The following is a 140,775-nucleotide window of genomic DNA, read 5'->3' on the forward strand; positions in this document are numbered from 1 at the left end:
AAAGTGTGAGGTTGAGTGTAGGTGCACACAGAATCTTAGACCCGGAAGGGATCGTCAATGTCATTTAGTTCAACCTCCAACTCCGTGAAATCTTTCAGTCTTCCACTGCCCAACTGAGGGCACTACTTGGACACCTCAAGGTACAGGGAGCTCACTCCCCTCAAAGGGGCTCATCCTATAGAGCCCTGGCGCCCCGACCTTGGCCCTGTTGAGTGGGCGGCCTTCACTGGACCGCGGCACCTGGAGGGGGTGGCGGGTTGGGTGGGAGTTGCGGCGCGGATGGGCTGGCGCTGCTGTCCCCGGCCCCAGTGCTGAGGCAGGCAGAGTGCAGTGGGCTCTGGTGGAGGTCCGGAGAACTGCAGGGCGAAGGCTGCCGGGGGCTCCGTGGACTGCGGGGAGGGAGGCACTTGACACGGCCCGGGAGAGGAGGGGCCGCTGTCCCTGCGGCCAGTGCTGGATGCGGGGACCCAGCGCTGAGGCTGCGCCAGGTAGCAGAGTGCCCCGCGGGGGTGGGTAGGTGGCGGCTGCAGTACGGGCCCCAGTGGAGTGGCCCGGAGCCCGGCCGAGGCGCGGTGCTCAGGCTAAGCAGGGTCGGGGTGCTGAGGGTCCAGCCCTCTGCCTAGCAGCGTGCGGGTACCCCCCGCGGGGCCGCAGAGGCCAGGAAGTCGGACCGAGGGCGCTAGGACCGGCCGCGCGCCCAGGCCGCTCCCGCCGCGGCGCCCCAGGGCCCCCCAGTCGGCGCTGCCTCCCGGGCCGGCTCCGCAGCGCCGGGGCCCGGGCCAGCGCGGCCGCGGGGGGCAAGCAGCGGGCGGAGGCCTGGGCCCGCGGGCGGCCGGAGGGAGGGAAGAAGGAAGGCGGAGAGAAGTGGTGGGAGGGGGGGACCCGGCGGAGGAGGCGGAGAGAGGGAGCGCGACAGCGAGCGGAGGGAGGGAGCGAGCGAGGCAGGCAGGCAGGCGGGCCGGGAGGGAGGAAGGGCGCGCGGGCGGCGGCGGCGTCAAGACCAGAGGACGAACCGGGACGCGGCGCCACGGCACCAGGGCGCGCAGCCGGGCCGGCCTGACCCCACCGGCCACACGGTAATGAGCGCCGCTACTGGCGGTCCGGGCGGCCGGCCCGGAGGCGGGCGAGGAGGAGGGGAGGCCGGGTTGGGGGGCACGGTGGCGGGCAATGCCCGCTCGGGGCACGCTCCCGGACCCCAGCAACTCGGCGCCGGGCGCTCCGCGGGGCTAGGGCTGCGGGTGGAGACGGCAGACTGGGCTGGCTGGGGCGGTGTGGGGCGTTTGAGGGTTTGTTTATGTCACCGCGGGCTCGGCAGGCGCCCCCTCCCGTCCCGCCTGCTCCCGGCGCGGAGCCCCCTCCCCGCCCCCGCTCTGCTCCGGGCTCAAGTTCAAGTCTATACAATGCCGCGGGGAGGGGGTCCTCCACCGCTGGCCTCAGCCGCGGTGCCCCGCTCTGCTCTGCCGCAGGGTCTCGGGACCGCCACCCCCGCCTTCCGGCCCTGCCCCAACCCTGGAGCCCCACCTGGGGCCTGCGGCCGGGGCGCTAGAGGGAGCGGACCCCGACCCGGAATGATCAGCTCCCACCACGGCCCGCAGGGAGCGGAGGAAGGGGGCGGGGGGCCTGGCCCCGCGCAGGCTCCGCCGCGGCGGCAGAAAATGGCAGCCTGGCACGACCCGGCCCCCCGCCCCTCCCCCCGGTTCTCGGCCCTCCTCGGCCCGGCGGGATGGGGACACGGGAGGCCCCCCGGGGGCGGTTCGAGGGGTAATCAGGGGGCCGAGCCGGGGAACACTGCGCAGCGATCCTCCTTCGGCCACCTGTGGCTGGGGGTGTGGGTTGCCAGTGGAGCTGGGAGGGGCAACGGGGGTGGGGAGAGTGCCACTTGGGGGGCACACCTCCCTGTAGAAGGCTGGTCAATGCGCGGGAGGGGGGCACGTCGTGCCTGGCTCCTCCCTGCCCCCGCCGCGGGCAATGGGAGCCGGGGCGGCGGCAGTGGCAGCGGCGGTGGCGCCGCAGTGTGGGGGCGGGGCGGGGGCGGGCGAATATCCCGGGCCGGGAGGGGGGGCCGGAAAACGGGCGGTGGAAGCTTCGGGGTGGACCTGGAGCCATGCGGGTGGAGGCGTCTGGGGTCGCCCCCGGCAGCAGAAACACCCGCTCCGCACACACTAACACGCACGCGGACACACTCATGCACACGCACCCCCGCTGGGCCGGTGCAGACGTGTCCTTGAAAGCTTCGCATCTGCACAGTGAAGGACGAGGCCTCGCCGCGGCTGCAGATCGGGGTCTTCGGCCCCAGTCCCCACGCCCCCGGGAGTCCGGAGCTTCGGAGCCGAGGCGGCCCTGGTCCGTGTCCCGCCCTCACCCCGCTCCCCTCCCCCAGGCCGCCCTGCCCACCCTCCCCCTCGGCGCGGACCGAGCTGGCGTGGGTCCAGGGCCCGCCCCCTGCCCCCCCCCCCCCTACCTCCCCCAGCCCTTCATCGCTGGGGCCCGCCGTCCTCCGGCTGCCAAACTTCGTTTGGCTTTCCTGGAGCCTCCCTTCTTGGGGAACCCACTCCCTTCCCACCCCACCTCTGTTTTCCCCCTTCTCTCTTCATCCCCTCCGTCCTTCCGCCTCCTCTCTTCACTGCAAAGCCAGTTGAGAAGGTGTTGGCGCCTTAGGTGGGGAGTGGGGCCCGTCAGTTCTCCGGGGCTCCCTTCCCAGCCCCCGAAGGGAGCCCCCGGTGACTGCACCTTGACCTAAGATGGCGTCCTGGAACCCGCTGGGCAGCTCGGGCTGCGCAGGCCAGAGGGAGGCCCTGGCCCAGAACCCCACCACTCGGCCCTCCTGCCCCCAAACCAGAGGGGGACCGGAGCCCGCCGGAGAAGCGCCCTCTGCCCTGTGACCCAGCTTGCCCCTCGCTGCCTTGCCCAGAGACTGCCATCAGCATCCCTGGGGGACTGTTCAGTCTTCAGGTTTCACCCTGGGCTGCCAGCGGCTGAACCGGCCTCCTGGGCTGGCGGCTGCGAAGGGATCCTGGGATCAGGTGCTGCGCCGCAGTTGTGCCTCCTCCCTCCCTGGCAGATGTGACAGCTGCAGCCAGGGAAGCTTTTTCTCCTTAAGCGTCGCTGAAGTGTGAGGACTGGCCTATGGGATTTGGGGGAGCCCAGCTGTCAGGCGGGCCCTCTTTGGGCTGCCCCCTCCGTTGGCGGGGCCATCTCCTGGTGGTTTGCAGCAGCTGCCTGAGCTTGGAAGCTTTGGTCTCTGCGTCAAAGTGGTCCCCCTCGGCCCCCAGGTCACGTTGAGACCCTGGTTGGGCTGTTTGACAGGCAGCTCTGTGAAAGTGTGAGCCTGTGTGCCGGTGTGTGTATGTGTGCCTATGTGCTGCAACCAGCAGGGGCCCCAGGCAAACTTGCCTGCCTCCCTTCGGGGCCCCACTTCTTTGGGCCCTGGGTCCCTCCCTAGCCTCTTGTCCAGCTCCTGGTGCCTGTCTTCAGCTACTTATCAGAGGCAGAGCTCCAGGCTCAGGCTGACGGAGGCTCTCTTTGCTCTCCTTCCCAGGCACCTGGGCCTGCCATAGGAGGCCAGCCTTAGAAAAGGTGAATTCCTTCTAGACTCAAGGAGTAAGTCCACGGTGCAAGGACCACTCCCCAGGCACTGGGGAAGCATAGGAGAGGACGACTGGCGGCGGCCATCTGTCAGGGGTCTAGGGACAGGATTCCTCCGTGGGGTGGAGGGTGGACTGGAGCTTAAAGGTCCATTCCAACTTTTAAATTCTATAGCTCTGATTCTCATGGTGGAATTTCAGACCCAGGAAAGCGGGCAGGGTGGTTTTTTGTTGTTGTTGTTTTTTTTCACTACACAATAGTAATCAAGAAAGGCTCCCCAGGAGAGGAGGTCTGTGAGAGAACATCCCCCCTCCCTGGGGGGATGGACCTTTGAAAGCAAAGGTGGTAGGAGGGGAAGGCACCCTGCAGGATACTGGCTTGTCACATCTGACTCCACAGCATGTCAAACTCGCGGCCGAGTTTGACATGCTTAGTGTAGAAGTTCAGCTTCCGGTTAAGATTCCAGACGTGCATGTCCTTCCCTGGGTTATGTGTAATTCTGTGTGTGTGCATAATTTCTGAGGTATCTTCCCAGGTCCAATTTAGAGTAAGCACTTGTGTCTCTTAGGAATGTTTTACTATCTCAGTCACCACATCGGTGCCGTTGGTCTTCTGTAAAAGCCTGGCAGGAAGCCAGGACAAGCTGGAAAACACTTGCCCAGGGTGACCTGGCCAGGAAGAAGGGGGAACTTAGACAGTGCCCTGCACAGCTCTCCTGGGCTGCTGCTATGCTCGTTTTCTCTCTTACCAGTTTGTGGTGTCCATGGGATAGGGACCTTGCCTCGGCTGCCTCTACGTTGCCCCACTGGAGCCTCCATGGGTGTCTGCTGAACGGCGGGGAAGCTTGCTGCACATCTGTTGTTAGTCCCTGTCCTCTCCTTAGTGGCAGAGGGTTTGGGGCCATGCTCTCTTCTGCTTGCTGTTGCTCCGCCTTCCCCAAATAGCCATCGCCTACTTTTAGGCTAGTTCCTTAGGCTCAAGTATATGCAAGGCTCCTTTTGCGGGGGGCAGGGACCAAATAAAAAGGGGGCTCTGAGAGCAGTTTTGCTGGTTCTCTAATGGGGTGAAAAAATGGACCACCCTCTCCCCATCCTTGGGACTGAAATCTTACCATCAGAATCCAAGCCTTGGAATTTAGGGTTGAAAGAGAACTTTGAGCCCTGAGAATACTTGGAGCTGGGTTGGGGGCTGTTTGCACTTGAGACTAGGCCCCCTTTCTTCCAGTGCTCCCCTGAGCCTGAGGCCAGCAGGCCAATTGTGAGCCTGTCACATGCTCCTTTCCCCCTGCACTTCCTGCTCCCTCCTCCTTGTGTGGGCTTGGGGTCCCTGACTTGGTGCCCATGTGCCCTTTCCCACCCCGTGCCCCACTGATGGTGAGTGCATCGCCGGCCTCTAGCTTGGGAACAGGCAATAGTTAGGGCCAAGGCATGGCCTGAGGAAATCTATTCTACTTCCCTTCCTTCTTCCCTTCCGGTATGTGATAGACAGTGGGGCCTGTCTGGAGCCTGCTTGCCCTTTGAGACCAGGCGTCTCTGGGCCTGTGCGAGTTGCTTTGCTGTTCTGCAGGGCTTCAGTAGTAAACGACCAGTAAGGTGCCAGATTCCTCTCCACTCAAAACCTGAGGGCTCGTTTTCAAGTCATTTCTGTCTTTGACTAATTTATTCCCTAAAACTACAAAACCTGAGATCCTTGCGGTGTGGGGGATATGTGTGTGTGGCCAAGCCTGCCTTCATTTGGCTAACTGCATGGGCAGGACAGGGTGTGGTACACATGGCCCTCTGTGCGTACTTTTGTGTACACATCTTTCTGTGTGTACTGTGTGCAGCCGAGTGGGCACAAATCCGACTTGCTTAGACATAAGCCTGTTTCAAGGCCACCGAAGTGAGGGCCGGGGAGTCAGAAGAAGCTGCGTTCTGACACTTCCCGGCTGCGGGATCGGGGGCCACTGACTTCATCTCCGCGTCCTCACCTGTACCAGGGAAATAAGACCAGGCTGTCCTCAGCGGTTGTGAGGATTGAGCAGATAATGTGCAGCGTGTAAGTGCGCGGTGTTAGCTGGCCGTGATTATTTTCGTTATGTGGGCAGCTTACGTGGACTGGCACGGCAGGAAGTGCCCTGAGAAGTCTTGTCCACCTTCCTGCCTCTTTTGCAAAATCTTGGACGGATGACAAAAATGCTGCTTCTGATTGAAAAATCTTCAGAGGTGGGCGGCTCCTCAGAGCCACTTAGCAATCTGCTCCTGAGTTTAACAAGTCGCATTGTCAACAGGTTGTCTTTGTATTCACCTGCAATCCCTCACACCGGCCGCTTCAGCTCTTTATTCTGATTCTGTTCTGAGTGCAGTATATTTGTTTCCAGAGACTTACTACGCATTTCCTGTGGGCAAGGCTGTGTGCTAGGCTTTGAGGGGACACAAAGTGAGTTTGAGATGTGCCCAGCTAATGACCACAGACCAAGGTCACAGCACAGGGAGAAATAAAGGACAGGCCACAACCAACTGAGGGGATCTGAGAGGACTTCTTGGAGGAGGTGGCATGTGAGATAGGCTTCAGCGGACAGAGGTGGGGCTTCCAGGCTGAGAGGATGAAGGTAGTTGGGAATGGGGTGGCGGGAGTGTGAGGGAGCCACTGGGGAGACAGAGCCTCAGGTGTGCTGGGAGCCAGGCTGAGGCCCTGTATTGATTTGGGGAGAGTGGGCCCTGTGCTCTGTAACTCCTATGTGGCCTGTGAAGAATCACGCTGAAGTGATCTGCTTGTGGTGGCTTTGCGGGAGAGGGTGGGGACAAGACAGAGGGAGGAAAGGGAGAGAGGGGAAGGGGCCAATGAGCTGTTGGTCTAGATACAGGGGTGGGCAAACTTTTTGACTCGAGGGCCACAATGGGTTCTTAAACTGGACCGGAGGGCCGGAACAAAAGCATGGATGGAGTGTTTGTGTGAACTAATATAAATTCAAAGTAAAGGAGCGGAGGGGAGAGCAAGAGAACCGGATAGAACAGCCGGATCCGGCCTGCGGGCCGTAGTTTGCCCACGGCTGGTCTAGAATCTTGATGCTTTCTTTATAGTCTGTAGACCTGAGCGTAAGAGCTCAGACTTGGAGAGAAACAGAGCAGGGTTTAGATTACACCAACCCCAGGGGTTGTGATTAAGGGGAACACCAGCCAGGGTAAGGTCTGCGTGCCAGTGATTGCATCATGGTGTCCATGTCCCACTTACATCCCCTCCCCCAGGTTGAGGTGCCCCAGCTTCCAGAATATTCCTGCAAGGGGCTGTGAATGGGGGTGCAGAACCTGACTCTGCCCTGCCCTCCCCCCTCCCTCCTTCATTCGCAGCAGAACTGAGCCCCCAACTCCAAGGGGATGTACCCTCTCCTGACAGCTGTGCCCCAGGTGTGGCTGCAGGTGCCTGGCAGCCCAGAACAAGGACAGCCAGTGGTCAGGGCCCGACAGGCCACATCTCCCTTGCTGATCACATCGCAGGCCTGTCTGGAGGACAGCGGCAGGGGGAGGAGGTGCGGAGGCCTGGGGCTTTCCTAGCCAAATCCCAGTGGGGAATGGAATATTTTAAACTGTAACTGAGCATCGCCCATCCCCATCCTGCTGTGGTCCCCTCTGACCCCTACTGCTTCCCAGCCTATTTGCATCTACTACCAGGTTCCTATTTTCTCTTTGCGGTCATGGCCCTGCTCATTGTCATCCCTATCGATCTTCCCTCTCTGTTTCAAATGTCAGGGTCATTTTTAATTCTGGGCCAGTTGTTAGCTGTCCTGTCTGGGTGCTCAGAGGGGATAGAGGACCATCTCAAACAACTAGTAACTGGAGAGCTGGAACTTGGGCGTCCTGACTCCTGTGCTCTTACTGTTGTGTTACTGTGTACGTGGGTCAGGGGGTCGGCGCCGAAGATACTCTAGACCTAATAGATCAGCTAGATCCCAGTGTTCCAGTGGTCCTCACTTGAAAAGGTTAACAGATGCTTAGAAGGGATATTATGGGGTAGTAGGGTCAGATCTGTGGGTTGCATGTGAGCCCAGGCATAGTGACTGTCCGGGAACGCCCACATTGGGGGACCTGGCAACAAGCTTCCCCACAAAGGTTCCCCAGAGGACCCAGGGAGGAACAGGTGAGGATGCTCGGGCCTGTGCCAGGGGTGGGATCCTCCAACGGCCCGGCAAGCAGAACCTGTTGGGAAGGGCCCTCTTGAAGGAATGGTCCTGTGTGATTAGAATTATAGATTCTGAAAGGGTAAATACATTTATGGATAAAGGGGGATCTGTTTAGATTCCCCAAAGCCTTTGAAATGGGGTAGTAAGCATGTCTATTCTGACGGGAAGATGTCCATGATATGGGGTTGGATTACCCCAAAAAACTATATGCAGAGTATAATCTTGTTTTCGTAAATCTTTAAGTATATACAAATCTATACATTTGTAGGCTGTACATACATAGAAAAAGTCATCTCCAGGGGGACACAGCAAACCTGTCAGCAAAGACTTTGCCTTTTTACTTTGTATACTTTATATACTTTGTAACCTTTGAAAAACTGTAAATGCACACGTGTTACTCTGTTAATGACAATAACAAAAATAAAGTCACATTTCTTAAAGCTTCTGGATAAGAACATGAAAAAAATTTGAGTCACCCCAGGGCTGGAAGGATGGATTCTCTCTGTGATGGATAAAAAACTGGCTTGGAGACTGGCAGCCAGGGTAGGGTTACTCAGGTACTTGTCTTCTCGGGGAAGGTTGCAGGGAGAAGTAGTGCAGGCACCGAGGCCTCCAAGCGAAGGCCTGGGCTTGGAGGGACTGGGCGAGAGTGGCCAGCAGGCAGCTGGCTGCACCTGGGTACATACCAGGGCAGCGGACCAAGTTAGTTTTATAGGACGGTGACTTGAAACTCTCCGTTCTGATCCAGGATGGGAAACAAATCATTGAGGATCTTCCCAAAAGGCTTAAATCTATGGTTCCCTGGAAACCAAAGGTATGACCAGGGCCCGGGCCAGGTGTGGAGCATAGGCTGACGGATGGAGGGCCAAATGGGGTTTCAGGAGGCTCCACCCGGGAGTAGAAGGGATGCCTGGGGAACTCATCGGGCATGTGGGCTCAAGCTGTACCCGGCTCTGGGATCTGGAGCCATGAGCCGGTGGTAGAGACCCAGGTGACAGGGTGGAGAGGTGAGGAGGGACAGATAGTAATTCCTCTGCCTGTTGATTGGCAACAACATCCACCTCCCCTGTCCACAGTCCCCTCCCCCAGCCCAGTCCCCACCCGTGAGTACTCTCTAGGAGCTTGCTTTCCCCTCTGAGGCTGCCCCTGTTGAATATGACATGAGGAAGGGTATATATAATTATTTGGCCCTGCCCTGGAATAAGGTAGGAAGATAAATAAAAGGACAGTAGCATGGAAGCAAGCCCAGAGCTGGCCCCTCTGTGGCCCTCCCCACTACTAATCAGTTATTTGGAGACAAACATCTTTGAGCTGCAGGTTTTCCATCAAGGATAAGAAGAGTATCCACATCTTACCTGAATCAAATGAAATATGTTAGGAAAACATCCAGCACTTTGCCTGACACATAGTAGGTGTTCTGGAAGTTTGAGTTCCTTTTCTTTCAATGGGGTCATGACAGGACTGCACGAGGGTGACTTTAGGGACTACGTGTGATGGCCCCCATGAAGGCCCCTGTGCACTATAAAAGCCTACAAATGTTGCCTGTCATTTCCCTCACTCTTGAGGAGTCTTGGAGCCTCCATTCCCGCCTCCGTAAAGCCAGGGTTTGGCTGGTTGATCTGAGTCCCCCAGCCCTGGCCATCGGATCTTGGGCCTTCAGTCTTGATGTACTTCATCAGTCTCTCACTGGGGACCCAGCAGGTCCCCCAAGCCCTCTCCCTCCCTGCCCTCTGTTCTCTTTGGGCCCAGAGCCAACAGTGGCTTCTCCTCTGGTTCTGGGCCTGCTGGCAGGGCTGGCTCTGCCCCCTGGCCTAGAGGCATGGGAGGGTCCAGACCACAGCTGGCAGCTGGCAACACGGCACCGGTTCCTAAGGGTTTTGTTTCCAGCAACAATGTGGTGCTTGCTGCCATCCTGTCAGGCTGGTGGGTCCCAGCCCAACACTGGGGGCCTGAGGGCCTGCCTGGTGCTGGAAGCTCCCCTGGGAAGCCCAGTGGGGCTGGGCCGTTGCTCTGCATTTTCTTCCGTCAACACCCTCCACGCAGCCTGGACTCAGCTGGTGAGATGCAAGGCCCCGAGTTGGCAGGCCTGGCAGCTCTCAGGTTTTCTCTTGCAAGGTCCCTTGCTTCAAACCCACAAATAAAGGTCTTCTTTTACTGAAGACCTACTATGTGCCAGGCACTGGCTACAAAGATGAAAGGGACTAGTTGGTCCTCAAGGAGCCCACAGCAGAGGCGAGAGTCTGGAGAGGGCAACCATTACATCATTGGTGGGTGGAGAGATCCGGCAGCATGTGGGAGGGGAGGGATGGGGGGGGGGGGCACTCTGAGAAGGGACATCTCATTCAGGGCGAAGGGAGGTCCGGAAAGGCTTTCTAAAGGAGGTGACGCTTGGGTGGAGTCTTGAAGGGTGGGGAGCAGTTAGCGAGGTGGCCAAGAGCATTTTCTGACCTGATGTGGCCAGAGTAATGGCCTTTGAGGAATGATGGGATGTGAGGCTGGAGGGCTGGCCCAGAGCTGGACCATGGAAGGTTGGGATGTTACCCATTGATAGGTGTCGGGCTTGGAGAAAATGCTCATATTTGTATCTTAGGTCATCCTGGGGCATCAAGGAAGAGAAATTGGGCAGGTAAAGATGGGGCCAGGGAACCCAGGCAGAAGGCTGGTGCAGGAAGTCCAGGGAGCAACAGTGTGGGCATGGAGGAGGGGTGCTCTGTGAGGCATATAGGAAGCAGAGCTGTAGGAACAGCTGGGGGTGGCGGGGTACAGTGAGTCAGGGGGAGTGGAGTGTGGAGTTGAAGGCAGTGAGGGTTTGCCCAGGGAGCCTGGTTTGTGGCCCACCAGCTTTTGGGCGGAGATGCCATCCACGGTGAGGATACAAGATGGGGAAAGTCTCGAGAACCTGGGAGTGCTTCACGTGGGAGGAGGGAGTGGGGTGGAGACTTGAGGGCAGTAAGGTTTGCCCATGGAGCCTGGGTTTGGCCAGGCTGGCAGCAGGAGAGAGCCTGTCCCCAGGCCTGGAGGTGGAGGCCAGGGAGGGGCAGGGTCCAGCGTGATGGCTTAGAAAGACAGGCACATTTTGTTCCATAACTGGAAGCAACCCGTGGAGATTTCTGAGCAGGGAAGTGACTTAAGCAGGCGTTTGTTCCATGTGCATGAGAGGTGCTGATGATTTGGGGCCCTGAGCTGGGGCCTCTCAGGGGCTCCCCGCAATGAGGAGCAAGGCTAGACCCTCACCTGCATGACCTGGGGTACGTCCTGTCACCCTCTGAGAATGGTATGTGAATTACCATGGACGTCCACCTTCCATTGATAGGCAGGTCCACTGAGATAGGTGGGGATAAGCTGAGGGCAGCAGTTTGGGTAAGCAAACAGAAAAGAAATAAACAAGACTGTTTCCCTAAAATAGAAATGAGTCTTTTGAGTGTCACAGGAAAGGCAGTTTCGAAAGAATTTCTAGAAAAATGGCTTGAGCCAGGTCAGCATCACTGGAACAAGAGGTAGCATGGCTCCTCAGCCCTGTCCCCTCCCAAGTGCATCCTTGGGCAGATCACTTAGCCTCTCTTAGCCTCAGTTTTCCCATCTGCAAAGTGGAGATAACCTCGCAGGCTGGTGTCTTTGCTTGTTTGCTTGTTTCAAACACTGCTTCTTGCACTAAACCTGGATATTTTATGTCACTCGTTTAAAAGAATCCTTATGCGCCAGGGCCAGTTTGTCTCAGTGGATAGAGCGTCGGCCTGCAGACTGGGGGGTCCTGGGTTCGATTCTGGTCAGGGGCATGTACATTGGTTGCGGGCACATCCCCAGTGGGAGGTGTGCAGGAGGCAGCTGATCGATGTTTCTCTCTCATCGATGTTTCTAGCTCTCTGTCCCTCTCCCTTCCTCTCTGTACAAAATCAATAAAATATATTAAAAAAAAAAAAAAAAAGAATCCTTATGCAGTTGGCCTCACAGGTGTGTGAGGATTACAGTTCAGCCATGCATGCTCCCAGTCTGGCACTGAGGAGGCGCACACCCACACACCCCTTCTTTCTCTCACTGAGCTGCTTCTAGCTTTGCCTCCAGGGAGGCCTGGCCTGCCTGGCCCTCAGTCAGTGAGCTCCTCCTTCCTGGGGAGGTCCGTTTGTCAGGTTGCATTGACTCTTGTTCCCCAAACCGGATAACCCCCGTGTATTTCAATAGCATCGGCTAAGGTAAATGGGAATTAGGGGGGTCATTTCCTTTTTTGAATAAAGGGGGTGGTGTTTGCAGAGCTGCCCATCTATGGCTGTGTGGAGAGCAGAGGGAGAGGTGGGGAGGCTCTGAACCCTGTGGGCCTGGGTGGACCACAGCTGGTACCTTGCCCCATAGCTGGCTCAGTGTGCTGGAGAAAGGGGTACAGGGCCCCTGAGGGGTCTCAGAAATGAGCTTGGGGTCACCTTGGTCTGGACAGTGAAGCCAGCTTTCTCTGTGAGTGGGGCACATGTGGTGGCTATTGGGTTGTAGGGTGGCCCCTGCCACATGTAGCCACACCCCTGGGGAGACCTTTGAAGTATCTCTGCCTTCCAGAGGAGGCCTGGGGGGAAGCTGGCTTCTCAGCAGGGCGCTTGTGGTGGTGATGTTGGCAAGAAGGCCTGGGCCCGAGTCAGGCCGTCTCTGGGTGGGTGTGGGGTGGTGGGGACCACTGTCGATTTGAGTGTGGAAACCATTTCTCTGGTTTGCACAGACCTGCGCACATACCTGTTACAGGGCCAGCCCTCTGCAAGTTGGGCATATATGGACTGAGGGCGTGGGGGTATAATCAGATGAGATGTACAGCTTAATTAATCTGACATACCCTAATGGTATACATAATTGTGTTGCATGGTAATTAAGTGTAAATGGTAAGCAGTTCACATAAATGTTTTTGTAATTGGTATTAATTTTGCAAAGGCAAACTAAGTTTATGTGGTTCTTCTCTTCTTGCTCTGGTAGTTTTCTAGCACAGGCAATTCCTAGTCTTGGAGGAATTCTATTGCAAATGTTTGTTTATAGGGCAACGTTTTGTATTTTCTCTCAGAACAATGTTATGAATGGTTCTGAGGTTCCCAAGCCGGTTTCCAAATGCCTCTTTGGCCCATGCCGTAGGTGGAATGTGCGGCGCATGTGCGGGGAGGCCCTGCCTGGAATCCTCCCCTGGAGCCCGGAGCCTGAGCAGGAGAGGAGGAGAGGAGTGTGTGTGTGTTTGTGTGTGTTTGTATATGTATCTGTGTCTGTGGCTCTGCAAGCCCCTGTGGCCATGATGGCCCGTTAAGGGCTCTGATAAGGAGGTTACCCATTCTGGTGGCAAGGGGCCTTGGGCTGGGGAGTCAGAGGAGGCTCTGGGCATTAGCTAAGAGAGGGGACTCTGGGTCAGGCCACAGCAGCTGTTCCCAGGAGCGAGCAAGAGCCACTCCTGGGTGTGGTCTTAGCCGGAGTCTAGGTTTCCTAAGGACACTTCACTGGCCTTCTGCCCTGATTAATCACATCATACTTTTTTTTTTTTTAAAAAAAAAACACTGATGTTTAGATGTGCCAGGCACTGTGCTAAGCACTCAACTCAGATAGACTTCTGGGGTAGGGACCCACTCACCCCATTGTACAGATTGGGAAAGCAAGGTCCACTCTCCCCATTGTACAGATTGGGAAAGCAAGGTCCACTCTCCCCATTGTACAGATTGGGAAAGCAAGGTCCACTCTCCCCATTGTACAGATTGGGAAAGCAAGGTCCACTCTCCCCATTGTACAGATTGGGAAAGCAAGGTCCACTCTCCCCATTGTACAGATTGGGAAAGCAAGGTCCACTCTCCCCATTGTACAGATTGGGAAAGCAAGGTCCACTCACCCCATTGTACAGATTGGGAAAGCAAGGTCCACGTCTCTGAGTGGAGGAGCAAGGGCTTGAGTGGGGTCCAGTTGAACCTCCTTAGGGCTGAAGGGGTGGAAGAGCTGCACCAGGGCTGCGGGGCCAGGGGCTTGTGATTCTGGGACGTGCTGCCGAGTGCCCTGGGGCTCCTCGTCCTCCCCTGACCCCTCCACTTGGTTTGGTCGGGGCAGAGGGTGAGGAGAAAGGCAACCGGAGGGAATTCCGATGGCAGCAGACTCTTCCCTGCCTTGGTGGGCAGGGTGGGGCTGTGCTTCCACAGTGACTCCCGGGTCCTGGAGACCCTTTGGGGAACCTCCTAGTTCTGGCCTGGGCGTGGGTCAGCTGGGTGGTCCCTTGGTCAGGGAAGAGGGTGAAACGGTGCAGGTGGGGGAAGCATATGCGGGGATGGTGTGGGGAGAGAGTGGTCACAGGCTAGTCAGGGACTCAGCCTCCAAAGGCCTGGAGGGGTGGGAGCCAGCCCCCTTGCTTCCTGTGGTCCACTGGCCCCTGACCTAGGACCCTCATGACCCCCTTCCTGCTGGGACATCTGGGTGCTGGGGGCCTGCACACCCCACAGCAGGTGTACATCCTGGCCTGGGAAAGGTGAAGCGGGAGCCTAGGAACTCCTGGCCTAGGGCCTTTCCATTGGCACAGTGCCTTGGGGAACTCTACCAAGCGACCCCTAGAATGGGGGTTGTGGGCAGTCACTCTAGGCACCGCAGCACTGTGCTGGGGATGTTGCAGCTGCCTGGGAGTGATTTCACACAGTCCTCTCTGCCTCAAGGGTCACCCAGAATAGGGGCAATAGGGGCGGGGCAGGAGGGGGAGAAGCACTGAGCTTTAGGGGGTAGCAAGGTGTAAGACATGAACTCTAATCTCATCTGTTTGGGGAAACAGACACATCTACATACAAATGAAAAGCTAAATGACCACAGGACAGAGTTGATTAAAGTGCCCTGGGAGGGGGGGGCGTTTGAAGAGAAGTGATGGACGGGGGCGGGGGTTGCTAAAGGAAGGGGCAGGAGGGGACTGGTGAGCCCTATGGAGGAGAGAATGGTGTGAGTGTAGACACAAGTGTAGAAAGAGGGGATGTAAGCTGGGGACAGTGACTGGCCCGGAATGATGGGGTCATCTGGGAGAGGTGGGGGACAAGGTCTGAGCAATCTGCTGAGGCCATTGGGATAGGGGTGTGGGACCAGACCAGAGTTTAGATTTTACCGTGTTTGAACATCTTTGGCATCATAGTTCCCTCCCTTCTTTTAAAACGACAGTTTTATTGAAATATAATTTACATACCATACAATTCACTCATTTAAAGTGTGCAATTTGATGGTTTTTAGCACCTTCACAGAGTTGTGTAACCATCACCACAATCAATTAGAACATTTTCATCAGGCATCCTGGGTTTTGATTGAGGAAGCTGTGTGCAGGGAATCTTGCTGAAAGGCTTGGGTGCAGGTAGAGACTCCAGAGGCAGGAAGGCCCGATGCAGAATAACTGCCAAGCTCTAGACCTGCAGTGCAAAGGGCCTGGAGGGAGCGGCAGAATAGAGGCCGGATGATCAGGTGTCCGATGGAGGATGGGGACTGAGGGGTAGTGGGACCTTAGTTCTCTCTAGAGTTTGGGGCTTTGGCAGCTGAGGGGAGGGTGATGCTGCTTCCACACAGAGAGAAGCCAGAAGAGACTTGAGGCATCCGTTTCTAGGAGAGTAGGATTTTAGGTGACTGCAAGTCACCCAGGTGGAGATGTCCAGAAACTAAAGATGGAGGTGTTGCAGAAGGAGGTCTGCATTAATTTCAGCCCACATAGCTCCGCAGAGGAGAATTTAGGGTACAGCTGAAGGCAGAGTGTGACGCGTGAGGGGCACCCACTGTGCAGTTGTGGGAGCAAGACTGAAGCCAGCCCGGAAGACAGAGCAGAGGAGCCCGACAGGTGGGAGAGAGCCAACAGCCTGGAGCCAAGTGGAGTCCGGGCGGGAGAGAGCCAGAGACTCCCAGAGACTCCGCTTGCTTGTGAACTTCCGGGAGCAGGGGTCTCTTCACCCCCGTGCCCAGCTCCTCAGTGGCACTCCATGCGTGATTGCTGAGTGAGTGCTTGAAGCAGGCAGTGATTATCTGGCAAGGATGCTGAATTGAGCTCAAGGACCTTGCGGATGGAAAAAGGCCATTTGAAGCTGTGGGTGACTGTATCAGTCAGGGTGCATTCAGGAGACGGAAACCACATGGCGATTTGAACAGGAAAAGTTTAATATAAAGACTCATTAACTATAACAGGCAGTTGGTGTAAGAGCGATGGGCTGGTAAGAAGTAAAAAGAATGCCAAAGAATATAGAAGTGGCATATATGAGAACAGCCGCTACCCCCCGGGTTGCCAGGGAGTGCCCAAGGAAGAGGCCCTCCCCCCGGCCTGAGAGCCTGACCTTAATGGAGAGCACATAGCCATGGCTGCCTGGATGACAGGGAAGGCACTGTGGTGCCATGTTGGCTGAACTTACTGGAAACCTGTCCTCTGGAACTCACTGGAAATCCATCCTTTTGGGTCCCAAGGAAAGTTGTTCATGAGGAAGTATGTCGCTGCAGCACACTGCTACTAAACTACCCAAGGCGGGTGGTTGGGTGACAGGCTGGCCTCTGCTGTCACACTGCAAGAGCCAGGTGCTGGAGAAGCCGTGTGTGACACAGGAGCCTGGTGCTGGAGAAGCTGTGTGTGACACAGGAGCCTGGCTCTGGAGAAGCTGTGTGTGACACAGGAGCCTGGTGCTGGAGAAGCTGTGTGTGACACAGGAGCCTGTCTCTGGAGAAGCTGTGTGACACAGGAGCCTGGTGCTGGAGAAGCTGTGAGTGACACAGGAGCCTGGTGCTGGAGAAGCCGTGTGTGACACAGGAGCCTGTCTCTGGAGAAGCTGTGTGTGACACAGGAGCCTGTCTCTGGAGAAGCTGTGTGTGGCACAGGAGCCTGTCTCTGGAGAAGCTGTGTGTGACACAGGAGCCTGGCTCTGGAGAAGCTGTGTGTGACACAGGAGCCTGTCTCTGGAGAAGCTGTGTGTGGCACAGGAGCCTGGTGCTGGAGAAGCCGTGTGTGACACAGGAGCCTGGTGCTGGAGAAGCTGTGTGTGACACAGGAGCCTGTCTCTGGAGAAGCTGTGTGTGGCACAGGAGCCTGGTGCTGGAGAAGCTGTGTGTGACACAGGAGCCTGTCTCTGGAGAAGCTGTGTGTGGCACAGGAGCCTGGTGCTGGAGAAGCCGTGCGTGACACAGGAGCCTGGTGCTGGAGAAGCTGTGTGTGGCACAGGAGCCTGTCTCTGGAGAAGCTGTGTGTGACACAGGAGCCTGGTGCTGGAGAAGCTGTGTGACACAGGAGCCTGGTGCTGGAGAAGCTGTGTGACACAGGAGCCTGTCTCTGGAGAAGCTGTGTGACACAGGAGCCTGGTGCTGGAGAAGCTGTGTGTGACACAGGAGCCTGTCTCTGGAGAAGCCATGTGTGACACAGGAGCCTGGTGCTGGAGAAGCTGTGTGTGACACAGGAGCCTGGTGCTGGAGAAGCTGTGTGGCACAGGAGCCTGGTGCTGGAGAAGCCGTGTGTGACACAGGAGCCTGGTGCTGGAGAAGCTGTGTGTGACACAGGAGCCTGGTGCTGGAGAAGCTGTGTGACACAGGAGCCTGTCTCTGGAGAAGCTGTGTGTGGCACAGGAGCCTGGTGCTGGAGAAGCTGTGTGGCACAGGAGCCTGGTGCTGGAGAAGCTGTGTGTGGCACAGGAGCCTGGCTCTGGAGAAGCTGTGTGTGACACAGGAGCCTGGTGCTGGAGAAGCACCCTCACTGCAGGAGCTGGGCACTGGGCATTGCATGGTACAGGAACCTGGTGCTGGAGAAGCTGCGACAGGACAGGCCTGGGCACTGGGGAGGCCACCGAGGCAGCAGAATCTGGCTCCTGAAGAGGTTGTATGCAGTGAAGGTCCCCTCCAAGAGAACACACTGGATCTGGATAAAGTTCCCTCTGCTGCCAGTTTCATGTGCCAGCTGGCAGAGGAGAAATCTGCACAGGGCCTGTCTGTGTTCACAGAGCAGGCAATGAAGGGTGAATAAATAATCTGGTACAGCCTGCTTTGGCACACAGCTTCCATTGCACCTTTTTACACACATGTGAGCTCCCCTGTGACTACAAAGCAGCTATATTTCTACCTGTCAACACACAGCTATTCTTACTGAAGGACACTTTAACTTCCTTTTCCCTAAATGAGGAGTCTCACCAATCATTATGTCAATCTCTGTCTACATGAATAACTTCTCAAATTCAGCCACAGCCCCACCGAATATTCTACCTAGACTCAATTATAGACTTAACTTCCAACAACATATATAAAATAATTGGAAGAAGGAGGAAAAAGAAAACAGTTACCATGTACAAATAAACACACACATATACACTGAGTGGCCAGATTATTATGATCGCTGAATGCATTATAATCTGGCCACTCAGTGTGTGTGTGTGTGTGTGTGTGCATGAATTCATGCATGGGTGGGATCCGGCCAGCCTGGCCAGGGGGAGGGGACATGGGCAGTTGGCTGGCCTGCCTGCTGGTCGAACTCCTGGTCGAGGGGACAATTTGCATATTAGCCTTTTATTATATAGGATATACACTGAGTGGCCAGATTATTATGCGTTCAGAGATCATAATAATCTGGCCACTCAGTGTATATCAAGTAAATAGAAAATATGCAAAGCTACTACATTTCTCATTTCTGTTTTTGTTCATAAGGTCACATTCAGTATCGGGCTTCCCTCTCTCATTACCCATCCTGTTTCCTCTGTGCTCATCCAGGACCTCGGCAGGTCAGGCTTCTTTCACCTGGTGGAGTGACCCAAACCTTGATTCTCAAAGGATCTGAATCTTCCGTTGTTCCCCGCTCCTCATTTTTATTTTTATTTTGCTTCTGTAGTTTTCCATTTTCCGATGTTACTTTTGGGCATGGAAGTTCTAAGAGGGAGCTGAGAGAGTCCCCTGGTTCCAGACCATCTTCCCTGCCTCTCGTGTGTACAGCAGCCCAATTCTCCTTGAGAACCAGGATCAGTCACGCCAGCCGGTGGAGTAACTCCTGTTTTGTCTGTTGGTTCAGTGGCATTAGGGGGCCAGAAAAGCCAAGTGAACGACTTACCTTCCAGTGGAAGCATTGTGGTATCCCCTTTGGGGATTACAACATTCAGTGCCCCTAGAGCAGCCGTGGGCAAACTACAGCCCACGGGCCAGATCCGGCCCGTTCGGCTGTTCTGTCCAGCCCGCGGAGCCGAAAGAGCGAAGGGTTCTCTTGCTCTCCCCTCTGCTCCTTTACTTTGAATTTATATTAGTTCACACAAACACTCCATCCATGCTTTTGTTCCGGCCCTCCGGTCCAGTTTAAGAACCCATTGTGGCCCTCGAGTCAAAAAGTTTTCCCACCCCTGCCCTAGAGGGTTCAGAGATACAGGATGGGATGGGGATCAGATGTAGGGATCAAGGGGAGGGTAAGTAAAGAGGCTCTTCAGCTGGAGGGTATGGGCCATTCTTTAAAGAACGCTGGAAAAGCAGAGAAACGCACGGGGTAGATCATGGGCTGCCTCCAGGGGAGGATAGAATCAGACCCATGCTCATGGCTGCCTCAGACAGCAGGCCCCACCAGGGTCCACATGGCTGGTTCTCACACGGGCCGCCAGCCTGGCCACCCTGTGCCCCTGATTCCCAGGGCGTGGGAAGCCCATCTGACTGCCACAGCACACACAGCAGGGCTTCTCCTGACCCGCCACCCTCAGAACCACGTGCTCCTCTACGCAAGGCTGTATTACTCATGTTGGCTCCCAAGAACAACGTCAGCTCCTTACCAGCATCTATTTTGGATTTAAACATCTTTCTCCCCTCTCCGCTTTTGGGGCTGTGTCATGGTAACCTTTAGTGGGAGCGGAAGAGTCTGATTCAACTCATTTCTGCCAGTGTGGCCAGCATCACAGCAGCAGGTTTGGTGTGACCAAAAATACTCACGCTGGCAGTGCCCTGGCCTCAAGGGGGGTGGAAGACCCACACGTCATCCTACTGTGACTCTGGAGCCAGACAGATGGGCTTTGAAGTGGGGAGAAGATGGCAGGATTGTTGGGTTGGCTTTGGTGTATGGGCAGCTGGTGGTTTGGGTAGAAGGGATGTTTCTGAATGTCAGAGTAATGGCATGATGATGAGCATCTCACTCATGTTGAGAGAGAATGAGCTGTCGGAAAGTGTCTCTGAGACTTCTTCCTCCTCCTTATCCAGCCCCCGTCTTGTGACCGAGAGGCTGTGGCGGATAGACATCTCTGTCTAAGAGGCCCTGATGTCTCCCTTCAGCTTTCTGCTGGCCCCCACTCACCAGGCCCTGGCAGATGATTGGGTGACATGGGCACCAGATACGCTCCTGCCTCTGTCACCCACAGGACTCATTGGTAACTCCTCCCAAGCTCAATAGGAAATTCAGCCAGGAGGCTGTTATCTGTGGGCTGGTCTCACATCAGGGCACAGATATGATCTGGGGTCTGTGCTTAGCATGCTTACCCATGGCTGAGTGCTGACACGTGTGTAAAGACTCCAGCATTAGACAGACCTGGATTCCTTATCCTGCCCTGGGACTTTCCTACCTGGACTACCTATTTATTAAGGTAATCTCTTCAATAAATCTCATTGTCTCCCATGAAATAACAATAGAACCCACTTCACAGGATTGTTAGGATGAAATAGGACAAAGCATGTCCTTTAGCACAGTGTCTGGCACCTGGTAGGTGCTCAGTAAATGGGCAGATGAATAAATGAATGGATGATTCCCACCTTGGGCTGGGCACTGATTACAAGGTTGTGTGCCTATCACCGCCCCGCTCTTGCCCCCATGGCAGACCTAACCAGGAAAGGGAGACTAACTGAAAATTTTGTTTTCTGACCAATCCATGCCCAAAGTTAACATGGCTGCAACGGTCGCATGCTAGTTGTAAGAGATCATGATGGAGGGGGAAACTGGGCTCTGGGGTGGGAGAGACCTGGTGTTGTATCTGGCTCTATCACTTACTAACTGGATGACCTTAGGCAGCTTCGTTAACCTCTCTATACCTCACTTTTTTCCTCATCTGGAAAACAGGGATAAAAATAGTACCCACTTCAGAGGATTGGCATGAGCATGAACGAGATGGTGAGATTGTAATGCTTTTCACAGGACCTGGCATGTCTGGGGAGCGCGATAGACACTCCTGGTTGAGCAGCGTGCACTCGTGGTGTTCCAGTGATTTCAAGAAAGAAGGGAAAGCCGTGGGCTGGTTAGTCAGGAACTACTAATTGTTCAAATTTATGGAGTACGTTATTTGTCAGGCTCTCTTGTAAGCATTTTTAATGCATTTCATTTTAATTCTCACAGCAGTCCTATGAAGTGGCTACTCTTATTTCCCCCATTTTACAGCTGAGAAAACTGAGGCACAGTTTTGCCTCTAGTCACACAGATGATAAGTAATCACACAACAGCCAGGACTTGAACTCACATAGTGGGCCTCCCGGGGAGGATTTACGGAGGTTGAGATTAGCATATGAGTCAGGACTGTCAGCCGCAAGGCACAGACTCACTCACGTTGTGAGAGGTTGACAGATGCCCTGCCTCCAGGTACAGCTAGCTCTAGGGAGCCGACAATGACTTGAGTTTTCCATCACTCTGTCTTCATCCCTTTGTTTTCAGGTGAGCCAGCAGCTCCTGACTCACATCCTACCATATTAGCATCTTTCCATTGTGCCAAAGTCTCCCTGGGAGACCTCTGATTGGCCCTCCTGGTCACATGCTCACTCTGACTGAAGTGGGGTTGGGGTCTGTACAAACAAACCAACACCCCCATGGGAAGGAGGGGAAGGTGACTAGCTAGACTGAAACAAGCGAAGTCCACTGTGAGAAAAGTAGACTTCAGATAAAGGGAAGAAGAAGGACCTGTGGTCAGTATTTTTCAGCAGTTCAGATAGAGGACTTGAGATGGAGTGGAAAAGGCTCTTACGGTGATAACATTAGGACTGCTTTTGATGGAACAAGGATTCAAGTTTGTGGGCAGTGACGGTTTTGTTTCTGGAAGAAGATAATTCTCTGCAAGCCCTTGTTGAGGTAAGACTGTGGGGTGACAATCTAGTTGTTGCTGGTTGGAGTATGCTTGGAGTTGAGATTTTAGGGTGATCAGCTTGGGGGATGCTGATGGGGTTGGTGTTGGTGAGGAAGGTGGGAATACGTAGGGACAGTGTAGTGGAAGCTGGTATGGCAGGGCTGTCTGGAGGCTCCAGGAGATGGCTGAATTGTGGGCCTTTGGTCTAAGGTGGGCTAATGAGTGAGTCACGGTCGGTCATGGTTAGGGATGTAGGCATCAATGGCATGCACAGGTGCAGTTTGGGAGGGATGTGAGGGAGGTACATCACGCTGTGCAGGGGCTGGACTGAGTGGAAATGACGTATTGCAAGAATTAAATATTTCGTGAGGGGGGAGGCGGGGCGGGTGGGAAAGGAGGTACAACTTTTATAGCTGGTGACGGAACTCTGTGGGTGTGAGGAGCTGATAATGGTTATTCTGTGGGATGTGATGGTTTCATAGAGCAACAGAGATGGCAGGGCCTGAGCTGCACTTTTATACAGGGTGGAGGCCACGCCCAAACAATGACTGCAGTTGGGTGTAAGCCCTTATTCCCATCCCCATCCTCTCTTTTTAAAAATTATTTTTTATTTCCTCACGGTAGTACATGCGTATAATTTGAAAAGTCAAATAGTACTAACACCTCTTCACCAAATGCAATTGTTCGTTGCCTACTCCCACCCTCATCCTCTTCTGAAGCAACTCCTTTTAACTATTTCTTCTAGCAGTTTTACACTTACATTTCTGAGTAATGTGTATATCTTTTGACTCTTCTATTTTAGATACTTTTCATCCATTTCCTATTCAGTAAATAAGAATTTAGTTTTCTTACGTGGCCACCCTTTCCACTCTCCAGCCATCCTCCTACATAGTTCTCATAGGCATACTATTCACAGGGACCTAGCAGTGTTCTTTTGAATATGTTTTATGCGTATATTAATATATAGGTAAGCATGCAGGAGACTAGCCCCCCAAAGAGAGCCACAGCCTAATTCCCTGAACCTGTGGATATGTTCCCTTAAATGGCAAAAGGTCCTTTGCAGGTGTGATTAAATGAAGGATCTTGAGATGGGAGATTATCCTGGATTATCTGGGTGGACCCAGAGCAATCACAGGGATCCTGAGACGTGAAAGACAGGGGCAGGAGAGGCAGAGAAAGAGATGTAAGGGAAGCAGGGTCAGAGCAATGCAGAGAAGAAAGATGGCCATCGTGGCTGTGAGGGTGGAAGGTGGTCATGAGCCAAGGAATGTGAGTAGCCAATAGAAGCTGCAAGAATCAAGAAAATGGATTTCCCCGAGTCTCCAGTGATGAGAAATATTTTGGACTTCTGACTTCCAGAACTGCAAGATAACAGATTTGTGTTGTTTAAGCCATTAATTTTGTGCTAATTTGTAACAGCAGCAAATAGGAAATTAATATGTGGTATCACCCACATACACACACACACACACACACACACACACACACACACATTTGTTAAATCAACTAATGCAACTGTTATTTGCATTAAATCAACAGCTGAGCCTTATAGCATACTACAATAGTTAACTTCCTTTTTGTTTTCTCTAATTCCCTTGTGTTTTCCTTTGCCTTATTTTCTTTGTACTTCTTGCTAAGTCCTGCTACACCTTCTAATAGCCGTCAGCATGGCTTTCCACAAGGCCAGTCATGTCAAGTACTATATATTCCAGTTCCATTTGTTCGTTACCCATTCTCTTGCTCTCTGCACGTTGTCACTGCTGTTCGGTGACTTCCTTTTGTGGTCATCCTTACCATTCCCTTTGCCCTCCTTCTGGCTGGAGTTCCTGTTTTCTGGATCTCGTGTCTTCCTCTTGCTTAGTTTGCTTCCCCATTTGGAGCTCATCATCCAGGACAGATATCTGTCAGAATCCAAATCCATCCAGCCCCTGTGTCCAGGTAGCCAAGTACTGACAGTGAGTGACTCCCGTCGGGTTGAAAAGAGGTTCATTGGGAGGGTCCACAGTGCTGACAGCACGGACCGAGCCTGAGCCCTGAGTCATGCTGCTGAGACCCGAACCACGGCCTTCTGGCCTCTGGCCTCTTTCACCTTAGTCCCTTCTCTTAGGGAACATCTTCCCCTGCTCCCTGAGGAAGGAGTGTCTGGAAAATCTCTTTATTCTCCTCTCCCACTTAAATGATCATTAGGCTGGGTAAAGAGTTCTAATTAGAGAATGATTTTCAGAAGTTCAAGGGTATTTCAAACCAACTGAGCTACCTGTCCAGGGCTTATTTTTCTTTTTAATCTACTCCTTCTGTTGAGTTTTGTATTTCTACTAGCACAATGTTTTTTATTTGTAAGAGTACTTTTATGTCCTCTGAAGGTTCTTTTTTAATAGCATCACATTCCTTTTTCATGAATGTAGTATCGTCTCTGTGCATAAAGTATATTTCCTCTGAGTTGTATTTTGTTTGTTTTGGTTTTGGTTTTATTGGTCCTGGCCTCTATCTTCCAAATTAGAGGCTTCCCTTACATGTCTAGAGCAGCGTCACCAACCGGTGGTCCACGGACCACTGGTGGTCCATGAGCTCCAAAAGGTTGTTGACCGCTGGTCTAGAGGTCCTTGGTTGTCCCTCCAAAGTTAAGGACAAGGGACTAAAAAGCCGATTGGAAGATACGAGCGTGATGGTGGGGCTTGTTGACTTGCAGGTCCACTGGTTGACCTACACAAGCCAATTGGACACCACTTGGGTTCTGGTGTCAGTGTTTGTATCCTTAGGCCTTCCTGCTTGGACTGTAAAGAAGGTGAGGATTTTGCTGCCACTGTTCTCGGATCCCAGTGGGGGAGTAGCCGGTAGGACACAACATCCCATTTATACCCTTCATCTCCTTGGCTTTGGTACATTACCTTTACTCTCACCTGGCTAGTCAACGTTTTGTGCAAAGACCCTCTGTTTTGTGCTCTGCGGGGAATAACCCTTCAGACATCTGGGGGAGGTGGGTCTAGGGCAGCCGTGGAAACTACGGCCCGCGGGCCGGATCCGGCCCGTTCGGCTGTTCTATCCGGCCCGCGGAGCCGAAAGAGCGGAGGGTTCTCTTGCTCTCCCCTCCGCTCCTTTACTTTGAATTTATATTAGTTCACACAAACACTCCATTCATGCTTTTGTTCGGCCCTCCGGTCCAGTTTAAGAACCCATTGTGGCCCTCGAGTCAAAAAGTTTGCCCACCCCTGGTAGGGGTTCTACTTCTTTTATTCCATCTTCTTTATTTTCACACACACATCCTCTTCATCCCTGGTCCCGGAGGGACTGGTGCTGTCACATCAGGTGTCTTTCACGGACTCTGTTGTAAATCAGTTTCCACGTGCTGCCTGAAATTTGGCCGCCGCAAGTCTGCTTTCCAGATTCTGGAGTTTCGTTGGTGGTGTCTCCCCTCTGTTCAGCCCACGCTGTGACTTTACCTCTTATTTAAAAACCCTTTCCACTAAGTTGGATTTAGAATGTCGCGAAATTGGGTATGTATAGTCAAAATCCCACTTCTTTTTCCACAACAGTTTTAGGGCTGAACTAGTGATGATGGTGACCTTGTCCGTTGTGATACCAAGATATTTTCATGATGGGATGCCTTAAAAAATTGCTTTTATGTTGTTGTTATAAGCATTATTCATGGCCACTCTGCACATTAGAGGTATGAGGAAGGAAATAAAAGCTGCCTCTCATGGTGGTAGGGTCTTGGCAAGGATTTTTCTTTGGTGGCGTTTTTGTGGTGCAGCCTTTGGTGTGGGTGTGGAGGCGTCAGCGCCCGGAGCAGCAGGGCCGTGCCTGGCAAAGAGGTGTCATGGCGGACACATGCCGCTGTGTTGGGACTGTGGGGCCAGAAGCAGATCCCGCCCCCTGGCAGGGGTACTTGAGAGAAAAAGGGAAGCTCCTAAGGCCAGGCAGGAAGCACTGTGTCCAGGCCTGGACCGAGGCCACCACAGTGGGCCCTGGAGAGGTGCAGTGCATGGCCTGCCCGGCCACATGCTGGATGCTTTTAGATGGTGCTGGGTGATTATGCAGGACGCTGACTGACAGGTCTGTTCCATTGAGGAACACAGAGGAACCTAAAGACTGACCCGTGTCCGTTGCATTCACGGTGAGGACAGTGTATGCAGCTCAGATGGGGGACCGAGGGATGTGGGGGGCGGGGAGGAGGAAAGAACATTCCTTTCCAGTGTCCTCCATGGTCGGGGTCAACACCTTGCCATGCTCTGCTTTTCCCTCCGTCCTTCCTCTTCTCACAGGCAGCCGGAGGTTCGCTGCAGGTGCTGTTCTCGCAGAAGCCCCCAGGATGCTTCTAGGCCTCAGGGCAGCATTATTTGCCTCTTACCCCTTCGATCCCACTCTGGGGCTCTTGGGGCTCAGCTTGGCAGGGCTGAAGTAGATGCCTGTAGATCTAGTCCAGTTGTCCAAGCTTATGGATGAGGTAGGTGACAGGCCAGAAAAACTGAGTCAGGACTAGAACGCACACCTGCCGACTCCAGGTTCAGTGTTCTTTGTCACCAGACTCTGCCTCTCGTAGCGTCCACACGCTCTGGAAGGGTTTGATGTGGGGTGATTGGGGATGTTTATGCTAATAAGCCGAGTGGGTGTGAGGGGACTCGCTGGCTTATCATGGATGGAAGTCTCATAGAGTTCTGGGTTGGACCAGTTCTCCGGTGGGCTCTCAAGAGTCGTTTCGTGGGGGGTGTAAGTTGGGGGACGGAGCTGCTTTCAAGAGAGATCTGGGTTCCAGCTTCTGCTTTGACACTGAATATGAGCAAGTCCTAACCTTTCCGAGCCTAAATTCAACGGTAAACGAGGGGCAGTAATAATACTAGTAGCTGCCCAAGGGAGGAATGGCTGTCGGTGCTTAGCACAGCGCCTGACACATGGAGCTATTCTCACTGTCGCCATCTACACCCTCCTGGGCTGGGGCAGCAGACATTCACTGCGCTAGCTCTGGGCTGAGCTTGGACGTGTGCATTACACCTCAGACTCCCAGGCTCACCTGTATCTGAGTTTTAACGTACAGGGACCCTCCTGTCCTGGTCCTAAGAGGCTCCCCCCAGCTCCAGCTTCCCCTCCACACCCTGGGCCGAGCCAGGACTGGGCCCCCACCTCCCAGCCAGGTGTTTGTCCCTGGGGAAGGGGCTGTGCCCTGGAGAGACCCAAGCCTGTGCTTTCTCTGCTTCCTCGTTTTTTCAGGGAGCCTGGCTGGAGGGGGAGCCCGGTGAAGCAGAGCAGGAACTGGAAGGGGAAGGGTGTGGGTGGGCCCAGATCCAGCCTGCCTCCCCTGTCCTCCTGCCAATCCCCTCCCCGGCCCTGGCTGGTTCTCTGGAGCAGGGGCTTGGCCCACATCGCCTTCTGGTGGGTGGGGAGCAGGCAAACGCTGTCTGAGTGAAGAGGGTTGAAGCCTGCAGCACTCCCACCCCCAGCGGAGGCCTGCGGCTTTGTTATTTCACTGGCTTGAGGCCCACACCTGAGACAGGGAGGATGAAAATCCCCTAAAATTCAGCTGTGTGGGTTCGGAGGGCCCCCCTCAAGGCCACCAGTTTCTGAAGGCAGATGGGGTGGCAGAGAGAGAAGGGTCTCACAGCCTCCCTCTGCGTGGCCGTGGGTTGTGGGTAGCTTCTCCCCACCCGTGTCCTGGCCCCAAGCACTGCAATCCCAGGCCTTCAGCCCACAGCCCGAGTCAGCCTCAGCTTTCTCCGCAGGCCGAGCCGGGTCCTAAAGTAAGGTGACATTCATTTCGCTACATCCTGTGACTGCTGCTCACTTCCTCCACGTGGGGTGGGAGCGGTGTGGGGGTGGCTGCTTGGAGGACAGATTAGAAGGAAAATGTAGCTGGGCTGGGGACCTCTGGGATTTCCCAGGGGGCGGCTGGGGTGGGAGGGGTGTGGGAAGCGTTCAAAGGAAAGAACAGTCGTGAATGAAGAGAAGGGAGGAGGCGGGAGGCAGCTGGAAGTCCCAGAAGTGACTCCCACTGTGCCGCAGGACGTGGACACCCGGGGACTGGTGCCGCCTCAGAGGCAGGAGGGGCCCCGACGGGAGCCAGGCAGCGCCGTGCCTGTGCCTCCGTTTCCCCATTCTCTGCAGGGCTCGGCTGCCTGAGCTGCTGGTGAGCCGGGGAGGGGTGTGAGGTGGGAGGATCAGTCCTCGCAGGCCAGCACCTGGGACTGGGGCCCAGCCTTGAGGAGGGGGGTGGGACCAGCGGGGCCTGGGTTGAGGTGCCCTGCCCCACTGACCCCTCTTCTCTTCCCCAACAGGTGGAGCCATCGGAATTCCCAAACCCACCGGCAGCCTGAGGCAGAGATTCAACGGACTGTTTCACTCTGCGCCCGGATCTATGTCTAAGTTTTAACTCTCGCTTACAAAGACTACGATAATCCCTTCCCCAAAGCCAAGCCGCCCCCCAGCCCCGCGCAGCCCCAGCCTGCCTCCCGCCGCCCAGCTGCCCGCCATGCCCTCCAGCGGCCCCGGGGACACCAGCAGCTCCGCCCTGGAGCGGGAGGAGGACCGCAAGGTGAGCAGCTGGCTCTGCTGGGAACCTTCTAGCCCAGGTCGGGGAGGGCCTGCCTCCAAGTCACAAGGGCTCAGATGTGCTGAGCACTGGACCGCGCCACGCAGCCTCCACACAGGGCCTGGTTGAGGACTGGTAGCTCGCAGAGGCCGGATCCTGGTGGTAGAGTGGGATTTGGAGCCGGGTAGTTAGGATCCAGGACCAGCCCCCTCCTACTCTCCCCCCAGCCCCCACCCCCGTGGTGTGTGAGCAGAGGTTCAAATCCTAGGTCTGTGTCTTTGTTGGGTTTGCCTGGCAGAGTCCCCAGATCTGGATCCTTTTGGGATTGGCCTTTACTAGCTTTGTCCTTAGGTGAGTCACTTTACCTGTTTTAGCTGCTTGTGTCCCCAGGGTGCCCACTAGCTTCTGGAAGGCCAAAGACAAGTTCAGGGGGCCTTGGTAGATGTGACACCATGTGAGGGCTCTCCCTCCAGCACAGACAGGCACAGGGCTGCGGTGTGCGCGTGCTGGGTGACACCAGTTGTCATGGAGATGGTGATTTCCTGTCCCCCCTGCCTGACCCCAGGCTCCGAGCAAGTGGCACCTCTGCCTGTGGAGCTGGTGGCTTCCTTGTTTTCAGAGCTCCATGAGGGGTGACCTCTTCGCCCTTCTGCCAAACTCCAGGATGGGCCTAAATCAGATAGAGGGGCTCACAGCAAACTGGTGGGAGTCCCTGCTGGGTCCCAACAGGCTGCCTTGGGACCTCACCAAGCTGTGTCACCCACAGGCATCCTCCCCCCCCCCCCCCAATCAGTGGAACCGTAAACCTCGCCACCATCCTTCTGGGAAAGCTGTCCCAGCCACTGGCCCTCCTGGGGTGCCCTATCTGTCATGCCGTGGTCCCCACAGTTCCCTCTGCCTGCTCCTCTTTGCCTGCGCAGGGGTGAGGGATGGTGGTTCTTGGTGGTATCCGGGGATATTCATGGAGCACAGGCGTCTTTCTGGAATTAGCATGGACACCTGGCGCTGGGTGTGGGCCCTGAGCACTCTGAGGAGTGGCAGCTCTGCCGGCCCTGTCGGGACAGCTCTGCGACCTGCTCCCTGCTCCCCTCCTTCCTGGGCTTGCTCATTCTACAGTGTGTTTCTGTTTTCTGGGTGGTTTCCATCTATTTGGTCCTTTAGGGACAACCCTTGAACAAGTGGGGCAAGGACAGATGGCCCTAGTTTACAGATGAGGAAGCTGAGCCCAGCTTAGTGGTGGGTCCAGATGGGAGCCTGCTCTCCCGCCTCCTGAATCAGAGCCTTTCCCACAGAGCCCTGCCTGTGTGGGTCCTGGTATGGACACGCACGCACGCACACACGCACGCGCACACGCACGCGCACGCACGCGCCAGAGCATGAAGCCCAGACACCTGCCTTCCCAGCCTGGAAACCTTCTGCGTGCCATGGAGGAGCGCATATCCAACAAGCTGGAGAGAAAATGCCTGTGCGGCCCACCGGGCAAGGCTCCTAGGGGCTGCAGGTCATTTCCATCTTGTTGTCCCCACGGAAAAAGGACAGGTGGTCCAGGTTATCCACGGGACTCAGGCAGCAGCAGACCCAGACCCTGCCACTATAGAGTCGGGCCATCTGTGGCCACCTGTGCTCTTGAGTGGCAGCTGTGGCTGTGAGTAATTCCCTGTCCTCCCTGAGCCTGGCTTTGCTTCTCTGTTGGATTAGGTGACTCTGGCCCTCCTCCCTTGGTTCGATGTCCTGACTGGTGCTGACACAGCTTTGTGTCCACGTACTTGCAGTTGATGGTCAGCTGCCCCCCACAGGTGGGGAAGATGGGGACAGCTGGGCCCAACTCCTCCTGGTACTGGACCAGGCTGCCCTGGGCAGCAGAGCCGCTGGCCCTTCTGGGGAGAGCAGCAGGTGGGGTGCTCGGATAAGACAGTTCAGAACAGAGAGAGATGTTTCACTGGGTGAAGAGTCAGTAGGCCCACGTCCCAGCCCCGAGTCTGCCTTACTGGAGATGTGACTTCAGGCCATCTGGGCTTGAGCTTGCTCAGCTGTGAAACAGGGATGGTAACTCTAGCTGTGCCTGTTCTGCAGGGTGTTGTGGAAGTCAGATGAGGTCATGGGCATGGAAGTGCCCTGCAGACAGCAAAGTCTGGTCCAATTATGAGGGATTACGATTGCTATTATTATCTACCCATAGTAACTGCTCTGGCTCAAGCGGCAACAAACACATACCCAGCCCCAGATCCCGGTGCAGATAGAGCGAGCTGGTAGACTGGGACTGGAGCACGCCCACAGCACACATGCTGGCTCACCTGGCACACCTCCCTGGCACCTCTGGGCTGGCTCCCGAAGCTCCAGGAAGTTGCCCAGGGAGGGTGGGTAGAGACACTGACAGCCGCCACAGCAGCCTGTGAAAGCCAGGCCTTGGGCAAGGGTGCCTTGTTGCTGCAGAGGGGGGAGATGGGCTCGGAGCCCAAGGAGCCTGGCAGAGTTGCCAGGGGTACCTGGCACAAAGCAATTGCTTGGGAGCCAGAGGAAAGGGGTGTGGCCACCCGCTGGCCCCTTCACTGCCTGGCCCCACGTGCCCTTCCAGCTGCCCTCCAGGCCACGCCTCCATGCACCTTTCACTCCTGTACTTCCTGGAGCTGCCAGGCCTTTGTTTATGTTGTTTCCTCTGCCTGCAATGCCCTTTTCCTAATTTTCTCTCCTTTTCTCTGATCGAAACCCTTGCTTTTAATCTGCCTTGAATTATAACTTGTTGTAAACCAGTAGTTCTCAGAATGTGGTTCTTATCCATTCACCCATAGATGGACACTTAGGTTATTTTTTGGCTATTGTACATAATGCTGCAATGAACTAGGGGTATAATGTTAAGTGAAATAAGTCAGAAAGGGAAAGACAAAACTATATGATTTCACTCATATGTGAAATCTTAAAAGAAAGTGAACAAATGAAATAAAACAAACACAAACTCAGAGGACAGATTGGTGGTTACCAGAGGGTAAAAAGGTTGAGGGTTGGGCAAAAGGGAGAGGGGGGTCAATTATATGGTGATGCATAGCAACTAGACTTTGGGGGTGATCACTTTGCAATGTATACGGATGTCGAATTATAATGTTGTACACTTGAAACGTATATAATATCTAGAGGCCCGATGCACGAAATTCGTGCAAGAGTAGGCCTTCCTTCCCCCGGCTGCCGGCACCGGCTTCCCCCTGGCACCTGGGACCCAGGCTTCCCTCCAGCCGCCGCCAGGCACCCGGGATCGGGCTTCCCTCACAGCCCCGGCTTCGTCCAGAAGCTCTTCCGGAAGGACATCCAGTCTGATTAGCATATTACACTTTTATTATTATAGATTTTTAAAATGTGATTCCTAAACCAGCCGCACCAGCCCCTAGAAAGGTTAGAAATGCAGAAGCTTGGGCCCCACCTGCTGACTCAGAAACTCTGGGGAAAGGGCCCAGCCATCTATGTTATAACCATCCCTGTAGGGGGTTTGAGAAAGACTGGCGTGGATAATAGCCATCCCCACTGCTGCCCGTGGAGGGCAAGGCCCCAGGGCCTAACTGGCACAGAGTAGGTGCTCAGGAAATATTTTGTGGGTAAGATAGAGAAGAAAATGAGAGGGGGTAAGACCCCTTCACTGGAGAGCAAGCCCAGAGCCCAGGATCAGGAGGTGGGCTGCAGAGCTGTGGGTGATGGGCTGAGGTGGCCACCCTGTGGCTGGGCGTGCACAGAGAAGTCTGTGTATGTGGTATCTCCCTGGCACCTGCCCAGCATCCCTTCTCCCTGCAGCCTCCCAACCATATGGGGGGCTTCTTGGGGAAGCTGGGAGGATGCAAGCTTTGAGGGTCTGAGCTCCTATGCTCTAGCCAAGGTGGCTCTGAGTGAATGTGGGCCACAGCCGAGGGAGGGGAGCTAGCCTTAGGGGAGATGGTGGGAGGTGAGCATCAGGGGGGCCAGGAATCTTTGTCCTGGCTTAGAGAGGATTAGGGAGGTAGGGCACCAGGTCCTGTGTGGAGGGGAAAGAGAGGGGCAGAGGTAACTGGAAAGAGGACCAAGAGCATTCCAAGCCTTAGGGCTGGAAGGACCTCCTCAGATTCCCATATTATGAACCAGTGCCTGGCCAGGAATCCAAGGCTCTGGCTGGGTCCCGATCTTGCTGCTTCCCAATCTCTTTTGGCCAAGATGCATTCGGTGCTGATGATCTGCCAGGTGCTCTTTTAAGCTCTGTGCTTGCATTCTCTTGTTTCATTCTTATAATTGCTCTATAAATTAGGCACTATTATTTTTATCCCTTAATCTGATCAGCGAGAAGGAACCACGATTACCATACAGAAATGATCCCCAACAAAGGCCCTTGACATTTCAGACCGACAAGCCCCCGTTTCCATCGGCATGTGGAGAAAGCCTTTGGGGGCGCCTGTGCCATATGCCTTACTGTTATTCCTCACCTTGGGCCACATGTGCTCTCGGCCACATTCAGCCCAGGAGAAAGGGGTGGAATGCCCTGATGCCACCCCACCTGTCCAGGTCCTGACCTGGTTGAGAGTGTGGGGATCACCAGGGAGGCTGCCGTGTGCTGAGCCTGTGCCTCAGGCCACTGTGGGGCAAGGTGCTTTATGCCTGGTCCAGCAGTCAGGCCTCGGGCACCCCTGGGCTGTGCTCAAGGAACCAAAGGTCCACGAGAGCCTGGGTTAGGACTCGCACCCAGGTCTGCGTGATGCCAGACCCTTCCCATCAGGCCCCGAAGCACGGCTTTGTGAAAAGCATGTTGTTCTCGGTCAACATATCATTCTTCCTCGATGTAGTCATGAGTCACAGGGCAAAGAGGAAAGAAAGCGGTATCTGGTGCTCCGGGCCTGACTGTGTTCACACGGCCAGTTAGGGGCTAACCCACTGAGAAGGGTGAGCAGGTGGCTCGGGGCTGCGTCCCTCAAGGAGGCAAGGCGTAGCAAGGGGTTCATTCTCGCATCTGTCATGGGACCCGTTACATTCAATATCTTTGCTGAGCAAAGGAATTTAAAATATGCTTATCAAATCTGCGAGGAGCACCGAATTAGGAAGCGTCGCTAACACTCTGAAAGGGAAGAATCTGACCCACAGGGACTCGGAGCAGCTGGAACCCAGTAACGAATTTAGCAGGAACAGATCTGAGCCCAGGCTGGTTTCCTCAACTGTCAAGTAAGGGAACTAATTAGTCAATCCTTCCACTGGGAAGTGACAGGAGGGGCTGAACTTCTACTTAGGTGGCTTTTGGCGGGCAGAGGCGGGCTGGACTTTCGGCTCTGCTCTTTACTACTAATAACTTCAAGAATGTTTAACCCCTCTGGGTCTCGCTTTTCTCACCTACAAAATGGGGCTGATAATAGCTATCTCGCAGCCATGTTACAATTCAATGAGGTAATAAATATGGGAAGTTGACATGTGATACTCACTCAAGAATTGCTAACCTCCTCCGCTCCCACAGCACATCCTAGCCAGAACTATTCTCAAAAAGTGCATCACTCCCTCCTTTCCACGTCCTCCCTCCTGCCCCATGCAGATCCTAGCGCAGGGCCCTGCATATGCAGCCATCACTCACTGCGACAGACACATCCGACATCTGGCTGGGACTGCTGCAGGGAGATACTCGGGGACCCTGGAGCTCCACGATCTTTCCAAAATGCAAAGCTGATTATGTCACTCGCATAGCTTAAGCCCCTGCTGAGGGGCTCCCAGGAGCCCACGGGATCAAGCAAAGCTCCTTAGCCCGTGTGAAGGAAGGCCCCTCAGGATCTGTCCGGCAGCCTGGGCCTCCTCTCTCCACGGCCTTCCTCCCACCCGTGTGCAAACAGACCGCACCAGGTGGTGAAAGCGGGCTGCTTCCCTCCCCAGCGCCTTGGCATAGACCCTTCCTTCTATCCCAGCTACCTTTCCCTCAAGTTGGCCAGCACACCTTTAATTTTCCAGCTTGCTTCCTGGATTCCCTTCTCCTGGACCTCCTCCTCCCATCCCCCACTTAAAATGAATTCATAGGTCCTTCTCCTTTAGCACCCACCATCCAGCACTGCAGCTCCTTGAGGTAAGGGACTGTGTCTTGTTCACGTTGGCACCCCCAGTGCCTAGACCAGTGGTCGGCAAACTGTGGCTCGCGAGCCACATGCGGCTCTTTGGCCCCTTGTGTGTGGCTCTTCCACAAAATACCACGGCCTGGGCGAGTCTATTCTGAAGAAGTGGCGTTAGAAGAAGTTTAAGTTTAAAAAATTTGGCTCTCAAAAGAAATTTCAATCATTGTACTGTTGATATTTGGCTCTGTTGACTAATGTGTTTGCCGACCACTGGCCTAGACCGATGCACCTGACATAGGGAAGGCACTCAAGAATACTTGGTGTGTGACTGTCACATAGTAGGTGCTCAATAAATGAGTCCATACACACAGAGGCACACGTGCAAATCCACTAACCTGCACAAGTACAACCGTGCATGAGGCTCCAGTGTACCTTCTAGGCTTAAATATAATCATGTCATTTTACATTTACATATGTCACTCTTCACAGTTTTCAAAGCACTTCCCATTTGGTGGCTTGTTAGATTAGGTAGCTACCATCAGCCCCTCTCAACATCTGAGGCTACGCTTTGACCTACATTTTAACTCAGCTCACTGGATGGATTATTTTAAGTCACATACAACTTCTCATTCTGATAAGCTGGCCTATGGCGATAATAATCTCTCAAATTTATGGTACATGGTAATTAACAAAGCATTTTCACATACATTATTTCATTTTTATTCTTACAGAAAGCAGAGATGGTATTATTCTTTTTCCATTAGACAGGTGGGAAATCTGAAACGCAGAGAGGTTATCTAACCAGCAGAGAGCCAGGAAGTGAGGCCTTTAGAATAAAAATTTAAATATTTTGATTCCCAGCCTATGGGTCTTTCCACTACCTACCCTACTGTGCAGTGTGCTACTGACACATGTGTGAGCAAGTGTGCACACACACACAGTGAAATTATAAGCATGCAGGCAAACCAAGGTAAAGGTTTACACCGGCATCCACATGCACACTTCCACACAGCTGTCCCAGGAGCCTCACACCTGGACACGGTACACATCTCTCCAAGAGAGATGAATCCCACCAAGCCCTAGCCCAGAGACAGCCAGCCAGACGTACGTGCTCCTTCAGAACGTACACCGGATGCTACTGACCCAACATCCGCTGAGCAGATGTCTCAAGTTGGTGTTTGAGTAGAGGGGATGAACTTGCCGGATCTAGCCAGACACTTTCCCGGGCCCCCTGGGACAAGAAGCATGTACAGCCTCTGCCAGCTGGCTGGCTGGCCTCCCAGGGCCCTCCTGTGATTGTGAAATTCAGTGAAACGAATTGGCTTCTCCGGCCAGGACCGCTTGAGTACCAGGTCTGCAGAGCTACAGCCACAGGGCCCCGCACAGCACATCGTACACACACACACGCACACACACGCTCACATGCACGGCCTGCCCAGGTGGGGCCTGCAGAGAGGTGAGCAGCAGGTGTGCTGCTAGACGATGGGCAGGGAGGGACAGAGGCTGATGGTGTGAATGGCCACATGACATTGCAATGGCACTGGAATCACTGTAAATGCTCATGCTTCCACACGGCCCTCCAGAGCCCCTGCTCTTTCTGATCTCAGTCACCTCTTTCATTGGCCACCTAGTGGACCTCATAATAATAACTGAGGGGGGTCAAGGTGAACCAAGACATCGACCCTGAGATGATCCTGGGAGGTGACAGGCAGATGCAATGCTAGCACCACCTGGCAGACCCTTCAGGATATATTTTATATTTACAGCGTCTGCAGAAGGCCTCCACTGCCTGCTAGTCCTCATTCCAAGTGTTGCATGTACTGCCAATATTCATTACTAAATTCAATACTTCTTTCCTTGTGCTGTTATTCTTTTCAATAAAGATGATGCACTAAATAGACATCTAACGTCATTTTGTACTGTGTAAGATTTTCTTCCATATAAATAAATTCATACCCCAAAACACCATCTTTGTCAGTGCGTGTGGTGATTCCGCAGTTCAGGAGGGAGAGCTGCATGGGCATGGGGTATCTGGGTCTGCCCCTAAGTCCCCCAAGGGTATATTTAAATGAGGCGCTCAGGGTGGCTCAAGCTTTTCCAGGCAGAAGGGGGTGAAGTTCATCTCTGCCATGGGGGGACCACATGGCACAGGCCGGGAGTGTGGCTGTGGTGGGGGTGGGACGGGGAGGAGACCTGTTGGATCCAGCCGTGGCTTCACAGGCTGTGTCTGTGCCCGCAGGAGGGAGAGGAGCAGGAGGAGGCGCGTGGCAAGGAGGAGCGGCAGGAGCCCAGCACCACTGCACGGAAGGTGGGGCGGCCTGGGAGGAAGCGCAAGCACCCCCTGGTGAGTGTCGTGGCAACCCCACAGCACACACGCACACATGCAGTGATGTGTGTCTTGCAGGCCCCTGGGTATGTGAAGACACTGAGATGTGGTCGCTTCCCCATTCTTTGAGCCCCTCAACCATTCTCACGATTTCCCTTTTCTACATGGACCTGTGGGTTCGGGCAGAGCAGGGACCTGAACCAGGCCCCTGACTCCTGCCTTCCTTCTGAAAGGGCAGCAAGAATCCTGACAGCGCCGAATTTGCTTCTGCCTAACCTGCCTGCACAGGCCCCGCCCTGCCCATCCACACACCTACCCAGAGGACCGGAGTAAGGGAACTGAGATAGTGGGTCTGATCAAAATGAGTAGGGAAGACATGCAGGTTAAGAAGGCCCTTTGTAAGGGAGGCGGAGAACTGGGTCCTGGTTAAGTCCCATGGAAGTGTAGGCCACAGGCTGCCCGCAAGCCCCAAGCAGCCAGGTGCTGCTGCCCCTGAGTCTAGGAGGGCTCGGGTTGCCCACGAGGAGGAGGGCAAGGCCTGCGGGCTGTGGCCTGCCTCCCTATGCCTTAAACTGAGACAGAGCAATGATTATCCGCCGGCACCAAAGACAGCTGGTTCCTTTCTTTTAGCCCCTTCCAGCTGCGAATGGGAAACTTGAGGCAGGAAGGTAAGGAGAGGAGCCAGAGCCCGTATTCGTAACTGCCCTTCAAGGAAATGCTCTCAGCAGGGCAGATCTCCCCCTTGGGCAGCGCCAGGGTGAGGGGCTGGAGTGAAAGGAGACAGCTGAGGGAGGGAGGGAGGGCCGCAACAGCTGGGCCTGGGTGGTTCTCTGAGCCTGGGGTTTGGGAACCTGCCGGGTACCGAAGGGCACCATTCCCAATTCTGCTTGAAGATTTGGAGGGGAAGGGGATGGGAGGGGGTAGCAATGAAGGCATTTAACTGATAATTTTAGGCATTTTAATATTAACGTAAACGTAAGTATTTTATGGCCTGGAATGAAAAATTCACATGAAGTTGTAAGATAAAGCAGGGGACTTTAAAGGAATGTCCACCTTGCAGCAGACTCCAGGCTGCATCCTGGGGTGCCCTCTCAGGGTGCCCCTCCATTCACCTCCACCCGTAGGGCACCTAGTGGGAGAAGGGGGGCACAGTGCCAGCTGGAGTGGGTGGGGAGCCAGGCTGAGTCAGAGACCACCGGTGATTGCACACCTGCATGTGTGCCCATGACCCACCGTCCCCGATCTGGGTGCTGGGGGTAAGAGCCCCCACCTATAGCAAATAAAGACCTTGCAACCCTTTGACTCCTCCCTGTGAGCCCCTGGAACCAGCGGGAGGGTACATCACTGAGAGGTGGGGTGCAGCCCTGGGGGCAGGAGGGAGGCGTGTGGGAACGTGTCCGGAGATGTATGTATGAGAGGTGAGAGGGGCACAGCTGAGTGGGGGAAGGGGCAGTGCGCATCATATGTTCCCAGCCTGGAGCAGGGCCCAGTGTGGAAGGAACAGCTCTGTATTTGGAGCCCAGCAGACCTGGTTTAAATCCGGCTCCACCACTGACCACCTGTGTAACCAGGAACCTTGGGTCCCCCTTCCAAAAAATAGAGATGATAAGCATGCATCCCTCCCAGACCCAGTGAGAGTTCAATGGATTCCGTCACCAAAGAGCTAGTGCTCAGCAAAGATCAGTCCTGTCCTTGCTGGCCAAACCTCTCCTCTTCAGGAGGCCACAGCAACCTCCGTTTGACAGAAGAAACAGCACTGGGTTGACCGTATCCCAACTGTGTGATCCTGAGCAAGTTACGGAACACCTCTGAGCTTCTGCGTATTGGTACCATGTGACCAGCAGTCACACCTGCCGTGGCCACTCAGCAAAGTGAGTCCAAATGCGCAGGCCGTGTTCCAGATGACACCTCAAGATAGGCCCCAGGAGAGGAGAGAGCACATGGGGAAGGCAAGGCTGATTGGAAGGCAAGGGGCCGAGGCAGCTGTTGTGAAAGGACCCCTTGCACATTGGGGAAGCGGAGAAAGACTGACCCCAAAGAAAGCAGCCAGCACAGCCCCTCCTGACAGCAGGCCCCGGGGCGGGGGTAGCGGATTGGGTAGCAGAGAAGGAAATTCATGCTACAGCGAGAGGTCAGTCAACCCATGGTCCCCTGGCCTAGAGGCCACCTGGTTCACTTGTGCTTGAGCAAGTGCTTGACCTGGCCTCCTCCCTCCCCAGCAGGGGAGCACAGCAGGGAAGGTTTCTTGGGGACCTGGTGCAGCTGTGGCCCTGAGAACGACTGGCGAGGGAGCTTTAAGCAGCTGAGTGTGTGTCAGCCAGCTAAGCTGGAAGGGGGAGGGAGCTGGGCTCAGGCCCCAACAGGTGGAATAGAGGGAGAGGTGCTGGGAAGCAAGAGAGGAAAACCTGGCTTCGGGCTGGGCTCTTTATTTGTGCAGAGGTTGCATGAGCTACATCTGTTAGTGTCCTCGATATCCCGCCCGGCCCCGAGGTTAGGAAATCTTTGCCCCCAAGGCCTATCTGTTCTGGGTGCCTTCCACTCATTCCTGCTCCTGCACCTGCCTCCTGGCTGCGCCCTCACCCAGTCCTGACCCCAGATGGTTTCCCAACCCTCAGCCCTTCCTCCCCCAGGACAAATACTTTATACCTACCGAGCACCTACCAGGGTGGGGGAGGCCACACAGATGAATAAGACTTAGCTTTCAACCTAGGAAGCTCGGAAGGAGACCACACATAATTCTGCCTAATACAGCCCCTGGCACATCTCTGCTCAAGAATCTCCAGGGATCTCTGTTTCTTATGGAACAAGATCTGGAATGCTCCATCTGGCTCCTCACCCCCAACGGGGTCTCTCTTGCTCCTGTACTGGTGCTCAGTAGCCACCTCTTGCCACAGAAACATAGAAACCCTCTCTTCCTGCTGCTCCTGGAACACATCAAGCACATTTCACAGCCTCCTCTTTTCTCTGCCTGCCCCCGAGCCCAGCCCATCAAAGCCTGCCTTGCAAATGCAGCCCAGCTCAGCCATCACAAACCACACTGACTCTCCCTGTTGAACTGTTGGTAAAATTAATCAAAATGAACACCAAGAAGTTAAAGACATGTGCTGACACCGGTCTGCACAACTGTCACCTGTCTGTATCCAATTTGAGAATAAGTGTTGAGAAACGTTTCTATCAGTTTGATAACTACGGCCACATCCAAGTGCATGATTTTGTATGTCACAAAAGTTACATTTCTTGATGGATTGGGAATTAAAACAACAAAAACAAAGTCAACAACCTAGCCTCTCACCCCCGACAGCGGAAAAGCAGGTGGGACGAGCCTGGCTTCCCACGAGATGTGATGTTTAGTGCCACCAGCATGGTAGTCACTGCGCTGAGCCCAGAGCACGGTGTGCCCACCTCACTGGGGACAGAGAGCGTGAATAAATGCTCAGAGCTGTGCAACATTGATGCCTGCAAAGGCCTTTCCAACAGTGACGCACGTGATCCGGACAGCAAACCTGTGAGGGATAGATGGGGACCGCCGCTACTACCTTCCTCGCTTTCAGATGCGGAGACTGAGGTTCAGAGATGATGGACTCCACACCTCCCAACCGCAAAGCCCACAGTGCTGGTCCCTCCTCACCCCCTCTGGTCACGCCATCCCGAAAACTGGGTATCCAACATTTTCATTGTTAATATGTGAACGCAGGGCTGTTTGAAAAAGTGCGTAGATCTGGTCCAAAAAGCACACAGAGAAAATATAACTGAGGAGGGTGATTGACCCAAATACCAGGGAGCCCGTGAGGAAAGGGGTAAGGCTGTGGTGGTCTGAGGCGTGAGAGGTGGGCCCACTAAGACCGGGCATGGCTTCATCTGCAGCACTGGTCTCAGAGCCGGCAACAGGAAACAGGAAGCCGCTGCCGGGCGGGGCGGGGCTTAGGAAGGGAGCTGGCACGTGGACTCGGGGCCTGCGGGCTGGCGGGTGCCTATGATTGGGAGGAGGGGACAGTGGCATGCCGGGCTGGTCTCTGCTGGCCAAGAGTGTGAGCCTGCGTGTGGGTGTGAGCAGCGGGGGTGGGCGGAAGAGGCATCTTCCTGTTCACCAGCTCCCAAGGACGTCACCGAGTGAGAAGTGAAGATGTCCGAAGCAGGTTCCTGCCTGGTCACAAGCCCAGACAAGCCCTGCGCTGCCTTTGTTCCTGGCGCTGCCTGCGGCTGGGGTACCTGGAGGGAGAGTCCCTGCCCTGGCCCACCAGACCCTAGGGGGTGACCAGCCCTCGGGGCTCCATGGCCTATTTACTAGCTACATGTATTTATTCACTGAAGATTTATACCCACCAACTCCCTCCAGGGTTAATTTTGCTCAGTGAGAGCACCCTGAGGTCACCTCTTGCTAAGAATAACCCAGAAAGGGCGGGCGGGGTGGGGAGGAGGGGCAGGAGGGGCTGGGAGCAGGCGCTGAGCTCAGCCAGGCCGGCCCAGAGCCAGCAGTTACTCACTCCACTCCGAACCTCCAACATGACGCATGAGTGAGTGAGTTCCAGAGGGCAAAACTGCCCCACTTCAGAGCCAAAGACGGGGGTACGGACTGTGGGGAGGTAGGGAACCCTCCTCTGCGGCAGAAGCCGGCCGGGTACCATGTAACTCAGCTGCTGGGAGTCTGCAGCACCGGCTCATCTTCCAGCCTGACACGACCTTTTGATTCATCTCCAAGTTAAGACAGAGCTCACATCCCCTCTGTGTCCAGGTGAGAGCAGCTCCTTTGCTCACCCCCGGAACCCTGACTCGGTGACGTGGTGCCCTCTTGTTTTTATGCCCAGAACTTCCTGAAAGCGTGCTCGTTTCGGCAGCGCGCACACACTAACACGAGAAGGATGCAGAAGAGGTTAGCACGGCCCCTGCGCCAGGATGACACGCACATGCGTCCCATGTCTTGGGCAGCGCCCGGGGGGCGTCTGAAGAAATGTGAGTCAGAGCACAATGTGAGGCACTCAGTAGTAAAATCATGACTTTTCACTAGACAAATACTTGTGTAAGGCAGTCTGTGAAGTGAAAACGGAGCTGAGTTCTACCTGTGGTATAGGTGCTGATATGTTAACTTGCATTTCCTTCATAAACCTTAAACGCACACACACACACATACACACAGACTTCTGGAAGAGTTTTTCGTTCCTGGGCCCAGCCCCTGGCCAGCCCCCCACCCCCGTGAGCCTGCATCAGCACCGGCTGCCCACTCCCGTTACCATGGTTTTGAAGGTGTGGAGAAAACGGGGCTGTCTTTCTCACCACGTTTGAGACTTTTCTGGTGACTGTGCCCTGCAGATTCACCTGCTCATTCCCCACCCGATCAGGCAGATCAGCAGCCACTAATGGTTTCCAGTACCGAAGCTCCTGGCCCGTGGGCTGGACGTCACGTGCGAAGACATGTGGACTTGGGCCTTAGTAGGGGGTAACCTTAGAAGTCAATGGAAAAGTGGGAGACTTTCCTACCTTAGGGCCTTCCTGAGTGAAGTGTGGAGGGGGAATGAGCACATGGACACGACATGTTGTGGAGAGGCCCGAAGGCTGAGTAGAATAGGGGTTCCTTTCAGAACAGTGGTTTCCATCTTGGTCGGAGACGCAGTCTGCAGGCAGCCGGGTGGTTTACGCTGTATCCCCCGCAAAGCGTGCTGTGTTTATCTGGAAGGTTTCTGAGGGGGTGAGGGCCGGAAGTCATGGGAGGCATGTTTGGGAAGCTGGCTCTGGCATCCCTGAGCATGATGGGTTGAGCACAGAAGAATGCAGGGAGATAGGAGGGATGTAGGGTGATGCCAGGAAACACCCCCAGAGCCCGCTGGGGGCAGCAGTGGTGGGACAGAATTGGCAGGGCCTGCGCTGCCGGCTGCTCCAGAGGAGGGAGAGGAAGGGGCGAGAACAGATGTTTCCAGACCTCAGATATGGCGCCAGGGTTATTGTCAGAGACCGAGACGTCGGAAGGGAGCAGATTCGTCAGGGGCCCTTTTGAAGGCCACTCTAGACTGCCAGTGGGAGGAGCATCTCAGTGAAATCCCCAAGTCTCTGTTTTATTGTTTCAAAAAAATCCCTGTATGTTTTCATCCCTCCCTGGCCCCTTCCCCAGAGTTACACATTCCAGGGCCACCTCCAGCTAAAGGCAGTCATTCCCTCAGGCCCCAGCCTCCCCCGCAGGCCCCAGCCTCCCCCGTTCAGGTCCCAGCCTTCAGGTCCCAGCCTCCCCCACTCAGGTCCCAGCCTCCCACCAGGCCCCAGCCTCCCCCGCTCAGGTCCCAGCCTTCAGGTCCCAGCCTCCCCCACTCAGGTCCCAGCCTCCCACCAGGCCCCAGCCTCCCCCCCAGGTCCCAGCCTTCAGGTCCCAGCCTCCCTTCAGGTCCCAGCCTCCCCCGCTCAGGTCCCAGCCTTCAGGTCCCAGCCTCCCTCCCAGGTCCCAGCCTCCCTTCAGGTCCCAGCCTCCTCCCCAGGTCCCAGCCTCCCACTAGGCCCCAGCCTCCCCCGCTCAGGTCCCAGCCTTCAGGTCCCAGCCTCCCCCGCTCAGGTCCCAGCCTTCAGGTCCCAGCCTCCCCCACTCAGGTTCCAGCCTTCAGGTCCCAGCCTCCCCCGCTCAGGTCCCAGCCTCCCACCAGGCCCCAGCCTCCCCCACTCAGGTCCCAGCCTTCAGGTCCCAGCCTCCCCCCCAGGTCCCAGCCTTCAGGTCCCAGCCTCCCTTCAGGTCCCAGCCTCCCCTCCCAGGCCCCAGCCTCCCCCACTCAGGTCCCAGCCTCCCCTCCCAGGCCCCAGCCTCCCCCACTCAGGTCCCAGCCTTCAGGTCCCAGCCTCCCCCCCAGGTCCCAGCCTTCAGGTCCCAGCCTCCCCCCCAGGTCCCAGCCTTCAGGTCCCACCCTCCCCCCCAGGTCCCAGCCTTCAGGTCCCAGCCTCCCCCCCAGGTCCCAGCCTTCAGGTCCCAGCCTCCCTTCAGGTCCCAGCCTCCCCTCCCAGGCCCCAGCCTCCCCCACTCAGGTCCCAGCCTTCAGGTCCCAGCCTCCCCCCCAGGTCCCAGCCTTCAGGTCCCAGCCTCCCCCCCAGGTCCCAGCCTTCAGGTCCCAGCCTCCCCCCCAGGTCCCAGCCTTCAGGTCCCAGCCTCCCCCCCAGGTCCCAGCCTTCAGGTCCCAGCCTCCCTTCAGGTCCCAGCCTTCAGGTCCCCCGCTCAGGTCCCAGCCTTCAGGTCCCAGCCTCCCCCCCAGGTCCCAGCCTTCAGGTCCCAGCCTCCCCCCCAGGTCCCAGCCTTCAGGTCCCAGCCTCCCCCCCAGGTCCCAGCCTTCAGGTCCCAGCCTCCCCCCCAGGTCCCAGCCTTCAGGTCCCAGCCTCCCTTCAGGTCCCAGCCTTCAGGTCCCAGCCTCCCCCCCAGGTCCCAGCCTTCAGGTCCCAGCCTCCCCCCCAGGTCCCAGCCTTCAGGTCCCAGCCTCCCTTCAGGTCCCAGCCTCCTCCCCAGGCCCCAGCCTCCCCCACTCAGGTCCCAGCTTTCAGGTCCCAGCTTCCCTCCCAGGTCCCAGCCTCCCCCCAGGTCCCTCCCCCCCCAGATCCCAGCCTCCCTGCAGGTCCCAGCATCGCCCCGCCCCCCAGGTCCCAGCCTCCCCCCAGGTCCCAGCCTCCAGGCTGCTCTGGAGCGGGCTGCACCTGCACCACTCCTGCTGCGGCAGGTACTCGCTAGCACACGCCTCTGGCAGGGCTGTTGACACTGGGGTTCTTTCATCATCCTCACCTAGGGAATTTGGTGTTTCAGTTCTGCCACCTTAAGAAAGATATAACCAAGTTGGAAAAGCTCCAGAGAAGGGCAGCTAAATTGATCAAGGGAGAGAAGGCTGCCAAGTGAGGACAGACGAAAGAGATTATGACTCTGGAGTCTGGAGAGACAAAGGCCGAGAAGGGATGTGATTAAAGCCATGAAATCATGTCCCGGGGGTGGGGCAGGATGAGCACACCCCAGTGCTGAGGTGGGGTGGGGGGAGGTGTGTGCCATGAGAAACTTCAGAAAGGTACACCAAGCACAGAAAAGGAAGCGCCATCTCCCCAGTGCGTTCCCTTCTTGCCAAACCTGTCACCCTAGGCCCGGATAGTAGAGGTTGGAAACGAGAATTTCAAAAGAGATTTACTTAAATACGTGCATCTTCTATACATAATGGCTTTTGCGAGGGAGCCTTCAACTCACCCTGAAATCCTTTGAGGTTGACTTCAAAGAGCACAGCCAGGCCCTCTTCCAGGTGGACAGGTGTCCCCGCTGGAAGCGGAACCCTGAGTGGGCTGGCCACGCACTAGGCATGTGCCTTCTCGCCATGACCCGCAGGGGCTCGGGCTGAGTGACAGGCTTCGAAAGCTTTGCTGGGCCCTGAAGTTCTGAACTTGAGTCACACACATACACACATACACACACACACACACACACACACACACACACACACACACGCGCGCGCGCGTATACGTGCCTGATAGAGCATGGTGGAGAGAGCTCTGGGGCGGGTGGGAAGGCAGCTGCCAGGCTAAATGGTGAAGGAGGTGGGATCTAGAAGTGCCCAGCTGTGGCCACATTTCCCAGAGCTGGCTCTCTTTGGTCTCTGCTCTTTAGTCTCTGGTCCCTTGACCCCACTGGTGGCCCTTTCAGCAGCTCCACAGGGAGAAGGAAATTGGAGGGGTCAGACTCCTTGTTCCAGAGTACTGGAGCCTGGCTCCATTTGCTCCAGGAGGCTGAGTGGGGAGGCATCTGGGACCTCTCTTGGAAGGAGCCGTGGGGTGGACCTCTCTGGCTCTCCCTGTCTCAAGGCCACTTCTGGCCAGTCAGACCAGAGGGCTGCCAGGGACGGGGCTGCAGGAAGGCCCGGAGCGGGGCGGGGGGGGGGGGTCAGCTGGGGCCCAGCGCCAACATTGTGGGGCAGGGCTGCCCTGCTTCAGGGGGCTGCGTGGCTGTTTCCTGAAACTGGACTCAAACTGGGAAAATCTGGGGTTTGGTGTGGGGCCGATGGGCCTGTAGGAGACAAGGAACTGGAATGAGCTCCGGGTGTGAGTGGAGGGGACTGTGATTTTGTTGACATCCCTCTGTGGCATCTCGGTCCTGTGGGGTGGGCAGGCACCTCTGGGCGATGGTGCACAATGTGTGTGTGTGTGTGTGTGTGTGTGGCTTTAATCAAGAGGCCAATGCTGGCCTGACGCCAGGGTTCCCGGCTGGCACAGAGCTGAGCACTGCCAAGGGCTTTAAAGGCACAATGGCAGTATCATGAGGGAGGGGGAGGGGAGGCCGAGGATGGGCAGGTGAAGGGCCATCCCTGCATCTGCTGGCCTCTGGGGCTCAGAGGAAGAAGACCCCTTTCAGCCACAGTTCCCATCACCGGGGTAAAAGGGGCGTCAGGCGCCCAGAGCCAACCCAGGACCCTGGCTTCTGCCTCCAGGGGCTCCGGGCCTCCCCTCTCTACAACTGGGCCCAGGTGAATGGGCTCCTGCACCCCCAAATGCCTGGGCTCCATTCCCCATGTATTGTTTCCCTTACCTCTTATTTGCCAGGCTTTAATTTTTTATGTGTAAATATAACTATAGTAAAGAGCCTCTCCAAAGTCACTTCCCTATCTGGAACCTTCGAATTCTGCCCACCTTGGGGGACAACGCCTCGCCTGTGAGGGATGGGTGGGGGTTTGGGGGTTCAGACCAGACTTGCAGCAAAGGGGTGGCCGGGGACCTGGCTTTGGCCTGGACAGGTTCACTGCGGAAGGCTCCTGCTTGCTTTCCGCTGGCTTCACCTTGCAGTGGCTGCTGCCAGGAAAACAGCCGGCAGCCTTCCCCCGGCCCTGCTCAGGCCCATCAAAGCCTCCTTTCCTCCTGGGAACCCTTGGGATTTGAGGTTGGGCTTTTCCGGAGACTCAGCCCAGAGCAAGAGCCGGCTTCCAAAGGCCTCTCCCGTCCCTGGGCCCGTCTGGAAGTTTACCACTTAGAAGGTGTGTGACCTGAGGTAAGCCTCGGAGCCTGTGTCCTGGGGAAAGTGAGTGGAACACTCCCCATCAGGAGAATTGTGATCATTAAATCTACTAATCGTATAAGCATATCTATGCTGGGTCCTGTGCTTAGAACCGGGAGCTAGAGGTAGAGTGGCTGGAAAGGAGAGAAATGAAAAGATAGATGAGGCAAAGCTCGCTGTCTAGGAGAGAGACACACGGTAAACAAATAATCAGGAACAGTGTGGGGCGTGCTATAATGAGATAGGATGTGCTCTGTAAACACACGAGGCGTGCATAGGGCTGGGAGACAGGGAAACACTGGATTGGACTTTAACCCCACTCCTTGGGGCCAGGCGGGGGACCAGCAGCCTGCCAACCCCCTGGGGCTTTGCGAGCTGGGGGTGGGGGCGAGGCTGAGGTCTCCGAAGACCAAGGCCTAGCACAGAGCCCTCCCCTGTGTGTGTGAGAGAGAGGCAGACAGGCAGATGACTTTAAAATGTTCCTTAGAAGACAAAGTGGAACAGTGGTTACCAGGGACTGGGGGCAGGGGTGCGGGGAGTTGTTCAATGGGTACAAAGTTTTTGTTTGGGATGAGGAGAAGTTCTGAAGATGAGTGAATGGTGGTGATGGTTGTTCAACAGTGTGAATGTACTTAGTGCCACTGAATTAATTGTACACTTGAAAGTGGTTAAAATGGTAAATTTTAGGTTATGTGTATTTTACCACAGTATTTTCTTAAAGATTTTTTTAACTTTACTTTAAAAAAAAAAAAAAATCCTCACCCGAGGACATGTTGCGAGAGAGGGAGAGAGAAAAAGAGGGAGAGAGAAACATCAACATCGATGTGAGAGAGATCCATGGATGGGTTGCTATCTGTATGCTCCTTGACTGAGGATCAAACCCCTGGTGCCCTGACCAGGAATCAAACCGGCAACCTTTCGGTGCACGAAGCTCAACGAACTGAGCCACTCGGACCGGGCTATCCGACCGGGCTAAAGTTGTTTTTCAAATGGTCCTTAGAAAAAAGGCAGCCCCTGGTCAGTGCCCCTACCTTCAGCCCAGGGCTTTTCAACAACAGCACATTTTCACGTTGCCATTTTGGGCTGAATAAATAACTCTTTGTTGTGGGCGCTATCCTGTATCTTACAGAGTGTTTAGCAGCACCCCTGGCCCCCACACACAGGAAGCCAGCAATCTGCCTCACCCAGTGTGACCACCAAAAATGTCTCAGACACATCGCCAAATGGCCTCTGGGGCAAAATCACCCCCCATTAAGAACCACTGCCTTCACCAGCTTGGAATAAGCTGCTTGCCGAGGAAGCTCAAGGAGTAGGTAGTAGGCAACAGAGAAGCAGGAGTCAGTTGTCCCAGGGTGAAGGGGTCTTGCCTGGAAGGCAAAAGTCAGCAAGTTCTGAGGGCCCCCAGGAGGTGGCGGGCAGGGTTTGACGATCCAGAGTGACGCCCCTAACCGGTTGGGCTCAGTGGATAGAGCATCGGCCTGCGGACTGAAAGGTCCCAGGTTCAATTCCGGTCAAGGGCATGTACCTTGGTTGCAGGCACATCCCCGGTGGGAGGTGTGCAGGAGGCAGCTGATCGATGTTTCGCTCTCATTGATGTTTCTAACTATCCCTCTCCCTTCCTCTCTGTAAAAAAAAAAAAATCAATAAAATATTTTTTTAAAAAAAGATCCAGAGTGAGGCATAATGGGCATGGGCAGGTGCACAGTGGGTGACAAGATCAAGCTTGTCTCTAATCTGTTGCCCCCACTCACCCAAGAGAGAAGTGAGTGTGCTCGTTGCTGTCATGCCCCTCCCGCTCCCCAGCCCCATAGGTGAGAAGCAAAGGAAGATGAACTTGTCACCTACAGCTGCAGTTTGGTGGTGGTGCCTTCTAAAAGGGCCAGCAGCTTCTGCTGCTCCTTCCTCCTCTCCCCGTGGGAAAAACGAATGTCTCAGGGTGTGCTGTGTCTCCTTTCAAGGCAAATAAAAGCAAACAAAAACTGGATCTTTAACAGTCAGATATGACATGCAGCAAAGTTGAGACTCCCTCTAAGTGTATGAGCAGGCTGCTCTCGCTCTGCACCCGGCCTTCAGCAGCAAGGAAGCAACTGTGAATCCTGAGCACCTGCCAGGTGCCCCACTCCATGCTGAGTCTAACCAGACAAAGGTCCTGCCTCCAAGAGGCACAAGCTAATGGCGATCAGGGGAGAGGAGAGGAGTGCAGAGGAGGCAGCTGAGAGGAAGGCTGGAGGTGGGGGCAGGAGAGTGCAGGCCTAGCTGGGATAGCCTCTCTCGGGGGCTTCCAGGTGTGGATTATGCTTTCTTCTCGCCTGAGATGCCCCTTTTAGGGAGCACCCAGCTCCTCCCCAGAGATCTGAAGAATTGCTTCAGTCTGTTTGCCTGTGGACCTCCTTCCTCCCTCTTGGTGATCTGCCCAGTGACCCTGGGCCCCAAAGAGAGGGCGGTGAGGGGTGAGGGGTGGGTAAGGTGGATCAAGGGGTCCACAGCAGGAGTCAGTAGCTCCCCCTAATCCCAGAGCTTTGGGTGATGCAGGCTCACCGAGGACCAGAGAGGACGGGCATGGAGAATGGCCCAGTTGGGAAGAGGGGAGGGGAGGTGCTAACCCTGGGGCTGGAGCTGTGCAGAGTACCCCGCTTCGGCCTCATCCGCCTGCCTCTGAGGGGATGGTGTGTCTGCACTGCTTCACACAGGGTCCTGCAGGGCTGCCTGGGAGGGGAGCTTGCTCAGGAGGCAGGCAGGAGCCTGGGTGTGTGGGTCTTGGAGCAGGTGCTCCTGATTGTCTGTGCTATGGAGCTGGCAGCCAACAGGAAGTGAGTCCCAGGGTGGGAAGAAGCCGTGTGGTTCCCAGGCAGGAAGTAAATAGCAGCGGAGTTGCCTTGAGCAGTTTTGGGGACCAGGGCCCTACCCCAACTCGAGGTGTCTGTGGGGCAGCAAGTGGCTTGAGGAAAGGAGAACGCCGCCATGGTAAGAAATTGGCTGTGACCTACACGTGGGCCCGCGGGAATCCCACACGCACCTCCCTGGGAGTGCCCCGTTTGGAGCTGTGGTGCCCAGCACAGCCAGACCTGGGGTGGCTGTGGGGGCCCGGGCGTGCCCCACTCTCCAGGCTGCCTGGGCCCACTGACTTCCTTACATATGAGAAAGCCTTGAGGGTGAGAGGACTTGCACCAGGGAGGGGCCTTCCAAGGGAGCCCTGTTGGTTTGAGCAGGGAGGTGGGAAAATCCGTCTGAGTCCTGGAGAGAGTGTGTGGGTCTCGACATGTGGGATGGCAGCTGAGGAGAGAGACAGGGCCTCTTGCTCCACTTGCATTCCCGTGTTTGACCTCCTGGCTCTGCTGGCTTTGGTCCTCAGTGCCCAAACCCAGTGGTGGAATTCCTGCTTCCGCTTCCGCTGAAGGCCTCCTCTTCCTCTTGCTGCAGCCTCCCCCGCCCCCACTGCTGAGGACTGCGCACATTTGCAGCTTTCCATGGGAGGTGCTCTTCCTGGAAGCAGGCCCGCCCGCACAGCCAGGAGAACAGCTTGGCAAAGGGCCTGGAGTTCCCTCCGCTCGCGCTCATGCTGCTCCATGTGTCTGCAGGCTCGTCCAAGGACTCTGGTTTAGTCCTGTTTTTTTGTTTTTGTTTTTATTTTTATTGTTTTTCCCAAGGCCCTAGTCTCTATTTGCTACCCGTGGGGGTTTGTCACCAAATAATAGCAGGCTCAGAGTTGAAATCATAGACCCTAAGAGCAGAAGCCAACTTGGAGGTTGCAGGACTGTGCAGGGCGGGCCTGGGGAAACCAGAGCTCTCCTCGGTTTTCTGGGTGCACTTGAGTGGAACAACACATTGGAGGGTTGGGCGTTTCTACTCACGCTTAGATGGGCCTGCCCTCACCCCAGCCAGCCCACTTCTGGGACTCCGGCCTGCAGAAATCCACAGATGCACAGAGCTCTAAGTGCAAGCGTTCACCTCAGCAAAAAGCAAATCAGGCCCGACCGGCGTGGCTCAGTGGTTGAGCATTAACCTATGAACCAGGAGGTCACGGTTCGACTTCTGGTCAGGTCACATGCCTGGGTTTCGGGCTCAATCTCCAGTGTGAGGTGTGCAGGAGGCAGCTGATCAATGATTCTCTCTCATCGTTGATGTTTCTCTCTCTCTCCCTCCCCCTTCCTCTCTGAAACCAATAAAAATATATGTTAAAAAAATCAAATCGGCCCAAAGGCCCACCATGTGCACAGGGAGGGAGAGACGCCCACCCTACTTTGTTAAGTGAAGAAGCAAGGTGCAGAACAGGATGAGAGTATGGTATCCTTTAGAAAAAAACAATTCTGGACCGGTGTGTGAGTCCATACGTATACATATGTAACTTATGGGTGATGGTAGATACATAGGAAAAAAGTCTAGGAAAGGTACTCGCCAAACTGTTAATAGTTTACCTGTAGGGAGTTCTTAGATGCTTGGGGACAAAGCACTGCATTTCCTCTTGGAGGGGGAGCCTGGGGCCACGCGCTGGGGAGGGTGTGCTGTATAAACTGAGAATTGCTTGGTGGGGCCTTGGCTGTCCTGGGGTCTGAGCACCTGGGAGAACCCGTGGGGGCCAAAGCTGAGGGGAAGAATGTGCTGGGCTTTGGGGTTCAGAGGAATGCTTCTTTGTGGGGGGCTGAGGGAGGTTGACCCTCCCGGCAGCTAGTCACTGGCTTTAGAGACCCAGGGGAAAGCTGGGCGGGCTCTGGCACAGAGGTCGGATCAGCCCAGGCTGGTCTTCCCCGGAGGAGGGGTCCTGTTTCGAAGTAGGAATGTTGTGAGGCTGCACAAGGTTGGGGAGGGGCCCTATGTCACCCCAGTGAGTGTATGTGTGGGGTGCAGCTGGGCTGTGGAACCAGCTGGCAAACCTGGCTGGATTCTTCTCTCATTTCTTAAGCTGGAGTCCATAGATCCCTTGACTTCAGGAGGTTAAGCCCGTAAACCCCTTGAAACAGAGCAAAATTGTGAATGTATGAACATCATGCAAAACCGCATGAACGTTTATGTGAACAAAATTATCTGGACAGAGAGTTTCCACCAGAGTTCCACTGGTCTAACCATCTCTGTGTTTCTCCACGACCAGGTGGAGAGCAGTGACACGCCGAAGGACCCTGCGGTGACCTCCAAGTCCCCATCCATGGCCCAGGACTCAGGCCCCTCGGAGCTGTTACCCAATGGGGACTTGGAGAAGCGAAGTGAGCCCCAGCCAGAGGAAGGGAGCCCTGCTGGAGGACAGAAGGGCGGGGCCCCGGCAGAGGGAGAGGGTGCAGCTGAGACCCCGCCCGAAGCCTCCCGAGCCGTGGAGAATGGCTGCTGCACCCCCAAGGATGGCCGAGGAGCCCCCACAGAAGAAGGTGAGTCCCTGGCTCAAGGGGCCACCTCTTTGGGGCTCACCTGAAAGTTGGAGACTTGGGGCCCAACAGGTCTCTGGAGGCATGGGCTGGACATGGTAGCTGAAGGTCTCCTTGCCCAGGTGTGCCCTGCAGGCTCCTGGCTGGATGCAGCCTACACACAGGTTTTATTTGGCCCATGTAGTATTTTAAACATTTTTTAAAAATTAGTTGCCAATATTTAAAAATCAAGACATTTCACATAAAAATCTGGAGTTTTGGCTTCTTGTGAGAAAATAAAAAAGCTAGACCTGGCAACAGTGGGTTGCAGAATGCCAACATTTGCTGGACTGGGGTGATGGCTGTCCCGCTTCCTCCCTAGACACCTCCGGTCCCCCAGTCAGGCTGGTTGTGCACCTGTTTCCCTCAGCCCCACCTGGCCTGCTTGCTTGCCCATGAGACCTCAGTTCCTGGGGATCGCTGTGTTTGTAGCCCCCTGGCATGGGTGCCCAAGGGCAGCAGATGCTCTGTGGGCATTAAAAGCCCCGTGAGCCTTCCCAGCACAGATGTCCTGAGCTGAGCCCACCGGAGTTTAGATGACCGGACTAAACCGTGGTTGTGACGGGTGGGGGAGGGGCAGGTGGCTGGGGCACTGCCCAGTCCAGGCCTCTTCTTCCTCCGAGGACTTCTTGGCCTAGCCCTGGAGTCCTGGAAAGTTGCCCACTTTTCTCTTTCAGGTTAAGCCAGCGATTTCAGGGCCAACCGAGCTGTAAACATGTTAGTAATGAGCACAACTAGCATTTGTACAGGGCTTCACAGTTTACAAGGCGCTTTCTCATACATTATCACATTTGATCCTCCCAGGGCCCTGCCAGGTTGCTTTGCATATGTGCATTTTAACTTGAAAAAGTCTTCCCTCCAAGTGTGTGTGATGGAATGAGTAAATTGATTAATTGGCATAACTCATTTTGCACGGATCCAAACCTCACATTCATGCCGGGTTGAGAGCATCTCCAGAAGAGATCTCCAGATTTACTAAAGGATCTTCCGTGCGCTTATTACTCAACTGATGTCTATGATGCTTCCACTAAGCGCAAAGTGTTTTCTGAGGGACTCCGTGTTCAGTGTTTCACTCCTCCAAACCATCTTCTTCAAGAGGAATTATTGTCCCCAACTTAAGGTGGAAAAGATTGAGGCTTACCAAGATGAAGCAACTTGATCACAAACACCAAACCTGTGAGTGGCAGGTCCAGGATTTAGTCTGTCCTAGTCTCTGGCTTCAGCGTCGGTGTGCCCATCCACGCTCCCCTCTATTCTGCAGTGCAGCTGGGAGGCCTGGGCCCTGACCTGTCCAGGGCCCCTAGCCTCACCCGAGTGCCTCCTGGGCTGTGTCCTGACACTTGGCGTGAGTGTTCAAGGGGCCCAAGTGGAATAAAACGAAGGGGGAAAGGGAGTAGCTCTCATCCTCCTGTTAAAAAGGCCAGGTGTGCAGAACCTGTCAGCCTTTCCCACCACGTGTGCCGGTCCCCAGGGGCGGATCTGGGCTGATTCCCAGGTTCCTGGGACCCCACCACCAGTGGCACCCAGCTGCTGCCCAGGGCCCAGGCAGTCCTTTCTGGCTGCTTTTCACCTTGAGGTTTGCTTTGGTGTGGGGTTTCCCTATCTCCCTTTCTATGTGTTTCCAGGAGCTCCTTCCTCAGTCAGTCAGCAGGTATTTATTAAACACCCCTCTGGTCTGTGCCAGGATCTGGGAAAATCCTCATGAACAAAAACCTGGTTCTTGCCCTTAAGGACCTCAGAGTCCTGTGAAGAGACAGACATTCATGAGAAATCCGCACTGAAAAGGGTGTGATTAAACACAGATAAGTTCTCCAAGAGAAAATGAACATGGTTCTATGAGGAACTATAACACAAAAGCTGAAGGGTTCACCAGGTGAGGGGTGTGCAGGGAGGGAGTGAGAACAGGAATAGGGCTCTCAGGTGGGAGGGAGCAGGGCACTCGGGGACCTGACAGAAACCCACAGGCTGGCGTGGAAAGAGCAAGGGAGAAGGGCGTGGGGTGAGGAGAGGGCAGGCAGGGCCACCCTGACATAATGTGCTGCACATTTTGGAAAGATCAGTTTGCCATCTGGATCCTGGAATGGAATGAACCGAGGGGCCAGAGGCAGGATGAGGCTTAGGACCTGATGCAAATGCTACAGACAGAGAGGCGAGGCGCGTGGCTCTGACGAGTGAGGTGGTAGCAGAACTGGATAGAGGTGGACAACTGCCAGGAACGTGAGAGGAAAGGGGGGAGATGCTCAAGGGTGACTTCTGCAGTCAGATCTTTTCGGAATCTTCATGTTGAGCATGGTGGGCGAAACGCTCGTTTCCTTGATCTCCGGAATCCGGCCGCAGAGCACTCCTGTGTGGCTGCAGCAGCCCAGGCAGGGGAGATGCTGGCAGGGGCTAGAGCTGGTAGGAGCCGTGAAGGCCACTGTGCATTGCCTGATACTGAGCCTGGTGAGGTGTTACCTAGGGGTGGGCAGTGGCCTCCTGGGGGCTTGGCCACTCTTCTAGCGTCAGCCACATAGAATACGTACTCAGTTGCTTGGTTCTGAGGAGAGAGGAGACTAAGGCCCCAGCAAGGAAGGAACTGGGCTGTGGTCTTCTTTCAGTTCCCTTCATGCTAGGTCTCTCTTCAGGGGACCCCATCTGTCTCTCCTGGAACCCCTCTCATTAGGTCCCATACAGGAGAAGTGGAGGCTCTCAAGCAGAGTTCCTATGGCCTGGGCACCCTCCAGTATGCACTGTAGGAGCCCCAGCTCCTGAGAGAACAGCCAGGAGAAAGAAGGAGGAACCGGGGAGATGATGCATAATCAGGACAAGGGCCACCTGGACACACAGGTGGTGGCCTTAAGAAGGCGCCCGCACTCCCAGCGCTGATGCCGTGATGCTAACCGTAACGGTGCCAGAGTGGCTTTCTTTGACTCAGTGTATTGAGTGTGCTATAACCTCACGCCTCCAAGTGGTCCATCCATCACCTGGCATCACCTGAGAAGTGAGGGATGCGGACTCGCAGGCCCCACCCTAGACCTATTGAATCAGAACCTACGTGTTCAAGAGAACCTTGTGATTTCAATGCATATTAAAGTTTGGGAAGCCCTGCTCTTAATGTATTCTGTAATCTTTGTGATCATGGGAGGAAGGCTCCTTTATCCCCATTGTGTGTTTTTTTCATCCTCACCCAAGGATTTGTTTGTTTGTTTGTTTCAGAGAGAGGAAGGGAGAGGGGGAGAGAGAGAAAACAACAACAAACAGCAATGTGAGAGAGAAGCATTGATCGTATGCACCCCGACTGGACGTTAAACCACAGTCTGGGTGTGTGCCCTGACCGGAATCGAACCCACCACCTTTTGGTGCACTGGATGATGCTCCAACCAGCTGAGCCACCCAGCCAGGCTATCCCCACTTTTCAGATGGGGAGATTGAGGGTTCGGAGAGTTCAGTTACCTACCCAAGGTGATACAACTAGTAAAGGACCAGCTTGGGGTCAGCACAGAGCTCCTCTCTCCTCAGACTGAGCGCTCAGTGTTGAGCTCGTGACTGCCCTGTGTGATTGAGATTTAGGTTCATTTGAAAGGGAATTTGGGGTGGCCCCCTGCTGAGTATAGTCCCAGGCCAACAGATGAGTGTTAGGAGCACCCTGGCCTCCAAGCCTGCCAGGGCCACCCGGGAAGGCGCCCGGCCACCTGGCCCAGCCTGTGGCCCTGGGTCTGGGCCAGGAGCAGATGGACTGCGAGGGAGTGTTGAGAGAGCGGCTCACCCTCCTGGACCCCGGACAAGAGCAGCATTCTGAGGTAGCCCAGTTTGTAGTTTTGCTTGCTCAAGTATGTGCGATATCACTCCACTGGGCATGCGCAGAGTCCGTCAGGGAGAACATTCCAGAAAGAAGGAAGTTAGAAACTATGTAAGGAAGAATAATTCTGTTTGGAGAGCATGGGGCCCATGGGGCCGGGGATTACGGGAGGGGGAACATCTGGGAAGACGGTGCAGTATAAAGTGAGCTGTCTTCTCCGCCCTGGTAGTAAGTCACGCCACTCCCCAGGCCTGTTTCCCCATCGGCAAAACCTAGGGGCCGGAAGATTGACTCCATTATCCTTACAATACTCTTCTTTCAGCGGCTGGTCTCCTTTCATTTGAATGAATAAATGGTTTTCCGTAGATCCAATGTCACGGAGGGTCCCGGGTAGGAAATGTTTGAGGTCCTTAGGGTGCATCAGATCCGAGGGCGGGCGCCCCCTTCTGGCAGCGCAAAGCCTCGCCGGGCAAACTGTGCAGGTTGGAGAGGGCGGAGGACTTCGGGGAGGAGGGACTTCGGGGGAGGAGGGCCACCGGCTGGCAGGATGGGGAGCCCGGCTCTGGGAGACCCGAGGGAATGTTGGGAAGCGGGCAGTGGTGGAGCGAGAGGGTCAAAAGGAACCACGTTGGAAGAGACAGAAAGTCCGGGTGAGACAAACCTTAAAAGGCCCGCCGGGTACAAAGCGTCCACGAGTACATGCGCGCACCACCGCTCGCCCCCGCCATAGTCGGTAGACTTGCGCGCTTCCTCCCTCTCGCCCCTCCGCCCTCCGCAGCCAGCTCTGCGGGTGTGGCGACCCCACGTGTGGTCCTCGGTGTCCCTGCTTGCGGGCTGCCCCTGGTTCCTGCAGGTGCGGGCCCCGCCTTGCCCCTCCCCCAGGGCTCTGGGTCCGCTGTAACCCAGAACTGCCCCGGCCCGGCCCCTGCCTGGGGCAGACGCAAATGTCCCCTGTCTTCTCCGGTGAGAGGGAGGGAAAGAAACATCCTCTGGGGGCTGAGGATTCGAGGCCTTCAGTGCTGTGGCTGGTTTCCGCTTGTGAGCCAGGAGCTGCAGCAGGGGCTGTTTTTTCCGCTTTGGGCTCTTTGTGTCCCCCTCCGCAGCTGCCCTCTCCCCGCCCCCGCCACCCAGCTACCCTGAACCAGCCTGAGTGACCTTCCTGCCTGTGGGCCCACACTCAATACTCTTGGCTTCAGAGAAAAGCGTTCGGGCCCAACCAAGAGGAGGGCTGCTCGCCCTGCCCTCCTGTCGAAAGCTCAGGAAGGCATCATTAACCCAACGCCATAGCCAGGGCCCGCTACCGGTGGTGCTGAGCCTGCGACCTGGCACCTGGGAGGGGAGGACCCCGAGAGGACCGGGGGAGGAGGGCAGGGATGTTCTGCTTGGGGCCGGGAGCGGGGCAGGGAGAGGATAGGGCTCTCCCAAAGACAGCCCTGCTGGGCTTCTGCCCCCGGGGAGCCTGCCCCCAGGAACTGGAGTCAGGATCCAGTTGAGGAATTACAGGGAACTGCTGCCTTAGGGAAGGGGAACAAAACTAACTTTTATTGAGCACCTACTGTATGCCAAGCCCTGCTCTAGACATTTAATGTTCCCAGTAACCTAAAGACTTCAGAAGGGTTATCTACCTTAATTCAGCGAGGAAACAGGCTAGGAGAGGTTACAGAGATCTCATCGAATAAAGGCTGAGCTTAGGAACCTGGAATGGGGAGGGGACTGGGGTACGGAGGCATCTATTAATAACAGAACCATCATACTGAGAACTGCAGGAAGACCTTAGAAATTATCTCCAGCATCTTTACATTCCAGATGAGGAAACTGAGTCTCACAGAAATGAAGTTGCTTCACCACAGTCGTGCTCCAGTGGCCCTGTACCCCACTGCTCCCCTGCCCAGGGCCGTGCACACAGAAGCAGCTGTTCCATTCCAGGGCCAAGGGAGGCTGTGCAGGCTGCCCCCCTCCTCCCGAAGGGAGCTCTGCTGACCGGGAGGAACTGGGGCAATTTCCAGATGGCCCCTTCTGTGTGCCGGGACGGTCAATGGGCTGGAAGCCACAGCCCTGGCTTTCGTTGTCTGGCCCAGGCCCTTCTCCGCTCTGGCCATGCTCTGAGTCCTCGGGCCCAGCACGGTGCCAGGCACATAGTGGGCCCTCAGGCCTGACACAGGAACAACTCAACGGCTGGAGGACTCCTGTCCCCATCGCGGGCACCCCGGGCGCAAGGTGGGGCCTCCGAGCCACTCCCGTAACTCTGCCGACAGTCCCTTTGTTCTTCCCTCTTCACAGGCAAAGAACAGAAGGAGACCAACATCGAATCTATGAAAATGGAGGCAAGTGTTTTCCTCAACCCCCAGGGGCTCTGTGGATCCTGATTCTAGGAGCAGAAAGGCAGCCGTGGCGAGTGTGCGTGAGGGGAGTCTGAGGTGGCGTGGCCCCTTCTTTACACATCCTCTGTGAGGAGGAGAGGAAGTGGGTGTGGAGGTTGGAAGTCCCCCAAGGCAGCCATCTAGTCCCCCTCCCCTCCTGGTTTATGCCCATGTGTCCCCGCACCCTCGTCCCTCAGTCTCCAGCCCACCCCTGGCAGGGTGGGCATCTCAGGCCAGGAGTCAGTGCCTCCTCAGTATCCCCTCCATGGGACCCACCCTGCAGTGGGGCTGTCGGTGCCCATCTTAATGCCAGTCTGTCTCTCTCTTGTCTCTCTGTCCTAGGGCTCCCGGGGCCGGCTCCGGGGTGGCTTGGGCTGGGAGTCCAGCCTCCGCCAGCGGCCCATGCCACGGCTCACCTTCCAGGCGGGGGACCCCTACTACATCAGCAAGCGCAAGCGGGACGAGTGGCTGGCACGCTGGAAAAGGGAGGTGAGGAGCCTTCTGGTCTGTGCCCCAACTGGTCCCACATCATTGGAAAACCGGAAGTTCGCCTCAGCCACCCCCTGTGGCTGTTGTCAGGCCCTGGCTGAGCCTCAGTGTCCCCTTCAGGTTCATCTCTGGTACTTTCAGGAAACTGCTTACTCCTTAGGTCGTAACTGGTTCCTTTGTTCTTTCAACAATGTTTATTGAACGCTTACCCGGTATCAAGCAGTATACTAGGCTCTGTGCATATATAACTCCTGTCCTCATGGAGTTGACATTCTGATGGGGGAGACGGACAGCAAACAAGTAAACGGGCTGAAGTAGAGGATAACTGGAGCCTGCTCTGGGTGGGGTAATCAGGAGAGGCTTCTTGGAAGAAGTGACATTTAAGTTGAGACCTAAAGGAATGGAAGAGCTGGCTCTGTGAGGATCCGGATGGGAGAGAATGTTCTAGGCCAGTGGTTGGCAAACTCATTAGTCAGCAGAGCCAAATATCAACAGGACAACGATTGAAATTTCTTTTGAGAGCCAAATTTTTTAAACTTCTTCTGACGCCACTTCTTCAAAATAGACTCTCCCAGGCCATGGTATTTTGTGGAAGAGCCACACTCAAGGGGCCAAAGAGCCGCATGTGGCTTGCGAGCCACAGTTTGCCGACCACTGTTCTAGGCAGATAAACAGCCCAGGCAAGGCCCTGGCTTGTTTGGCCAAAGGAAAGGCCAGCACGCCCAGAGTGAAATGAGTGAAGGAGGAAGTGGGGCCAGTTGAGGCTGAGAGATGATTGGGGTCCGGTCATCAGGGCCTCCAAAAGCTGGTTGAACTCAGCACACTGGGATGCCACGGAAGGTCTCTGTGCAGAGGAGAGGTTTGAAGTGGATCCAGGGCAGCAGTGGAGACAAGGGACCGATCCGGGCTGGATGTTGGAGATGGAACCGGTGGTGTGTGCTGATGGATGGGAGGGTGCAGGAGAGGGGATGGGAGGGCTCAGGACAGCCCCCAGGAGTCCGGCCTGAGTGCTGTGATCGTTGCACCTTGTCCTCTGACAGGGAAGACGAGGGAGGAACAGGTTTGGGGATCCAGGGATCCTGTTGAAATTCTGAGGTGCCTGGGCCTGGGCAGAGGAAGGTCTGGGCTGCAGGAACCCCTGCATTTATGGTCGTCTAGAGAAGGGTGGCGGGTGGGGACAAAGCAGGGGCCTGGGAGGAAGCCAAGGGGAGAGTGTGGGTCTCAGAGGGAAGGTTTTGTGGGGAGAGTGGCCACCTGCCCTGCGGAGGCTGAATTCGTTGATGCGTGCCCATTGCATCTGACCCATTGCATCTGACGAACTGGAGGTAGCTGTGACTTTCCTGAGAGAAGCTTCGGTGGGGGTCATGTGGCGGGTGTGAGCCAGCCCGCCGAGGGCTGCGGCAGTGAGCGGAGGGGAGGCGGTGGAGAGGGAGACCCAGGGAAGCGCAGTGGGTGGGGCTGCTCCCCCCGCGGGTTTGATTAGTAGAGGAAGGGCTCGGAAATGTGCAAGGCTGTGAATTGCCACCACCTGGGGCATTTCACCTTCACTCTCACTGTCTTTACCCCAGGCCTACCGAGGAAGGCGTTATCCTCAGTACATTGTTCCAGGGTTTGCTCTAGAGAAAGTCAAAACAGGGTCGGGGGTTGGCGACTTGATTGTTTCCAGTTCTTTCAGGATCCAGGAAGGAAGAGATTACTTTCCCCGGAAGAGCCTGGAAAGGGGCAGGCAGTCCAGGTCTGGGAGGAGAGAGGGACTTGCCCCTGAGCATGAAGGGTGATCTTTGGGATGGAAATCGGGGACTGGGCTATTCTACCCGTCTGCTCAACTGCCCCACTCCTGGCCCCCTGGGACCATGGGCGGGGCTTTGCTTTTTTAACCCCTTGTTATGTATGCACGGTGCTTTTTCTGCCCTTCCTTAGCCTGGGGGCTGGAAGCTAGGACCTAATAACTTTTAGACCTAAGAAAGCTTCTAGAAATTCTACAGTCCTCAAACTGTGCTCCCTTGAAGGCCCTCCATTGCAATAAAGAAGATCTTTTCTCAATTTGCTGGAAAGATAATAGACACATTTTCTCAATTTTAAGTTTTCTACTAAAATTTTTTGTTTATTTTTTCTACTAAAATTTGAAGACTTGTTTATCATGAACCTTTTCTGACCCCCGCAGAAGTGGAGAGAGTAGTATAATGAACCCCCATGAGCCTGTATCATCCAGCTTCAACAGTCATCAGAAGCTTTTCTAGCAAACCTTAAACCCAGCCAGTAGAGGTAACCATTGAGTATTAACAGAAAAAAAAACCTCCAAAAGTTGATTTAATTTAAAATATTTTAGATATGTGCAACTTGAGATATAGAGATCTACAAACTACATTTCTGCTAGTAAAACTGTTCTATTCATAGGATATAACCAGAGATGTCTGTAAACAGCTGCATGACTTCTCATACAAGCGTCGGAACTGATGATCCCCCTCATTTTCAGGCCAGGAGTCCAGGGTGCCGAGTTGCACGCTGGCCACAAGCTCACGCAGCACACAGGGAATGGGATGGGGTGGGATTAGAATTCAAGCTTCCTACTGCCACGTGGGGCGGGGCCGGAAGACCACACTTACCCCTCTGGGGCTCTGCCAGGGGGCTGGGGGAGGACTAGCTGCAGGTAACAAGGATGTTGGGGAAACACAGGTAGCTTTCAAGATTCCCTCGTTCCCCTCAGACCAAAGAGTAGTCACTGTCCCCATCAGTCCCGTTTTCTAAGTGGCTTACTTACCAAGGGTGAATCCTTCCTCCCTCCCCAGTCTCTAGTGGCTCTCTGGCATTTGACCCTTTCTTCTGAAACTGCCTCCAGAGGCCTTCCTGCCCTTGTCCCTGAGGTTCTTCCCCAGTTCCTCAGCTGCATCTCCTCAGCATCCTCCTCTGTCCCTCAGCTGTGGCACCCCCAGATCTCTGCCCCCCTACCTCTGCCTGTCTTGAGCCCCTTACCGCTCCTGTGCTCTCATAGATCCTTTGACTTGCCCTACTCCCCCAAAAAGCATCTCCCCTCCTGCTGTTTCCCAGGCAGTGTCACTTGAAGGTCCAGCCAGCATTTCCTCATCTTGGAATGAGACACCTGCTCTTTAAAGCCCCTGCAGAGCACAGTTTTTGAGCTGATTCCCAGAGCCCCCCACATCTGAGTGCTGTGCAAGATACCAGGGCTGCTTGGATGCCTAGAGGACTCTTAGTCGTCCCAGGATAGGATGAGGGTTCGGGGTACCGCAGTAGAGCAACGCCCCAAGGGACTTAGACTTACTCTGCCTGGGGTCATCATACATCAGCAAGAGGTGGCTTTTGGCTTTTAAGGGATGCGCTGGGACTTAGGGGAGGGGAGGGAGGGCATTGCAGGAGGAGGTGTACGGCGGGCAGGTTCTGAGGCACAAGAAGGGAAGGTTGTGGTGGAGGGACACAGGGAATGGGGCTGAGAGCAGCAGGAAGGCGGCTGGGGCTTGTGTGCCCTACTGTGGGGCTCCCACCACACTCGCCTGCCCCGGCCCCTTTCCTTTGGGGCCTTCTTCCTCTGCTCCGTTTCCTTTCCCAGTGACCACCCTTGTCAGTCAGTCCACAATTATTAAGTGAGGGCTACTCTTTACTTTTCTGCCCACCTAAGATTACCTACCTCCCCAGACTCTCCTGCTCCCCCCCAAAAATATTTTTTTTTAAGAAGACATGGAATATCACAAAATGAATGAAATTTAAAATAAGTAGATGAGGAAAACGGGGCATTTCTTCCTTCCCTGAGGCTGCAGTGGGAATTCTTGTTGGGGCAGGGAAGCTATTGTCTGTCTTCTGTCTGTCCCAGCTCTTATTCTTTGCACCTCTTTCCTAATTCTTTTAAGGATCAAACTGCTTTAATCGTGACCAGGCCCTGCTATAGAATACACAGTGGCTTCCTATTGTCTCCCTTTCCACGTCAGAAATCCTCTGGGTGTTTCTCTAGGCTTCAGCCCTCACTGTGCTCTCCACAACCACCCCACCCCACTTCACCACCGTTCTCTAATGTGAAAGACCAGCCTCCCCTTTATGTTTGCCGTGCTCCTTCCCTCCTCCTTGCCTTTCTTCATGCTGTGCTTTCCTATCCATTCTTCAGGGTTGAGTTGAAGAGCTGCTGCCTTCTCCAGGAAGCTCTCCAGGACTTCTCTAGTCTACAGTAACCTCTTCCCTTCTCTGCAGCCCTGTAGCCCTCACTGATAACACTGTTGGATGTAGCGCTCAGTTTCATACAGTAGCTTTGCACTATTTTTTATGTGTTCATCATGTCTTATCCCATTGTACCCAACCTGGTACTGGGCAGAGAGAATAGGCTCAAGGAATACTTATTGGTTGCTAAGCAGTTGGGAGGTTGGTGAATGTGGGACACCTTCTCAGGGAGCTCAGCCCTTGGGTTTCCAGAGGTGCTGGCAGGTGTACTGGAGAATAGCCTGGGGCCAGGGGACCTGTGTGGGCAGGTCCCACAGGTAAGGTGGTGCCTCCACTCTTCACCCTGCACTCCTGCTGTCCCCACTGGACCTTTGCTGTGCTTGAGCCGGGAGAGCCTTCCCTGGCCTGGGAGAAGTGGCCAGACCCCAGCAGCAGGGAGGGCAGAGGTGAGGCAATAGCTCCTCCCGAAGGAAGGCAAGTCCTAGGATCCCCTTCCTGCTAATTATCAGAACAAAAGGACCCACGGGAGTGCTTAGGGTTTAGGAAGGACTTCTCACACGTACTACTTCATTGGTCCTCAGCACTGCGGGCAGAGGCCTAGCCGAGCAGCTGGACCAGCCATCCAGCCAGAGGGAGGGGCTGTGGACTCCATTTATCCACTCAGGGTTTTAGGACTCAGCTATAGCCCGGTGATGGTACGGCTCTCTCAGTGATGTCTGCACCCTAACACGATTGATTCTAAATTATTTCAAGGCAAGATCCCATGTCCTGCGGATCTAGGAACTGGTCTCTTTCCTATCTCCCAACCTGAAGGGAGGAACTCATGCATCCTTACACATATTAGATGCTTAATACAAATTAAGTAGTGACGATAACAAATAATACGTGATCCAAATATCGTCTCTTCTCCCCTCCCCTCCCCCAACATTCAGACCCAACCTCCCCTTCCCTCCCGCCCAGCAGGGAGCAATCCTTCACATTCCTGAAGGCAAGAGTGCCTTTGGAGGCGAGTTCCAATGCGGACTCAGTCTCTTCCCAGCTGTGGGACCTGAGGCATCACTTCACCGCTGTGGCTAGGTTTGGCTGTCCTCTGCTCTCCCAGGCACGTCTCACCTCCAGGGGAGCAGCACTCACTGTTGGTTTCCTGCCTCTCCCTAGCCCGAGCTTGTTCTGTGCGGGCACCCTGCACACCTCTGCCCCCGGGGCTGGCGTCCAGAGGGACTAGGTAAAGATGTGCCGACTGAATAAGTAATCTCAGAGTTGTATGGGTTCATGAGGTGTAATACATAACATTTAAAGCTCCTAGCACAGGACTAGCATATCATAGCAGCTGGATACTTTTTTTTAAATAATTTTAAATTTTCTAAGTTTTACACAGATACATTCTTACTGTGAAAACCCCTCCCCTCCCGTTTTAATTCCTCCATCACTGGTACCTGATGCTCTCAGTTTGGTGTACGTATGACATGATTTTTTCTATCCATCCGTGTGTGTGTAAATATGTAATTTTGCTTCACAGTTGTTGTGTCCCCCCCCCCTTTTTTTTAAAGTGGAACCACACCGTAGTTTTATTTTACAGCTTGGTTTTTCACTTACAATAAGTCTGGGCAATCTAGCCCCGTAATTACTGTTCTATTCCACCATATGGATCACCGTGATTTTATTTAACCATTCTCTTCCTGGGCATTTGTGTTGACAGTATTTTACTGCGTAACCATTGCAACCGTAAACATCCCTGGTCGTGCCTCTGTGCATCTGTGTTTCTCTAGAAAGGGAAATGCTGGGTCCAAGGGAACGTGCATTTTGCATTTTTTAAAATCTGCCAAATTGCCCTCCCAAAAGGGCAGCACCAATTTATGCTCCTATAAACCGGGTCTGAGAAGACTCCCACCTTTGCCAACATCAATATTTTGCTAATCTAATGGGTGGGAAATGGCATCTTGTTATGATTTTAATTGGCATTTCCCAGATAATAAGTGAGGCTAGACATCTTTTCATATGTTTATTGGCCATTTGCGCTGTTGCTTCTGTGAGCTGAGCAAATGTTGCTTCCTCTTGCTTTATAGCCCTGCAGTCTCAACAGACTGTGCTTCCTGTCTGCCCTGGGAAGAACAGCCTGGGAATGTCCAGCGGGTCGTCTCCTGCTGCGCCATATTCCATTTAATAAGCCGTCACCACCCGCCGGCTGAGTAGGGGGCATTGTGCTGGGGGCTTTGGGGATAGATGAATTAAGTGTGATATCCTGGGCTTTAGTATAGGAGACACGAGACATGGCAGCACAAAGTAAACCATTAAGGACTAAAACCAGATTATTAGCAAAATATGTAAAGTAGCAGCTTTAGGGTTTTCTGACTGGCGGACCTTCTTCACTCACTCGTCCCATATAAACTAGTGAAAACCTGAACTAGTACAGGGCGGCCTCAAAAACAGCATCAGCCTTCAAAGAGATGGTGCCATTTGGAGCCGGCATGACAGTACAGTGCACTTCCCCAAAAGGCTGCACGCGTGTCAGAGGTGCTCCAGTGACAGCCTGTAATCAGCAGTGCCTGCAGGGCTGCTGGCCCTTCTGATCGCCTGGGAAATTGTCATCAGAGAGGCGCCCCATTGTCTCTTTAAGTGGATGGGCTGTTTGCACACTGGAGTGATCACTTCATCTAAGAGAAAAGCTCTTAGAACAACCCCCATTTTTTGGTGGTGAGTAAACAAGTGGCGGGGAGGGTGGTAGTAACTCACCCAGGAGGATCCGGCAGCTGGCCACAGCAAAGCCTGAACTGGGCCAAAGGGGAAGGCCGTCACTGAGCACCTAGCGCATGCCGGGCCCTGTGCCAAGAGCACTGCCTTCACCATAATCCTCAACTGGGATCAAGTTAATTCATATTTTGGGACCCACGAAATGGAGGCTGCCCCAGTGGCCCGGCCCACGTCACAATCGCTTATGGGGGACACCTGACAAGGAAGCCTAACGTACACCAATCACAACCCTCCAACTCAGCTTTAGCCAGCTCACCTTACTCTAAGACCTGCTGGCCTTATAAGGAAATCCCGACTTCCCAGCCAATCCTGCCCCGGTTCCCCATTACCTCTTCTAACGCCCCCAAAATCCCTCGGGAAGAACGTTCCACTGCTTGTGAGGCCCTGTACTCCCCCCATTCGTGGATTGTTCTCCCTTGCCGTCAAACGCATCATTAAATTGTATAATTTTGTCGTTTGACAGATGATCCAGAATGACTATAAGAACTGTATTTGTCCCTCCCTTACTATCAGGAAACTGAGATTCCCCGAGGCAAGTAGGTAAGAGCCACACGGAGATCCTTGTGGAGAGGTCGCATGGGCAGAACTGGACTCCAGGTCTCATGCTGCTTCTGTTTTGCACCCAAATCACTCGACTAGAACCAAGTCTTCCCGGTTTGCAGCCTTGGCTTCTGCAGCAGCTGAAGTAGGAGGTTGGAAGAGAGGGTGGAGCTGGCCCCCCCTCCCGCCAGCTGCCTCCTCTTTAGCTGCAGGTGTTCCTGCTGCTCCATCTGTGCCAGGTTTGGGTCCTTAAAAGCTCTCGGGACAGTCCCCCTGCCCCACTTGTTTGGTCCTGAGCCCTGGAGGTTGAATTGCTGATTTCTCATCAGAGTGTATGTTTGACGTTGTGAGATTGGATGACGAGTATCCGAATGACATTCAGGAGGCCTGGGTGCTGGTCTCAGCTTCTGCCCCTGATCAATTCGAGCGAGTCCCTCTGCACTTTAGTTTTCTCATTAGTAATGTGACGGAAATAGGCTAGAAGACCCCAGAGATTCTAGAATTTCATAAATTGGGGGAAGAGGACTGGAATCCTGGCCTGTGGCTCCCCTTGTCTCCTTTACTACCTTGTCCATAAATTCTTAATTAAATATTTGAGTCCAATCTCAGACCTCTCGTAAATGCCTCTTCTAGAGGCACATACATAAAGCATCCTCATAAGGATTCTTTGTGGCGGGGGGGTGGGGGGGAGTTCATAAGATTCACATTTGCTGCTAGAGTCTAGCACTCCTTTCCTCTTCACTGCTGTCCCCATTTCCTGTCATTTCATGCCTGGATCAGAAAGGTGAACACGATGCTCACCTTTAGTCTCTAGGTCTAGGCATGAGGGAAGGGCTCGAATTCATCACTAAAAAGGTGATGCAAAGCACACGCATCCTCCGACATGCACAGCGTCCCATGGCATTTCCTTAGCCGCAGAATCCGCAGCCCTGCCTCTGGCTTTGGTCACGGAAGATCTGCCTAGATCTGCTCCTTACTGCCAGTTTTCTTTTCATTAATCCCCATCATTCGTTCATTATTTCAAAGTGTTTTTTGAGCCCTAACTGAGCAAACACTGTGTGCTCGTGCTTTAAGGTAACACGGGAAGTGTCTGGGTCTCTACGGTGTTCCAGCATTTTCTAGACACAAATTTAAAGGGAAGTCAGAACCCCACCCTGGGATGCCACCCTTTTCTGGGAGAGACAGGCAGATAGGTGAATAAATTATGCTGCTGAAACCCAGAAAGGGCTCTTATAGAACTAGGAGGAATGGGGCCATGGAGCTACTGACTAGCCCTGCCCAGGACCTTGGGGAAGCTTGCCAAAGAAGGGACATCATGCCTGACAGGGACTGTGGGGAAGGGCATTGAGGGGGACCCTAAGGTTAGGTGGTCCAAGAAATTGTCTAGGAGTTTGGAGCCTAGAGCACCTTAAGATTTCTTGCATATTTAGTTCAACTTTTATATATATATATATATATATATATATATATATATATATATATATATATATCTGTGTGTGTGTGTGTGTGTGTGTGTGTGTGTGTATATATATACACACACACATATATATATATATATATATATATATATATATATATATATATATATATATAAAATTGATTTCAGAGAGGAAGGGAGAAGGAGAGAGAGAGAGAAACATCAATGATGAGAGAGAATCATTGAATGGCATGCCTCCCACTGGGGACCGAGCCTGCAACCCAGGCAGGTGCCCTTGGCCAGAATCGAACCCGGGACCCTTCAGTCCACAGGCCTACACTCTATCCACTGAGCCAAATCGCCTAGGGCTAGTTCAACTTTTAGAAGCATTCTCATAGCGCTTTCTAGGAGGCAGACAACGGAAAAGATACAGTGGTAATGCTTTCTCTGCTTTCAAAACCTGACCAAGGAGGTTTCAAAACTTGTCAAGGAGGTCCCTGGGGTGTTCATGCACTGAGTGAGAGGCTGGACTCTGACTCTGTAAGGAGCCAATACACGAGATGAAGGATTTAGCAGACTTGAATTCAGTACTTACTAAATACACACAGCACGGTGCAGGAGCTGGAGGAGACGCTGGACGCTGTGCTAGAGGCACACATGGCCTAGTGGAGGAGGTGGGAGTGTTCACCACGAGCCACACTGTCGAGGGCCAGAGAACTTATGGGGAACTCCTGGAAAGCTTCCTGGAGGAGGTGTCCTTTGGGAATTCCAATAGGGATAAATAAGGAAGGCATTTCAGGGAAAGGAACCACTGAGGACAAATAGAAGGAGGTATGAAACTTCTGGGTTGTTTAGGAACAGCAAGAGATCTGGTAATTAGGGTGTGGGAGTTGGGGAGGAAGTACAAGAAGAGCTAAAACTACAAAGGAAGATGGTCAGATTGTCAAAGGCCGCCTTGTCACAGGGAGAAAGTTAGGTTTCATTGTGCAGTGGGGAGCTGGAAGGTGAGAGCTCTGAGTGTGTATAATAGGAAGATAACGCTGGCAGCGCTGTAAGGGGCCCAGAGTGGGGAAGTGCAAAAGTAGAATCAGTTAGGAGGGCTTTGCATTTGGCTCTGAGGGTCCAGGTAATGGGAATGAGGCTTGATAGAAGGGGTAGAACTTGTCTCTGGTTGAAGGAAAGGGAGAAACCTGCCTGGTATTTGTGGAGTGGGGGAGGGTATCATTACCTGAACCTACAGAATCGTGGAGGAAAAGCAGGTTTGGGACAGGAAGGTGACATGGACTTTTCATTCTCTTAAGGATGTATTTTGATGAGCCAAAGGTTTTAATTTTAATAAAATCCCATTTACCCTCCCCCCCCCCTTTTACTGCTTTGTGTGTGTGTGTATCTCTAAGAATTCTCTGTCTACCTCAACATCATGAAGATGTTCTCTTAGAAGGGGGTGGGCTTTGGAGCTGGGTTTTGGACAAGCTGCTTTTGAGAAGCCAGCAGGTCGGCTGTCCATGGGGAGAGGGTGAGCAGGCAGCTCAAAAGGAGTCATCGACGTGGAGGGCAAGTGCAGGCTTGAGTGCAGGCAGGGAACTGCTGAAGCCAGGAGAGCAGCCCACACTGGGAGGAGCAGGACAGGAGGACAGAGACTTGGGGTGTCTGGGAGCAGCTGGCAACCAGGAGAGACTCCAAAAGGAGTTCCTGAACGAAAGCTCCCCTTTTCACCTATTGGTGGAGCCCTTTCTAACCCCCTCCCCCAAGTCTATGTGGCCATCCTCCTCCCTCACCTCTCAGTTTATACCCCCCCATCCCGCCAACTGAGTGTGTGTGCACGTGAGTTTCACCCCTTTTCCCACTTGCCATTCTTTCATATCCTTCACAGATGCACATAGGACTCTTGCCCCATTCATCTTTAGTCAGTGAATGGTGGGCAGTATACGTATTTTTCACTTCCAACTCAGATGGATTAAGTAAAAACAGGAATAAAGCAGTTCAGTCGCTTCTATATTTGAATCTAGACGCTGTTTGAAAGGCAACTTTGTGGGACAAAAAAAAAAAAAAATCAACAAAACTGAAATTGAGTTGACATGTATTACGCATACCGAAGACCCTCTCAGAATTCAGTGTTTCTTACAGGGTGGGTTTGTGTCCTGCTCCATCGCACTGGGCAGTGCGCTAAAAGGCACACTCCCAGGCCCCAGTCTGAACCAGTGGGGCAGCATCTGTGGGTGGGTCCTGAGAAATCTGGTTTTGTAGCCAGGAAAGGTAGCTCTGCCCCATGCAGACGATTCTTGTGAAAGTTTGAGAACACTTAAGCTTTGGATGATTTGAAGTACGCCACATCTGGCACAGAAGAGTCCCCCAAAGGTGCAGTTACTGTATCAGCTACCACCCTGTCACCCACAGCCGGGCTCTCGCTGCACCCTGGAATCCTCCGGGAGGTTTGTAACTGCCACGGCCTGTCCTCAGGTCTGGAACTTAGAGAAGGGCCCTGGCCTAGGTGTTTCTCCAGATGGGATCTAAGGTTCAGTGCTGAGTCGAGGAAAGCAGGCAGACCTGGGGGACCAGTCCAAACATGGGTGGGGCAGAAGGCCGGAAACGTCTTGGTACAGGAATTCAAATGTTTCCTTTGGGATGGAGATGGTAGGCGTTCCTGCTGTTTGCAGCCTAGTTTACCACAATGCTCGTGGGCTGAGCGCCTCCTGAGTCTTCTCTTTGGACCCTGAAACTTGAGAGTGTCTGCAGGCCTGCATCTGAATGATGGTCCCTGAGCCCCTCCCTTTGACCCTAGGAGCCAGGCGACAGGGTGGAGGAGGGGAGGGGGAGGGGAGAGCAGCCTGGGGGCCATTGGGGTTTTTACAGGGTTCCTTTTGACCGGCATCTCCCCTCCCCCTGAAGGTATGAAATTATCACTTCTCTCCTAGAGACGTGTCCTCAAGCAAACTTGTCATAAGGTTCTTTCCACCTCTCACTGACTTCCTTTGATCTTATCTGTAATACTCAGCAGATATTAGTGGTCCCATTAGCTGATCCAAAGAGGCTAGGCACTTATTGAAGGTTTTGTCATCAGCTGCCATACCCTGAGCAGCCTGGGACCTCACAGCCACTGCTTCTGTTGATTTTCCTGGTCAGAAGCAAGTGAGGTCTGGGGACCTGCAGCACCCCCACCCTCTCCCCTACCCCACTCCCTGCCCAGCCTGCACCTCCTCACTCACAGGTGGACCGGTGCACCCCCAGCAGCTCCCGGCTGGGGGTGAAAGTGACTGCGGGCAGAGTGGGGTTTGCGGAGAAGCCTCCCCTGTATGGAACAGGCCTGTGTTCTTATCCTCCGGGAAGCAGATGCAATTGCAGATATGCCGAGATCTGGCCATTCCTGTCTGAGAGACCTGGGAGGTTGCACCATCCCTTGTTTACCGGCTCCCTCCCTTGGGTCTCACTGCCTTTGCTGATCCAGGCCTCCCAAACTCGCCTTCCACACGTGGAGAAAGCATCTCAACCACATACTTTACTACCTAGTTGCATGCTGTCTTGAATGAGGGCTGGTTCCATGTGGGATGGGTCTTGGGCGCACAGCGAGGCTGTGAGTAACAGAAGGGTGGAGGCCCGTCTCCCCCACCCTGTCCTCCACCTCCTCAGTGTCCTCCCCCAGCCTGGCTGTTTCAGGTGCTCGCGCTGCCTGGTGCTCCCGGGTCCTGGAGTTGAGGTGTTCCAGGCTGGCTCGGAGGTGCGCTGCAAGGTAGAGCATGGCCTCTCTGGGTTCTAAAACTCCACTGGCAAAGTGGGTGGGGCCCCCCGCCCCGTGGTGTTTGCCTAAATGCTGCACCTCTCCTGGGTGATGGCAAGGAGCCCAGCCAGGCGAGCACACTGCAGGTTGCCATGGTGACCCTTTTGCTTTCCCTCCGAAAGAGATGGATTTCTCTTTCAGCCCAAATCATCTGCCTGGGCTGCCACCATTCTATACACTCTGGGAACCAGGCTGCCCAGCCCCTCTCTCTACCTTCCACCTTCTGCCGTCGGGGACAGCTTGTCAGAAAGCCCGGTTTTAAATCACAATCCAGCATCAAGGCAACAGCATGTTCTGGCTTGAAGGGGAAGCAGGAGGGAAAGGCCCAGGAGATGGGGCCTCACCTTGGGCTTGTGCACAGAGGGAGCTTCCTTCTGCATCTCCTGCCTACACCTCCCCTCCCCAGACCACTTCCTCTTCAATTAATGGCTCTGCCCCTTTGGGTGGGCTCAATCCCTCTAGGCCTCCGTTTCCTCATTATGACAGAGACAGCCAGGCCATTGGTGGTTTCCACACCTGGCCAGTGTCAGGATTACCTAGGGAGGTTTTAATAGATCCCTAGGCCCTACCCATGCCTGCTGATCACCTTGGAGAGTCCAGGAATCTGTATTTTTGCAAACCTCCTTGGGTGATCCTGATACATTTAAACCTGAGTGAGTTTGGGATTCTTCTGGCAAGAGGATCTGTGGAGCCTCGTGGGAAGAAAAGGAAGCTCTGCCCTGTGCTGAGGACGGACTGGCCTCTCTGGGTTCCCAGGAGCTTCTGAAGGGCCCCTTGCAGGTTACTCTTGTCAGAAAGCAGGTGTTCCGTGGTCATGCCGGCTAAGCCCAGACCAGGCCCCCACCTTTCCCCCACAGGAGAAGCCAGCAGAGAGAGAGTGATAGAAAGGGGGGATGTTGCCATAACAACCAGCTCTAGGCAGAGGCCTTCCTTCCAGGGGCTGGTACTTCACCCCAGTCATGGTGGTTTCCATAGAGATGGGTTACTGAGGGACAGAGGAAACATTTGCCCCACTTAGAGCATTAGTCAGGAGCTGCCAGAAGTCAGGCCATCTCCAGGTGGGAGCCTTGGACCCCTGTCAACTTCGAGTGCCCCCTCCCCGCCATGGCCTCTGTTCTCTGGGTGCAGGTCTGATACTTTCTCCCTGCTTGGTGGTTCTCTCTGCCACTGGTCTCCTTAGCAACAAGTCCTGCTAACTCCTTGTTGGCTCCGTGGCTATTTTTAGCTTCACCAGGAGCAGCTCAGTCCTGGTCATTTGCTTGCAACCTCCATGTGGACTGCAGGGGAGTAGGAACACAAAGGTTCCCTCCTCTTTGGGGAGCCCTAGACCTGGACCTCTTAGCCCCTTTAGAATTTTGCTATGGAAAGTACCTGTCCCCCGGCAGGAACTTGGACGGTGGATTCTGGATGAGACAAGGTTGGTTTCAGTCAGCATCCACTGATTCCGTCCTCTCCTGTGGCGGTCGCCGACCTTTTGGACCTCGTCCGCGGACCACCAGTGGCAACCGCTGCCCTAAGTGTGCACGGAGTGCTGGTCCACACCGCTTCCTCAGGAAGCTGAGTAAGACCCAGTCCCTGCCCTCTAGGAAGTTTTAATCTAGTGGAGGAGAAAGATGAGTACACAATCACCTTAGCACAGGCAAAGACTGGCAGGTGCAAAGAGGGCATTACAAAGTGCTGTGGGAGCACAGAGGAGGAGGGGGGACTGGATCATTTTCGGCGGGGGAAGATGAGGGTGAGGGCCAGAGCAGCACTGTCCAGAGGAACTTGCTGCAATGATAGAAATGCTCTAAAACCTGTGCCGTCCCTACAGGAGCCCCGTCCCCACGTGGCTCCGGATACTTGGAATGTGGCTGGTACAGATGAGGAACTGAAGTATTTTTACCTCACTGGACAGTTCAGGTCTAGAGAACTATTCATGGTGGAGGTAATGGTGAAGTGGGCCAGAAGGATAGGTAGGATTTGGGCTGATGGGAGTTGAAGGGGAGGGGCAAGCCAAGGCACAAAACCCCCACATATTTGGGGAATAGCAAGTAGGCAAGACAGAGTGTGGGGAGTGTGACACATGACGTAAGTGCTGTGGATTGTGGGGGCCTTGAGTGCCGTACAGACTGTTGACGTAATCAGGAGGGAGTCAGAGATCTAGTGTGTAGCTTTGAGGCTGTCCAGCTGTAGGTGGGAGGACAGGATCAGAATAGACATCCATATTTATCTCATGGTCTTTTGTCTGGATAAGGTCTCCCTGGCCTTGAGGTCAGTATGAATATTTGTGGGGCAGAAAATATACAGCGTCTTCCCAATGTGTGGCTTTGCAGATGGCTTCGTAGGGATTGTGGCTTCTCTGATTTTGAGTAAAGGGAGCCAGTTGGTAAATGCCCAGTTTGATGGAAGTAAGATAACCTGCCCACATCCTGTGAACCCTGGAGTTTATGACAGAGCGTGAACTGAACGCTGAACTTGGGAGTTAAAACCAGTCAGGCAGCCAAAACCGGTTTGGCTCAGTGGATAGAGCGTCAGCCTGCGGACTGAAAGGTCCCAGGTTCGATTCCGGTCAAGGGCATGTACCTTGGTTGCGGGCACGTCCCCAGTAGGGGGTGTGCAGGAGGCAGCTGATCGATGTTTCTCTCTCATCGATGTTTCTAACTCTCTATCCCTCTCCCTTCCTCTCTGTAAAAAATCAATTAAAAAAAAAAAATAAAATAAAACCAGTCAGGCAGTCCTGGCATTCCCACCTGAACCGAGGGAAATGACTGCCCTTTGGTGGGGGATCATGGCTGTGTATCACCTCAGTTCTGTGAGCTGGAAAGTCACATTAACGGCACTTGTCATGATCATGCTCTTCAGAGATGCGGAAGGGTTACGTACACCAGAAAGTTAAATCTACAGGACGTGTCCTTGCCGCACAGATCCCCGTACTTGTGCTGCTGTATTGTTGGTTTGTTCGTTTGTTTTTGTCCTGCTGTTTCTGGCAACTTACTGTTATCAGAGTCACTGGAAAATGTAATTAAAATTAGAAGTTTGCTTGATGCATACAGGATCAGGGCTAAGAGTCAGGTGTCCTTAAGAGACATTTTCAGCAGGCCTGTTGAGTCACTGCTCCCTGCCTGCCGAACAGGAAATGTGCCCTCTCTTTCAGGTCACCCTCTCTTTTGGACCATACTGGATACTTCCTCTCCAGCACTTCTTTTAGGCCCTTGACATCCACCAGATCTTCTTTTCCTCCAGGAGTTCCTCCTTCCAGCATACTTTTTATGACATTTTCAAGAACTTGGCTGTTTTACATGGCCCTGCTTTTTTTAGGTTGACTATCTTTATCTCAATCCAAAGCTCTATCCCCGGAGTCAGCCTGGGAGGCTTACACTGGAAGGTTGGGGACAAATGTGACCTAAGGATCCTTGAAGGCTGCCCTGGGTTTTTCCTGACCTTTTACTAAAGTTCCTCTTGCCCTAGATCTTGGCATCTTTCCTGCTTTGGGGTCTGTCTCTGCCTGTTGAGCACAGAGGCACACATCTCTGATAGAATAGAAAAGGGTAACCTTTTCTGCCCGATAGCTACAGGAGAGGGACGGTACCCTAGGTTGCGAGGGGACACTTTTGAATTTGGGCTTCCTTTTGCTAAAGATGGGAGCTGTGTAGAAGACGTAAGATGTGAGCTTAATTTTAAAGAATGAGAAGGAGGAAGTTTGGCAGCTGGAGGGAGGCTACTTTTTAAGTCAGCCAAGAGAAAGTGAAACTGCTGACTGTGGTCTGTTCTGGCACTTAAGTCCTGGATGAAGCAGTCCCAATACCAACAGTGTAGAAGCTACGGCGTTTAGCCATGTAATCATGGGAAAGGAGATGCCATAGGTGAGGCAGTGTTATAAAAGAGCCAGCCAAGCCAGAATACAGACTGCATTTTGAGAGGAGGCCTAGGGTGAGGTCTAAAGCGGCCTGTTGACAGGGCCTGGATGCTGAGGAGTCAGCAGTGAGAGAAGCAGCTAACCAAGTCATATTACATCCCATAAAGGATGGGAGCAGGCAAGAGGCTTAAATTCAGGGCTGCTCATCTCTGCTTGGGGACTCTCCTGGAAAAGTGTACTACGTAGATACTTTGACTGGGTTGAAAGATGCATTGGAACAGAGAAGGGTCTGTGTTTTGCAATGGCTCCTCCTTGCTGGATGGATTCTGGGTCTCAGTGGGGTTGGGAGAGGGAAGTCTGTACTCCCCAAGAATTATTTGGAGAAGGCACTCTGATTTGGAGTCCTCCTCCCTGTTCAGGGCTTGCTCCGAATGGTGCTGAGCCCCAGGAGATGGTGGGCTGTCCTTCACAGCAAATCTCTTGACTTCATCATCCTAGCACCAGTTCTAGCTGGTACGTCCCAGCTGACTGTGGCTAGAAGCCAGGCATCCAGGGCATTAGGTGATCCTTAAGAGATGCTGGTATTCCAGGACCTGGGAGGGCAGGTGTCATCACTCATAATCCTATCTAATAAAAGGGTAATATGCAAATTAACCATCACTCCATCACAAATATGGTGGTGCCCATAGCCACAAGATGGCAGCACCCAGTCCTCTCAGCCCCACCAGAGTCCCCAGTCCCGGGGAGGGGGCAGCTGCTGAGAGCAGGCAGCATGAGCGGCCTAGAGGAATGTTTGCTTTGTCGCCGCGGTGACAAGGCAAGCATTCCGCGCCTGGCCGTGGATGGGCCTCTGGCCGGCTGGGGCACGGGTGGGCCTCTGGGCCACAGAGAGCCTCTGGACAGCGGGCATGGAACAGCCAGTCCCCATAGACAGCTACTGGTGCACGGATTCGTGCGCAGGGCTACTAGTTTGCAAATAAGAAAACAGACTTCTTGGGGTTAAGTGGCTTGTTTGAGGTCCTGGTGATGGTACCATATCCCAAGTCCAGATCTTCTGACAAGTGCCACTGGCCAGACAGCCTTCCCACTGGGAGCATTCACCTTCATCTCCTCTGCTCTTTCGGATTTGTCTTGCCAACGGAAACCAGGCTAATCTTCCCAAACTACCCATTCATCTCCTCTTGTCAGAAAAGCTGCAGTGATTCTTCACTGCTGTGGGATCTAGCTATTGGCATCTTTCTCTGCACCTTTTAGCTTTAGTTGGGTTGGAGGTAGATGGTGGACAAGTTTCCCTCTCCTGACTAACATCTCTTATTCTCCACCTCTCCTAACTCATTCCAAATCTGGTTCCTCCTCCAGATCCCATCTGTGCTCTGCACTGACCTCTCTTACCTCACTTACCATCCATACTACCCAGTTTCTGTTGGCTTCTAAGCCATCCTGGCCCATTGAGTTTGGTACCCTATGATAGTCATCTTTACAGATGTTTGCTTTTCAATAGCTTTCTCCTGTCTCTCCAAGTCTAGTTGAATCTGTCAATACCTTGCGTGTCTGTCCTCCTGGGGCCTCTGCTGAGAAGGGGGAGCTTGAAATGGCTTAGGCTGTACCGTGAGGCTCCAGCTAGAGGCTCCCGAAGAAGAGGAATGTAGTCTTGAGCTGAAGATGTGTGAGAAGGGAGGAATTGCTGTACAGTAGTTCTCCCCTCATCTGGGATTTGGTTTTCTATGTTTCAGTTACCCAAGGTCAACCACAGTCCAAAAATAATAAATTTCCCCAACCATCCACATTGTCATAGCTCCATGATCCAGGATTACCCAAAGCAGATGATCCCCCTTCTGACATATTTATGGTCAGAAGGTCAGTAGTCGCCTAACACTATGTCATGATGCCTGGTCATTCACCTCGCTTCATTTCATTATGGAGGCATTTTATCATCTCATACATCACAAGAAAAAGGGTGAATACAGTGATATTTCTTTTAAAAATTAGGTTTTTATTGATAACAGAGGGGGGGGGAGAGAGAGAGAGAGAGAAAGAGAGAGAGAAACATCAGTAATGAGAGTGAATCATTGATCAACTGCCTCCTGCATGTCCCACACTGGGGACCCAGCACGCAGCCTGGGCATGTGTCCTGACAGGGAATCGAACCATGACCTCCTTCATAGGTTGAGGCTCAACCACTGAGCCATGCCGGCTGGGCCAGTGATCTTTCCAGAGACCACATTCACAAGTCTATTGCTATAATTACTCTATTTTACTAGTTGTTAATCCCTTACTGTGCCTAATTTATAACTTCATCATAGGTATGTGCGTATAGGAAAAAACCAGTATATATAGGGTTGGGTACTATCCAAGGTTTCAGGCACCTATGGGGGTGGGGGGCTGGAGGGGTGTCCTCTTGGACAAAGTTCCGCGCCCCCCTTAAGGGGGGGGGAACTATTCTACTTTTGAACTAGCCCCCACCCCCAACCTTGCAAACAAGAAAGGGAGAAATTCAAGGCAGACCCAAAGTGACCTAGGGGACCCGGTGACTTGGCCAGGAAGAGGTTTTCAAAGCCTGCACTGCTCAGTCAGCTGTTTAAGGCACCCCTCTCCATCCACCTACAGTGTGAAGGGTGCCCCCACCCGCATCCCGTCACGTTCAGGATGCTCTCAGTTCAGCGCGGGCGCCTTCCGTCCATCTCTGTGCGCTTGGAGTTTCCCTGCAACTTATTGGGCTTCTTGGCTCATCTATAAGCTTTTTTTTCCCCTTTCTTTCTTTTTTTGCTGTGCTTCTGAGACTCACTTTTAACAACTTTCTCCTGGTTCTCAGACTGTCCGGAACCTCATCTCTCCTTTCGCCTGCGCTCCCACCTTACCCCCCCGGCTGCCCTCCTTCCCTTGCAGCGCTGCCCGAGGGCTCCCCGCCTCGCCCCCCCACAGCCACGAGCGGAGCTCCTGCGGAGTTGGGGGAAGGGGGGCGGGGAGGGCCGGCGGGAGGAAGGGGCGGGCACCGCCTCCAGCCCGGCTGGGCAGGCCCTGGGAACCCGCGGAGGCCCAGCCGCGCCCCCAGGCCCCCGCGCCCCTCGGCCGGGAGAAGAGGGGCTGGCCCACTGCCAGCGTCGGAGAGCCGGCCCCCTCCCCCGGCCCTCTCACAGCCAACCAAGCACTCCAGCGAGGCCCACGTGACCTGGAGTTCTAGACAAAGAAAATGTTCAAGCCCTCCCCCCCACCTACCCCCTCCCCCTCCCTCTGGCCCCCTCCGCCCCCAGCCCCATCGCCCCCTTCCCCTCCCCCCAGGCGGGCAGCTACTTACAGAGCTCCCGGGCCGGGGATCACACCTGAGCCGGACCGCAGAGGGGCTGCACCTGGCCTTATGGGTAGGTTCCTGGACGGAGGCTGGGGGCGGGAGGGCGGCCCGGCCGGTGGGAGGATCTCTGGGCCGCTGCAGTCTGGGCTGGGAAGAGTCAAGTGTGCTTCCTTGGCCCGCGCGAGCTGGCTCCCCTGCCTGGCCTGAGTTCTGAGATGCTAAGTTACTGCTGTCCCACCCACTCCCTCCTCCGGAGTCCCAACCCCACTCCTCGCTGCGCCCAGGTGGGACCTGGCGGCTCAGGGGCCGGGAAGAGCAGCCATGCAGTGAGCGGGGGGCAGTGGTCTGTGAGGCTGGGGAGCAGGCCCTCGCTGGGGCGCTGGGAGCCTAGGTGGGGTTGGGACTCCGGAAGCCACGGTTTTGCCGAGCTAGCTGGCAGATGGGCTGTTGGCATTTCCTTGCTGACCTGTGCTCCCGGCTGGTGGACCATGCTGTCCTCAGGCCTTGCCAACCTTGCAGCCTCTTGAGAGGGATAGTTGCCTCTCCTGCGTGTCCCTGGGAGCCACCGGGCAGGCTGCCAGGAAGAAGTGGTGCTGGGATGGAGGGAGCAGTGCAACCTTGCCACGGGTGTGGGACATCAGCGGGTGCCTTGGGGACCAGCCTGACTCAGGCCTGTGAGGCTCCTGGGACAGCACAGGATCTGCTGCACCAGCAGGGTGTCCGCATGGGCGCCCAGACCTCTGACCTTTGGAACAGGAAGCAGCCTGGAGGGGGGTGGAAGTGGGACAGCTGCCGGAGGAGATAGATCTGGACCAGGAGGCCCTGCTCCACTAGAGTGGAGTTACCAGTGGCTTTCCAGGCTGGACAAAACTCCAGGCAAAGTGGCTTCCTTGAGCCACATTGGTGGTGGGGGGGTGTGTAGGATCTCTCTGGTCATGCCCAATCTCTAGGCCACCTGGAGTGGGGTCTTCTGATCTGAGGGTAGGAGCCTTTAGCCCAAATGCCAAGGTTGAGTTAACCCTTCTTTCTCCTATTGTTTGCCCCAGGGAGATGGGTTGGAGTGAACGTGGGAAAACAGGCATTCCCTCACTACCTTGGGCAGACTCCTCTAATGAGGCCCCTCCCCCACCCAGCCACCGTGTCGGCCCCTTCTTCCCCTTTTCTCTTGCCTCCTGCTGCTAACACACCCCTTCTTCCTTCCCCTACCCCTGCTGGCGGTGTCACGACGGAGGCCCCCTTCCTCCTCCTCTGCCTGCCAAACACTGTTTTGGGTGCGCGTTCTCCTGCACCTAGTGGGTTGGGGGCGCTTCATAGCGTCAGTAGCAGCATCTGACAAGCTGGGGGAAGTTGTGGGGGAAGAAGAATGTTCAGGAACTGGCTGTGGAGGGATGGAGAAGAGAGACAAAGGGGCTGTGGGGGAGGACGAAGGGTGGTGTCAGGCACGACTCTACTCAGATCTGGGGAGCCCAGCACCCGCCCACCCGTTGCTGCTTGCTGTGGAAGTGACTTCAGCTCCTTCCCTCAGAAGGCCTCTCTCTCCCTCCTGCCCTCTGCAACCTACACACCTTGTTCTGGTTGAGGGGCCTTGTCACCCCTGTGAACGGGGTCTTTGGGTCATCCAGGGTAGCACCCTGGTCTAGATCAGTCAACGTGACTGAAGTTGGAGGAGGAAGAGGGAAGGGAGCAGGAACAGCTATAGTCCTGTTGCTTATCTGAAGGGGTCTAGCACTGGGGTAGGCTGCCCCAGCTGACGATTCTAGAGGAGAATCCTCCTCCTGCCTAGGGTTGAGTGCCTACCTAGTCACACCTTGTGGGGGAGGTGGTGGTGGATAATTGATAGTAGGAAAGAGGACAAAGTTCCACCAGGTGCCAGGTGAGAACGGGACTAGGGTGGTATAAGCAATTACTCCGCATTCTTCCACCTCATTCTCCCAGCTGTTTGTGGGCTGGGGGCAAAGAATAAATTATCCCGTTTTAGAATTTGTTGAGTCAGAGAAAGAACTAGGACTTCTATCATTAGTGTTTTAGGAATCGTTACAGGAAGCCGATTGGCCCAGAAACAAAGACTTGAAGATTGAATGAAATGAATTGATGAGAGTAGACCATTGCGTTTAAGACCAAGGTTCTTAACCTGGAACCCTGGGATCTGGGGGTTCATTAACAGGCTTTGGCGCATCCCTGGAATTGTTGATAGTCAGAAAAGGTTAACAGAAACCCTTCCATTTAGTGCCTTTTTAGTTTGGAGCAACTCAGAAGAGAAGGAGCTGCTCCCAAGTCAGCTGCTGATGAGTTGCAAGGCTGAGAAAGCGATGTGGATGCTCTGACTTCCAGCTTAGAGCTCTGGTACTCCATGTTGCTTTCTGATGCTTTTTTCTCTTTCATAAGCTCTGGGGAAAAGCTTCATATGAAAGGCATATGGATGGGGTTTTCTTTCTCGGAATCTGGTGTGGTGGAAATGGGTGCGGAGCCTTGAGTTTGAGGGCCACGTGTTCTAGATTCAGTAGCTGGGGTGAGATGAGGTTGGCCAGCCCGCAGAGCATGTATCAAGGATTTCATGGTCCTCTGTAGAGTGATGGGAATCCTGGAGCAGGTTGTGAGAAGGAATGGGGCAGAGTCTGAAAGATAAAGTTTGAAATGACGAAAGGATGGAGGCTGTCCAACCAGGACAGTGATTGGGTTTGGGTGAGTTTGTCAGTGGGATGGCAGAGAGGTGTCTGTGCTCAGTAAATAATTGTTGAAAGAATAAGTGTATTTATATATGGATCTGAAAGGTACACAGAGAAGGGAGGGGTGAATCTGGTAACAGAATGTACAGTGGATTTAACCCTAAGAACTCCAGCATGGAAGCAGGCAAGCTCGTGTGGGGCTTTTCATGGTGCTCAAGCAGGTGGGGAAGGAAACAGCAGTGATTTTCCTCGTAGTAGACCTGACAAGAGAACTAGAATCATGGTCTAGGAGCCACACAGATTTTCCTGGCTGCCCAGGGAAATTGTGGAGAAAAGGATGCGAAGTCCAGTTCTTGACTGAGAAATACGATAGGAGAGGATGGAGCCTAAATGAAGGTGCACGTTTCGTATCTGAATAGAATTAACCTTTCCATGTCAGAGGGTGGGTGAATGATAATGGTGATAAACTGGGAAAGATCAGCCCAGGAAGAAAGATTTCCTAAGAGGCAGGGGAGAAGGCTGGAATTGAGCCAGATGATTGGAGTTTGCCTCTCAACTTCGGATCTCTCTGTTTTCCATGGCAGGCCAGTTGAGTTGATGAGGGAAGAATTCTCTCCAGCCCTTGACCTCCCATCACTGTCTCCAGACCAGAAAGAGGTTGAGAGGAGCACCCTAAGTATGAGGTGGCCTTGCTGATGCCTGGAGAGGTCAAGGTAACTTCTGTTCCTTGTTTCCCCAGGCTGAGAAGAAAGCCAAGGTGATTGCAGTAATGAACGCCGTGGAAGAAAACCAGGGGTCCGGCGAGTCTCAGAAGGTGGAGGAGGCCAGCCCTCCTGCAGTGCAGCAGCCCACTGACCCTGCGTCCCCCACTGTGGCCACAACCCCTGAGCCTGTGGGGGCTGACACGGGGGACAAGAACGCCACCAAAGCAGCCGATGACGAACCAGAGTACGAGGTGAGCGGCTTGCTTCTTCAGCTGCCTCGTCCAGCTTTGTCCTGGGTCCTTCCACTGCCAGTTCCTCCCACCCTGCTCTCCTCTGTCCACCTGATCCCAGGCCTCTTCGTCTCCCCAGTTTGGCTCTGTTTTGGTCCATTCAGATGGAGCTCCCTCCTGGCTGTCCTGACCCTCAGATGCCCAGGGCTGGGGTTGCCGTCGGGGGATGAGGGTGGCAGGGCCTTGTGACTGCTGTATAATGACTTCTGCTCCTTGGGGATCCAGGACGGCCGGGGCTTTGGCATTGGGGAGCTGGTGTGGGGGAAACTGCGGGGCTTCTCCTGGTGGCCAGGCCGCATTGTGTCTTGGTGGATGACGGGCCGGAGTCGAGCAGCTGAAGGCACCCGCTGGGTCATGTGGTTTGGAGACGGCAAGTTCTCAGTGGTGAGTTATGGGGTTTGGCAGTAGTCTGGGGGAGGATGGGGTCTTGGTCCCAAGGCCTACGGTTTTGTCTGGGTCATGGTCTGGAGTTGGGTGGTAGAAGTGGGCTCTGCTTGCCCCCACTCGTGTGTGTGGTAATGGAAGCCCAGGAGGTCATTAGGTTGCACTGGTGCCTCACAGCTAGGATGCCTGCCGAGTCTCTGCCTTCTGGGAACCCTTTCCCAGAATCCCTCCCACTTGCCTTCAGTTATTTATTGAGGCATCTGGTCCTTTCAAGGACAGGGGCCGAGTCCTGATGCCTCCTTGCCTGTTGCTAGGCACGCGGTGGGGCTTGATGGGTGTGGGAGGAAAATGAGGACCGTGGTTGTCCCCCCAGGTGTGTGTTGAAAAGCTGATGCCGCTGAGCTCCTTCTGCAGCGCTTTCCACCAGGCCACCTACAACAAGCAGCCCATGTACCGCAAAGCCATCTATGAAGTGCTGCAGGTGAGCGCCCTTCGGGGATTCGGACCGCTAGTTGGCCCAGAAGCCGAAATGCAGGTGCTAGGCCTGGGCAGAGGGCCGCCTGCCAGGCCTGTGGACTCCTTTTCCCCCATCCCACTCACTTCCTTTCTACACTCTTCAGGCGTTCTCCTCCAGTCCTCCCCTTCCTTGCACCTTCTCCCACCTTCGCTACTGGGAGTCTGCCCTCCAGCCTGTCCCTCCAACCCCCCATGCATGTTGCCCCCCAGGTGGCCAGCAGCCGAGCCGGGAAGCTGTTCCCAGCGTGCCATGACAGCGATGAGAGCGACACTGCCAAGGCCGTGGAGGTGCAGAATAAGCAGATGATCGAATGGGCCCTTGGAGGGTTCCAGCCCTCTGGCCCCAAGGGCCTGGAGCCACCAGAAGGTAAACGCAGGGGCCCAGCCTAGCCTCCTGGACCCCTGCCAGCCAGGCCTGGGAAAGCCATGCTTAGGGAGGGCTGCCAAGGCCTCCATCGATGGGCCATGGTCTCCCTCCCCTGGGGTCAGGTAGGGCAGTACTGCTCTGGGACTCAGAATAACTTGCTCCCCATTGGCCTGCTGGCACCAGAGAGTTGAGAGCAAGGAACACGTCGGGGACCAGGCTGCACCCCATTGTGGGTGGAATGGGGGAGGAGAGGGAGCTGGGATTCCTTGTCAGTTGGGCACCGTGACCTTATTCCCTGCTTTTGCCATCCAGAGGAGAAGAACCCCTACAAAGAAGTTTACACAGACATGTGGGTTGAGCCCGAGGCAGCTGCCTATGCACCGCCCCCACCAGCCAAAAAGCCCCGGAAGAGCACAACTGAGAAGCCCAAGGTCAAGGAGATCATTGACGAACGCACAAGAGGTAGTTAGCCTGGCTCTGGAGAGAGTGGCGTGGCGAGGCTGGCATTCAGAGGAGTGGGGGAGGCCCTCCCGCCGCCTCTGATGCTGGGCTTCCCTCCCTCCGCAGAGCGGCTGGTGTACGAGGTGCGGCAGAAGTGCCGGAACATCGAGGGTGAGTCCAATGGAGCGCTGGACCCTGACTCCCTGGGACGGGCAGGTGGGCTGGCTCCCAGGGGGCTGCCTGGGGCAGAGGCGTGGCTCCTGAGAAAGGTTTGAATGACGTGGAACATCAGTACTCAGTCACAGGGTCAGCCTGCATGTGTCACCACCTCCAGCCTGCATCACACACACATCTGTCTTCTGGTGCCATAATCTGACTGACCTGTCAGTGTTGTCGGCTGGTATTAGGATTGGTGACCCTCCAGTGGGTCCCAGAGGGTAGCCCCTCTTGTATTTGATTGAATTTGTCTGAACCTGACCCTTTGACCTTACATCTCTCATCGCCTTCTCTCATCCAGTGGTCATTAGCGTCCCAAGTCTGTCTCCCTTGCCTAGTGATGGTGTGTCAAGCTCAGGGCCCTCAGGCCTGGGGAGGATGGGGGCAGGGGCCCAGGACTTAAGGACTGCCAAGGACCACCTCCAGACCCAGGACCCTGTTCTCCTTGGTGGGTTCCTGTCTCTGTCAGATGCCACTCCTGGATGGTGGCATCGATGCTCTGAGAGAGGACAGGGCTTCTGAAATTGGGGCCACAGTGCCTCCCTGTTGCCTGAGGCAGCTCCAGCACGCCCCCTTTTTGGAGCTTTTCTGGAGCTGGCTTTGGTCCAAGGCAAGAGGGGGCCGCAGTGCCGCTCACGCTGCTTTCTCTGCTTCCCAGACATCTGCATCTCTTGTGGGAGCCTCAACGTCACCCTGGAACACCCTCTCTTCATCGGAGGAATGTGCCAAAACTGCAAGGTAGGTTGTTAAGGATGCCACCTCCTGACCTATGGCCCGACTGTGACCCCCGGCAAGTTCTGATAAAACAGACCTTTGGCTTCAAGTGTTTGACTTGCCATTCCTTTTCCTCCTGAAAGTTTTCCCCTGTAAAACCCATCCTAGTCCCCAGATGTGGACTCATCGGCACAGTCACTAGTGAAGGGGGGAGGACACGCTGACTGGCGGGTGGGCTGCTGCGCCCTCAGGGCCCAGGGAAGAGCTAGGGGCAAAGGGTGCCACTCCCTCCCCAGCCTTCGCCCAGGCCTCCTTGCTACTGTCCACTGCTGGGGTCGGGAGACCTGCTGGCCCCTTCCCTGATCGGTGGTTTAGGCCAGACCCTGGTTGGATGGGTGGCAGGGTCATGTCTCCAGGGCTGAGTCGGGGTTCCCGGGCTTGCGGAGGGTCTGACTGCCACCTGCTCTCTAGAACTGCTTCCTGGAGTGCGCGTACCAGTACGATGACGACGGCTACCAATCCTACTGCACCATCTGCTGTGGGGGGCGCGAGGTGCTCATGTGCGGGAACAACAACTGCTGCAGGTGAGGGGCCCCCACCGTGGCCCGCCCTCCTTGGTGGGTACCGGGGCTCCCACTGTCCACCTGCCCAGCCATGCTCCATCCAGGACTGGCCTGGGGCCGGGCGTCCCACTGCTACACCGGCTTCCTCAGGTGCTTTTGCGTGGAGTGCGTGGATCTCTTGGTGGGGCCCGGCGCCGCCCAGGCAGCCATTAAAGAAGACCCCTGGAACTGCTACATGTGTGGGCACAAGGGCACCTACGGGCTGCTGCGGAGGCGGGACGACTGGCCCTCGCGGCTGCAGATGTTCTTCGCCAACAACCACGACCAGGAATTTGTGAGTGCTGGCTGGGCCTGCTCCGGAACCCTTTGCACCCACTCCTACCTGCCGGAGCCGGAGGGCAGACCCCGCTGAAGCCGTGGTGCTTCAGTTGGTCGTGGGGCCGGGCGATAAACGGGTGCCCGAGCCACGCGCTGGCTGTGGGGTCAGAAAGCCGGTCGATCACGCTCACAGTGGGCTGGGAGGGCGTGCGGAGCTGGGGGACACGCCCGGGCGCTCACCTGGCCTGTGTGCTCACTGCCTAGGACCCTCCGAAGGTTTACCCACCTGTCCCAGCCGAGAAGAGGAAGCCCATCCGGGTGCTGTCTCTGTTTGACGGAATTGCTACAGGTGAGAGCAGCACGGGTCCCGAGCGGGCGGCACCCGCCTCCTGGGACAGGCAGCCCTGTTTGGGAATGCGTGTATTCAGCTCGGACAAAACAGAACAGTAGTGAGCATCACCGCTGCTAAAGCATCACCCCGAAGGGACACTGTTCAATGGGGAGTAAAATAACTGGCAAACTGAGAGATTATTGACGGGTTTTCACAGCGCCTCAAAGGACAGACGGCGACCAAAACAAAAACATGGCACTTGAGTTGTGTTTTCATTTTAAGTCGCAGTAAAAACACAAACTCTATGAGCAAGAGCAGAGAATATTTAAATGGCCCCTAAGCCTGTGATGAGTGTTTTGGTGAATGTCGTTTTAGGTTTCTGTGTGTGCGTTTATATAATCATACATAGCTAAAACAAAGGGACGGTAAAGTGCACTTGCCTTTTCATTTACGATGTTCCGATGACTTTCTCATGTCAGTCAGTATAGAACTACGTTCTTTATTTGTCAGAGCCGCATAGGGTGCCATTGCGCGAAAGCACCTTAATTAATTTAATCCTCTGCTGGGTTGGTGACAGCGGTGCTGTGACAGGCCTCCCTGTACACACTCGTTATATACTTCAGCCGGTCTCTTTTAGGGAATGCTGGGTCACTGTGTGGGTACTGTTTTCTTCACGTGGTTCTTGACCTTGCCAGACAGCCCTCGTGGAAGGTGGCACTGACGCTCCCCCCTCGGGCCTGCTCCCGGGCTGGGCTCCTCCGTTCTTCAGAAAGGAGCCACTCTCCTCAGAACTTGCCTGCCTGTGACCCGAGGAGATGGACAGTCTCAGCCCCGGGACCTTGGCCAGAGGGCCAGCGTAGGGATGGCACCCAGGCCAGATGTTTGTCGGATGTTCTCATCTCGGTGCCGATGTTCTGTGAACCCAGAGAGGGTCGCGTGCAGCTGTGGTCTCGCAGGCTAGAACCTCGAGGCCTCCTCAGACCCTGTGGCACCTCAAGAGGCTGTCTAAGCGCCTCGGCGTGGGGGTCTGCTGGGCTCCTGGGAAAGAAAGGGCAGCGGAGTAGCCTCTTTCTCCTGAAGCTGCGGGGTCTGTTCTCATGGTTTCCTTGCCTTAATTCAGCGAGCACCGGTGAGGGTCGTGGTAAGGAAGTGCCCGTAGTGAGTTCAGGAGGAAACGCTTGGATGAGACCTCATACTCTTTTTTTTTTTTTTTAAATATATTTTATTGATTTTTTTACAGAGAGGAAGGAAGAGGGATAGATAGTCAGAAACATCGATGAGAGAGAAACATCGATCAGCTGCCTCTTGCACACCTCCTACTGGGGATGTGCCCGCAACCAAGTTACATGCCCTTGACCGGAATCGAACCTGGGACCTTTCAGTCCGCAAGCTGACGCTCTATCCACTGAGCCAAACCGGTTTTGGCAAGAGACCTCATACTCTTACTGTGTCTTCAAAGACATTTGTAGCCCAAGAGAAAAGCTGAATTAGGAATACTCACTGCTCTAACGAGGTGGAGAGGGACGCCGAGTGCTGGGGGCTTACAGAGGAGGGGAGGGGGTTCGGGGAGGGCGTTGATGAAACATTTTCAGAGCAGGTAGCGTTTACATTTGGTGTTGAAGGATGGGGAGAGTTGCAGCAGGATGTGCCGTTTGGGGGAAAGGAGCGGTAAGGAAGGACCAGTGTGTGAAAGATAGAGAAACAGCAAAGAGGAGGCCGCCAAAGAGGAGGTCAGCTGCTGTTCTCCCTGGATCCTGAAGCCGCCTCCTGTCTGTTTGGTCTGTCCTGGCCTTGACCACCTTTGAAGTAGATCGAGCTAGACATGAAGCAGCCTCGATGCCTTTGTCGTTGATGTTCAGTTGGTTCGGGGGACTTAAGGCAGCTTCCTGGCAGGGTAGGGCTCAGGCCATCGCTGACCCGTGTGTCCGGCTGGCCCGAGGGCTCCCGGCACAGACCTGCTGCTCTTCTCCGGCTGACACAGGGCTCCTGGTGCTGAAGGACCTGGGCATTCAGGTGGACCGCTACATCGCCTCGGAGGTGTGCGAGGACTCCATCACGGTGGGCATGGTGCGGCACCAGGGGAAGATCATGTACGTCGGGGACGTCCGCAGCGTCACGCAGAAGCATGTATGTCAGTGCTGGGTCCCGTCCCGTCCCGCCTTCTCCGCATCTCACACTTAGCTCCTGGGGCCGCACCAACCCCCTTTCGTTTTGTGCATTTATTTTCCTTTCCACGTTTTCCCCAGCCTCGCTTCCTGTCCCTCTTCCGTCCTCCTCCTTGTCTTGAGGCTGACGGGCAGAGGGAAATGGGAATTTGGGGCACAGGCTGCTCTCTGGCTAATTTCAGGGCCCTTTTCAGTTGAGCGCTTAGGATGGGGGTGAGGTGCCTGTCCTCATACTTCTGGCGACAGCTTTACCAGCCTCCATTTCCTAGGGTGTCTGCGGGGTCTTGACTAAGTCACCCTCCGCCCTTCTGGTGTCTGTGTCTACCCCTGAGACTGTGGGCCCTCAGGAACCCTGAAGGGCATGCCGGTGGCCCAGACACCCTGCCCCAAGCGCGCAGAGCACAGAGTCCCTTCACACTCAGCCTTCTTGCGAGGGGCTGCCTCCCCTGCTGGGAACACTGGCTTCCCTGCTGGCCTCAGATTATCCAGTTCAGCCCCTTCACTTTATTGTAGAGGAAACTGAGCCCGAGGGGCCTCGGTGACTGGCCCATGGCTGCACAGAGTGTGTGTGATGGGAAGGAGGTGCCCACGCCCAACCATGTATGTATGAACGTGTGTAGGTGGCGAGCGTACAAAGCAGCCGGGTCTCCTCTCCCCATGTCCAAGTACTTTTTTGCCAAATTCACAGATAATCTCTCTCTCCCTTTCTGCCTCTGTCTCTGGACAGTAAGCCCATTACATCCCTTTATCCTCTCAGATCCAGGAGTGGGGCCCGTTCGACCTGGTGATTGGGGGCAGTCCGTGCAATGACCTCTCCATCGTCAACCCTGCCCGCAAGGGACTCTACGGTAGGTGCTGTGCACGCCCGGCCGCCTTCTCGGCTGGTGCTTCTGCACGTAGGTTTCCTCCTTGGTCATTTCTGCCCTGGGCCTGCTACTCCCAACGTTCCTGCCCTCCCTTACCCGCCCCGTGCCCTAGCCACACCACTGTCTCTGCAGACAGCCCAGCTGACGGCTTTCTCTCCCGCCTCTCAGAGGGCACTGGCCGGCTCTTCTTTGAGTTCTACCGCCTCCTGCATGACGCGCGGCCCAAGGAGGGAGATGACCGCCCCTTCTTCTGGCTCTTTGAGAATGTGGTGGCCATGGGCGTTAGTGACAAGAGGGACATCTCACGATTTCTCGAGGTATAGCCAGCACCCTTGGTTTGGCCAGCTCACTCCTGGCTTCTGCCTTGGACAGCCGCTTTATCCGTCTCATCTGCATCGTGTAGCTGGGGGCTGGGGACTTCTGCTTTGCAAAGGGCCCATTTGGGAAGCTTGGGGCTTCCCAGTGAGATGGGGAGGAAGCATTGTTAGAGGCGCGCCCCGGAAGAGCTCCGGGTCTCTTTCTCGGGGGAGGTATACGGCTTAGGACTGAAAGGACCTGAGTGTATAGGGGTGGGAGGGCCCCACTCCCAGGGTTGGGTTCTGTGTGGTGGTTCACGGGGGGAACCTAGGAGATGCCAAAATCGATGGTTCAACCTCGCTCCTCAGCAGCCGTGACAGATGCTCTGTGACACCTGGGAAGGAAACAGGACCTGTTTCCTAGTGTGGGTCCTGGCTCGGCACTGAGCCTGGTTTGAGCTATACACAGAGGGCTTCTGCGCAGAGGCAGCCTCGGGGGGGAGGGGGGGGGCGGTCCAGGAGCTCAAGCCCACGCTCCCGGCCTCAGGACGCTGTTCTGTCACTGAGTTGTCTGTTTGGCTCACAGTCAGGGTGTTCAGTGAACATATGCACCGTTGCTGGAACTTTCTCTCACAAAGCCCCATTGGCCACGTGTGGTACTTAAATAAACGTTAAAATTCCTCAGTCACACTCACCTCATTTCAGGTACTCATTAGCCACCCGCGGCGGGAGGGTAGGGACTGCTGGTGAGCAGTGCACACGGGGGACATTTTCATCGTCACAGAATGTTCCGCTGGTGTGTGCCGGTCTCTGAGGTTCCAGTAAGAGCTGGTGGAATGTGGCTACATGTCCTTCTGGCTTTCCTGGTGGCTTCAGGCCGCCCCAGTGAGTGGCCTCCTCAGAGAGAAGTCTGAGCCTTTGAGCTTCCGGGCTCGCAAAAATTCCTGGCACTGTTTCCTAGTCCTCTCTCGCTCATCGTTAACTCTCTCCTGTTTTATAGTCCAACCCTGTGATGATTGATGCCAAAGAAGTGTCAGCTGCACACAGGGCCCGCTACTTCTGGGGGAACCTTCCTGGTATGAACAGGTTGGTGAGAGCTCCCGGGCCTGGGATGGCTGCGGGTTGGTGTCTGCAGGCAGGACAGCCCGGAGAGGGGGCTTCTCGGGCCAGCGCTGGCCTGTTCTTGAGGGAGGGGAGTCGGGGGAGAGAAAATACTTGTCTGAGAAACCAACACCGAGCGGAGGAAAATAGGACCTTTAAAAGTGCACCCCCTTCCCGCACAGGGAGAACCAGCGTGCTGCCGAGCTGAGTGCTGGTTCTCCTCCATTGGTGACGTCTTCAGAGTCAGCTGGCCCTTGGTCTGAGGTCAAGTCATGGAGGAAAGGGGTTGGGATGGGAAGGAGGTGCCCACACCCAACCATGTCCTGGTCCAGGGAGGGAATCTTGAAGCAGCTCCATGCAGGTTTGAAGCCCCACCTCACTTGTCCACACTCAGTTGGCTTCAGGTCTTTTGCTGGAAGGATGCTCTTCATTAGGTCACACAGATAGGTTTTAATATCCAGGAATGAAGAAAATTTCATCTCTTCTGTGCAATAATTGCACTCTAAAAAGGACCTGTGAGGAGAGGAGTTGTGGTTGAAAGCAGTTGAAAAGCAGTGTGAGGTCCACCACTCCAGACATCTATTATGGAGGGAAATGTTTTCCAGAATGTTTTGAGTGGATCTTAAGCCTCCTGGAGAATTCTTGTAAATTGGAAACATCATTTGATCTGGCCTCCGCTGTGTAATCTCCCTCTCTGTCATTTGCATGAAGTTGTAGGAACTTCCTCAGTCCCAACCCTGTTCAGCAAGGCTGCTGTCGTTTGCAAGGGCTTGTTGATGGGGAGGAGATGGGCCAGTGAGGTAGCTGATCTGAAAACTCTCGAGTGTCCTGCTAAATTTCCTAAGATGGATGTGTGCGTTGGGAAAATGGACAGGACTGCACAGTCTAGCATTTTCATGAAGCCACACACCTTGATCCTAGGGAATTATTCCCACCTGTTTCTTCCAGCTCTAAAATTCTAGAACTCTGAGCTTCCAGGAGGAGCAGGGAGACCATGTGGGACCAGGTAGAGACGCGCACGTGCGTGCGTGTGTGTGTGTATGTATGTATGTACGTGCGTGTACGTATGCACGCATAAACTGAGAGAGGAGTCTGGAGGCGTGATTGGATGTAGGTCCCTGTGGTTCCTGCACTGAGATGGTGACCTCTCAGTGAAGCCTTCATCAAGTATTTCTAAATGTCAGAAAAGGCCTGTGCTGGAGGCGGTGTTCCGTGATCTGGTCTGCCCTCTGGGAAGTCACAGAATGTTAGTCTTCAGGGGACTGTGCAGAATTTCTCTTTTTAACTGACATTTAAGGTGCACAGTTTAATGAATTTCATCCAGTGTGCACACCCATGTAACTTTCACCATAATCAAGATGCACAGCATTCTGTCCCCCCCAGAGCTTGCTTTGTTGAGTACCTTTAAAACTCAGTTAAAATGACTGATATAAAAATAAAAACATTTGTGTTTTTCCCTTTCTGGGCAGGTGTGACCTGCTTGTTTGTAGTTTGAGACCACTTTTGAATTGACCTTTTAAGGATTAATACTTGGTGGATTTGTGTCCGTGGGTGGCTGCAGTGTATGTATATTTTCTGAGGGGGTGCGGGTTGAAGGGCTTACAGCAAGGTGGGAGACAGGACCCCCTTTTGCTCACCTGTGTGAGTCAGATGGCTGCTGGGTCAGCACTGCCGGGCATGTCCCTGCCCATCTCCTGGATTCTGTTGTCACCTTCTCTTTTCTGCTTCCTAGGCCGTTGGCATCCACTGTGAATGATAAGCTGGAGCTGCAGGAGTGTCTGGAGCATGGCAGAATAGCCAAGGTTAGCTCGCGTCAGAGCCCTCTGCTGGGCGGTAAGGAGAAGGGCAGAGGGCGGAATGCGGAAGAGCAGCCACCAGGGTTGTGAGCCTGCCCTCTAGGGCTCTGGGTGCAGCTAGCATGGGGGATGCGATTTAGGGGTGATACTGGGTCATTCATGCAGTTGGCCTAAGGGGAGGATCTAGAGGAGGGAGGTCTAGAAGGTAGAGAGAGAGAGATCAGAAGTCATTGCTGGCCTTCTGTCCTCCCTTGTTAAACATTGCTTGGTGTCCCATGGGAGGCAGACAGACACTAAGGAACCTTTGCCAAGGTCCCTAGTTCTGCAAGGACGCTTAAATTTTTTGGCCAGGACCTATTGCGGGAGTTTCCACAGCAGAGACTCTCCTGTGATGTGGAAGCTCCATTTCTCTCTGTAGAAATCTCCCCGAGTGAGTGCACCAGGCATCAGGTTCCCTGAGAGCAGGGGCCAGCAATGGTGTATCTTGAGCTGGAATAATTTGGCATCTTTTTGCCTGCAAGTCACTACACTTATGAAAGAAGCCATTCTTGGAGGACTTAGGGAGGACAGTGGCTCCAGCTGCTGTATCTCAAGCCCTTGGCCAGCAGGATTGGACTCAGGATGGTGGGGCGACCGCAGAGTAGGAGGAAGAGCAAGGCGGTGGGGTCTGCAGAGGCCCATGTTGGTCAGTCCCTGGCAAGCACCTGGCACACGTGGCAGATGCATGACCAGCAAATGAGTGCTCGTTCCTCTTTCCTCGTCTTCTAGTTCAGCAAAGTGAGGACCATTACCACGAGGTCGAACTCCATAAAGCAGGGCAAAGACCAGCATTTCCCCGTCTTCATGAATGAGAAAGAGGACATCTTATGGTGCACTGAAATGGAAAGGTACCCAAGGCCCAGGCTGGGGTCGCAGGGCTGGGTTGCGGGACCATCCTTGCGGGAGGGGTCCCTGTCTCTCCCGGCCAGGCTGGCATCTTGCACAGATGCCACGTGAGCAGTGGGTACCCAGGCATTTCCTGACATGGCTGATTCCTGGGGATGGTCCCACAGCGAGGCATCTAGGAATCAGTCCACGGGGCCTTGGGTCCTGCTGAGCTCCAGGAAACACGGCAGCTCAGGAGCATCTTATCTCGTGCTGCTCCTTTAGGTGGGTCACGAACCAGGACAGCACAGGACCTTCCAGCCTGAGCACCCTGATTTGGTGCACACTGGACTCAGGGACTAGATTACCTCTTCATTCTCAGTGTAACTGCCACGTAGCCAGCCAGACAGACCACTTACACAAACAACAAGCAAGCGGGAACTCCTGGAGGGTGTGGAGTCAGGAAGAGTTCTCCTCCCTCTTGGGGAGAAGGTATTAGGGATGCATAGTCATTACTTTCAGACTTCAGATACCCACTGTTGATCTAAAATCTCCGGTGCCGCCTGTCCTGGAGGTGTTTTTCAGAAATACTAACTTTGCTTCTACCGTGTGGTAAATCTCTAGGCCACAGTCACCTTACTTAGCTTCAAACCCTCAGAAAGCAGCGGGCTGCCCGAGTCTGGAATTGGTGACAGAGGAGCGAAGATTCCCCAGAATCCTCCGCGCCCGCGCTCACCCTGCCCTCTGCCTTTCCTCCCCAGGGTGTTTGGCTTCCCTGTCCACTATACCGACGTCTCCAACATGAGCCGCTTGGCGAGGCAGAGACTGCTGGGCCGGTCGTGGAGCGTGCCGGTCATCCGCCACCTCTTCGCTCCGCTGAAGGAATATTTTGCTTGTGTGTAAGGGACATGAGGGCAAACTGAGGTAGTGACAGAAAATTAAACAAACAAACAAAAAACACAAAAAAACACACAACAAAACACAAAGAACATGAGGATGGAGAGAAGTATCAGCACCCTGAAGAGAAAAAAGAATTTAAAAACAAAAACCAGAGGCGGAAACACCGGAGGGCTTGGCCTGGTGAAAGGGTTGGACATCATCTCCTGATTTTTCAATGTCAATCTTTAGTCCTATTTAAAAACAGCATCAAGGTCCCTCTCCCCCATCTCCCCTTTTTTTGGTCAAATCTTTTGTTTTCTGCTCTTTTCAGAGGGGTTTTCTGTTTGTTTGGGTTTTTGTTTCTTGCTGTGACTGAAACAAGAGGATTTATTGCAGCAAAAATTAATAACAAAACATAGTAACGATACCTTGCCGAGAGGAAAGATAAGAGAGAAGGAAAAAAGGAAATTCTATGGAAATCTATATATTGGTATTGGATTTTTTTTTTTTTTTTTTTTTTTACTATATATCTTTTTGTTGTTGTCTCTAGCCTGATCAGATAGGAGCACAAGCAGGGGACGGAAAGTAGAGACACTCAGGAGGCCGAAACCCCTCCCAGCCACTGAGCTGTCCTGCCAGCACCATTCCTGGTCATGCAAAGCAGAATCCAACTAGCAGCAGGGAGACGAGGACACCACAAGACCCTTTTATACAGTATTTCAGGTGCCTAACACACAGGAAACCTTGAAGAAAACCAGTTTCTAGAAGCCGCTGTTACCTCTTGTTTACAGTTTATATATATATGATAGATATGAGCTCTATATATAAAAGGTACTGTTAACTACTGTACAACCTGACTTCATAATGGTGCTTTCAAACAGCGAGATGAGTAAAAACATCAGCTTCCATGTTGCCTTATGTGCAAAGGGTTTTAATCAAGGATGGAGAGAGGGAGAAGGTCAGTCACCATCAAGGTGGCTTTCCCCTGGGTGTGCCACGGGGTGGAGGACAATTTGGGAACAGCGCTTCCCTGCTTCTCCCTGCCAAAAAGGGGGTGAGACGAGGCGGTCAGGACCGTGGACAGCTGAGAGCGGGATTCATCCAGGATCACGCAATAACCTTTTGATTTTTTTTTCTTCTCCAAAAAGGAGACTCCCTCAGCAAGATGGCAGGGTAAGGGGGTCTTCATTCCGAGTTTCTCACATTAGCCGATTGGAGGGCTCCTGGTGGTGGGATCAGAACCAATCCAGAGTGTGGGAAAGTGACAGTTAAAAACCCCACCTGGAGCAAATAAAAAAACATACAAAACGTACTGGTGCTTTCCTGTCTAAAGTCGCCTTTTGTGTGTTCTTTTATGAGGCCCCACCATCCACCCTCTGTGCACAAGGTGGCTTCTGGCCCTGGAATGTGATGTTTTTGGTCATCTCCAAAGGCTGCAGTTTTATACTGGGAGGCTGACGACACATTTTGTTATAATTATTCTTATGGTTCTGGTTATAATTATGTTTGTTTTCAGATTTTTCGTTAAGAACACAAAAACCCAACCCCCCTCCCCTTAAGGTTTCAAACCAAGGTGCGGGGAACAGGGTGCTTCTAAGTTAGGGGTGGCCCTGGTGCCCTGGCTCCCCACCTCTCAGGCCAGGTGGGCCACCAGGCGCAGCGACAGGTGGGCGGCCCGGGAGTGCCCCAGGCCAGCCTTCCGGTGCGTCCCTCTTCTCTTCTACTTCCCCTCCTCTGGAGTCGTGTATGTCAGGGCTGGAGGGAGGGCCGGCGTCTCTCTCCTGTGTGTGTGATTGGAGTGGTGTGTATTTCTTTTCTAGTGCTTTGGTCTGGTGACAGCTGTGCTCTTACCTGAGTCAGCAGCACCCGGAGCCCCAAGTGCACAACACTTGGTTCCACTTCCTACCGAGGCAAGCAGCCTGGTGTTGGCGGTAGGCGGGACGCCAGTGGCGGCTCCAGGGTGAGGGCCCAATGGGCAGATGCTTGCCTGGATAGATGGGGTGTAGATATGTGGCATATAGAGATATATATTTTATAATGGGAGGGGGGATGGCACCTCCTGGGACCGGCAGGGCTGGGAGGTGTGCTGTCAAGCACATGGTCCCAAGTTCGCATCCCTAGAAATGGCCTATGGTGATAGGCACTATATAAATAGATAGGGTCATGTATAAGAAATATTATGGAGTGGGGAGCGGGGGGAGGGGGGCTCAGGAGGCTGAGCTTCAGGTCCCACTGCAGACATAAGCCCCACACCGATCAGTCCCACACGCATACACAGGAGCGTTTCTATCCCGATGCAGAACAGATGCACTCACAGCCAGGGGGCACCCCGCCGCTCCCCCAGGAGTCAGGACTTTGTGGAGTCGGCCCTGCAGCTCTTTACCTCTGTTGCCCTGATTGCAGGTAGACTGTCAATCCCAGAAGTTGCTCGGTGCTGAAGGCAGGAAAAGGAGGAGGTTTTATTTTAGCAGGTGCTCTCCTCTAGCAGTTAGCGTTCTCTCTCTTTTGCCCCTGGTGATGTCAAAAGACTCTTCTGTTAGCAACTGTGATACTGACCTGCAACTCTAGGCACCAGTAAAGTCAGCCCTCAACTCCCCCTACCTATTCTCCCCTCACCAAAATACAATTCACATCCAGGTCTGTCTTGGCCAAGGGGCTTCCATTCAAAAAAAAAAAAAAAAAAAGAAAAGAAATGGGACGGTGAACCTCATGTTTTGAATAAAGCAAATTAGTAATTTGGTGACAAAATTAAACCAAGGCTTTGAATCCCTTGCTCATTGTTCAGGAGTAAGCTCACCGCCGGTAGCCAGCGTCCTGCTCCTTTTAGGGGTGCATAGTTCTGGACCCCAATCTACTCATTTCCTTGTCAGATTGGCTTTGAAGCTCATACCCGGTTGCGTCCCGCCAGCTCTGTGACGTGGTGGCAGGTGGTGATGGTGGCCCCCAGGGGGCTGGAGGGGCTACCTCTGCCCCTCCCTCTCTGGAGTCCCTGTACCTGACTGGTGCTCACCGTCCCCCCCGTGCTCCAGCCGGCTCCCTCTGCACCTGGAGACCACCAGCGCCACTAGGAGGGCTGGGGGAGGAGGGCTGTCTCAATAGCCCAAGGTGCTCCCTCCCCCGCTGGCCAGCGCTAGGTCTTCCCAGCCCCCGCCCCGTGTCAGGGTGGCGTGGCCTTCCTCTGCAAACACTTGCAGCATTTTGGGCTCTCCTGGGTCTTTGTCCGCTGCTCCTGTGAAGGTGTTTGCCTTCCCAATGGCCCAAGCTGCACCCAAGGGGCGGTGTGGGAAGAAGCTTGGAAGCCAAGGATGTGGCAAGCCCAAGGACAGCGCGGCCAGCCAGCTTGCTCAGGGAGGTGCGCTGTGCTGACCCTTAAGAGTGCTTGTTCCTCCCGGCGAGGCCCTAGGGTGGACCAGGTGCCCCTCGCAGGGATGAGAGTTCATCACCAGCCAACCCGTGGGCTCAGTCCCACAGTAGAACTTGGTGGGTGCAGCGGACCTTGGGGACGTGCCCACTTGGCCGTGCCCAGATTCTCTTACTCCACTTCCACCCCTAGGGGGACTTCCGGGGACAGGGCCAGGTCCCCTTCTGGAGGGGGCTGTGCTCCAACAGGCCGGGCCGGCCAAGGATTGAGGGGGGTCATTACACTTGCTGGGGATGAGGCTGAGGGTGGAGGCAGTGGAGCAGGACACACCAAAAAGGCCTAGGGAAGATTCTGGAGTGTGTCCCCCGTGGCATTTTCTTTCTAAAGAGCAGGCCCGTTTACCCCTGACAGCCAGGGCTTCTAGAGACGGAGGGTGATGCCTCTCTACTTACTGTAGGTGCCAAGTGGAGTGTGATGCCAGAGGTCTAGGGAGGTGCCGCAGCTCGTGCCAGGGCCCACAGCCCTTGGTCGAGGCCTGAGGAGGAAGCTAGTCTCCAGCAGGTAGTGCTGAGCCCCGGGGGCTGGGGCTGCCTGGTGCTGCCGCTTCCCCCTGGAACCGGCTGGAGAACAGGGAGCTGCCGGAGCAGCAGGTGAGGCTTTGCAGTTGGCAGGTGCCATTAGTGTGTTACTACCCGTTTCCTGTTCGGACCCCAGACCCTTCTTGCTGTTGGACATCTTGTTGGCAGAGTTCACAGGAGAGCATCCAGGACTCCGGGCTTTGGGGACAGGCCTGGGAGTGGCTGGCTGCTGGAGGTGCCTGTGTGATGGTTGGTGGGTCGCTAAGGTGCCGGTCAGGACAGGCAGAGCCAGTGGGAAGACTGTTGGACGTTGGAGTAGTCTGGCTAAGGCTGGCTCCCTGCTCTTCCCGCTTAGCTGGCAATTCTGGGTTCGCCCAGGTGCGAGTAGCCCCATCTCCACACAGGAAGGTCTGGGACAGGAGCAGGAAGGGCAGTTCGGCGGGGCCCTCTGGGAAAGGACGTAGGCAAACGAACCGGGCGTCCTCACAGCTTTGACCGTAGAAGTAGACGTGGAGTGGATCCTGGAGGTGGTGGTGAGCTCCTGCACCACCCTGCTTGGTGCAGAGGCGCGGTGGCACTGGTATCTTGCAGGGTGTCGTTTTCGGGAAACGTACAGAAGCCCCCTGGAGCTGTGGGCGAGGGCCCTGGGGCCTGACTGGCACTGAGGCCTGAGGAGGGCAGGCGGTTCCTTTGTCGGGAGCAGCAGAGCCAAGGCTTTGGTGAGAACTGAGTTTCTGGCCAGGCCCCGTTTGGGTCTGAATTTGACATCTGTGGTCCGGTCTGGTTGCGCCCAGGCCTTGTGATGAGAGGTGACCCTGGAGTTGTCCGCCCTCCAGCAGGAAGCAGCGGAGCCCCTCCTCCAGCCCAGGACGGGGAAGGTGTGTGTGGAGAGCTGGCCCTTCCCTGCTGAGGCAGGGACCAACGACTAGGGTGTGGAGGATCCGGGAGGAGAGGGCGTAGATGAGGATGGACTCCACTGTCTGGCAGAAGCTCACGAACCTTTGCATCTCGGTGAAGGAAGGCAGGCTCTCTGGGAAGCAGGGCAGCCCGCCCGCACCCGAGTCTTGCGGAGACCTAGCCGAGGCGGCCTTTGGTCGGTGACCTCGTGCTCAGGGCTGACTCCAGGCAGTGGAGTTTGGGGGAGGACACCTACCAGGTTCTAAGCAGCGAGGACAAGGATGGAAGGTCCCTCTTTTCTAGCTGTGACTGGCGAACTTGCCCGGACGGAGGCCCAAGGACTCCTGAAACTGGAAATCTCCCGCCACGCGCTCCCTTGAGGGGCGCGGGAGGGCGGCTTTCTCCCCCCCCCCCCCCCAGTCCAGTGGCCTCCAGCCCGAGCCTGAGGGCATGAGCAGGGATCGAAAGCCTCACCTTCGTCCCATTTCACTTCACAGACTGATTCGGTTGCACAGCCCTAGAACCCAACAAACAACCACCACCACCACAAAAAGAAAATGCCGAAATTCCTTAGAATACGCAGAGGGAGGAGGTGACTCAACAAGGTGCTAAAAACATTTTATTAAAAATATATATTGTTAAATTAAGTCTGCTGTCTGGACAATGACTGTTTGTTTTGTTTTCTTGTAGTGAAGTTTAAAAGAGACTATTATTTTACTCTGATATATTATTATTAAAAAGGCATTTTAACTTTGTACTTGAAAACTAAATGAGCGATTTCATGTGTTGTAGCTGAGGCATTGAAGTAGCGGGTGCTTACTTATTTGTGGGAAATCATGTATTCATACTGAAGAATAAACTCCGTAGCTGATTCGGTAATAACTTTCCCTGTTACAGACGATTTCGCTTTGGCCCCGTTGGCAGAGCACTGTCACTCCACATTCCACGCAGCTCAATGCAGGACTTCCTCCCGGCCCTCCCCTCCCCTCCCCTCCCCTCCCCGGCCCTCGCCTGCCCTTTCTCTTCAGTTCCTCTCTTTTCCTTTTGTTGTTTTTCTCCTGGTTCCAGCATCCTTTCACCACTGTATTTTTTTTTTTTTTAGGGTTGCTTCTCTATTTATTGACAATAATAATGTACATTTCACAGTCTGGTTCTGGGACATCCGGGTGGGGCGTGTGCGAGGGGCCCGAGCGGGTCCCCAGCCCGGCCGCCAGTGTCCTGTTGTATCTCTGTGTGTGATGCTCGTGACATAGCTGTTTATGAAATAATTAAAGAGGTCAATGCGTACAGCCGATGTAGAAAGTCTGTCAGTTCCGCCTTCATCACATTTTTTTGTGCCCAGAAGAATATAATAAAGCTCCTTTCTAATGTACTTGTGCTGGAGAACACTTGAATAAATGGACTGTTTTTGTGCAAAAAGAAAAACGGAAAAAGCACCGCAATAATGTCCTTTTGTCTCGCGTCTCCTTCCCCCTGACGTGGCTCTTCCCAGCCTTCTCCAGAGGGTTAACCCCAGCCTTCTCCAGAGGGTTAACCCCCAGCCTTCTCCAGAGGGTTAACCCCCAGCCTTCTCCAGAGGGTTAACCCCCAGCCTTCTCCAGAGGGTTAACCCCAGCCTTCTCCAGAGGGTTAAGGCCCAGCCTTCTCCAGAGGGTTAAGGCCCAGCCTTCTCCAGAGGGTTAAGGCCCAGCCTTCTCCAGAGGGTTAAGGCCCAGCCTTCTCCAGAGCGTTAACCCCAGCCTTCTCCAGAGGGTTAAGGCCCAGCCTTCTCCAGAGGGTTAAGGCCCAGCCTTCTCCAGAGCGTTAACCCCAGCCTTCTCCAGAGGGTTAAGGCCCAGCCTTCTCCAGAGGGTTAAGGCCCAGCCTTCTCCAGAGGGTTAACCCCCAGCCTTCTCCAGAGGGTTAACCCCCAGCCTTCTCCAGAGAGTTAACCCCAGCCTTCTCCAGAGGGTTAAGGCCCAGCCTTCTCCAGAGGGTTAACCCCCAGCCTTCTCCAGAGAGTTAACCCCAGCCTTCTCCAGAGGGTTAACCCCAGCCTTCTCCAGAGGGTTAACCCCCAGCCTTCTCCAGAGGGTTAACCCCCAGCCTTCTCCAGAGGGTTAACCCCCAGCTCTGGGCCAGACAACGCAGTTCCTCTTTAAAACACACCTGCCTGAACGTTCAATAGGGACCGTGAACGGGGTGAAATAAAGGACAGCGCGGTTGACTCGAAGCTCAGAGACACGTTACAGGGAGACATGTTTGCTGGAAAGTCGAATTCTGTCCTGGGCCGAGCGACTGTTTTCAGACCAGAGTGGGGGCTCTGAGCCCAGGTCTTGGTCAGAGGAGCCTGAGGGCTTTTGGTTTCCCCAGCACATGAGGGTGTCCAGGGGGAGAGCAGCCGGGCGGCGGGCAGTCTGGGCCAGTGGTCGGCAAACTCATTAGTCAACAGAGCCAAATATCAACAGGACAACGATGGGAATTTCTTTTGAGAGCCAAATTTTTTAAACTTCTTCTAACGCCACTTCTTCCAAATAGACTCGCCCAGGCCGTGGTATTTTGTGGAAGAGCCACACTCAAGGGGCCAAAGAGCTGCACGTGGCTCGCGAGCCGCAGTTTGCAGACCACGGGTCTGGGCTGTGCAAGGGACCCTGAAACGGAGAGGCATTTGGCCTGAAGGAAGAATCGAGAGGTGTTTGCAGACACTGCCAGGGCCAGCCCAAGGGCGGGGATTATCCGGGGAGTTGCATGAGGCCGCCCGTCTGCAGAAATCGGCCCGTTCCACCCCACACCAGGAAGGTTCTTTTTCACCGCTGGCCAAGGGGGCCAGGGGCTGCCCCGAGTGCACTAAGCCCTGGACAGCCATTTGGGGGTACTGCTGGCCTTGCTCAAGGCCCCAAGTCTGGGTTCCCCTTACTGCCTGGGTACTTACAGTTTCAAGAGCCAGTCCATACACAATGTCTCCTTCGTCCTCATAACTGCCTGCCGGTCACAAGTTCCCTGTCCCCACCATCCAAGAGGGGAGTGTGAATACATGTGAACTTGGGGCACTTCCCACCACATCACTCTAAGTCCCGGGCATGCCGTGCTGTATGTCTGTCCCCTCAGTGCCAAGCAGGGTCGGCCAGTCGTTTCTTCCCCGAACGGAGGAGGGTTATTCGAGGTTTCTTCACCATGTTAGATTTGGGGGAGGTTTAGGGCTGCACCGCTTTGCTGGCCATTTTGAAAGACATTCAAAGGGGAAATTTTGAGGGGAAAAAATAAGCTTTTTTCATGGGCATTTTTCTTGACAAAATTGTAAATGTACATTTAACTTTCATCCGACTTTTTCCTTAATATTTCTCAGTGTTGATGTAGAATTTTTTTTAATGTCTGCATGGCATTTCCTTGTTGGATGTTTGTTTCTATATATATGCATTTTATTTTAGCTATAAATAGAGCTGCAATAAATATCTTTGTGTTGGCGTTTCCCCCTATATTTTGTATTTTTTCCTTAAGATACATGCCCAGAAATGAGACGTAGTGGGGCAAAGTAGATGAACAGTTTAGTTGGTTCCTGACACATTTGCCTGACTTCCTCCCTCCCTGTGGTCAAAACAGATAGTTTCTCTTCAGGTCTGAGACTCTCAGTTCAGAAAAAAACAAACATCGTCTTTAGTTTGGTCCAATTCAGAAACATGTGTGAGTCCCCATGGGGAAGTAAAGACTTAAGACTCTTTTGGGAGAAGCAAGAGATGGCAGCAATACCACTTGGTCACTGAACTTTGAAAATTAGCTCACCTGGCATGCCTGCCTGGGGAAGCCTGGGAGGAAAGGAGTTCAGGTGGAATCTTCGAGACTCTACCTGAAGGTTAAGGAGACGTGGGTGCCCTCGAGCTACTGAGGCCAGAAACACCGTCCTGTGAACTTCCTGTTTAAGCTAAGTGTCGTTTGATGGTAGAAGGGAAGGGTCGGGCTGGGCAGGAGCCCAGGCAGCTGTGCAGTGACCAGGTAGGTCCACAGCCCACTGAGACTGCCAGGTGGTCGTCCCAGCTTCCCAGTATGCCCGGGTGGGGAAGAGAACACACACCACCAGGCCCAGGCTTGTGGGTTCAAGAGCAGCTTCCTTGGTGAGTTCAGCAAGGTTGCCTCGGTGGGTCTCGCGTGGAATCAAGGAGAGAGGGAGACAAAGCCGAGTGGAGGCCAAAGCCATACACAGCAGGGCCATACATAGTGGGTAATTCCTGGGGAGTGTGGGTGTTAGGTGAGGGGCTGCAGGGAGGGGAGGAAGTGCATGTTGGAGATGGGGCCACAAAGAAGCCACACCCAAAGGGGTTGGGGCTCCCCTGGGATGGTCTCCGGGCTTCACCCCAAAAAGCCCTTTCTCCTCCTTTCCAATACACTTTATTTCAAAAAAATATATTTTTTATTGATTTCAGAGAAGAAGGAAGAGGGAGAGAGAGAGAGAAACATCAGTGATGAGAGAGAGTTATCGATCAGCTGCCTCCTGCACGCCCCACACTCGGGATCGAGCCCGCAACCTGGGCATGTGCCCTTGACCAGGAATCGAACCGTGACCTCCTGGTTCATAGGTCGATGCTCAACCACTGAGCCACACCAGTCGTGCTCCAATACACTTCACATGGCCACAGCCCCTCAGTGGTACCTTTTCCTCATCTCAACTGGGATCCTGTGAGGGGTGCAGCTGGGTCGGAGGGAACCTGCCTGAAGATGTGGGGCACTGGGCCGTGGCCTCGTAGAGGTGGACAACTAGAGCAGCAATTTTCACAGCGCAGTTCAAGTCTCAGTCCTTCATGTTCAACGGAAGTCCGGGGGCCTGGCCTGTGTCAGAAGAAGGACCACAGCAGTTAGAATGCGAGGGTCCGAGTCCTGTGTGACCTGGGGCAGGTTTTAGCTACCTGTCTTGAGCCTCTGTCCTCTCATCGGAAACCTGGGTTTTATTTTTTGACAAAGCATGTGGCCTCTGGTGCTCCCAACTCCTGTACATGTGTGGGATCGTGGCCGGGTCTGGGGGGAGGTGGGGGAAGGAGTCCTGTCTGCAGAGATGCCAACCAGTGGCCCTTGCTGAGCTCAGGGCTTTGGCCAAAGTTGGTGAGTCTTTAGGGTTTTCTATGTACAGAATCATGTCATCTGCAAAAAGTGACATTTTCACTTTCTCATTCCCAATTTAGTGCCTTTTATTTCTTTCCCTTGCCTGACTGCTGAGGTCAGAACCTCTGGCACTGCGTGGCATAAGCGTGCTGGGGGGGCATACTTCTTGTTCCTGATCTGAGAGGGAAAGCCTCCAGTGTTCCACCATTGAGTGTGATGTGAGCCAAGGGTCTGCCATATGTGGCCTTTATTAAGTGGAGGTACTTTCCTTCTATATCCATTATATTGAGTGTTTTAATCATGAATGGATGCTGTGTCTCATCAAATGCTTTTTTAAAAAATATATATTTTATTGATTTTTTACAGAGAGGAAGGGAGAGGGATAGAGAGTTAGAAACATCGATCAGCTGCCTCCTGCACACCCCCCACTGGGGATGTGCCTGCAACAAGGTACATGCCCTTGACTGGAATCGAACTTGGGACCTTCAGTCTGTAGCCCGACGCTCTATCCACTGATCCAAACCGGTCAGGGCTCAAATGCTTTTTTAGCTTCATTGATAAGATCATATGATTTTTCTATTTTGTTAATGTGATGTATTACATTGATCGATTTGCAAATGTCAAACCATCCCCGTGCCTCTGGATGAGCCCCACTTGATCCTGATGTATATTATCTTCTTAATGTATTATCTTGTTGTACTTCATTTGCTTGTTTTTAGTTAGGGGTTTTTGCATCTGCACTCATCAGAGATACTGGTCTGTGGTTTCCTTTTTGTGTGTTATCTTTGCCAGGTTTGGGGATGATACCTTTATTATCCTCTTTCCTAAGCACAGACAGGCTTTTCTCCAAGCCAGCAAAAATTCTCTCGGTGCCTTGCGGCATTCAGAGTTGTAGGCAAAAAACCAGGAACCCCCCTCGGGTTCCACCTACACTATGTCACCTGGGACTTGAATGGCAGAACGCGGGGGCAGCCAAGTTCAGCGAGAGGAGCTGTCTCCTGTGCCCACTCCCACGGGCCTGGCGGGCCTCCTGGGACCTCCTTCTCCCCAGCACAGCCGAGCAGCAGAGGCGGAGCGGGTGGGGTGAGACTTTCCTGAAAACAGCCTTCGCTCTCTCTTCCGGTGCTCCTTTCAGAGCGACAGGAAGCCGTTTCTAGAACACGCTGGCCTCCATTCAAATGCGATTGAAATGCGCTGCAGTCCTTGGGGCGCCTGGTGGGGGGGGCGTTGGGTGACAGGCTCCCATTTCTCCAGGGCGATCGCCACCTGGGAGGCACAGCAGGGCGATCGCTGGGCGGCTGCCCTTCCAGAGCTTTCTGAGGGCCCTCTCCCGGGTGAGTGGCCGGCCGAGCCCCCGAGGCCGCAGAGAAGGGCTTGAAGCGCCGGGCAGGGCGGCCTCGGAGGGGCCGCGCCACCCTGCGGACTGCGATGGGCCCTGGGCTGGCCCAGGCATCCCCCGCTGGTGGTGTGTTATTTTTTATTTTATTTTTAACATTTCATTTTAATTTTTAATAGTTTATTGAATATTATTTAAAATCATCTTATATTTTACTTTCTTTTTATCACTTTTGTTTAGCTTTGTTTTTATCTTATTTTTAAATTAATTTTTTTTTGCAGTTAAGATTGCCAGATAAAATACCAGGTGCCTACTTAAACTTGAGTTTTAGAGAAGCAGCAGATCATTTTTTGGCGCAAGCCGTATCTTATTTAGTACACCCTGTTTGGTGTAAGTGTGTCCCAAATATCCCGTCCTGGATTTTCCCTTAAATCTGGCAACCGTCTTTGCGCAGAACCCTAACGCCTAACAGAGAAAGCGAGGCGGTTCGTGTCAAATGGGAGCGGGGCGGGAGAATGAATGTCCCCCAGGCCAACCAAGGAGCCCAGCGATCAGAACCCAGTACCCACTCTCCCCTTAGCCGCTGAGCTTCCCCGGGGAGACAGGAGTCACCGCGGCAGCCAGCCCGCATACTGTCCTTGTCCCGGGTGTTACTAGAAGAGAACCAACCGGCATCAGCAGAGGGAGCCAAGACCTCTGCACACTGGATTTTTCCCAACGACTGACAAATCCTTTGAAAATGTCCCCCAGGCTCATATCCTGTGAGCAAGGAGCTCTGAGCTCTGAGGGAGGGACCCCAGTTGGCCTCTGTGGGATCTGGGCAAGCCACTGTCACCCTGGTTTCTCCATTCGTGGAAATGAAGCTCATTCCTCTTCATGCTTCGAGACCCAGCTCAGATGTTGCCTCCTCTGAGAAGCCATCCCCTCTTCCCTGGTTGTTCTAGGACCAATTTGGGGCTCCCTGCTCCGTGGATTTGAGGCCTGCAGGTGCTGAGGGTTAGAGGAAGGCTCAGCGGGAGGGTTGGCCAGAGAAGGATCACCTCCTGTAAGCTGCAGGGCAAGGAGGGCGGGGTCCGGGGTGGGAGGGCTGGCCGGAGAAGGATCACATCCTGTAGTTGCAGGTGCACCGGCAAGGGGTTGGGGTCCGGGGCTCAGAGATGCAGGGGGAGTCTGAGCAGCCTTCCTGGACCTCGTGCACCCAGGCAGGAGGGTGTTGTGCTTCCCGCTGATCAGGGGTCGGGTCGGGCTTGGGGAGCGAATGGTGGAGGAGGCAGGTAGTGCTCCTGCCAGGAGGGGGCCCTGTCTGCATGCCCTGCCAGATCTGGGGGAGCTGGCACCCACCCCATTCAAATACTCGTTCAGCAGGTGCCCAGCAGGCTCCCCCCTGGTGCTGAGGCCCTCCCTGGGAGAGTGTGTAGTTGGGATAGGTGGACAGAGCCGGCTCAAGCCCTGGGGCTCCCTCATGTTCTGTCTCTTTCCCTGCATTCACCCCAGGGGGAGTCTCCCGCTCAGAGGCTCTGAGCCAGTACCGGCATCCGCCAGGCACAGACCCTCTCCTCACAGGGAAAGGTGACATTGCACTCCTGAAATCCCTCTGGCCGGGGCTTGATTCTCTCATTCCTTCCCAATCTGTGTGAGCGGCCATTCCTGCTGTAGCATTCTCTGTCTTTCCTGAGAACGTCGCTGCACATCTGTGTGTATGTCATTGAGAAATCGTAAACCACGGGCGACTGGGTGCCAGGCCTGGGAGTTTCACGAGAGACCCAGTTCCGAAAGAGCTGACATTGGACCTTTTCCCCCTGAGGATGCTGTGGGCTGCCCCGTTCCCGTTGTTACTCACGCAGACCACAGTCACCCTGAGCGGGGAGGAGGCCTGGTGGCGGCACTTGGGACGCGGTGAGACAAGTGGGTTTCGGTGGCTGTGGGGACGCTGAGGCCAAGGGCCGGGCCACCTGGCTGCAGCTCGTCCACCCGGCAGGCCTTCTGTATTTTGGCTGGGAAGGAGTTTTACACTTTTTAGAATCCGATTAATCTTTCCTTCATAGTTTACGGAATCAGTATCATGCTTTTCCACTCTGCAGTGACAAAAGAAATAAATATATTCATGCTTTCTTCTCATGCTTCCACGGTTCCGTTTTGACATTTAAATCTTTGATCCGCCTGCAGCTTATTTTGATGTGAAGGAGAAAGCCATGGATCCACATTTCACTGTTTTTCTCAATGGCCAGTCATTTTCCTGATACTATTTATTGGACCGTCCATTTCCCACACATATCCTAAATCTCCACGTAGAGTTGGGTCTGTTTTTGGTCTCTCTATTGATCTTTCTGCCCATTCTTGCATGCATTTCAAGTTGCTTTATTTACACCAGCTTTATAAGATACAGTGTGGGGCCAAAGTAGGTTTACAGTTGTGAGTATGAGAGCCACAGAGTGTATTCTTGTATTATTATTTATTAGTTACTGCATTATGTCATTTACAGAATTCCCCAATAAAGGAGGTAGTGTAACCCAAATAAGGAAGCAGGTGAAGTTCATTTGCTCTATTTTTTTGTCTTGATGATTTAAATTCTCTATTTCATCCCAAAAAGTTAAAAACCAGGATGCACTTGTTTTAAAGGACTTGCAAATATAAAATAATATTAGGAAAAAGGATCAATTTTCACCATGCTAAAGCTTAGGATATTAAACATTCTGTTCAACTTAAATTAGGCAGTTTAGGATAGGTTATGTTACACTAACAACGTAACTACCTACACGTGGCGATACCGTGATCGACATCTTTATTGAGAGATATGGGCACATAAATTATTTCTTCAGGGTGCGGCATTTGGCTAAACATTTGTCAATATCCTTTCCTGTATAACTGATGTCTCAGGCAGAAAAGGCGTTTGAAAGATAGAAATCAAGGAACCTCCATCCAGTGGCAAAAATCAGTTCCTTAGACTAGAAACTTAGCAGCCCACACACAAGGGTGATGTGGCTTACTGGCACAAGTTGGCTTTCTTGTAACTCACTCCTGAGAAAGTGGGACGCTGGCTTTCCAAATGAGCTCCTCAGTGCAGTGAGATTTGCGCATCTCACCTGGGCCTTTGGGTTGGTTACAAACTCACCCCCAGGAGGAGCCCCGTGAAAAAGCAAGAGCGATCAACGACATAAAATACTCTAGGGGCCCTGTCCGGGTGGTTCAGTTGGTTAGAGCATCCTCCCAGACACCAAAAGGTTGCAGGTTTGATTCCTAGTCAGGGCACATAGTAGGTCAGGGTTTCATCCATGGGTTGGGCGCCGATGGGAGGCAATTGATCAATGTTTCTCTCAAACCTACGTTTCTCTCTTTCTCTGTTTCTCCCTGACCAGAGTATCTGAAGGTTGGAGGCCTGCTCACCATACACATGTGTGTAGGGAAGACACAGCTGTACTACATTAAAGGCCCTTTGCCATACACCTGTGGGAGGGCAGTGACTCAGCAGTAGCAACATACGTTCTGCGCAAGCGCACCCTTATATGACCTGCTTATGTTAATGTAGTATGGGGGTCACTAATTAGCACGAGGCCGCTTTGGTTTGAGCGTGTGTATAAGTCGCCACAGACCAGCCAGTTCTTGGGCTGCTTATTCGTAATAAAGCACGTCCCCTCTACCTGCTGTCACCCGTGTATTCTTCCAATTTCCTGCATCCAGAGGGGTCAAGTCCCTGGCTGAGGAACTGCCCCAACACCCTCTCCCTCTCTTTCTCTCTTCCTCTCTCTAAAGTCAATTTAAAAAACAACAACAAAAACCATATCCTTGGGGGAGACTTGAAAAAATTTCTCAAGGGATCAAAATCGGCCATGTGCAGCAGCTGCTGCTTCAGCGGTAGCCCCGACTTCCTAGTTCGCTTCCTGTGAAAGCAGAGGTGGGGCTCGGGCAGTGGGTGTAGGGGAGCGCGGGCGGGGGCTGGGGAAATCCGGCAGGGCACGGGGTGAAAGGCAGAGTTACGGCCCATCATTAAAATGCAAGTTTGGGAGTTTGAAAACTTGATGAGCTGAGCTGTGGGGCCAAGGCTGAGAACCAGACCCGGGGGAAGTGTTACAAGGTCACAGGGGGTTGCCAAGCCAAGGAGGTCCGTGTGGACGGTGGGGGAGCCGGGGAGGGGACTGCAGAGCGGGACGGGGCAGGCTGACGGAAAGGAAGTTTAGAAGAGCGAGGTGCGGGGGTCCATCGGAGCTGGGCGGAGGCGGCGGAGCAGGGGGAGCGCGGTGCGAGCGGGCGGCTGGGCCAGCGGGAGGGGCCGGAGAGCAGAGCGCAGGGTGAGGTCCAGCCAGGGGAGTCCCGGATCCGGAGCGGGAAAGGGCCGGCTGCAGAGAGAGCTGCGGCCAAAGCTGCAGGAGGAGGGGCGGGAGGGAGGGAGAGAGCCAGGGGAGGGGAGGGGAGGGGAGGGGAGGGGAGGGGGGGGGCGGGGAGCTGTGGCGGCGGCTGCACTTGGCTGCGTGTCTCTGGCCGCCGGAGGAGGCTGAAGCTGAAGATTGGGTTCATCTTGGGCAGTTGGCTCTGGTGGAAAGCTTCCTGGAGCGAGTGGTCCTCTGGTCTCCCCTGTTCCTGCGGCCGGAACCCGGAGGGGAGGGGAAGGGGAGGGGCGAGGGAGGGGCCCGCGGCGGGGACTTGCAACTTGTTTTCGGGCCAAACTGGGGCGCTGAGCCCCACGCACTGTGTCCCCGCTGCGGCCCCTCCCCCCCCCCCCCATTAGCAACTTTCAAATATACCTTACAGCCGTGGTAACTCAACTGTAGTCACGCCTAGAACTTAGTCATCTTAGAACTGGAAGTTTGTATCTTTTCACCACCACCACCCCAGCAACCACACACAAATCTGATCTCTTTTCTATGAGCTTTTTAAAATTTATTTTAGATTTCACATATAAGTGGGTTCACACAGTATTTCTTTGTCTGGCTTACTTTATTTAGCATAATGCCCTCAAAGGCCATCCCTGTTGTTGCAGATGACACGATTTCATTCTCTTTAAGGGCTGAAGATTTGTTTTTTCTTTTTCTTTTTTTTTAAATATTTATTTTAATATATTTTATTGATTTTTTTTTACAGAGAGGAAGGGAGAGGGATAGAGAGTTAGAAATATCGATCAGCTGCCTCCTGCACACCCCCCACTGGGGATGTGCCCGCAACCAAGGTACATGCCCTTGACCGGAATCGAACCCGGGACCCTTCAGTCCGCAGGCCGACGCTCTATCCACTAAGCCAAACCGGTTTAGGCTGAAGACTTGTTTTTTCAAACCTCTGCCATCCTGTGTGTGTGTATTGTCTGAACGCCCATTAGTACACGTGGGCGGGGTCTACCTGAATCACAGGGACCAGAGAACTGCTTCTTGTGGGGTGGGGCTACAGTGTCTGGACAGGGTCAAGCCTTGGACTGACGAGAGGGCACAGGCCTCTGGTGGCCACGTGCAAGTCCCAGCCTGGAGGGCAGAGCCCTCCCCGCACAATTATAAACGCAGGAGAATGCTGTAAACATCTTGACCACGCCCTTACTTTGCCTCCTGGCATCTGCTATAAAACAGACGCGGCTTGTGGGCCTCGGCACTGTCTCCCAGGGAGCAGCGTCCCGCAGAGACCCAGCTTTCATTCTCTTGTCTGTCTTTTCTAAGCCTTTCAGCCGCCCCCACTCAGGGTCACCCCTGGCCGTGCTGGCGCGGCACCTAAGGCGCCCTGGGGCTGAGTATGCCATGGCCCTGCCGGCGCACCACAGCTTCTGATATGGGTGAGGGGTTTTGGTGTCTGCCTGGGTCCTGCCTGTCCTGTCTTCGTCTCTGTGTTCCGTGGGGTGTCTGTGCACCCAGGTCAGCGTCTTCCATGCAGCTGATGGTCGCAGCCTCCTGACCCTCCTGACCTTCGTCTTCCCTCCTGTCTGAAAAGTCCTGTCTGTGTTTGGCGACTTCTTGGCTCTCCTCCCTCCCTTCTCGGAGAATTAGCCGAACTTCTGCCTTTTCCCACTCACACCTGCTCAGCTCCACGGCCTGTTTCCACCTGCAGTCCTGTCTCCATCCCCTCCAGCCTTCTAGCTCTCCCTCTCGGCTAAGTCCATTAGGCACGCCTCAGCTCTGCCAGGTACCTCTGACCACAGCCTTCTGGAAATTCATTCCTCCCATGATGCCACACGCTCCTCCTTACCTGTTCACTTCTCGCTCTGCCTTCCTGACGTGGCTCATCTTCCTTCCCTGCCTGATCTTTCAACTCCGTACTCCCAGTCCCCTGCGAGAACCTGAGCGTGCAGCAGGCTCACTAGTCTGTCCTGTTACATCAGTCCTTGATCACTTCCTGCTCCCTCCACTGGCCCTGGTGATCCCCTCTGCATCTTCCTCATGACTTCAGATGTTATGAGTAGGTGGCCCCCACACCTTTCACTCACAGAAAGACAAAAACACACACTCAGCACACCCACACCTTTGGACAATGGCCGACACACACACAGTCACATACATATACACATGCATACAGTTACACACAACCAGCCAGACACATACATAGAAACCCAGAGAACAGCTCACAGAAGATTTAAGAAGTCGCCTCTGCTGTGTTCCAGGTTCGAATCCCTCATCTCCAACCACATGCCTTTCCATGGACGGGCTACAAATGCCTCTTGGATCCCCAGACTCCTGGGTGGAGAGCAGCCATGAGAACTTCAGGAACATCTAGGGGAGTAAGAAGCCAGCAGAGAACTCATTCAACTGAAGGCACCAAAGGCAGGAACCCAGACCAGGGAAGCAGTTAGCATAGAACAGTGGTCGGCAAACTCATTAGTCAACAGAGCCAAACATCAACAGGACAACGGTTGAAATTTCTTTTGAGAGCCAGATTTTTTAAACTTCTTCTAACGCCACTTCTTCAAAATAGACTCGCCCAGGCCGTGGTATTTTGTGGAAGAGCCACACTCAAGGGGCCAAAGAGCCGCATGTGGCTCGCGAGCCGCCGTTTGCCGACCACGGGTATAGAACAATGGACAGTAGAGGCTTGCAAAAAAAAATCTTACTTTAAAAATACAGCAGGAACACCTGTTTCTAACAACGGCAGGCAAGCTTATTGTAGAAAGACATAAAAATACATACTCTATACACCAACACCCAACCTGTGTGGACAGCTTAAAAAGGAGAACTTTAAAAGCTGGACAAAACTGGAAGAAAAGCCCTAGCTGGTGTGGCTCAGTGTATAGAGCATCAGCCTGCGGACTGAAGGGTCCCGGGTTCGATTCCTGTCAAGGGCACATGCTAGGGTTGTGGGCTCGATCCCCAGTAGAGGGCATGCAGGAGGCAGCCAATCAATGATTCTCATCATGGATGTTTCTATCCCTCTCTCCTCCCTTCCAATCTGAAATCAATAAAAATATTTTTTAAAAATATTAAAAAAAACTGGAAGAGAAAACCCCACCTCGATTGGCAGGCATTGGCAGCAGGTTTGAGAGGGCAGGATCCCGGGAGGCAGCGGAACCTAGCGAGGCGAGGCAGGCGCACCGTAGTGCTGCTTTCCGCCGAAGCAGGTTGCCGATATGAACGTAGTTCTGAAGTGACTGGGAAACGGACCAGAAAGATGGCCCAAGGATGTGGCTGTCATCTGTTAGTGCTCTCAAGAGCCTGCCTTGCATGCCTGCTAGAGATTGAGGCCCGCCATTGGGTTCTCTTGTTTAGGTGTGACCCAGGACGCTCCTAAGGATGCACACAGGTGGCATGGGTAGGGACTGCTCAGGGAAGCAAGGCTTTGGGACGGGGCAGAGTGGGAGAGAACGGGCGAGCCTGACCATGTTTTCTGAGCTCCTACTGCTCGCTGGGCCCTGTGCCGTGATCTTACTTGCAAGGTCTATAACAGCCCGTTAATGGAGGAGCAGAGGACGGAGTGGTGAAGCCAGTTGCCCATGGCTGCACAGAGAGAGGGGAGCCGTGATCTGAGGCTGCAGCTGGCTGACACAGCCAACCTGTCATCTGTAACAACGGGCCTGGGCGCTGGCAAGTGTCCCGCACTGTGCCGGGCTGGGGAACCGGGGGTACGTAAAGATGGGCCTATACCAGACATACTGACAGGTCTGCTGGTGACATTCCATGGCTGCTTCAAGATCCAGTGAAAAGCCTGCCTCTGTCAGGAAGGCCTCTCCGAGGGGCTCAGAGCCATGGCAAGGAAGCTCAAAGGTGGCTGATAGTGGGGGCAGCCCTCCCTTGGCCTTGCTTCCTTAAATAGCCCAGTGACTGAGCATCAACCTATGAGCCAGGAGGTCATGGTTCGATTCCTGGTCAGGGCACATGTCTGGGTGTCGGGCTTGATCCCTAGTATGGGGTATGCAGGAGGCAGCTGATCAGTGATGCTCTCTCATCATTGATGTTTCTTCTCTCTCTCCCTCTCCCTCTCCCTCTCTCTCTGAAATCAGTAAAAGGATATATTAAAAAAAGAAGAAGAGCTGCAGGAGACCTGGCCAGTGGAATCAGCCCTCTGACTGTGGCATTTGAGGCCTTGCTTGATGGAACCTCACCCATCAGCTCCATCCTCCCTGGCCTCAGCCATTCACTCCAACTCCACCCATTCCTGGAGGCTTCTGGGCCACCTTCCTAGACCCCAGAGCGCCGGAAACCCACCTGCTGGCCCTGTGGCCCTGGGGGCTGGAAGGAAGCAGAGGTTTGAGTGTGCCCCACTGCACCCCACCAGGCAGCCAGGGTATGAAGCTCCCCAAGGTGGGCCATGGTGGAAGCCAGGAGCCCGGTGGCCCTCCTCCCACCCCCCGGGGCTCTGAGTCAGTGTTCTCATGACCCCAGTGGGCCAGATGGTCCTCAGCTTTTTCCAACCTTCAGAATAAGGGGCAGCTCTCTCTTTCTTGGTGATCATGAGTCATAGGAAATTTGGCCTTTGATCAGCTGTCTTTTCCTGCCATGTCTATTGACTATTGTTGTAGCAGAGCAGGAAAAAGTCCAAACCACAAAGACTGCCAAGGACTCGAGAATGGAGAGAAGCTGTTGCTGCTGTTGAGACCCCTGAACCAGCTGAGCGTGCAGCAGGCTCACTAGTCTGTCCTGTTACATAAGCCAGTATCCTTCTTCCTGCTTGAGCCAGTGGAACTTGGCTGTGTATCCATTACTTGCTATCAAAGGTCCTTTTATCATTTAAAACAAAGCTAGTTGTTGTTTTCTTATTGATAAAACTAGAGGCCCAGTGCATGAAATTCGTGCACAGGTAGGGTCCCTAGGCCTGGCCAGAGATCAGGGCCAATCGGGGGCCTTCTGGCTGCCGGCCAGGGCCTTCCTTCATTCCACGCCACCCCCTGGTGGTCAGCACACATCATAGCAAGCCATCGGTCTCCTGGTCGAACTGCCGAGGGGACACTTTGCATATTACCCTTTTATATATATAAATAACTTGGAGTAAATTAGCCCCCTGTTTCCAATCTCCTAATTAAAAAATAACCCAAGCACAAGAAAAGTTAACATTTAATGGGTATCACTGAATCAGTTATTGGAATTTTCACCAAGTGTCTACATTATTATATGATGGACTTAATTAAAGAGAAAAGACGAAGGAACCCGAGGATCTATCCAGCTAGTAATGCTGAAGCCAATGTGCACAGATTTCAACAAATGTAACTGCTTTTGAAGCCGAACAGATTAGTCTGAGCCAGTGGTCGGCAAACTGTGGCTCGCGAGCCACATGCGGCTTGCGAGCCGCGGTTTGCCGCTCTGTTGACTAATGCGTTTGCCGACCACTGGTCTGAGCAACAAAAACTGCTCCTGTGTGTGAGTGGCCTTGGGGTTTCCAAGCTCCACTTCTAACCGGGTCACACCTGGGACCCGTTGGTGGCTGTGCCAGCCAGAAACAGTGTATGCAGAATGAATTGGGTGGTTAGTCAGCTCCTAAGTCATTCAGGTCCCTTCCAGGCTGGATCGACAGCCAGGGGAGATCGCCAAGCATCCCTGAGACAGGGAGCGGGCAGCCAGCTCCCACCAGGAGGCCGGCAGCTCCTTCCTCCAGCAGCTGTGGCCACCATGTGGCTGTCTGTGTCCCTGCCAGGCTGCAGGAGGCTGAGAAAGGGCCCTGGCTAAATGCAGCTCGAAGGACACAGCCTTGTAGAGTGACCCTGAACTCCCCTTTCACTGCAAGCTTCGTCTATACGGCACCAGTGTGTACACGTACACGCATTCACACATTCACACGAGTGAATGTGCAGCCGGCCAGAGACAGGTGAGAGGACTCTGAGGCCAGGCGCCCATGGTAACGGGCATTATTCTGCAGCAGGAACTGAGTGGCTTGTTGGTGACATCTACATGGATGTTCTGGGTAAACAGCAGGCCTAATACCGATTGTGATGGCCAACTTCCTCTCCTGGCCTGGGGGGCTGGGCCAGGAGCCAGGTCACGCCATCTGAAAGCAGCCACACGATGGGTGAGCATGTCTTCTCTGGGTGAAGATTCCAGAAACCCTGCGGCTGTGTCATCAGCACCCGGGCAGAGTCTGGCTCACACAGCCCAGAGCCCGTCTTTAGTGACAGCGTGGTGGGAAAACGCACTTGTCAACACGCTCAGTGAAAAAATAAGAGTCCCCCGCGAGAACCATGCACAGGATGCCAGACCGCTTTCTCCTCCTGAACTCGACCCAGCCACCTTGTCCACCGGGAGACGCTCTCCCCTCCATCAGCCTCCTTCACCCCCGTGTCCTCCCCCAATGAGGGACCCTCTCCCTTATCTATCTCCCAGCGGGCCAGACACCCCCGGTCAGGTACAGCTTAGTCACCCTTGGTTGTGTCGTAAGCCAGTAGTTCCCAAGTCTTCATATTAAATGGAACAAGGCCACAGACACACCTGCTTCTCCTGTGAATGGCTCCCCAAGAATTAGCTCCAGACCCTTCACATGTATCACCCTCTTTAAGGTTGAAGACTTCCAATTTGGGTTAAGAAAGAGCCAATCTAGAGGAGAGTAGTTATAAAGTAAATTAAGCCGAAACCGGTTTGGCTCAGTGGATAGAGCGTCGGCCTGCAGACTGAAGGGTCCCAGGTTCGATTCCGGTCAAGGGCACGTACCTCGGTTGCGGGCACATCCCCCGCAGGAGGTGTGCAGGAGGCGGCTGATTGATGTTTCTCTCTCATCGATGTTTCTAACTCTCTGTCCCTCTCCTTTCCTCTCTAAAAAATCAATAAAATATTAAAAAAAATAAAAAAAATAATAAAGTAAATTAAAATATACATTCTCTCCCCTGTCTCTGGACACTCGGTAGACGCGGCCCCGTGAGGAGGTCTTGTACGTCACGCTGCCGTCTGAAAATGCCAGGAGACATCGAATCGATGCTGCCACGGAGGAGCAAGAAGGGTGACACGTCCGAGTCACTAAACAGAAGAGCCATCATGAATGGTGCTCTGAAGCACCAAGTTGAAAGCACAATGTCCAGGACGGTATTTAGGGTCCATGTGTCACTGTGGGTGATGGTACAAGAAACCACTGGGGCCCTCAGGATGATGGATGGTGGCTGGGGATTTCGCCGTATCTCTGATGCCCCTTGCAGATGCCCTCTCCCTACCTGATGGAAACCCTCCAGAAAGGTCGCTCCCTTTCCCAGGAGCCTGCACTTTGAAACTGTAATTCTAATGGGTGAATGAAAAATGGTTTCAGTGAGGGGAGCCGATGGGGAAGGTTGTGACCCAGGAATGAAGCCCTGCCTGGATTTGCAAAGTCAGTCCAAATGGGCAGCCTCCTGCTGCCCCGAGGTCTAGGCCCTGTCTCCCGCCACCCTCCCCCCCCCAAACCCAGATCGGCAGTGGGCATCGCTTCTGCTACAAAGACTGCAGAGTCTGGGGTGGAGAACACATTTTAGACTGTCGTTTGCCTCAGACTGTGACACTGTGAATATTTCTTCATATATATATTCTGCTAAAGGAGAGAACCCCCACTTCGTGGAACATGCTGGGGCTGAGCTGTGGGGCTGGGGTTGGCTCTGTTGGGCTGGGATCCCGGAGTTAGGGACCCCCCAGCAGCCGGAGCTTGGACGTTCTACGTGATGATGGGCAAACCATGACCGAATGAAAAATTCTGGCTCTGTAACTGACTTGGCCAAAATGCAGAAGTGTCCTGTGGATAAGGCCCAGGTGCTGGCAGCTTAAGAAGCTATGAGGCCGGTAATCCGGCCAGCGAAAACATATGGAATGTGTCGCACCCATTTTCTTCTTTGTCCAAAACTGTTATCCTATTAGACCAATACAAAGCTAATGAAACGGATGCCGAGGAGATGAAATTTCAGGGTCCCCATACTTACCAACTCATTTACTCCCAATGACTTTATGGATTTAAGTAGAAATGGCCCCTGTCCTTAAGGAAATTACAACTTAAAATCAGGTTGCTAACTGGGATCTTTCCTTCTCTGGGCCTCGGTTTTCTGATAGCTAAAACTGGAATAGTCTTGTAGGATGCACAGCTCTGATGTCACAGAACTTTATCTTTCTTACACGACAGCTGCTAGTATAGAGCAGACACGTGGGTCGGTCTCATCTGTCGCCCAGATCCTCCCCGCCCACACTGCAAGGACTGTGGGATTCCTGACCTTTACACATGACCTGCAAATGGGCCCCTGTGTCTGAGCACATGACCCCACAGTTCCTTGGGTTTGTCTAGAATTAAGCCCATGTTCAAGGGGAAGTGTGCACCCCCAGGACTTGGTACATTATTGGACTGACTCCAGCAGAAAATGCCTCCTCAGTGAAAACATCCGATAAGGGTGGTCTCCTTACCCCAAGTTCACAGAGGAGAAATGGAGCCCCTGACCTGTGCACCAGCATCGTTATGTTCCTGAAATAATAATGAGCATTTACTGAATGGCAACGCGGCCCGAGGCGCTATTCTAAGAGCTTTGTGTGGACTCATTCATTTACTCCTCATAACAATTCTCCCAGAAGATAACGGCTTCTTTCCCTTTACAGTACATGAGCACAGAGAGGGTGAGCAGTTTGCACAGCTCACACAGCTGACAGGTAGAGGAGCTGGTATCGGGATCAGTCATTCTAACTATACAGGCTGTATGCCCTGTCTACCACCCTGCCTTTCATGACCTCACTTAATCTAATTTAATATCCTTTTCTTTAGTCCTCATTATAATGCTCTGAATTAGGCATTGTCAGTGGTGTGCTGGTAAATGTTTAACAAACGGCTCTCTGGGGAAAGGGAGGGTGCTGATTTGTAGTGTTTGCCTATTTCTGTGGTGTGCATGGGTGGAGAGGGTAATTGGGGGGAGAGGAGAGATCTGTAATACTTCCAACAATAAAGATCCCTTTTTATATCATTTTTTAAAATGTAGCTAGAGAAGTGTCACTCCCATTCCTGCCTCCGGCTACCCAGTTTTTCCTACCCCCTAAGGAATCATTTTTATTAGTCTTCTAGTATTTCTTTATGCAAATATAACACATATTTGCATATAAGTACACACATAGTCTTATTTTCCCAATTACACCAAAAATATCATTATATACAAAGGCCGCACCTTGCACTTCTTCCTTGAGAACATTTCTCGGACACCATTCCATATCAGCTTATGGAGAACTTCATCTTTTCTACTGCGCATAGTATTCCCTTTTGGGGACATAGTTGATTTAATCAGCTCCCTGCTGATAAACACTGCGGCTTCCATCTTTCGCTAGGACCACAAATGCAGCCCAGAGGTTTTTATGCCGAGCCCCCAGTCCTGAAGTCTTTTTGCAGAGTCGACTGTCACTAAACAATGGTGGAAAGAATGAATTAGCCACGAAGGAGCCGAGGGCCTGTGAGAAAGGAGCCAGGGCCCAAGGGCACGCGGCACTGCGCATGGGCCCCAGCAGGTGGCGCTGCAGGCGGCGAACGCGCCCGGCCGGCGGCCTCGCCGATCTTTTAGAGAGAAACGTCACATGACCCGCGGGGCTTCCCGGTTCCCAGCAGGGCCCCGAGCAGCCGTCGGGGGGCCGGCCGAGGCCCGCCCAGGTGGAAGCCGCGCCCGCCCGCCCCTCCGGGAGGAGGAGGTGGCGCTGACGCTCGGGGGCCGCAGTGCTGGGCAAGGCCATCGTCAGTGCCACCGCGGCGGGTGCCCTCCCGCTCACCCCCCGGCCTGCGGCCGCCACCTCCGCCTCTGCCTGCGGCCGGGTGGTGGGCGCGGCGAGGCGAGCGGGCCTGTCCCTCCCGGGTCGGGACCTGGAGGGTCCCGCGTGCTGGCGGCTGCGGGCCCCGCTGAAGGGTTGGTCGCCCTGGACGCGGCGGGGGCTCGGGGACGGTGAACTGGGGCTCGCCGCGCATTGAAAGCGCGTGGAAAGTTGGGGGTCCCCTGGGGTTTGCTCTGAGCGGGCAGCCGAGGGTTAACCCCAGCTCGTCCCTTTCCCGAAGGGTGGGCCTTGGCGAGCCCATGGGTCCTGGGGGGAAGCGTGAGGATTGAGAGGCTCCGTGCAGTCGCCACTCGGGACCAAGAGCCAGCGCGGCTCCCTCCTGACTTCTGTGCGCGGCGGCCCCGTCGTTCGGGGGCGGGTTTCACTCGTCCCCCCCCCCCCACCCCCGACCGCGATCAGGTGGTGGCTGGGGACAGACACTGAGGTTTAAAAAGAAAAAGTATGACATTTATTGAGGTCCCTGGGGGTGGGGTGGGGTGTGTATGTGTGTGTGGTGTGTGTGTGTGTATGGTGTGTGGTGTGTGTGTGTGTGTGTGTGTGGTGTGTGTGTGGTGTGTGTGGTGTGTGTGGTGTGTGTGTGTGTGTGGTGTGTGTGTGTGTGGTGTGTGTGTGGTGTGTGTGTGTGTGTGTGTGGTGTGTGTGTGGTGTGTGTGTGTGTGGTGTGTGTGTGTGGTGTGTGTGTGTGTGGTGTGTGTGGTGTGTGTGTGTGTGTGTGTGTTTTCCCCAGCATCTTAGCCAGTACATCGTCAATTGTAGTCTGTTTTTTTCTTAACGGAACCTATGCACATCATTATAATTCAAAAAGAATAGTCTACTGTTAAAAGTGGAACCGCTGGTTCACTTTGAGTTCAACAGCTTTCCAGAAGTTTTTTTGTTAAAAATATATTTTAAAAATGTGTTTGGGGATGTGTGTGATTTCTTGCCTCAATCCGTAAACCCACTGCTGCAGCCCGCAGTTGGATGCACACAGATTCAAAGAAGGAAAGGACCCCAGCAAATTCCCTGCTCGGTGTTTCTTAAAACTGTTCCAGCATCCAAGGAGAGTGCCCACTGCAAACGGGACCAGCAGTTACCAGTGCGCCTTCCCTGAGCGGGCATGCTGCCAGTCACGTCACCTATGCCATTTCACGGACTCCTCAGAGCAGCTCTGAAAGAAGTTGCCTCTTAGCCCTCGCTGGTTTGGCTCAGTGGACAGAGCCTGGGCCTGCGGACCCAAGAGTCCCAGGTTCGATTCCGGCCAAGGGCACATGCCTGGGTTGCAGGCTCGATCCCCAGCAGGGGGCGTGCAGGATGCAGCCAATCAATGATTCTCTCTCCCTTTCTCCCTTCCTCTCTGAAATCAATAAAATATATTTTTTAAAAAAGAAGGTGCCACTTCATAGACGAGAAAGCAAAGACCGGAAGAGCAAATGGGGCTGCACAGTGGCAGAGCCAGATGGCGCACCCAACGCTCAGCCCGTTATGTGAAGCTGCACTGTTTTGAGTGCCTCAGAGATTTACCAAAGTTTTGTGTAGGTTTCCCCAAGCGTAATGCCTTTCTGCACCAACTACAGTTGATTGTAGTAACATACCTATCGACACTATACATGCAGTCTTGTCAAAGGGATAGGATTTACAGGAAGACAGGAGGGGGCAGGGCAGGGGGTACAGAGAACTGCACCCGCACCCCTGTCCCACACCTACCTCTTCTGTGCACCTTCACAAGGTTTTGGCAGCCACGAGCACACGCTCTGATCCTTGACGGGCCAAGAGGACGCAGAGGACGGTTGCTGTGGAGGAAGCCACCTGCCAGCAGGCATTGTCAGGGTGAGGACCAAGGGAGGCGCTCGGGAGCTGTCCTGGATCTGAGAAAAGCACCTGCAATAAACCTCCCTTAACGTCTGAGTTCCGTGTCTGTGTGAGAACTGAGAACCCACGCTCCCAGGTATTGGCAGTTGTTGGAAATGTTCCCAGAGGCTGAGAAACACGGCTGGAAGATGCCGTACAAACCACAGCTCCCTCCCCAGGCCATCTCAGTTCTCGCTCTCCCCTGTGTTAAGGGGCACTGCCTTTGGTCGGGCCCCCGTAGGACCGCCCCCCCCCCCCACGCTCTCCCCAGGCTTCTCCAGCAGTCCCTGGGAAATGGGACCATCCACTGAGATTCCCAGGTGCGGGTTCTGCTTCCGCGCAGCCCCTGGCTCCTGTGGAGTTTGACTCCAGGCCCAGGAAGAGACGTAGCACCTAGAGGCTGAGAGGGCGGGCTCTGCGGTCCTCAGGCAGAGGCGACGCTAAAAGCCGCTTCTCCCCTCTCGGTGTAGCCCTAGTCCATACAGATAAATGGTAAGTTATCTTCAGTGTTCATTTACATGACCTCAGTTTATTTAGAGAAGTCAAAACGTGTGGGGTTGGGTGGTTGTCGGCCCCAGGTGCGCGTGGGGGTGGAGAACTGGGCAGGGGAGTGGAGGGAGGAGGGGCTTGGGTTCACAGGGCACTTTGTTTTTAAAAGGACACTGCCCTCGCCCTTCCCAGCCACTGCGTGCTTAGCACAGTGCCTGAGACATGCATGGTAGGCTCTCTGTAGAGACATGATTGAATTAACTATAAAATAGGCATGAGACTGGAAGGTCAAGTAGTGTCAAGGGAATATAGGTGATGTGATTACTTTTTTATTATTTTACTAGAGGCCCGGTGCACGAATTCATGCACAGGTAGTGTAGGGAGCGATTATAGGGTTAAGCCTGGGACTGACCTGCTGGCAAAATCGCAAACAAGTCCCAGCTTGGAGGGCACAGTCCTCTAAGCATAAAGCTTGATCTTGTGACTGCTCCCTAGATCTTTCCTGGGTAGCTAATGGGCTGTGGGAGGGGCAGCAAGTGCTGCCAAAACAAGTGAAACTTACAAGAACATTGTAGATTACCTTGTTTGTCCCTGACTATAAATAAAGCATCAGCTTTGCAGTCTGGATCTGTTCTGTGGCCTCAGCAAGGCACAGAAGATCACCCAGCTTATTCTCTTGTTCTGTCTTATTCTTCATCCTTCACCACCCTCCCTTAGGCTCGCCGAACCCTTGGCTGTGCTGGCGCGGCTCAGGTGGGGTCCCTCTGGGTGGCCTGCAGGGATCGGCCGAAACGTGCAATCCAATGTCGCCTGCAGCTCCTACCTGCCACTCCGGCTCATCCCGGCCCCACTGTGCCTGCCGCAGGCTCGCGCCCAATCAGTCCCAATCAGGGGAGGCTCGTGCTGCCACGGCAGCGCTCACCAGCCATGAACCCTGTATCTGGCGCCCTCCCAAGGGTAGTGGCCTGCGGGTTCGGGCTGAAACCAGCTCTCCGACAGCCCCTGAGGGGTCCTGGATTGCAAGAGGGCGCAGGCCAGGCTGAGGGACCCCACCGGTGCACGATCTGGCCAGGGAGGGACTGCAGGAGGGCTCCAGGGTGTGTCCAGCCCATCTCGCTCAAGTCCCAATGGGCAGGACCCCAGCAGCAAGCTAACCTACCAGTCAGAGTATCTAACCCCTGGTGGTCAGTGCACATCATAGCGAGCGGTTGAGCAGCCTTAGCATGTCATTAGCATATTACGCTTTGATTGGTTGTTCTGCCATTTGGTCTATTTGCATTTTACCCTTTTATTATATAGGATGTCTTCCCAGTCATCTACAGTGGAGTCAGGCAACTTGTATAATGAAAGAATTCCCCCCCCCCCCCAATTGTTACCTACGTTTTTTTCTGCAATGGCACTGCACTGGGTGGCCATCAGAGGGCAGGCTGTCCTACTGTCCGGAGTCGTAACCACCAGACTTAAGTTTCTTCTAAAGTCTTTAAGTAATGCAGAGGTTTAGTTCATGCCTGGGACCTTCCTGGTGACAGGAATCGATCCCATTTCCCCCTTATCTAGATGTCAGCTCTCTAGGTAGGCGGCTGAAGCACCTCTGGTTTGCTCTTGGGTGAAGGACACAGCATTTATTGAGTGCCTCCTCTGGGCTCAGCAGGAACAGACTGCTCCTCCCCGCACAGAGCTCGTCCCAGGCTTGCTACCCTTCAGATTCACACCGGAAAATGCAGGCTTGGAGAGATTCCAAGCCTTGCAAGAAAAGTCAAGCGTTTAATTTAGGAACCTACCTTATTTATCCGGGGGGCCATTCAGAAAGCACGTGGAGAATTCATTCATTCCCCCCACCAGGCACCCAGTGCCTCTCTGCTCTGCACAGGCGCTGCTCCAGGCACTGGGGGAGCGGCAGGCCCTACTCTCTCGAACCTCAGTTTTGTGGCACTGGGGGGACAGGCAAACAGGACACAGTGTGAAGGCGGTGATGAGTGCTATGAAGGAAACCAAGCAGGGGGAGGGGTTGAGAGGGATGGGCCAGGTGTGGGGTGCAGCTACAGTGTCTGGACAGGTTCAAACCTCGGACTAATGAGAGGACACAGTCCTCTCTCATGGCCACGTGCAAGTCCCAGCTTGGAGGGCAGAGCCCTCCCAGCACAATGATAGCCAACAGCTGTAGTTGTAAGCTGGAACCTGTGGTCCGAACACGTGGTCCCACGTGCCTGAGTGATGTGGGCTTGATAGAGTTCAGGTGCATGTAATTGAGTAGGATCGAAACCCACGAGAATGTTGTAAACATCATGACCACGCCCTTACTTTGCCTTCGTGGCATCTGGCTATAAAATAAAGACACGGCTTGTAGTCCATGGTGCTGTTTCTAGCTCTCCCATCAGAGAAGACAGTGTCCCACCGAGACCCAGCTTTCATTCTCTTGTCTGTCTTTTCTCAATCCTTCACCGCCCCCCTCAGGCTCACCGAACCTGGCTGAGCAGGCGTGGCACATAAGGCGCCCTGGGGCTGAGTATGCCATGGCCGTGCCGGCTCGCCACAGCCAGGGGTGCTGTTTTGTGCAAAGAGGCCAGGGAAGCCTTCTCAGTCGAGGCTGGTGTTGAGTGGAGACCTTAAGTGAGAGCGCAGGACTAGCGCCATCTAGGAGAAGGCAGAGGGGACAGGGTGTGCAAAGGCCTGGAGGTGACAGTGGGCTTGGGTGGGAAGGGGTGTGTGCGGTTGGGGTGCAGGTCCTGCAGAGGTGCAAGATCCCACACATGCCTTGGGCTGTTGATTTTGCCTTTTCCTCGGAGTAAGTTGCTGCATTGAGGATAGTCTGAGCACAAGGTAGCAGCAGGGAAAGTGGTCATCCAGGTGAGATGACGGTGGTGGCTCTCCACCCGGGACGCTCTGTAAACACTCTGTGAATTGAACTGAGCTGATCTGGTCAGATCTTGCTTGAAACTATGGCCTCCGGACCCCCTACCGAGAATGGAAAAGCCACCACAGGAACAAAACTTCAGAGGAAAAACTGCCCCAGTTTCGGCATCTGGGGTTAAAAGAAAGATATGTTTCTATGCTCAGCCAGAAGCCAGAGCCGTCTAATGGGGAATGCATCCTAGCCAGTTTCTCGAATTTGACAGATGGACTCTCCGAACCCCAGAGTGGTGAGGTCACTCATCCAAGGTCACACAGCTGTGTGCCACCCAAGATTCCAAAGTGAGGCCCCTTGTCCTGCACTGTGCCTCTTGCTGCTTTCCCCAGGCTCTCAGATGGGCCCCTCTCTGTTCCCATGGTAGGAACCGCCCCAGCCTGGGGTTCTGGTTACTCTGGCTCCTGGCCGGCTCCAGCAGGTCATGCCCAGCAACGCAGACCTGGCCTGTTCTCCCGGGACCCTGAGCCTCTCCGGTCCCCTCTGCACTTGGCAGGCTCCTGGGTTCTCTCACTCCCAATCCAGAACAGAAATAGGTTTTATCTGTTCCTGATGCTTTCATGCAGCTGCAGTGTCGATGAGAGGATTTGCAGGATCTGTTAAAAGTGGAAGTGCCCATGCCCTTCAACCTAAAACGTTTGCCTCTAAAATGTGTTTTATAGACACACACGGAGGAGATTCAGGCCCTGGGAATGTGCTCAATGCCCCAACTCCGAAAGAGCAGGATCTGAAGGGTAGCCTGCAGGCTGCGACTCCACATGCCCCTCATCCCCTCCTCTGTGGCCTCTCTGCGCCCCTCCTGCACCCTCTCCTGCCCCCCAAGCTCTAAATGGGGCCGCCTCTCTGGGCATGAGGCTCCCACTGCTTCCCACTCTGTGCTAACTTGGTGTGACTCTGTCCTTGGTTTTAAACGTCACCTCTGTGCTGACTCTCCCTCGGTTAAGGCTCTGGTTCTGACCGCTCACTGGCTCCAGTCTCACTCAGCCAACTGGCTTGTTTTGTTTTTAGGTACAATTCACATACCACAGAATTCTCCATGTGAAGTATGTATTTCAGTGGTTTTTGGTATATTCACAGGGTTGTGCAACTATCACCACTGTACAATCCAGAACATTTTCATCATCCTGAACAGAAACTCTGTACCCATGAGCAACCACTCCCCGTTACCCGCTCCCCTCAGTTCTAAAGAATTGCTCGTCTAACCCTGGCTGGTGTGACCCAGTGGTTAGAGCATTGGCCCGCACACCAAAGGGTTATGGGTTCGACTCCCAGTCAAGGGCACACACCTGGATTGCAGGTTCAATCCTGCATACAGGGGGCAACCAATCGATATGTCTCTCTCACATTGATGTCTCTCTCTCTCTCTCTCTCCTTCTTCATTCCTCCCTCCCTTCCACTCTCTAAAATTCAATGGAAAAATATCCTTGAGTGAGGATTGCTAATCTATTTTCTGTTTATGGATTTTTCTATCCTGTATGTTTCCTAGAAAGGGAACCCTACAACAGAGCTCTTTGTGCCTGACATTTTCACTGAGCAGCGTTCAGTTCATCCATATTGTAGCCTGTGCCCACACTTCATTCCTTTGTGTGCAAATGAAGTCGTGTTGTATACCGTAAACATAAATCCTATTCTGTTTACCCATTCTCCAGCGAGCGGACACCGGCTTATTTCCATGTTTTGGCTATTGAGAACAGTGTTGTGTGAGCATCTGTGCGCAGTGTTTGTGTGTGTATGTTTTCAGTTCTGCGTGTGCACGTGGGACTTGTGGACGCGGGGCCCTTCGGCACGTCTGTGCTTCACTTCATGGGGAACTGTTTTCCAGCGCAGCTGTGCCCTGTCACACTCCCCACCAAGTCCGCCGGTTCTCTCTGGCGGCCTCTGCAGACTCCCCCGAGGAGCCTTGAAGGGCTCTCACACTCCATGGGTCAATAGCTGAACACTGGCCTTTGCCTTGGTAACCGGCACATAATTGTTCAAGCCAGACACTTGGGGACCGTTCTCTAAACCACTTACCTCCTGGACCCCTCGGCACATCAATAAGTCCTCTCAGTTCTGCCTCCCAAGTAAATCTCAAACCCGTCAGCCTCTCCGTCTGCATGGCCAGCACTCTGGCCACCAACATTACACGCTTGAATGCCTCTGTAGTCTCCCGCTGGGGTCCCCACCTCCAGGCTTGCTTCCTTCAATCTACTCTCTTGCAGAGTTCTTTAAAATTTCAAAGTTAACCAAAGTTGCCCTAGCTGGTTTGGCTCAGTGGATAGAGCGTTGGCCTGCGGACTGAAGGGTCCCAGGTTCGATTCTGGTCAGGGGCATATGCCTGGGTTGCCAGCTTGATCCCCAGTAGGGGGCGTGCAGGAGGCAACTGATCAGTGATTCATCATTGATGTTTCTATCTCTCTCCCTCTCCCTTCTTCTCTGAAATCAATAAAAATATATTAAAATTTTTAAAAAAAATAAACCAAAGCTTCATGTACACATGGTGAAAAGGATAAACTATTACCGAGGTGTAACGGCCCCCATGGAGGGAGAGACTTCTTGGTGCTCCTGTTGGCAGTAACCCTCTCAGGCATGTGTCGGCGTGTGATGAGGGACGCTGAGCATCCTTTACCCTCCCCTGACTACGGAGGGTGCAACCTTGCCAACCACATGTGAGCCGTGGGGTTTTGAGCCTGTCATTTCAGATAGTCAAGCAGGCCCCTCAGGCTGGTTGTGAAAGAGGGACCCCAGGTCCCCTGAGAACGTCAGAGCGGCACCCCACCTCCAGCTTCCCTCTTTCCTCCCTCCATCCCCAGGTGACCTTCCCATCCATTGCCTGGGCCTGGCCATCATAGTGTCTAAAACGCATGTGGGGCTGTGAGTCACTGGGCTCCGGCCTTTGTCTCCATCCACTTCACGTGGAGAGCCTGGGCTGAAGGCTGGGCACAATGGCAAATGGCTCCCCTGCCCGCGGAGGCAGCCCAGCCTGCTGTGCTCTCTGAAAGCTTCTCCCTCCCCGAGTTCATCTCCCCGCCGCTCCATCTGGGAAATCTACCTCTTCAGCCCGGGGCAGAGCAAACCACTTCCCCTCTCCGCTCCTCAAGCTTGTTCAAAGCTGAGCCAGAAGATGGAGACCTGACCACCCCCTTTGTTTCACCCTCCCTCCCCGTCCCCTTCCCCCTGAGGCCTGTGGAATGGAGCCAGCAACTGCCCCACGCGGCCATGGCTTTGTCAGGGAGAGAAAGAGCTGCAGACCTCTCTCCCACTGGCTTCCGCTGAAAAGATGGGGCCCTTTGAGGACATTGTCTCTCCATGCCCATCTCAGGCCAGGCCACCAGCAGCCCTGGGTCCCATCACCACAGACAGAAGGTGGGTGCTGCTGGGGTGGCTGGGTGTGCGGGTGAGGCCGCCCTGCTCTGCCGTGGCTGCACTTCAGACTGAGGGCAAATGTGGCCACCCTTCCCTTCTTTAACATTGGGGTGCAAGCGAATTGCAGGGTGGATTGCACACATGGCAAGTATACCTTTGCTGGCTTTGGACAAATGCATCCACCTGTGTAACCCACACCCATCCCCCATCTAGATCAGAACATTTCCCGAACCCCAGAAAGTTCTCATGTTTCTTCCCAGTCAACTCCCTCACCACCCCAGGAGCAACCACTCACCCGACTTCTCTCACCCTAGATGAATTTTGCCCATTCAAGGGTCTTACATAAATGGAACCATATGGACTCAGCTGGTGTGGCTCAGTGAGCATCGACCCATGAATCAAGAGGTCATAGGTTCGATTCCCAGTCAGGGCACAGGCCAGGGTTGTGGGCTTGATCCCCAGTAGGGGCGTGCAGGAGGCACTGATTGATGTTGCTGCTTCTCTCTCATTGATGTTTCTATCTCTCTCCCTCTCCCTTTCTCTCTAAAAAAATTAATAAAAACATATTTAAAAACATATTTAAATGGAACCATATGGTACGAACTCTCCTGACTTCTTTCACTCAATAAAATGTTTTGGAGGAGGGGAGAAAAATGGCGGCGGAATAGACAGACGTGTTCCGAGCCTTGTCCCGGAGCAGAAAGAAAGAACAGCTGAGGGTCGCACTAGGAGTGTTTGTTGGCAAGTTGGGGGACAGCTGAACTCCAGAAGAAGGTGGGAGACTGCTAGACGGGGTTCCCCTGACCTGGCAGCTCCCACTGCGGCTGGGTCCCCTCCCGGAGCTGCGGGCTTGGACGCGGAGTCGCCGCCATCTGGAACCAGAAAGTGGAGCTTATCCGAAGCCTGAGAATCCACAACTGCGGCACCCACGGAACAGCTGCGAGCCCCAGAACAACGCTCCCCAATTGGCGCAAACACACGGGTTCAGAGGAGCTCTACACTCCACCACGGAAAGGTCAGATTTCTCCTGGGATAAGGTGAGGTCTCTGGTCCCAGCGCGAGAGAGGAACACGCGTTTTGCGGGAGCTGGAGGACCAGGGAAGTCTGTGCCTAGAAAAATCGGTGGCTGCTGGGGCTGGCGTGATCTGTGAATGTGGAAGGGGGTCCTCAGAGCTGCTAACAGAAGGGCTCTCTAAAAAGCAACCCATTTTGATCTGAAGTGCAGGGACACCCTAAGAATTTCAGGGGTGTGCTAGACTTACGCGCAGCCACGGAGTGCGCACACTTGGGCTTTTTCCTCTTGAAATTCTTGCTTCTGATTACTAAGCCCAATTCATAGGTTCACCCAGTTGGGGACACCCTGGGAGACTGCAGGGGAAAGTTGTTTTTCTGGAACCTGGGGATCGGAGCGGGGAGTGACCATCGGAGAGCCAGCTCTGAGGCAGACCACTCCCACAAACCGGTAGTGAGTGCCACAGGGAAAGAAGGCTCTAACACTCCCTAGAGAGGCCATAGATAAACCCGGAAGTCAATCCAGAAACACTGCCACCCAGGGGCTGAATCACAAATTGACTCTTGTGTAATCAAAAATAAAGGAATACGAATTAAGACACACCGCCTGCTTAAAATCAGGACTGGCTTACATCACTGAAGAGCAGTGGAACGCAGGGAACTGCAATACTGTCCGGACTGAGAAACAGGCGTGCCAAACAGAACAACAGAGGAAGTGAATGACCTTCACTACTCCACATTTTATTTTTATTTTTTATTTTTTTATTTTCATTTTTTGCATCTTTTACTCAAGAAACTAATTTTTTTCCTCACTTGATTTTACCTTTTTAATTATTACATTTTTATTTTCAATCCGTATTATTACTACTGCTATTTTATCTTTTTTTTTTTTTTTAAGTGTCATTTTATTTTCTCTTCATTTTGTTTTGGGATTAATGTTCTACATTCTATTTTTATCTTTCCTTTAGCATCATTTTACTCTATCTCAAATCTACCTTTATGCCATCACTCTCTTCCTCACTTTTCCCTTTTCAGTGTCCTGTTTATCTTACCCCTTTCCTGCTTTAGATTTTCCCTATTTTTTCTGTTTACCCCCTTTTAAAATTTCACCCTACTTATATATCTAATCTCCAATCCCCTGCTCCAAGTCCATACACACCTCTCTCTTCGCTGTCTTAACTATCCAAAAAATTGTTCTTCTCTCTGTCCTTTTGTTGTTGTTCGTTTGAATGTAGATTATATCGAATTTTTATGCTTTTTTGTGAGATTGTTTTGCTTATTCTTCTTTTGTTTATTTTTTTGTTTGTTTAGTGCTTCTGTTTCCCCTTGCCTCACTCAATATTAGTTGGTGTTGTAGTTTGTATTAATCCCCAGGTACTTGTTACTGGCATTTGCTGGGATAAGTGATTGTTCTATTGGAGTTTTATCTCCAATATATATACTCTGTTTCCCTTTCTCTCTTAGTCTCTTTCTTGTCTCTCTTACTTTTTTTTCTTCTTTTTTTCCCTTTTCCCAATTTCATTTTGACACCCCCCTTTTTTTTTTTCTTCTTCTTCTTCTTTCTTTCTTTTTCCTCTTCTTCTTTCTCTACTATCCCCTGATTTGTCTTTCTCTGGTGGTCACCTTTATTGGAGGTTGTTAATATCGTGAATACATTTCTGTTCAGTGCCTTGTGTGTTGTACCTGGTAGTGCTGTATTTTGTGCCTTTAAATCGACGCAGGAGAGAGAGAACTACATAACCAGACACCCAGAGAAGAGAGACCATGGGGAGACAAAGACACAGCCCGCATATGAAAGAAAAGCAGGCATCACCAGAAAAGGAAGTAAATGAAATGGAAGCAAGCAGCCTTCCAGAAAAAGAATTCAGAGAAATGGTCATAAGGTGGCTGAAAAGAATGGAAGACAAATTCGACAATATGAGCAAGAACCAAGAGGAAATGAAGAAGAACCAAGAAGAAGTGAAAAATGACATCGCTGCTGTAAAGAACTCAATAGAAAGCATCAAGAGTAGACTAGAAGAAGCAGAGGACCGCATCAGTGAGCTAGAAGACAAGATGGGAAAAAATACCCAAGTACAGCAACTTCTAGAAAAAAAAATTAAAAGGCAGGAGGAGAGCCTAAGGGAACTTTGGGACAACACGAAACAAAACAACATCCGCATAATAGGGGTTCCAGAAGGAAAGGAAGCTGAGCAAGGAATAGAAAACCTATTTGAAGAAATAATGACAGAAAATTTCCCTGATATAGAGAAGAAAAAACCCACACAAATCCAAGAAGCTCACAGAGTCCCAAGCAAAATGAACCCCAAAAGACCGACGCCAAGGCACATTATAATTAAATTGGCAAACACCAACGACAAAGTAAGAATCTTAAAAGCGGCCAGAGAGAGACAGAAAGTTACATACAAAGGAACCCCCATCAGACTAGCAACTGATTTCTCAACAGAAACTCATCAGGCCAGAAGGGAATGGAATGAAATATACAAAGTCATGCAAAGGAAGGGTCTGAATCCAAGAATACTGTACCCAGCAAGGCTGTCAATCAAAATTGAAGGTGAAATCAGGAGCTTCACAGACAAAAAAGGACTAAGGGAATTTATTACCACCAAACCAGCAATGCAAGAAATGCTAAAGGGTCTGCTGTAAAAAAAAAAAAAAAAGAAATAGGAAGCGAAGAAGGAACACAGGTGTAAAGAATAGGAATGGTGACAAATAAGTACCTATCAATAATAACTCTAAATGTAAACGGATTAAATGCCCCAATCAAAAGACATAGGGTAATGGATTGGATAAGAAAACATGACCCATATATCTGCTGTCTACAAGAAACCCACCTCAGAAAAAAAGACGCACACAGACTGAGGGTGAAGGGATGGGAAAAGGTTTTCCAGGCAAATGGAACTGAAAAAAAAGCTGGGGTAGCAATACTTATATCTGACAAATTAGATCTCAAAGTGAAGGACATAACAAGAGATAAGGAAGGCCACTTCATAATACTAAAGGGAGCAATCCAACAAGAAGAAATAACTCTGGTAAACATATATGCACCCAATACAGGAGCACCCAAATACATAAAAAAACTCCTGGAGGATATCAAGGGAGAGATTGACAGCAATACAATCATAGTAGGAGACTTTAATACCCCACTATCACCATTGGACAAATCCTCTAAACAAAAAATCAGCAAAGAAACATCAATCCTAAATGACTCACTAGACCAGATGGAATTAATTGACATCTTCAGAACATTTCACCCCAAAGCCACAGAATATACATTCTTCTCAAGTGCACATGGGTCATTTTCAAAGATAGACCATATGTTGGGACATAGGCAAAGTCTCTTCAAATTCAAGAAGATAGAAATCATATCAAGCATCTTCTCAGACCACAGTGGCATAAAACTGGAAATCAACTACAATAAAAACAACCCAAAGAAATCAAACACATGGAGACTAAACAGCATGCTATTAAACCATGACTGGGTTACCAGAGAGATCAAAGAAGAAATAAAAAACATCATGGCAACAAATGACAATGAAAACACTACAATCCAAAATCTATGGGACACAGCGAAAGCAGTCTTGAGAGGGAAGTTCATAGCTCTACAAGCCTACTGCAAAAAACAAGAAACAGGGGTAATAAATTACCTAACCCAACAACTCAAAGAGTTAGAAAAAGAGCAACAAGAAAAGCCCAGTGTAAGCAGAAGGAAGGAAATAATAAAGATCAGAGCACAGATAAACGACATAGAGACCAAAGAAACAATACAAAAGATCAACAAAACCAAGAGCTGGTTCTTTGAAAGGATAAACAAGATTGATGAACCTCTAGCCAGGCTCACCAAGAAGCAAAGAGAGAGGACCCAAATAAACAAAATCAGAAATGAAAGAGGTGAAATAACAACAGATCCCGCCGAAATACAAAGGATTGTTAAAAAATACTACGAACAACTCTATTCCAACAAACTGGACAACCTGGAGGAAATGGACATATTCCTAGAAAAATATAACCTTCCAAAACTCAATCAGGAAGAATCTAAACAGCTCAATATGCCAGTAACTATGGAAGAAATTGAAGCAGTCATCAAAGAGCTTCCGGCAAACAAAAGCCCGGGGCCAGATGGCTTCACAGGAGAGTTTTACCAAACATTCAAGGAAGAACTAAAACCTATCCTCCTCAGACTATTCCAAAAAATTCAAGAGGAAGGAACACTTCCAAGCTCCTTCTATGAAGCCAGCATCACCCTAATACCAAAACCAGATAAAGACAACACAATGAAAGAGAATTACAGGCCAATATCCCTCATGAATGTAGATGCCAAAATCCTCAACAAAATTCTAGCAAATCGGATCCAGCAGTACATCAGAAAGATCATACACCATGACCAAGTAGGGTTTATCCCAGGAATGCAAGGATGGTTCAATATCCGAAAATCAATAAATGTGATACATCACATAAACAAATTGAAAGATAAAAATCACATAGTCATATCAATTGATGCAGAAAAAGCATTTGACAAAATCCAACACCCTTTCTTGATAAAAACTCTCAACAAGGTGGGAATAGAAGGATCATACCTCAACATAATAAAAGCTATATATGATAAACCCACAGCTAACATCATACTCAATGGGCAAAAACTAAAACCATTTCCCCTAAGAACAGGAACAAGACAAGGATGCCCACTCTCACCACTCCTGTTTGACATAGTACTGGAAGTATTAGCCATTGCAATTAGACAAGAAGAAGAAATAAAAGGCATCCAAATTGGAAAAGAAGAAGTAAAGCTGTCCTTATTTGCAGATGACATGATATTGTACATAAAAAACCCGAAAGACTCTATCAAAAAACTAACAGACTTAATAAATCAATTTGGCAAGGTAGCAGGATACAAAATTAACGCCAAGAAATCTATGGCATTTCTATACACCAACAGTGAACTTACAGAAAGAGAGACTAAAAAAGCAATCCCATTTTCCATCGCACCAAAAAAATTAAGATACTTAGGAATAAACCTAACCAAGGAGGTAAAAGACCTATATGCAGAAAACTACAGGACACTGAAAAAAGAGATAGAGGAAGATGTAAACAGATGGAAGAACATACCATGTTCATGGATTGGTAGAATCAACATCATCAAAATGTCCATACTACCCAAAGCAATCTATAGATTCAATGCACTCCCCATTAAAATACCAACAGCATATTTCACAGACTTAGAAAGAACTCTCCAAAAATTCATCTGGAATAAAAAAAGACCCCGAATAGCCACAGCAATCCTGAGAAAGAAGAATAAAGTAGGAGGGATCTCAATACCAGATTTCAAGCTGTATTACAAAGCCACTGTCCTCAAAACAGCCTGGTACTGGCACAAGAACAGACATATAGATCAATGGAATAGAATAGAGAATCCAGATATCGACCCAAACCAATATGCGCAATTAATATTTGACAAAGGAGGCATGAGCATACAATGGAGTCAAGACAGTCTCTTCAATAAATGGTGTTGGGAAAATTGGACAGATACATGCAAAAAAATGAAACTAGATCACCAACTTACACCATACACAAAAATAAACTCAAAATGGATACAGGACTTAAATATAAGACGGGAAACCATAAAAATACTAGAGGAATCCTCAGGCAGCAAAATCTCAGACATATGCCAAAAGAACTTTTTCAGTGATACTGCCCCTAGGGCAATGGAAGCCAAAGAGAAAATAAACAAATGGGACTACATCAAAATAAAAAGCTTTTGCACAGCAAAAGAAACCATCAACAAAACAACAAGAAACCCCACTGTATGGGAGAACATATTTGCAAATGGTATCACAGATAAAGGTTTAATTTCCAACATCTACAGGCAGCTTATACAACTTAATAAAAGGAAGATAAATGATCCAATAAAAAAATGGGCAACGGACCTAAATAGAATCTTTTCGAAAGAAGACAGAAGGAAGGCCAAGAGACACATGAAAACATGCTCAAAGTCACTTATTATCCGAGAGATGCAAATCAAAACGACAATGCGATACCATCTCACACCTGTCAGAATGGCTATCATCAACAAATCAACAAACGACAAGTGTTGGCGAGGATGCGGAGAAAAAGGAACCCTCGTGCACTGCTGGTGGGAATGCAGACTGGTGCAGCCACTGTGGAGAACAGTATGGAGTTTCCTCAAAAAACTGAAAATGGAACTCCCATTTGACCCAGTAATCCCACTCCTAGGAATATATCCTAAGAAACCAGAAACACCAATCAGAAAGGATATATGCACCCCTATGTTCATAGCAGCACAATTTACAATAGCTAAGATTTGGAAACAGCCTAGGTTCCCGTCAGCAGATGACTGGATCAGAAAACTATGGTACATCTACACAATGGAATACTATGCTGCCATAAAAAAGAAGGAATTACTACCATTTGTAGACACCTGGATGGAATTAGAGAACATTATGCTAAGTGAAATAAGCCAGTCAATGAAAGAAAAATACCACATGATCTCACTCATTTAGGGATAATGAAAAACATTATAAACTGATGAACCAAAAGATAGTTACAGAGGCAGTAAAGCATCAAACAGACTGTCTAATTACAGCGGTAAGGTTAGGGAGAGGTGGGGGAAATAAGAGATCAACTGAAGGACTTGTATGCATGCATATAAGAGTAACCAACGGATGCAAAACATTGGGGGGTGAGGGCAGGTATGGGAGTGGGGTGGGGGGGGCAATGGTAAGATATGTACACATATAATACCTTAATAAAAAATTTGAAAAAAAAATGTTTTGGAGATTCAGCCATGTTGTTGCATGTATCAGAAATTCATTCCTTTGTATTGCTGGGTAGTACTCCATTCTGTGAATATACCACAATTTTAAAAATCAATTTTCCTCCCAAATCCCCCCGTTTTGTGTTTATTTGTACAGCACTGAATTGAATTATTTAAACCTGTCTAAAATATTTTTCTTTAAATATGATTCGAGTCCATTTACATATATGAACATATTTATTTGATTTTGGTTTGTCATATCACTATAGTTCATGCATTGCATAAATACATGTTATACATATCCAATAAATTTTTCACTAGATGTATTATTTCTTTCTCATTTTGCGGCATTTAGGACGGTGTATATTATTGTTCTAGTGATTACCACCAACAAATACTTTTAAAAATGTTTTTATTGATTTCATAGAGAGGAAGTGAGAGGGAGAGATAGAAACACCCATGAGAAACATTGATTGACTGTCTCCAGCACGCCCCCTACTGGATCGAGCCAGAAACACAGGCACGTGCCCTGATCCGGAATTGAATTGGCAACCTCTCTGTGCGTGGAATGATGCCCAACCAACTGAGCTACACCGGCCAGACATCTTTATTCTTGGCAGTCTGGCTAAAGATTAAATCCTTGGTTGACCATTTTCCACGAGAATGTTGCTTCAGATAAAATATTGCTGAAAAGCTCTTCAAAGAGGGGTGATCCGCTGGCACCCGCCGCAGATGCAGAGATGCAGATCTTTGTGAAGACCCTGACTGGCAAGACCCCGGCCCTCGAGGTGGAGCCCAGTGACACCACCGAGAATGGCAAAGCTAAAATCCAAGATGAGGAGGGCGTCCGCCTGACCAGCAGTGCCTGATGTTCGCTGGCAAACGGCCGGAAGACGGCCGCACCTCTCAGGCTGCAGTATTCAGAAAGAGTCCACCCTGCATTTGGTGCCTCCTCTGCTGGGTGGTATCATCGAGCCCTCCCTCTGCCAGCTCGCCCAGAGCTACAACTGCGACTAGACCATCTGCCATGTGTCACACCCACCCGCAAACCCCCCTCCCCTCCCCCCTCCCCTGCTATCAACTGCTGCAACAAGGGTGGCCCCAAGGAAAGAGCCCCAAAACAAGGCCCCTTCACCACCTCCTGGGCTCACAGAGTGGCCTCCTGCCTGAACACCGTGACTCTGGGGCCTCAATAAAGTTTCCCTTTCCTTGCCCGGTCAGCATGGCTCAGTGGTTGCGCATTGACCTATGAACCAGGAGGTCACAGTTCGATTTCCGGTCAGGGCACATGCCCAGATTGTGGGCTCGATCCCCAGTGGGGTGTGTGCAGGAGGCAGTGGATCAATGATTCTCTCTCATTGATGTTTCTATCTCTCTCTCCTTCTCCTTTCCTCTCTGAAATCAATAAAAATATATTTTTTAAAAGGTTTCCCTTTCGAGGATCCAAGATGGCAGCGTAGGTAAGCACCTAAACTGCTGCCTCGCACAACAATTTCAAAACTACAACTAAAAGACAAAACGTCTATCATTCAGAACCACGGGAAAGCTGGCTGAATGGAAGTTCTACAACTAGAAGGAAAGAGCAAACAGCATTGAGATGTGCACAAGCGCTGAAAAGCTGAGGTACAGAGGCCCGCGAATCGGGCTGGCAACGGGCGACTGGGAGCGCTGCTTTTTTCAACCCGAAGGGAGACAAGCTCCCGATTACTCCGAACTCCAGTTTCTGGGGAGACGCAGGGGACCCAAACTCCTACAGGGAGAGGCTGGACTGTCTGCCGTGGGGTCGGAAAGTGAGGGAGGCTTGCTTGCAGGGCTGCGTGCAGGAATAATTGTTTATTGTGCTGGGACGCAGGGACGGTCGGAGATGCAGAGCTGGCTAACTGGCAGCCATTGCTGTTTGCCACGCCCTAGCCTAGTCACGCCCTGAGACCCTGCCCCGCACAATCTACGAACCCACCCAAGCTCCAAGCAGTGGCTTTAGCAGATGAATGACCTGCCCTATCGCAGCTTAACCTAGAAAACTTGCAGCCTGGGTCAGACAGCTCCAAAACCTCCAAACCCCAAGCAAAGAGGAGAAAACTGTAGTTCTCGCTGTAGCTCCTGCTGGGTAGCCTCAGACAGTAGCTGACCTGCACCCCATTTGAGATCCAGAAGCCAGTGTACCTAGTGGTCAGTGTGAGACACCAGATTTCAACTCCTCACATCCATAAGTGACACATTCAAGAGGCAGACTCAGTGAGCACCAAAGCCCCACTGAAACAAGTCCTCCACCATAAGCGTGTCTCCAGCGCAGCAGTTCTTCCATTATAGACACAGTGGGTCCTCACAGCCAATTGGCCTGGAGGTCAATTCCTCCCAGTGTACCAACAGCAATCAAGGCTTAACTATACCAAGACTTTGCACTCAGCCCAAAGGGGTGTACCAAAGGCGTCCACCTCAGGTGATTGGGGAGGCTGAGCTACTGGCCCCTATAGGTCACCTACCACACAAAGCCACTCCATCAACACAAGGAAGCAGCAAAATGCGGAGACAAAGAAACATGTCACGAATGAAAGAAATGGAGGAAAGCCAACTCCTGGATGACATAGAGTTCAGAACCACATTTATAAGGTTACTCAAGAATCTTCTAAAAACCGCTGAGGAACTTAGTGAGACCTTTAAGGATCTTAATGAGAATGCCAAAAAAATGGAAAAGGACCAGTCAGAAATTAAGCATACACTGTCTGAAATAAAGAATATACAGAAACTCAACTGTAGATCAACATACCCCAAGAATCAAACCAAAGATCTGAAATATGAGGAAACAAAAAACACCCAACCAGAAAAACAAAAAGAAAAAATCCAAAAATATGGAGTTAGTGTAAGGAGCCTCTGGGACAACTTTAAGCGTACCAACATCCGAATTTTTGGGGTGCCAGAAGAAGAGAGAGAGCAAAATATTGAAAACCTATTAGAAGAAATAATGACAGAAAACTTTCCCTACCTGGTGAAAGAAATAGACTTACAAGTTCAGGAAGCGCACAGAACCCCATGCAAGAGGAATCCAAAGAGGACCACACCAAGACACATCATAATTAAAATGCCAAGGGCAAAAGACAAAGAGAGAATCTTGAAAGCAGCAAGATAAAAACAGTTAGTTACCTACAAGGGAGCACCCATACGACTGTCAGCTGATTTCTCGGCAGAAACTATGCAGGCCAGAAGGGAGTGGCAAGAAATATTCAAAGTGATGAACAGCAAGAACCTACAACCAAGATTACTCTACCCAGCAAAGCTATCATTCAGAGTTGAAGGTCAGATAAAGAGCTTCACAGACAAGAAAAAGCTAAAGGAGTTCATCACCACCAAACCAGGATTACATGAAATGCTGAAGGGTATTCTTTAAGAAGAGGAAGAAGAAGAAAAAGGTAAAGATAAAAATTATGAACAGCAAAATGACATCAAATACATACCTACCAACAAGTGAATCTAAAAATCAAGTGAATAAAAAATCTGAAGAACAGAATGGACTGGTGAATATAATAGAATCAGGGACATAGAAAGGGAGTGGACTGACAATTCTCAGGGGGAAGGGGGTGTGAGGGGTGCGGGAAGAGACTGGACAAAAATCTTACACCTATGGATGAAGACAGTGGCGGGGGGGTAAGGGCATGGGGTGGGGTGGGGAATCAGGTGGAGGGGAGCTATGGGGGAAAAAAAAGAGGAACACCTGTAATAATCTGAACAATAAAGATTAAAAAAAAAAAAGGTTTCCCTTTCCTTGACTAGTGCAGTCACACATAGACACACACACACACACACACACACACACACACACACGTGCACAGGTTTGGGTGCTGATGGGAGAAATGAGCTCTCGGAGCTGCCAGGGAGCAGGTCACGGTGCACCAGCTCTGCCCGGACCTGGCGTCACTCTCCCAGGGCAACAGGAGTGAGGGCAGGTGGGGCTCTCTGGGCCTCAGGCCGGCTGATTGGATCCACTGTCTTGGCTGCTCCATGCCTTTGAACAGGGCATGGAAATGGAAGATGGGCACCCAACGGGCGGGGCTCAGAGATAGGGACTGAGCTAAGTGCTCAGTAAAAAGGCCACTTCAAGCCCCCTCCACGCAGCCATTGTTGGGTCTGGAGGGAGGAGGGCAGTTCCAGGGCTTCTGAATGCCTCTCCGGTGATCACTAATGGATGTACATCATCAGTCCTTCCTGGCCACCACGTCACGCGCCCTGTCGCTACCCTAACTGGAGAGCTCCCATTCTTCTGGAAAAGCAGCTGCCAGGCCGGAGGCCCAAACAAAGGCATTTCTCCACAAAAGGATGTTCTGACCATCTCTGCATCTGAACGGTGGCTGCTGGTGCCAGAGCTCTGCCTGGAACGCGTGGCTGCAGAGACATCTCGTAGGAGAGCCTACTGTATCCTTAATGTCTCTGACATCTTCACCAAGACCCCACCTCCCGGAGGCCCACTCTGATTGCACAGGAACAATCCCTCACTTTGAAGAAGGGAATTAGAATAAGATATGTGTGGTTTTGAGAGAAAACACGTGGTTCCCCGTGGCCTCACACCCATGTATTGAACGCAGGGGAAGAGAACCTGACATTAATGCAGGACTATAAAGATAAGCTCACAGGCACCTGGGCCAGGGTAGCATACTGAAATCAGCCCCGTGGAGAGAAGCAATTGCAGGGGGCAGGCCATCCGCAGGCCACCTGGGCCCGCATGTAGCTGCCTGCAGGGCTCTGTCCAGTAGAAGAAAAGGTAACTCATGAAGTGAGCCCATGGCTTCCTGGGGCATTAGAGTGGAAAGAACAGAGACCTGGTGGTGAGGGGACTGGAGCAGGAGTTTAGAGTAAAATAGGGCACAAAAGAGGCCCAGGAGAGCGGGGACAGAGCTTAGGTCCTCAGCACAGCGGGCTGTGCTGTCCCTGCTTTAAGCATATGCTCTACCATAGAGCTTGACTCGAGATCTGAGCTTAACACCATAGACAATCAGGCCTGGAAGGGACCAAGAGACCATCTAGTCCACAATGCCCCTCACTGCCAATGCTGAGATGAGACAGAGGTCCGGGGGCCCAGCCAAGGTCTAGGGTGCCAGCCTATGTCCCAAGGCCATCCGGCAACAGAGCTGGGCTGGAACCCAGGTCGGCTCTATCCCATTGCTCCTTCTCCCACTCCTGACTCTGCCATGGACCCTAAGGGGGCTGAAAGCTGCTTC

The 140,775-nt window shown here is 53.3% G+C and overlaps 1 protein-coding gene and 1 long non-coding RNA gene across 5 annotated transcripts; both read left to right on the plus strand.

Moving 5' to 3' along the window:
* The first annotated feature begins 351 nt into the window (after positions 1 to 351).
* Positions 352 to 99,912, plus strand: DNMT3A (DNA methyltransferase 3 alpha). 4 transcript variants are annotated; one of them, XM_080684458.1, is made up of 25 exons: positions 352 to 488; positions 27,987 to 28,243; positions 36,512 to 36,616; positions 51,661 to 51,931; positions 58,026 to 58,069; positions 58,448 to 58,594; positions 81,774 to 81,989; positions 82,254 to 82,412; positions 82,786 to 82,893; positions 83,139 to 83,295; positions 83,608 to 83,757; positions 83,863 to 83,907; positions 84,611 to 84,690; positions 85,138 to 85,250; positions 85,380 to 85,563; positions 85,812 to 85,896; positions 87,860 to 88,005; positions 88,801 to 88,891; positions 89,078 to 89,226; positions 90,206 to 90,291; positions 92,039 to 92,108; positions 92,871 to 92,989; positions 93,728 to 93,865; positions 99,179 to 99,286; positions 99,579 to 99,912. In XM_080684458.1, exons 2-25 carry the CDS (start codon positions 28,181 to 28,183, stop codon positions 99,781 to 99,783), a joined length of 3,039 nt encoding a protein of 1,012 aa, XP_080540584.1. In that variant the 5' UTR covers positions 352 to 488; positions 27,987 to 28,180; the 3' UTR covers positions 99,784 to 99,912. The 4 variants fall into 4 exon arrangements, with proteins under 4 accessions (XP_080540584.1, XP_080540586.1, XP_080540585.1 ...); XM_080684457.1 differs by lacking the exon at positions 352 to 488 and adding an exon at positions 940 to 1,076; XM_080684460.1 differs by lacking the exons at positions 99,179 to 99,286; positions 99,579 to 99,912 and having other exon boundaries at positions 93,728 to 96,510.
* A 19,053-nt stretch (positions 99,913 to 118,965) lies between these two features.
* LOC308256497 lies at positions 118,966 to 121,097 on the plus strand. The gene is made up of 3 exons (XR_013961467.1): positions 118,966 to 119,290; positions 120,248 to 120,441; positions 120,922 to 121,097. It is a non-coding gene; the product is annotated as an uncharacterized lncRNA (long non-coding RNA).
* The last annotated feature ends 19,678 nt before the right edge of the window (positions 121,098 to 140,775 follow it).

This window comes from Plecotus auritus, assembly GCF_963455305.1.
Source record: "Plecotus auritus genome assembly, chromosome: 8".
NCBI classification, from domain to species: Eukaryota; Metazoa; Chordata; class Mammalia; order Chiroptera; family Vespertilionidae; genus Plecotus; species Plecotus auritus.

Coding starts and splice junctions, on each gene's coding strand:
- DNMT3A (XM_080684458.1), top strand. CDS start 28,181: ATGCCCTCCAGCGGCCCCGGGGACACCAGCAGCTCCGCCCTGGAGCGG. Junction 85,897..87,859: donor GTTTGACGGAATTGCTACAG/GTGAGAGCAGCA, acceptor CGGCTGACACAG/GGCTCCTGGTGCTGAAGGAC. Junction 92,109..92,870: donor AGCATGGCAGAATAGCCAAG/GTTAGCTCGCGT, acceptor CTCGTCTTCTAG/TTCAGCAAAGTGAGGACCAT.